Genomic DNA, 137,340 nt, shown 5'->3' with positions numbered 1-137,340 from the left:
TTCCCTGGCATAGCAGAGAGGGTCAGAGCCAGAGGCCTGACCCCAACTAGACCCCATCAGAGTCTATCTGCTAGCTCAAGTTTTAGAACTGGGACCCAAAGAGTTCTTGGACTTGACATTTCAAGGGTATATTTGGCTACTCTGTGTGAAGTAGAAGAAGCTGGGGTGGGAGGTCTGTGGGGAGACAGAAAAATAAAGTGGAAGCCCATGAGGGAAACCACACATTCAGCGAGAGAAAGAGGAGAGAGAGAGACAGAGACAGAGATTCTGCAAAAGGGAGACAACCTTGGTTTCACACAGCTTTTCAGTTCTCTTTCTTGTCCCTCATGAGGCCAAGAGACCTAGCTCTTGCTTGGACTCTAAACCTCCAATAACATTGTCATTTTGCTTAAGTCAGCTTAAACGGATTTTATTTCTTGCGACCGAAATCCCTGAACAAAAACTTGGGAGCCATTAACGATGAGGTCCTGATCGCAAGCTCTGGTGTAGAACATTATGAGAAATGTATCCTGAGCCTCAAAATATCTGCTGGAAGACATTGTGGGACATGTATTTCAAGCCTCTGATCCTCACTGGAGGGCATGCTGGGAGATGTAATCCTAGTTCCCTATCTCTGCCACAGGGTCTCATGGGAGATGCAGTCCCAGCCTCCACGCTTGCTGTAAGGCATCATGGGAAATGTATTCCTAGCTTCTAGTCTCTGCTGGAGAGCATCGTGGTGGACGTAATCCAAGTCTCCAACCTCTGTGGTAGGCAACCATGGGAAAGGGGAGAAACTACCCTCAATTTTAATTGTAGAGTAGTTCAGAAAATGTTATCTTGGCCTCATCTCTGCTGTAGGACATCAGGACAGATACAGCCCTAGCCAGTTTTTGTTTTAAGATACTAAAGATGTGATCTTTCCTTCCTTCGGTCCTTCTTTTCCTCCTTTCTTTCTTAATTACCTGCCATGTTCCAGGCATTATTCATCTTGGTACCGCACATCAGTAGTAGTGAAGAAATAAAGGTCTTGCCCTTTATGGAGATTATAGCGGGGAGAGTTAGCAAACTACCAAACAAATGACTATTCCCATTAACCATCACAGCATTAAAAAATGCCCCAAAACTCATTGGTGTGAAACCATAACCTTTTTATTTTATGATTCTGTGGGTCTGGAATTTGAGCAAGGCACGGCAGGATCAGAGTGTTATCTATTCCACAATGGACCCCGGCCCAAGGTGGGGCTGGAACAGCTGGAGGTGGGGGGGATGGTTCACAGGGGGCTATATTGAAACCTTGGCTCTGGCTGCTGACTGAGCTTGTGGAATGAATTCTGCCCCCCGCTAACCTATTCACTGAAGTTCTAACCCCCAGGACCTATGAATGTGAGCTTATTTGGAAATAGGGTCTTTGCGGATGAGATTAAGATGAGGTCACCCCGGATTAGGGTGGGTCCCTAAATCCAATGCGTTGGTGTCCTTATAAGGACAGGGAGAGATTTGGAACCACACAGTGGGATTCACTGAGAAGAAGGCCACATGAGGACAGAGGCAGAGATTGGAGTTGCGTGGCTGCAAGCCCAGAAACACCAAGAATTGTCAGCAACCCCCAGAAGCCAGGACGAGGCCAGGAAGGATCCTTCCCCCAGCAACTTCGGAAAGAGCATGGCGCTGCCAACATCTTGATTTCAGTTTCTAGCATCCAAAACTCTGAGCGAATACATTTCTGTTGCCGGAAGCCCCCCAGTATGAAAGTTGGTAGTGACTATGGCGGTCCCGGGAAACTGAAGACAGCCAGGCTTCCCGACGCTCCTGTGTGTTACATCTGGTGGGGGTGTGACGTCTAGGGCCGCCCCTTCACCCACTTGTCTGGTGTCTGGGCTGAGATGGATGGAACATCTGGGGCTCTCTCCCCATGTGGCATCCATGACTGAGTAGTGTGGGCGTCCCCAGAGCACGACAGTCTCTCCGCGCAGGATTGCGACATGGCAGCTGGCTTCCCCAGAGCCAGTTTCTTAAAGCCTCCTGGAACGTGCCATGGCATAACTTCCACCACATTCTATTGGTCAAAGCAGTCCCAGAGCCACTCATGTTCAAGAGGCAGAGACACTGAGCCCACCTCTTGAAGCGCCGTGGTGACTCTATGTTAATGTGATTTGAGGAGGTCCTAAAAAGAAACCTGTCCCTTGCCTGCCCCCATATACCATGGAAGATGTCTTATCCTTTTCTTCATTAGCCATAGGGTCCTGGGGAACGTAATTTGGTCTCTTTGGGCTTGCCTCAGCAAATCAGAGGAAACATGAATTCTTCAATATTGTGCCCCAAGAGTGTCAAGGAAATGAGAGTTGTCTTTTTTATTTAAAAAGATTTTTTTTAAGATTTTATTTCATTTATTTGACAGACAGAGATCACAAGTAGACAGAGAGAGAGAGAGGAGGAAGCAGGCTCCCCGCTGAGCAGAGAGCCCAATGCAGGGCTCAATCTCAGGACTCCAGGATCATGACCTGAGTCTAAGGCAGAGCCTTTAACCCACTGAGCCACCCAGGTGCCCCAGAGAGTTGTCTTTTTCTCAGTCAGTCTGAAGGCATCCGAGGACAAAGAGCCCTGCCTTTATCTCCTGCCAGGGCAGTCATCAGAGGAAAGGTAGTCCTGTCTGATTCCTCAGTGGAGGGCCCCTAGGGAGTTCTGGCCATCAGATTATCCCTCCCATTCATCTGAGGGTCTCAGAGCCCCTTAGGAAATGCAGATGCCTCTCCCTGGAACAACAGAGCAGGTCAAGACCCTTTGGAGCTTGGGAGGAGAGACAGGAAGGTTAGTGCTTGGATGAGTGAATTGGAGCCCAGAAACAGATGTGGAGGTAGCTTAGGATGGAAGCCCATGGACAACTGCTCCCAAGGCTAGGGTCCTACAATGTGACAACTAATTCCAGGAGCTGGATGAAAGATGCCTCCCCATTCATCCTCCCAAAGAGAGATGCTACAGAGTAGAGAAGATAAGGCCTTCCTCAGTTCACTGGTACAAAAATCTTTATTTAAGTATAAAATATTAAATAAAACAAATATTAATTAATAATAACAACAATGGTACAAAAACGCTAACATAACAAGACCTCTCCTGCTGGCCTGCAGTCTTTCTCCAGCTTTTCTCCTCTGGTTCTCCAACTCTGTGAGACAGCTGGGAAAATTGAGACCCAGAGAGAACAGTACACTGGCCTGAGGTAACACAGCAAGTCTGAAGGGCTGGGAGCTAAGGGGAGGGCAAAGGGCTCCCCTGGATCCAGCCAGGGTAGGGGAGTGTATGAGGAGGTCAGGTCCAGAGAAGAGTGCCTCCCCATAGTCTGGCGGTTATAAGCAGGGTGGTGGTGAGGCTGAGGTGGGCAGGACCAAGCCGGGGAGCACTGTTACAACCGGTTCCAGTACAGCATGAGACGTTGAGATGGGTCAGGCTGAAGGCTTCAGCCACATGGAGACTCTGGCACCATGAGGGGGTCGCGCAGCCTCGTACTGTGTAGATCGGGTTGCCCAGCCCTGAGGAGAGAGAAGACTGCTTGAGACTCCCAGCTCCTGGGGCTGGGTCTGCAGTGCTCACTGGGTGACCTGCCACCTGGTGGTGGATGCTACCTGAAGAAAGCAGCAGTTTCAAGTGCGGTCCCCCAGACCCTTCTTGGGGGAACCCAGAAGTAAAAATAATTCTAATAATGCTAAAGCATCATTCGACTTTTCCACTCGTGTGAGTGTACAGCGGGGGGGGGGGGGTTCCAGAAACCCTGGGACATGTGAGCTTGCAGCCAACTGAATGCAGAAGCCGATATGAGGATCCAGCTGTCTTCTATTAAGCCAGACGTGAAACAGATTTGCAGAATGGTAGAACAACGCCAGTCTTCTTGTTAAATGTTTTCATTTTGGAAAATATCATTTTTTTAAGTAAAAAATATGTTATGTTCATATGGAATGAGGTTTTATTTTATGTTTTTATTTTAAATCAATTTATTTTAGAATAAATTAATAGGGGCGCCTGGGTGGATCGGTCTGTTAAGTGTCCAACTCTTGGTTATGGTCTCAGGGTCATGAGATCAAGCCACGAGTCCGGCTTCACGCTGAAGCCTGCTTAAGATTCTCTCTTTCCCCCACTCGCCCCCCCCCCAAAAAAAAAGAAAAAGAAAAGATTCTCTCTCTCCCTCTCCCCATTCCCCACTCACGGGGTCTCCCACTTTCTAAAAACATAAATAACAAATAAATTAATAATTTGCATCTTAAAATATCTCATTTTAACTTCTTTTTTTTTTAAGATTTTATTTATTTATTTGACAGAGATAAATTACAAGTACACTGAGAGGCAGGCAGAGAGAGAGAGAAGGAAGCAGGCTCCCTGCTGAGCAGAGAGCCCGATGCGGGATTCGATCCCAGGACCCTGAGATCATGACCTGAGCCGAAGGCAGCGGCTCAACCCACTGAGTCACCCAGGCGCCCCCCCCCCTTTTTTTTTAAAGATTTTATTTATTTATTTGACAGAGAGAGATCACAAGTAGGCAGAGAGGCAGGAGAGAGAGAGAGAAGGAAGCAGACTCCCTGCCGAGCAGAGAGCCCGATGCGGGACTCGATCCCAGGACCCTGAGATCATGACCTGAGCCGAAGGCAGCGGCTTAACCCACTGAGCCACCCAGGCGCCCTCATTTTTAACTTCTAACGCAGTAAATATCTATAGCTATAACTGACATAAGTAATAATTTTTAAGAGCATGAAGGAATTCCTGGATGAAAAAGTTTGAGAACCATCGGAACAGACGAGATGAGCCCCGTATGGCCCAGGATGGAAGCTCGCCATGGCCACAGGAAGTCCCACCCCCCTTTTGGGAAGCCGCACCCCCTCGTGGAAGTCGCCCCGCCCCCCCAGGAAAGTCCACATTTCTGTGGCTGGAACGCCCATTTCTTAACGAAGTCCCAATTCCTGAGGACACTTGGCACCCTCTTGAAGTAAGTCTTACCTTCTCCACAGGTAGACCCACCTCCGTGAAGTCCACCCGTGGCCCACAACCCTCCCCGGCAATAAGCATTCTCTCCCGTCCTCCTAGAAGGGCTCACCATTAGTGCCCGTGGCTTCCAGACATTGATTCATGGGGCCTTGGCAGGCGGTCAGGGAAGACTCGTCCGCCGAACATCCATGGGTGCTGTTTCCCTCACAGCTGTAACACTGGAGGCCATTCAGAGGCAGGTTTTGAAGCTCCACGACTTGGGAAAAGACAAGTGACACAAAAATCAAGGAAATTAGTATGGGGGTGTGGGCAGGTGGGGTGAAGGCGTGTCCTTCCCTGTCCTACCTCCCCTAGAACTGTCACCTCGCAGCCTGAGATGTCATGGAGCCACCTTGTGGTCAGGCTTGGAACAGCACTCTTTTGGTGGTTGGGGGGGGGTGCTTTTTTTCTTTCTTTAAGCTTTAATTTATTTGAGATCTATCTCAAATAAGAGTGGGAGAGAGAGCACAGACCAGGGCGTAGAAGGAGAGGGAGAAGCAGACTCCCGCTGAGAAAGGAGCCAGATGCGGGACTCAATCCCAGGACCCTAAGGTCATGACCTGAGCCAAAGGCAGATGATTGACTGACTGAGCCACCCAGGCGCCCCTTCTGGGGGATTCTTTATTGTACCACCTCACCGCCCCTCCTGAGCCCCTATCTGATCCTATGTGGCAAGCAGCTGTGGAAGAGGAAACCGTCCCTGCTCTACAGCACTTACCACTTAGAGCTACACTGTCCAACTGTCCAACGTGGTAGCCACTAGGCACTGTGGCGGTTTACATTTATGCTGAAATGAATTTGTATTCACGAAAACTCAAAATTCAGTTCACATTTCAAGTGCACAATAGCCATATGAGTCAGTGGCTACCATATTGGACAGTATGGATAGAGAACATTTCTATCACCGTGGAAAGTTCCATTGGACAGTATTGGTTTATAGAGACAGAATAACACGAAGGAGCGAGATTATAGTGGCGGGGAGGGACAAGGGATGTTTCTCTGCGGACGGTACTTTAAAGCTGAAACCTAACGAATGAGAAGCAGCCAGCCAGGTAAACTCTTGGGGAAGATGTGTTCCTGGTGAAGGGTACTGGTTGTGCAAAGGCCATGAGGCAGGATGGAGTTTGGCAGTTGCAGAAACTCAGCGTAGACCACAAGACAGACGGATGCCAGATTACATAGGGCCTGGGATGGTCTTTGGATTTTATTCTGAGAGCAAGGAAGAGTTGCTGGAGTGCCTGAAAAAGGACAGTGACGTGCTCTGGTTTACATTTGTAAGAAGTCACTCTTGCTGTGTTGAGCACTGGCTGTAGGAGGCAGGTGTGGAAAGGGGGACCGGTGGCATGGACCATGAGCATGAAAGGATTCAAGGAAGTATAAAGCGTGGGTCTTTGGTAAAAGTTGGATGGGCACATCGAATTTCCACAGAAACCTTCTTTGAGGAGGGGTTTTCACAGGAGACAGACACCTAGAGAGGAGCGGCCACAGCCCAGGTACACCTCCCTGCCCTGACCCCAGGTCATACACTGCATGGGTCCCCTGCCCCTCACCTGAGCCCCCGTTGCATTTGGTGGTGTTGCAGCACTGCAGGAAGTGGAAGGTGTGGTGGTTGTGAAAGCCGGTGGGGCCCGGGCAGCCCGGAAGGTTGCCACAGCCACGGGTGTGGTGCTCATCCCTTGGACTGCCTGTGGGGGCCAGAGGAGAGAGGTCAGGTTGTTCAGGGGCTGAGACTGGCTTTGCCCACCACCACTGCAGTCATCTGTTCATTTCCTGCCTCACTGCTCATTATAGTACCTTCATTTCATTTGGGGCAGCCATATATCTAGGCCAAAAAAAAAAAAAAAAAAAAACCAAAACCAAACACATTTTCCAGCTTCCATAGGTATAATCATGTGGCTAAGTTCTGGCCAATGTGATATAAATAGAAAGGTTTTATGGGACTTCAAGAAAGGAGAACCCTCACAAAAGGAGGGGATTCTGTCTTTTGTTCCTTTTCCTCTTTCTCCTTCCTGGAACTTGGACATGAGATTTGGAGCTCTGGCAGCCATGTTGGACTATGAGGCAATCTTCAGAATGGAAGCAATATACAAGATATGAGAAAGCATCTGGGTTCCTGGTGACTGTAGAATTGTCCAAGTGGCCCAGGACTTCCTATCACTAGACTTTTTGTGTGTGAGGGCCCTAACTTTCCACCTTTAAGTCCTTGTTATTCTGGGGTCATTGTTAAGGGCAGCCTTGGGGAGAAGCAAAGTCATGGGGGAGGAGGTGCTGTGAGGTTGGAGCTCACCTTCCAGGCTCCGGTGGGTCACCACTTCCACACACTGTTCTGTAGGGCTGCGGCACTGTAGGCTCTGATCCCAGCCCCTCTCACAGCTCAGATCTGAGGAGGCGCAGGAAACACATTCGAGGTAACGGTTTCGGGTTCGGGGAAAGGTGGAAGTCCGACCTGTTTGGAGAGGGGCAGGAGGATGACTCCATGGGGAGAGTTCTAAAATTCTAGCTCCCTTGAAGACTCACCGTAGCATCAATTCCTCCTTATCTCACTTTCAGCCGATCATCAAAGCCCTGCCCATCCCACCTCCTGAATCTTTCTAGCATCCATCCCCTCCTTTCCAGCCCCATGACCAGGTCAGAACTCCTTCAATGCCAGGTTCCTCTCTGGCCTCCTGGTTTCCACCCTTGCCCCCCAGCCCTACCCAGTGCATCCCTAGATGGCCCTAGAAAGATGTTTCTTTTTCTTCTTTTTAAAAAAATTAACATGCAATGTATTATTTGTTTCAGGGGTACAGGTCTGTGAATCATCAGTCTTACACAATTCACAGCGCTCACCATAGCACATACCCTCCCAGTGTTCATCCCCCAGCCATCCCATCCCTCCCACTTCCTCCCCTCCAGCAACCCTCAGTTTGTTTCCTGAGATTAAGAGTCTCTTATGCTTATGGTTTGTCTCCCTCTCTGGTTTCGTCTTGTTTCATTTTTCCTTCCCTTCCCCTATGATTCTCTGTCTTGTTTTCCTCATATCAGTGAGATCATATGATAATTGTCTTTCTCTGATTGACTTATTTTGCTTAACATAATACCCTCTAGTTCCATCCATGTCGTTGCAAATGCAAGATTTTTGGTTTTTTGATGGCTGCATAATATTCCATTGATTCCATTGTGTGTGTGTACACATACCACATCTTCTTTATCTATTCATCTGTTGACGGATATCTAGGCTCTTAGAAGGATGTTTCTAATATTTAAATCTGGCCCTGCCTATGCTCTGTTCAAAATCTCTCCGTGGCTCCCCAGTGCCTTCAGAATAAAATCCAAGCTACTCCATGTGGCATTCAATGCCCACCAACCTGGGTCTGGGCCACCTCTCCTGCCTCACCTTCCTCCACTAGCCCCTCAGACTCTACTCCCTCTGACTTCCCACAGCCCCTGAATGTGCATGTTGACAGGCATCCAGCCTTTCTAGAATGCACTCCCTTGCTCCCTTGGCTCCCTACTTTCCTCATCTGCTCCTACTAATTCTTCGGGCATCATCTCAAATCTCACCTCCTCTAAGAAGTCCTCCCTGACCTCCCAGACTGGATCAGTGTGCCCCTTGGGGCTCCCCAACCCCAGCCACACCCACTCTGGGTCATCCCTGTCTGCCTGGACTCTGAGCCCCAGGAGGTAGAGCCAGAGCTGTCTCAATCATTACTGTGTCCAACACCACCAGCACAGGGCCAGAGCCAGAGAAGACATTCAGTAAATATTTGTTAAATAAATGAATGAAGATTGTTTAAAACTCTGCTATTGTTCTCTGTGGTAGCCAACCTCTGAGACGGCCCCCGGTGACTCCCGCTTCCTGGCACACACGCACAAAGAATAGGGCTGACCTGTGTAACTAATGGGATATTGTGGAAATGATGGTGTATGACTCCTGCACTAGGTCATAAAAGGCATCACAACTTCTTCCTGGCTCTCTCTTGGATCACTTGGTTTGGAGGGTGTCCAGCTGTCATGTGGCTAGAACATTCAAACACCCCATGGTGAGGTCTATGTGGCAAGGAACGAGGCCTTTGTCCAAGCCACAGGAGGGGTCCATCCATGTGAGTAAAGCTCCCCTGGGAGCCTTGGAATGACGACAGCTCCGCTGGCGTCTTGACTGTAACCTCATGAAAGATCCAGAACCACCACCTTAAGCCACTTCCAGACTTTTCAGAATCTGACTTTCAGAAACTTTGTGAAATAATACCTGCTCATTTTTGTTTTTAAGATTTGGGACAATCTGTGATGAGGTGATAGGTAATTAATGCACTACCCGATGTGTCAAGGATCCAAGCCTGTCTTGATTAATCTGTGATCACACTGTTTTTCGCACCTCCTAGTCCAGGCCAAGGGGGTGAATTATTTGCCCCTGGAAACACTAGAGTTCCCTGGGCAGACCTTGGCTCACTCAGACCATTCCGAAGCCTGGCATGCCCTCCCCTTCCTGACCCCAAATACCCAAGTTGAGTTGGGGCCAAGTACTACATGAGGGAGAGGGCTTGTCTCAGCCACTCCCTCAACTCAGGCCAGCTGCTGGAATTAGGCGAATCATTTACGTCCAAGGCCAAATCTTCCCCAACCCTAAAGAAAAATAATTAAAATGTCCCAACAACTCATGTCTTCTCACACGAACTTCCACGAAAAGGAAACATGGAGTGCCGTCACTGCCATTATACCATCCTTGGGTCCCCTCATGAATTCTACTTCTTATGCTGCTCTTCTAAATGTGGGTGATCTTCGGGGTTCTGTCGCAGGCTCTTTTCATTTCACATGGAGCACATTCTCTCCCATGGGATGTTATCCGTTGACTTGGCTTCATTTCCACGCGTCGGCTGGAAACTCACTGCAGGCAGGACTTCTCTCTGAGCTCCACACCTGTATACCCAGCTGCCTCTGGAGAGGCCCCCTGACCATCCTTCAAACACCTGCATCTCTACCTGCCCCGAAGGAAGTTCTCCATCTTCTCTAAACTAGTCCTTCTCTCCTCAAGTCTATACTTGTCATGTGGTCCCATTCAGTCCCCCACGGCAGAAACCTGGCAGGTTCCTTGATCCTCCACATCTAGGCACCATTCTGGAGACTTCTACTGCCTGTCTTCTCGTTGTCTAATCCTTTTGCCCCACTGCTTCTGGTCTCTATGAAGCACATCTATCAAGTTCTTAATTCCAGTCACTATTCTGTGTTTCCTGTTTGACTCTTAAAAAACAAAAACAAAAACGGACTCCACATTTCTGCCAAAGTTTATCCTTTCCTCTATTTTTTTGGACTATACAGATCATGGCTATTTTAAATTTCTCTGTCTAATAACTCCACTATCTGAATCATTCTAAGTTTCTACTGTTGGGTTTGTCTCTAGGGGTCCTGTTAATTGGTCCTTTCAATTTTCTTTGGGGTACCTTGTAAGTTTTGATTAGACGCCAGATACCACAATGAGAATTTGGAAAGGCTCTAAATAATGTTATTTTCTTCCCAAGAAGGTTAGGTTTTCTTCTTGCTGAAGATGAGATGTAGGCATCTTTGGGGGGGGTCTCTTTCAGTTTTGCCCTTACGCCTAGGGTATGGTCTCAGAGTTAAGTGTGGTGTGGTTACCAAGTCCTCTCTCTCCAACCTGGCAACTTTGTTTTCCCCAGCATCATATGCCTGCTGGAACTGTTCAGTTCTGTAGATTCCCAGATACTATTTTCTGCTGAGTTTCTTGGAGTCCCACCCCATGCACGTACAGCTTGCCAATAACTTAAAGGAAATCTGCAGATCTGGGGACTCCCTTTTCTGTGGTGCTATACGTTTCCGGACTCTACCTCTCATTTTCCAGATGCTCTGGCAGCCCTAGACTCTATCTAACCCCTGGCTTCTCCATCTAGCAAAGATATCTCTTATTTGGGTTTTATTTTCCCTTCACAGCGTGAATTAGAAAGTGCACTCCAGGATAAAGCAAACAAAGAAAAACTCAACCCTTTTATGACCTTCCCCTGTTGCCCATAGGGTCTATATTCCTCACCATAACCTGGAAAGCCCTGTGTAATGTGACCCTGCCGATTTCACCAGCTCCTCTGTTTTTTCTTTCCTCCAGCCATACCACTTTCAGCCACGTTTGGGCCTTGGTGTCCACTGCTTTTCCTAGAAAACTCTTTCCACTGTTTTTTTTTTTCCCCCCCACAGTCTGACTCCTGCTCTTTTCTCAAGATCCAGCTTATCTGTTGCTTCCTGGAGGAAAACTTCCTTGACCTGAGTCCAGTGTCTCTCCGAGGGTCCCACAGCCCCTACTCTTCATTCATGCCAGCCCTGATCACTCTGGCTGCTGTTTCCCTTATCTCAGTCCTGAAAATTCTGGACTGTACTTCCTGACCACAGCTCTGAGCCCTCTAAGACCAGAGGTCTCATGGTCCTGACCCTTCTGCTTCTGCTTCCCCATCCTGGCTCTGACTATAATTGGAGGAGTTACTGTTTGGTGATGGGTCCGTCACCCCCACTCACCCCACTGACTGTAAGCCCATGGTAAGGCCCCAAAGCTGTCTTGGTCACTTTTGTATCCCCAGGATCATGCAAATACAGAATGTGATTTAACCAACTATCCCAGTAACCACAGGTGGGGTAAAAATGGCCTGAGAAATGGGGGCTGATATCACTTTACCACTTATTAAATTACTGAATTGACAGTGGCTGCCCCAAGCTTGGTGGTGGACCCCTGACCACTCCCAACTCTCTTTAGAGCCCTATGTCTCCAAGATCCATCAGCTAAAGAGGGGGCTCCAGGAGGGTTCTGATTGGTCAATGCCTTGACTGATGTTAAATCTTCTGAATATTGGGGCACCTGGGTGGCTCAGTGGGTTGGGCCTCTGCCTTCGGTTCAGGTCATGATCTCAGGGTCCTGGGATAGAGCCCCACATCGGGCTCTCTGCTCAGCGGGGAGCCTGCTTCCCCCCTCTCTCTGACTGCCTCTCTGCCTACTTGTGATTCCTGTCTGTTGAATAAATAAAGAAAAAATCTTTAAAAAAATTTTTTCTGAATATTATCTATGATTAGAAGAATTACTTACACTCGACTATCAGTGCTTTCCTAAAACACATCTAACAGAAAGCTGAAGCCAGTGTCCCTTCTCTAGGCACTTCCTTAAAAATCAACATCTGAGTCAGTCTCCACCAACAGACAGACGCAAAGTCTGGGGTCAGCATGGATGAATGAGAAAGAGGGCTGACGTAGGTGGTCTGCTCACTGACCTCACTGGGATTGGCCTGGCCTTAACCAACTTCCTTCCTCACCAGGCTCTGAAAGAGGAAACAGCACGCACGACCATGCAACACGGAGCCGTGACTTCCCACCCTCTCCTGCGGGAATTGGAGAACCTGAGCCTTTTCAAGTCTTTTTCTTAAATCGGCATTTTCGAGAAGGGGCTGGTGGGATGTGGTGGGATGGGACCAGGAGAATGACGGGTGACGAGTCAGGGAGGATGAGGGCTGCCCAACTCACCAGGGCTGGGTTGGTTGCACAAGTCGGTAGCACAAAGGGCCTCTGTAAGAGTGATGATCTGCGTGCCTGTCCGATAGCTCATGGTCCTGTTGCTCTTCTCGGGGTGGGCACAGCCTCTCTCCACCACCTCCAGCTCTTCACCTCCTGGGAGGAATGCATCTTTGTCACCCCAAAGGCTCCCCTGGGCCCCAAAAGCCCGACGCTCCCGGTCCTAAGGTCACCCACTTCCAGGGCTGATCCCTGCCAGGCCTCCTCTCTTGGGGTCCAGCTGTCTCCCCTCCTCACTCTCCCACCACGGCGAGCCTGTTCTCTCTTAGTGACCGCATTATTGCCGAGGCTGTCTGGATCCATCTATCTCTCCCTCCCAGCTGAGTGATTTTAGCAGGGAGATCCCTCTAACAGGAATTTTCAAAGGCAAATATTACAGGCTTGCCAAAAAGCACAAGAGAATGATGCAATAAATACTGTGCATTCATCACCAAATTTTATGAACTATTAGAAAATTTTGCTCTATTTGTTTCAGATATATTTTTTTAAAGAATTTAAAATTTAAAAGACAGAGTTAAAGCCTCCTGCTCACTCCCCCAAATCCCATTCCTCTTATGCCCTGTCCAGAAGCAACCACTGGCATAGGTAATTCTCACACTGGGGACACATAACAATGTATACTATTATTTATTTCTACATTATTTATTGTATATTATTATAGACTATTTATAGTAAAAGGTATCATACCCTGAAACATGCTTTTCTCCCCCATTCAACCTGGATTTTTGAGATGTGTCCACTTGAATACCTACAGCTTAAGTTCCTTCATTTAAACTGCCGTGAGGCATTCCACTGTGTGATTATACCATAATGTTTCTCCTCCACTGATGACTACCCTGTATCACAAACATAATGGCCAAAAACATTCTTATACCTGTGTCTAAGGTTCTTCTGGGTTTTTTTTTTTCCTAGAAGTTGAACTGCTGCCTGGAGGGTATGCTGATCGTTATCTGTACTAGATTTTGCTAAATTGCTCTGTGCGGTGGATGCACGAATTTATCCCCATTAACAGGGGCTGTAGCTCCAAATCCTCATCCATCCCACCTTGTCGGATTTTCAAAAAAGTTTGTTTATCTGATGGGTATGAAATAGGGTCCATTTGTCTTTTTCTTTTGCATTTCCCTGATTGCTGGTGAAATAAGGTTTCTTGGTCGCTTGAGTTCCCTGTGGTGGTATAGGTGGGGAGCTCACCGTCCCATATGCGCAAAGTCGTGGTCCTGCAGAGGTCCTGGCCACGGGCACACTCTTCCACCTGGCACTTCCCGGTCCTCCCACACAGCAGGCACTGCAGGCTCCAGGAGGCTGGTGGGTGGGGGCGGGGAGAGGGAGGAAAGGAGAGATTGTTATAGCTTCCAGTGGGGGATCCCCCCCTTCATGCCACAGTATCGGGACCAAGTCTCCACGCCTTGTGCATTCAGGTTCGTGCTCCACATTCTGTCCGCCCTTCGGTTCCAGCACGGGCTTTGGGTCAGCAGAACTTCCGGTCTGTCTCTAACCTCACATTTTACCTATACCCCCTACGCTAAAATTCTATCTCCTCCCACAATCCTTCCCTAAAGTCCCACCCTGGCTTATTTTCCTTTGAATTGTGTATCAGTGCCGGGCCCATCCTGAGTCCAATCCCCACCCTCTCTGTCCATCTGGATATTCTAACCCAGCTCCCATTTACGTCCCTTCCCCCATTCCACCGGCCCTTGGTCTGTCCTGCTTCGCAAGCTCTCCTACGGGCGTTCCACCCTCACCTGATCTACAGGTGATCTTTACCCCACTTCCTGGTGATCCCCACTGACTATACCCCCTATTAATGCCCCCAGACTCTACCCCTTTCCATAGCCTCTCCCCAACATTCTCTCCCCTCCCAAGAGTCCAGGCCAAAGTTTTAACTTCACCCATGAGGCCTCGGGAAGTTCTGACCCCAACTGCAGGAGCCTCCCCCAAGGTTCTCTCCCCGCCCACCAGCTCTTCCCGAGGTTCTAGCCCCGCCCACTAGCCCCTCCTGCGGTCCTAAATTTGCCCGCTCCCCCCGCCCCAACACCTTTACCTGCCTCCCCGGCCTCCCCTGCTGGGGTCCATTCCCCACCCCAAATTCGCAGTCTCCTGGAGTCATTACTCATTCTCCGCCGTGAAAGATCCGGAGACCGTTCCGGGTTATTCATGGTTGAGCCGCCCCGCAAGCCCCTGTTCCCCGCCCCGCCCTGACTCAGTTCCTTCTCCGTTTCCTCTGGCTTTTCAACCCTCTCCCGCACGTTTCCTAGGAAAGGAGTTGAGCAGGTAGCTGGGGGGTAGTGAAAGAGAAGCGTCCTCCGGGGACAAGGCCTGGATCCCCAGCCCCTGTTTCTGCGATGGTCCGCCTCTCTATTTAGATCTTGTAAAACTAGGCTCGCTGCTCCCTGTCTTTCAAGGGGCTGGGTCGGTGCGGGGGGGTGGCGGGGAGCCCCGCGGGAGTGGAGAGAGCGATGGGGCGCGCCCGCGAGGCCAGAATCCCACTTAATCCAGGACTGGATTACCGCTCTGAACCTGTTTCCTTCTCCGTGAAACAGGGTTGAAATTCTTCTGCCTGTCCAGTTTGAAATTGCAGGGAAGGGGCTTGGAGGAGCGCCCGAAATGAAGAGCGCACTCCACGGTGGCTGCTGTTCAGTGCCTTCGCTCCACTCTTATTTCCTGAGCACCTACTGCTTGCCAGGTACTCTGCTGTGTGGGGCTGCAGACGGCTGAAGGATCGCTACGTGAGGGGGAGGGCTGGGGACTGAGCCCCCCTCCTTCCACTTCTCCAGCTCCGAGCCCCCCCCCTCCCCTCTTCTCTGTGTTCAGGACCCAGTTCCCCGCGCAGGTGTTTGGGTGTCCAGTCCCTACCCGGAACGCAGGTCTGAACCAAGAGCAGCAGCAGCGGCAGCAGCCTCGGGCGGCCCATGTCTGGCAGCAGATCCCGTCCGTGTGGCTCCCTGCACCTCTCAGTCTGGCCCGGGGAAGGAGACAGTTTTGTGCCCCCGGGGCTCCTCCCAGAGAGTTTGCGAAAGAGCGAGTCAGCCCCAGATGCGTGGGTGCTTCCACCTCCCCGCCCTTGACCCCTCCTCCTCAAAAACTTCCTTTGCCTGGGCGCGGCCAGGAGTGGGGGGGGGGGGTCGGCTCCGCTCTGACTCATGTGGCCGCTGTCAAAGCTGTCTCCAGGCTGCCTGGGTGCAAACTCAGTGGCCTTCCACAGCTCACTTCCCAGAGCCAGAGTCCCAGCCAGAGGCAGGGCCTGCTGATGGACACCCTGCAGCGCCAAGCGAAGTCCTTGCAGCAGCGGCTGGCCTCGGATACAGACAGCACCAAGCGGTGACTGCAACAGACACATCTTCCTAGAGCTGCCCAGGGTCGCAGGGGCGAAGATCGAAGATCCGTACAGATGCCACAGGGGCTGGTGAGCTAAAAGCAGTCCGGACCAGCCCCTGTGGCCTTTAGCAGCTGGTGCTGAGCATTCCCCCCGCCTTCCTGTACTAGTATAATTGAAATAAAATATATTTTGTTGTGTCAAAAAACACACACACACACACACACACATACACCAAATTCTAATTCTCCCTCCCCCTGCTGTGGGACCTTGGGGGAAGGACCTCTGCTCTCTAGTTAATATTTGTCCTGATAGACTCAAAGAGGGAGACAAACCATAAGAGACCCTGAACTCGAGCTAAAAAACTGAGCGTTGCTGGAGGAAAGACGGGGTAACTGGGTGACGGGCTTCATTAAGGAGGGCACCTGATGTGATGAGCACTGCATGTTGTATGCAACTGACCAAACACTGAACTCTACCTCTGAAGTAATAATACACTGTATGTTAATCAATTGCATTTAAATAAAATTAAAAAAAACAACAACTTGTCCTGATGGGACATTTGTGGCTGATCGTTAATTATTGTTAGGATTTTTTTTTTTTTTTCTCTTGGAAGTCTTTTTTTTTTTTTTTTAAGATTTTATTTATTTATTTGACAGAGAGAGATCACAAGTAGGCAGAAAGGCAGGCAGAGAGAGGGGGAAGCAGGCTCCCCAATGAGCAGAGAGCCCGATGTGGGCCTGGATCCCAGGACCCTGAGATCATGACCTGAGCCAAAGGCAGAGGCTTAACTCGCTGAGCAACCCAGGTGCCCTAATTGTTAGGATTTATGTTAGTTTTGTTAGGAGGGATAATGGTGTTGTGGTCACATGGGGAAATGTTTTTATCACTAGAGATGCACCCTGGAATATTTGGGGATGAAAGAATATAACGTCTCTAATTTACCTTCAAACACTTCAGCCAAAAAGTAGATATTGCTGTTATGAAAATGGTCCTGTGGTTATGTGGAAAGCTGTTCTTGGTTTTTACAGACACTCACTGAAGTAGCTAGAGGCGAATGTCAAGGATGTCTGCATTTACTTTAAAATGCTTTAGGAAAAAATGTAAGGCAGTATCTCAGGGTAACTTCCATGCCATTCTGTCTCCTTTTTCTGTGTATTTGTAAAGGTCCTCATTAAGTTTTTTTTTTTTTTAAGATTTTATTTATTTGACAGGCAGAGATCACAAGTAGGCAGAGAGGCAGGCGGTGGGGGGGGAGCAGTCTCCCCACTCCCCAATGTGGGGCTCGATCCCAGAACCCTGGGATCAAGACAAGAGCCGAAGGCAGAGGCTTTAACCCACTGAGCCACCCGGGTACTCCCATTAAGTTTTTTTAAAAGTAAAGTAAAATGTAGGGGCGACTGGGTGGCTCAGTCAGTTAGGTGTCTGTCTTGACTTCCACTCAGGTCATGACCTCAGGGTGGTGAGATGGAGCCCCCCATCGGGTTCCACGCTGAGCATAGAGCCTGCTTATGATTCTCTCTCTCCTTCTCCCTTTGCCCACCCATCTCCTCCTCATGTGTGCTCTCTTTCTCTCCCATTCTCTTGAAAAATAAAAAGTAAAAAAATGTAAAAGATAAAATTGTCTAGACTCTCCATCTCTGCATGCTTCTGACCCACCAGAGCAATTTAACGCTGGTGAAGTTGCCTGAAACAGTTGTTGGCCCACAAGGAGGGCTCAACAAATTCCTTCAGCATTTACCAAGAACCTACTCTGTACCAGGTACTGGTCCAGGAGGAGCTGGGGATATAGCAGGAAACAAAGCAAAGTGCCTGGCCTTGACAATGAAGAGTCAATATGTGTTACTTAGTCTGTGGCTGTCAGGCAGCGATAAGTAAAACAGAGAACAGCAAACCAGGAGGCAGGAAGTACAGGATACAAGTGAGGCATGGTTGGTTTCAGGTGGGATGATGCTGCCCGGCTTCCCTGAGCAGGTGGCATTTGAGCAGAGGCTGAGCGTGGTGAGGGCAGAAGTTGGGTAGATGATCCAGGAAGAGTTCCAGGGATAGACAACGGCCAGTGGGGGCAGAGTGGGGTGTCCTGACAAGCTCTAGAAACAGCAGAGTGACTAGTGTGGCTGGAACAGAATAGGGGAGGGAGAGGATAGTAGGCAATGAGAAAGTAGTAGCTATCTCTACCAGTATAACAATGAGTATAGTATTATTACTTTTACTAATTCACTGAAGCCTTAAGGTAATAATTTTATGGTAAAGTATTAAAAGTCCCCCCAAAATCCTCTCTTCTAAGAGGCGGTAGAGCCTAGTGATTAAGATATGGGGCTGGCACCAGACTAGAAGGGTTCAGATTCCAGCTACACCCTACTCTGTGGGTTTGGGCAGGATATTTAACCTCTCTGGGCCTCCAGCTCCTTCACAAGTGCCTCTCTCCCAGGGCTGGTGTGCTAGGGACATAAAAAAATGGGGACACCTGGGTGGCTCAGTTGGTTAAGCAGCTGCCTTCGGCTCAGGTCATGATCCCAGCATCCTGGGATAGAGTCCCACATCAGGCTCCTTGCTCTGCAGGGAGCCTGCTTCTCCCTCTGACTCTGCCTTCCACTCTGTCTGCTTGTGCTCGCTCTCGCTCTCTCTTTGACAAATAAATAAATAAAATCTTTAAAAAAAAAATGCCCCCAGGGCACGTGCCACCATGCCTGACGTGTGGCATGTGCTCAGCAGAAGGCTCTAACTGCCACCGATCATTGTTGGACGGGCTCTCCAGAGCTTTCTCTCCATGGTGGGTGGGGAGAGAGGTGGAGACATTCTAAGGGTTTGAGGTCAGGGAGGTCATGCCCCTGGCTCCAGGACTAAACTACTCCTTGGTCACCCTGGGCCAACAGATATCTTCCCTTGAGAGCCTAGGGTTCTCTCATGTGGAAAGTGGGGCCCCTCTTGCAGGTGGCATGAAGACTGACTGAGGTGGGGAAATACACAGTTGGGGTGTTGGTCCAGAAATACACAGTTGGGGTGTTGCGATCCAGCCTCCTGGCAGGATGACCTTACTGCTCTGAGGTCATCGTCTTTTATTATTATTATTTTAAAATTTATTTAAAGAATGAGGGGAATATTTTGGAGCCCACCCATCCCCACCTCAGACTGCTCTAGTCTCTTGAAATCTGTCTGCTGTTCCCCTCCTGTGTCTGTCTTCTTCTTTGTTTCTCTGTTTGTCTCTCTCAACCCGTGTCTCACTTTCTCTGACTCTGTCACTCTGTCTCTCCCTGTCTCTGTCTCTATCTTTTTTCCTGTCTCTTCCCGTCTCTTTCTCTGCTTCTCTTTTCTGTCTCTCCATCCCTGTTTTTAATGTCTCTCTAGGCTTGTCTTTCTGTCTCTGTGACTCGTTCCTTCTGTCTCTCCCTCAGGTGACACACACCTGTGAGGTCCAGTGACGTGGCACGGGAGGGGGCGGGCAGGAGGCTGGACCCATGCACAATCCCAGAAAAGCAGCAGGAATGTCCGCTCTTTCCTCCTGGTGACTCACCTGGGCCTCGCCCAGCTCCTACCTGCCTGCTGGGTCCTGAGGGAGGCCCACAGGTTTCGGGGCTTCCCTGGGCTGAGGAGGGGAGAATCTCATGCAGAGTCAGAGAGGGCGAGAGAGTCAGAGAGACAGAAAGGAAGAGGCAGTGAGAGAGGAAGAGGGATGGAGCCAACTGACAGACTGACGCCAGGGCAGTCAGAGAGGGAGAGAGATCTCTCCACCTGAGAAAGGGACAGAGACAGTGAGAAATGGAGGGGACAGAGACAGAAGCAGAAGGAGCTGGAGAGAATGACCCCCGATGGACCTCAGAGAGAGCACGTGGAGACGTGGAGAAATTGTGCACCTCCATCCAGGACGGCCTCCTGCCACCTCCCTGAGGAGGGGACCACCTCTGGCCTGGCTATTGGTGGGAGGACAGCTGTGGCCATTTCCTCCCTGGCTCCAGGGGACACTGATGTGACGTTCCCATCTTGGCCTTGGCCGCCTCCCGGATGCAGGGACATCTTCTCTCAGGGCCTCCCTCTGAAAAAAAAAAAAAAAAAAAAAAGAAAGAGGGGGACAAAAGAGGATCCCCTCCCAGGGAGCAAAAGAGCTGGAAACCCCTGAACTCCACACCCCCTGCTTCCCCATTTTCCAGGTAGAGAAACTGAGGCCCAAGGAAGAAACTTTATTTTTATTTTATTTTTATTAACACATTTTTTTTCAACAAGGAAACTTTATTTATTTATTTTATTTATTTTATTATTTTTTAAATATTTATTTATTTGAGAGGCAGAGAGAAACAATGAAAGAGAGAGAGCATGAGAGTAGAGGAAGTCAGTGGGAGAAGCAGACTTCTGCTGAGCAGCAAGCCCGATGTGGGACTCGATCCCGGGACTCCAGGATCATGACCTGAACCGAAGGCAGTCACTTAACCAACTGAGCCACCCAGGTGCCCCTATTTATTTTTTTTAAAGATTTTATTTATTTATTTGACATAGAGAGAGATCACAAGTAGGCAGAGAGGGAGGGGGAAGCAGGCTCCCTGCTGAGCAGAGAGCCCGATGCGGAGCTTGACCCCAGGACCCTGAGATCATGACATGAGCCAAAGGCAGAGGCTCTAACCCACTGAGCCACCCAGACACCTGCAAAGAGGAAATTTTAAATGAGGCTCCCCTTTATTGAGTGCTTGTGACATGCCCCATGATATTCTGAGTGCCTTCTCTAGATACACTGGTCACCCTCCCAGTACCCTATTTTATAGCTGAGAGAACTGAGGCTTTGGGAAGCATGGTCAGCTGAATACTGGCCCCCAAAGAGCTCCAGGTCCCAAGCCCTGGAAACTGTAGGTGGTACTGTACGTGGAAAAAGGGTCTTTGTGGATGTGCCTTTAAGTCAAGGATCTCAAGACTGGGACAGTATCCTGATGATCTGCATAGACCCTCCATGCAATCCTCAATGTCCTTACAGAGGGAGGCTGGGGACATTTGACTATAGACAGGGGTAGGAAAGTGGGGTCAGAGAGACAAGACGCTTTGCTGCTGGTTTTGAAGGTGGGGGAGGGGGCCAAGAACAGAGGGATTCTGGGAGTCCCGCTCTGGCTGCTGGAAAAGGCAAGGCAACCTTGCTCTCTAGAGGAAGCACTATCCTGCCCACACCTTGATTTTGGTTCCTGAGAATTCACTTGCGATTTCAGATGTCCAATGCTGTAGGAGAATACAATCCTACTAAGCTACTAAGTGAATGCTAATTTGTTACACTGACCACAGGAACCAATACAGGAGGCTAAGTCCCTTGCCTGTAATGGCCTGTAGGTGCAGAGTCAGGCTTCGAACCCAGTCTGGCATAACTGTCACCCTGAGTATTGCCACTCTAGGGAGACAAGAACCAGGGGCTGGAAGACCCCAGCCTCTTTCCATCCTGTCCTCCACGGGTCCCTCTGGCTTCAGTGGGTGGAGCTGACCTGCGGAGAGGAGGGATCCAGAGGAGAAAAAAAATCTGTGCAAAGAAGAAAAGTGTTCCCATCTCTGACCCCTTGCAGCTCAAGTTCCACCACTTAGTTGCAGTGTCAGAAATAATCACCGCGGGACACCTGGGTGGCTCAGTTGGTTAAGCAGCTGCCTTCGGCTCAGGTCATGATCCCAGCGTCCTGGGATCGAGTCCCACATCGGGCTCCTTGCTCCACGGGGAGCCTGCTTCTCCCTCTGACTCTGCCTTCCACTCTGCCTGTGCTCGCTCTCTGACAAATAAATAAATAAAATCTTTAAAAAAAAAAAAAAAAAAGAAATAATCACCGCAATTCAAGAGCTAGTGTTGCTAATATCTAAAGAGCTCTGGTTAAGGGTTGAAGGTGTCCTCCTCCACCTTCCCAAACTCCGCCCCCTAACCGAAAAAAAAAAAAAAAAAAAAAAAGAGCTATGTTGAAATCCTAATTTCTAGTACTCAGAATGTGACCTTACTTGGAAATAGGGCTGCTGCTGATGTCAGTGTTTGGGAGGATGTCACAGTGAGGTAGGATGGGCCCCTGATCCAATGTCTCTAGCGTCTTCATAGGAAGATGACCATGTTGGGGGCTCCTGGGTGGCTCAGTCGGTTAAGTATCTGAGGTCAGTTAAGCATCTGTCTTTGGCTCAGGTCATGATCTGGAGGTCCTGGAATTGAGCCCCGTGTGGGGCTCCCTGCTCAGGGCTGAGCCTGCTTCTCCCTCTCCCTCTGTCCCTCCCCTCAACCCCGCCCCCTGTGTGTGCTCTCTTTCCCTCTCTCTTGTTCTCAAATAAATAAATAAAATCTTTAAAAAAATAATTATAAAAAAGAAAAAAAAAATGTGAAAATAGAGACAGGGGAAGGCGGCCATGAGATAGTGAGAGCAGACACTGGAGTTAGGGAACTGTAAGCCAAAGGTGGCCAGTAAAACCACTGGAAGCTGGCAAGGGGCGGCCAGGACTCCCCCCACGGGTTTGAGAGACAGAAGTCCTACCTACACCTTGGTTTTGGGTTTTCAGCCTCCAGATGTGAGGCAGCGCATTCCTGTTCTAAGCCACCTGGGTCTGTGGCACTTTGTAGCCATGGGAAACTATGTCCAGTGAATCAACAGAAACATTAGTACAGGACAGAAGGGGAAACACGAATGGCTCCTCTAAAAGTCGAACAACAATGCTGTTTGTATTGTTTGCATCAGCTCCAAGCCTCAAGGTTCTGGGCTTTGGCAGACCCAGTTGGTCTCAGATGGCCTCCCTTGTAGGTCCTGGCCGGGCTGGCTGGGAGGCCCCAGGCCTCCCTCTGCGTGGTCCTCCAGGCTGCAGGAGGCAAGCTCATTCCCACTGTGACAGAGGGGTCGCAGGGGCAAGGCAGGGACCGCAGAAGCCGCAAGTCCTCTTGCACCAAGACTCTCAACTTAGGCAACATCGCTCCTTGGGTCTTCTCTGGTCAAAGCGAGCTCCAAGCCTGGCTCAGAGTCAAGGAGGTGGGAACAGACTCCTCTCTCCTCTTTTTGAAGATTTTATTTATCTACCTTAGAGAGAAAGAATAAGAGAGAGAGCACGAGAGAGGGAGGGTGAGAGGGAGAAACAGACTCCCCACTGAGCAGGGAGCCCCATACGAGACTCGATCCCAGGACTCCAGGACGATGACCTGAGCTGAAGGCCGATGCTCAACTGATCGAGCCACCCAGGCATCCCTCAGACTCTACCCAGGCATCCCTCAGACTCCATCTCTTGATGGCGGGAGCTAGGCAGAGTTCACAGCCACTGGCGTCTTGCCACGTGCCTTTCACCTAGAAGCTGACAAAACTAGGACAGCTGGATGACACCCAGAGCTGGTGAATGGGTGGGGAAACAGACACTCCCTTACGCGGCCGGTGGGAGTGTGAGCCGGGACCGTCCCAAAAAGGGTGATTCTGCAGTTGCTATCAAACATGACACACGTAGAAAAACCTCTGACATCGTAAAACCACTTACCCCTTGCGGGAACTTGGAACACGGCTCAAGTGACACCGGCGAGAAGTTCTTCATTGCGACACCGTCTGTAACACCCGGCGATGGGAAAATACAGAACCGCGGAAGGGTACGTTTATCTACCGGGGCAGGAGGGGAGAGGAAACTGTAACTCGGGTCACATTATTTCCGAGTGGAGGGTTTTAGGGGCCGAACAGCGCTTCACTGTGCGCGGGAGGGGATGTGTGGCTTCGAGGGCGTGTGTAGGCCCATGCGCCTGTACGTGCGTGACATAACCCCCACCCTGTGCACCTGTATGTGCGTGACGTAACCCCTCCCGTGCGCCTGTACGTGCGTGACATAACCCCCACCCTGTGCACCTGTATGTGCGTGACGTAACCCCTCCCGTGCGCCTGTACGTGCGTGACGTAACCCATCCCGTACGGGCATGGCGTAACCGCACCCATGTGCCTGTATGTGCGTGACGTAACCCCTCCCATGCACCTGTACGTGCGTGACGTAACCGCTCCTACGGTCCCTGACCTTCAGGTTTCCGGCGAAGGGCAAGACGCGTGCTTTGCTTACGTTTCTACCCCTTCCCAGGCTTCACCTCGCGTCTGTGCGGGCCTCCAGCCTGTTTGCCCAGCGGTGTTATCAGCTGACCTTGAGGACACAGGCTTCTGGTCACGGAGAACCAAGAGCCGCTCCCTGACTCCAGACTCCGGACTCCAGACCGGTGGACTTACCTGTTTTCTCTTCCTCCCACTTCTCCTGGACCAAAGGGCTTTGGGTCCACCCGGGAAGGTGGTGGGCCTCCTCCCTAAACTTCTCCCTACCAGAGCACCCCACAGCAAAGGCCACCCGCAGGATCCCCCCCTCCTTTAGGCGAAAGCTCCTTGGTTGTACCTGCTGATTGAGGGCTCCTCCCCTGGTGTCTGGGCAACCGGACAGGCCTGGATTGACCTTGGACAGGTCCTTTCTCTCGTTTAGGGTCACTCCTCCGAGCCAAGGGGAGAGGTCAGTGCCAGCTTTGCCCGGTGCCCTGCTGAGGGATGGTGAGAGCAGCTATCGTCCTCAGCATTCTGCATACATTGACCCATTTAATCCTTTGACATAGGTCCTCCTACTTTAGGTGTTGGACAAAGGAGGACACTGGGGCTCTGGTAGGTGACATGATTTGCCCAAGGCCACTGAGCTTGAAGTGGGCAGAACTGGAACTTGAACCCAGGCCATCTAGCACTAACGTGCTCATCTTCTTCTGGGTGGGCGTGTGGTTTCCTTAGAGCCTGAGTGTCACGATCATGAATCCTCCCAACACACGTAGCCGCTGCAGATCCAGCATTGGCGGTAGACCCCGAGGTATGCCAGTTTAGTGGTCCGTCGCACTGAGGACCAAAACAAGGGAAGGGGTATTCTTAGAGTTACACCTCCAAGGAGAGGCAAGTGGGGAGTCAAAGCAGTGAAGGGGTGACTCTGATGGAGATCAAGTCCTGGGGCCCCTCATGGGGTGCTTGAGATCAACCTCATTCCCACTGAACAGATGAGCAAATCAAGGCTGCCCAGTCTGAGGCAGGGACAGGAGAGGAATGCCGGCCTCCTCTGGCTGGGGTAGGCCATTTTCCAGGTAAAGGTAGGGGGCTGTCTTCCCTCTTCCTTCGAGGTGAAGCCAGGCAGTCAAGTTTGAGAGGCCTGGGTTCACATCCTGGTTATGCCACTGTCCTCACTTTGTGGCTTTGGAGTTGGGCCTTCCTGACTCTCTGATACTTGGTTTCCTTCCCTATACAACTAGGGAGTGGTGGGGGGAAGTTCAGGGCTCATTTCAACTGTACCAGCTGTTAAAATACTGAAATACCTCCAGATCTGGTTGGTAAAAATCTGTTATCCTGAGACCCTGAATGCCCCCCCCCTTGGCCTATCTGGGCCCTCCTGTGGACACCCCCTGTTCCAGCAACTCAAAACTAAACGCCAGGTCAGTAGAGACCACCAGGCCACCACTCCAGCAGTCGGCCAAAGCTGTTACTGCCACAGCCTGTTCTGATGGACAGCTAATATTTGGGAATACTGTCTTGCTTCTGGGAAGAAGGGTAACGGCTTGTAGGACTGTGGTAAGAATTCAATGGGTTAACATCTCTCTGGAATGACCAGGAATGACTCTCTGAATGACTTGTTAATAATAGGAATAACAATAACAGCACACCCATCTGTCTTTCTTTGACCTCAGGAGCAGCTCAGTCTTCTCCCGTGTGCCTCTCAGGACTCAGTTTCCCCATCCCCATGCTCCCTAAGCCCCTGCCCCAGGCCCAAGTGTCCCAGGGGCCAGGAGGGCAGGTGGGGCCACTATCTTCCTAGGCTGTTTGCTCTCTCTGTCTCCCAGGGCTGCTACCCTAGCCAGAGCCCTTGAATAAAAGGCCAGGTCACCTGTGTCCTGCTTCCTCCCTCCGGCCAGGATCATGCTTCCACTCCTCACTGCTCTGGCGCTCTGGGGGACGCTGGCCACCCCAGCAGGTAGGCACGATGTGTGTGGTCCCTGAGAGCAAGTGAGAGCCATGAGAGACAGTCCAGGTTCACATGCGTGAATCTAGCTTCAGAGTCTGAGGTTCAGCCCCCTCCCCCCTTGGCTTTTTGTCTAGCAGAGGCAGCTGAACTGGGCTTGAGACCATGGTTTGGGAGTCAGGCTACCAGGGTTCAAATCTTGGCTCCGCTGCTTCTTCACTGTGTGACCTTAAGCAAGTCAAGGAACATTTCTGTGCTTCTATTTTCCCATCTGTGAAATAAGGGTGATGATCCCCCTGCCTCAAAGCACTGTTGGGGAGGGGAAAAAAAAGCTATGAGGGCATCCATGGAATTAGTGTGTTTGAAGAGCTTTTTTAAGAGCTTAGAATAGTATCAGGCCATACATAGCCCTGTCCAAACGGACTCTTACTACGAGCGGAGAGCAGTTACCGTTCCTTACTTTGCCTAGCTGCCTCCCACTTTGGTTCTAGTTCTGCCTCCATTGGCCCAGGCTGGGGATCAAGTGGCCTGGCACTTAGCCAGGATCTCACTGCGTGACCTTGAGGGAGACTCTGAGCCCACCTGCTTTCAGTTTCCTGGTCGTATTTTCATCCGTAAGCGGCAGGTGTATGAGATGAGGTTCGCTGTTTTCAAATCACGCATCTTCGAGCCTTGAGGTTTCTCGGAAGAGCCCTTACATGCCTCTCTGCAGGTCAACAAGAAGGCTGCCCGGTCGGACGCAGTTCCTCCCAGCTTAGCCCAATAGGCACATTCCATTTTTATACGTTCAACTCCGGGCTTGTGAGGGAGATCCCCTGGTGAGAAGTGGTAGATAGGCTGGGATCACCCCCCCATCCCCTCCCCCACTCCAGCTTAGAGATGCTGATCCCTGGCTCTGAACTTTGCCCATCTGGAACAAAGGTCACACACTTCTGGGAAGTTGCCCTCCCACCCCAGCCCTTAGTCCTAGTCTTGAAAATTGTGTGTGTGTGTGGGTGTGTGTGTGTGTCTCTCTCTCTCTCTCTCTCTCTCTCCTTAAACCACAGGCTCTGATCATACCTCTCTCCCCACAGGGACGTCCAAGGCATGTCCAGCTTGCTCTCTGCTGGGAAACTGTACCGAGAGAACCTGTCCTGCTGCCAAGGAAGCCTGCTTGTTCAGCCAGATGCAGCTGGGTGGGGGTGTCATATGGGGACTGGGTGGAGGACCAACAAAGTGGGTGGGCAGGGGTTGGGGCAGGGGAGGCATGGAAGAACCACCCTGGGACTAGAGGTTGCAGGAATTGCCTCATAGCTCAGTTTGGGGCCACTGGGGTGGGGCTGGAGCTGCGGGGGCTTCCATGCCAGCTGAGGTCCCTGATCGACCTCTGGGGACTGCCACAGATGGGTCTGTGGTCCGGGGTCGGGAGAGGCAAGAATCTCTAATCTCTCCGCATCAATGTCGACCCCCAGAAAATGGAACTGTCATCAAGAATGGGTCATGTGTCATCCCTGGGGAATGCCGAGAAGGTGTCTACTCCCTGACCTATGGCCCCCACTGGAGTCTCTGGGTCAGCACAGCGTGTTGTGAGATCACCTGCAAAGGGGCCACACGACAAGGTTTGTTGGCAGGCCTTGGGAGGCACACCCCCAGGTAGAGTGTTGTGGGAACTTGGCCTCAGTTTCCAGCTCTGCCTGGCTGACCAGGGCAAGGAGAAACTCAGTATTCTCAGCTGGAAAATGGGTATAACTTGAGCTTTTCAGGGGGTGCCTCCCAGCATAAGGCTAGCTGGTAGCAGGCACTGGAGAAATTATAGTTGTACTCACTGAGTTACTGGGAGGCTAGAGAGGAACCCCAAAGTTTTGTTTCTCCTTGGGAGAGGAGCTCCCCCGAGGGCTAGCCAAATGGAGCAAGCAATGTAGGACTGGCAGCAGGCCCAGTCTAGGGTAGGCCAGCGAGGCCCCAGGGTGCAAAATTTAAGGAGGCATTCACTTTCAGGCGCTGACTCTGCACTTGCATGACCTTGAGAGGGAGCGGCTCCTTGCTGGCCTCACTCCAGACCCAGCCCTGAGTGGCGATAAAGATCACTTTTTGCTGCTTGGTTATTTGTCCAAAGAAAGAATTTGTATTTGGCAGGTGTAGCAACAGGGGGAGACCCGAGACAGCTCCACACTCAGGGCTCCTGGCCGTCCTTTCAGCCAACCGGGATTTCCCTCCTCCTAAAAGCTGTGCTGCTCATTAAATAAAACCACCAGTTCCAAGCTGAGAGGTTGGCATGCTGGGGGGTGTAGAAAATGCCGGTTATGATTGTAACTTCGTTAGACGAAATTTCTACGTATAAAGAAAGATCAAAGGGACTGTCTCGGAATACCCTGATGGAGAGTCTAGAGCAGCCGCTGCCCAGGAGAAATGCAACATGTGCCATAGGCGTGGGGAAAGGTTTTCTGGTAGCCACGTTAAAAAGTACGAAGAAACAGGTGAAATTAACTTTAATAATGTATTTTATTTATGGTAATATGGCTAAAACATTCTTTTGACCTGTATGTAATCAATATAAAATTAAGAACGAGATATTTTATTGTTTCAAACTAAGCCTCTGAAATCTCGGGTGTATTTTATGCTCGCAGCACATTCCGAAGGGAACCCACCACATGTCTTTCTTTCTTTTCTTTTCTCTTTTTAAAGATGTGTTTATTTGAGAGAACGAGAACACAGGGGCAGAGGGAGAGGGAGATAGAGAGTCTCCAGCAGACTCCCTCTTGAGTGCAGAGCCCCATGCAGGGCTCGATCCCATGACCCCGAGATCATGACCTGACCTGAAGTTGAGAGTCAGACGCTTCATTGACTGAGCCACCCAGGTGCCCCTCTTTAGTCAACTTTTCTGTTTGCCAATATTACCATATAAACCCACATGAAAATGATTGGTGGCTTAGTTTTGACTCCGGAGAAATATGCTTAAGCAGTTTTCTCTTAAACATTTCAGATATCTAAGAAAGTTCTGGAATTGATCAGGTGGTGGAGAGCCTACAGGCCACAGCCCTGCTCTTTGGCGGAACACCACAATGTCTTAAAACCTAAAATAACATGATCGCTTTTTCGTGGCTTTTGGAATTCAGTGTGTTCAAGGGAGGGCTTTTTTTTTTTTTTTTTTTTAAGATTTTATTTATTTATTTGACAGATAGCGAGAGCAGGAACACAAGCAGGGGCAGTGGGAGATGGAGAAGCAGGCTTCCCATTGAGCAGGGAGCCCAATGCGGGGCTTGATCCCAGGACCCTGGGATCATGACCTGAGCTGACGGCAGATGCCTAATGACTGAGCCACCCAGGCACCCCTAAGGGAGGGCTTTTGTCATTGTGGTCAGTGCTGTGTCTCCAGAACAGGACCTTGCACACAGTAGGTGCTCAATAAATGTTTGTGGAATGAATAAAAGATCCTACAGGATCCAGCCCGAAGGTTCATTTAGGACAAATGACCAGTGTGGGGCAGCCACACCTTCACCTCTGTTTGCTGAGACTATGTCTTCGGGGGTGGAAGGAAGTGACTGAGACCAGACTGGTCTGACTTTGGAGGAAAATGCTCTGGACTGTGGTGGGGGTGGTGGTGAGAACAGAGGGCTGTGGTGTTGGGGGGGGGTGTTTCTTAGCCTTCATCCCACCCTGACCACACTCCCCCCCACCAGATGTGGCACCTGAGGCCCCGCTCAACGGAGTGAAATGTCACTACTGTTTCGGGGATGAGTCAGCCTCATGCGAGTCTTGTTTGGTCATGAACTGCACCGGTGATCAGACCATGTGTGTCACCCTCAATGGGACATGGAATGTAGGTAAGGGTTCCTTCCCTTCAGGAGATACCTGGGGAGGCAGGCCTCCCTCCCACCTGCATGAATTAGAGGAATAAGTGTTGAGGTCCATTTGCACATGCATTCTGGTTACCTACTGCTGTTTCACAAATCACTCAGAAATGTAGCGACTTAAAATAATGGTCACTGTTTTATTTGCTCTTCCAGTTTCTATGGGGTGGGAATTGTGGAAGAGCTCAGCTGGATAGTTCTGAGGGTCTTATGGGATCCCGGGCAGAGGGTGGCCGGAGCTGGAACGCAGGGCCCAGAGCGACTAGGGGCTCGCTGAGCATCTCACACCTGTAGACTCTGGGCCTTTCCAGTGTGTTTTCTCCACACTGGGTAGACTGGGCTTCCCCACATCATGCCTCGGAAGTCCCATAATGTCATTTTACAGTGGTTGACACTGCCACAGAAGTCCATCTGGTTTCAAGGGGAGGAAGTGTAGACCCTCACCTCTTCGTGTACCAAAGAGTTTGCAGGTGTGTTTTTTTTTTTAAAGATTTTATTTATTTACTTGACAGAGAAATTACAAGTACACTGAGAGGCAGGCAGAGAGAGAGAGAGAGAAGGAAGCAGGCTCCCCGCTGAGCAGAGAGCCCGATGCGGGACTCGATCCCAGGACCCTGGGATCATGACCCGAGCCGAAGGCAGCGGCCCAACCCACTGAACCACCCAGGCGCCCTGTTTTAAAATCACCATTATGTGTTTGCAAATGGTTGGAACAGAGGCTGTTTGAGTGAAAGGCTTGAACTAGGACCACACTGACCAGAGGAGAGACTATTAAACCAACAAAGTGAAAGGGAGAAGTCTGGGGTTCTGCTTCTGTGAGAGTGGATCCCCTGCAGGGTCTTCCTGCTACAAACAGTGGCATACAGGGAAGGGGTGAGGTTGGGGGTGGGGAGACATAGGTGGTGGGAGTAGTCTGCTGTGGGGGAGAAGTATTTTATCACTGCCGTGATATGCTGAAAAATGCTGGATATGGTGATTAAAAGAAGATTGACATTTAGTCATTATTATTTTTTAAAATTTTTATTTATTTGACAGAGCAAGAGAGGGAACACAAGAAGGGGGATTGGGAGAAGAACAAGCAGGCTTCCTGCTAAGCAGGGAGCCTGATGTAGGACTTGATCCCAGGACCTTGGGATCATGACCTGAGCCAAAGGCAGATGCTTAATGACTGAGTCACCCAGGTGCCCCTATTATTATTATTAAAGTAAGCTCTATGCCCAGTGGGGGACTTAAACTCAGGACTCGAAGATCAAGAGTCCTATGCTGTACTGCCTGAACCAGCCAGGTGCCACTAGTCAGATTTATTGTTGTTTTTAACTGCTTCACAGAGAGTACACCTCCTTAGAGCCTGCTCCCATTCCTGTCCCCCTTGGTAAGCCACTGTTCACAGATGAAGTAGGTGTTATACAAAAATATTTTTCCATGCATTTGGGGGCATATAGGAAGTTAGGGGAATTTCCAAGTGTCCCCAAACAAGGTAAAAATATGAGCAGAAATCAGAACAAGAACAGTAAGCAAATACAAAAAGCACAGTAGCCCTGGGAATAAATGCTGGTCACATGCTACTATGGGTGACTAGGTCTGGGCTCCACGGCGTGGCTGGGGAGCTGACTCTTAGAGTCCCGCCTAAGCCAGGGACCTTGGAAGGTGACTGAAATGATCCCTGGTTGGTGGTACCATTTAGTTCACAGTATAAACAAAGACAAATCCTTTCAAGTGAAAAGCCCCTGGGAGCACCCACCCCCCAAGGTCAACATCAACCAAATATGAGCTCACAAGTCAGAGTTCTTGAAATGCACAAGGGAACAAGTCACCATGAGTGAGACCAAAAGCAACAAACAAGAGATGTGGACTCAGAAGGAGGTCAGCTCTTGTAATTATCAGATGCAGAACATAACTATATGCGACATATTTGAAGGAATAAAATTAGAATCGCAAAAATGAGCTGACATCAAGAGATTTTAAGAAATGACCAGGCATGGGATGCCTGGGGGGCTCAGTCCGTTAAGCACCTGCCTTCAGCTCGGGTCACTATCCCAGGGTCCTGGGATCAAGTCCCACACTGGGCTCCTTGCTCAGCGGGGAGCCTGCTTCTCCCTCTGCCTGTTGCTCCCCCTGCTTATGCTCTCTCTCTCTGACAAATAAATAAAATCCTGAAAAAAAATGACTAGGCAGATTTGGAAACAAATCATACAGAACTATCAAGACAGATGGGAATTTTCAAAGAAAGTCTGAAAATCAAGGTGGAAAGGCTCTGGTTCTGAGTCTCCCCTTGCAACTTCCCCCCGTTTCTGCAGGGGTCCCCAAATCTTGAAGGGCTGTGCTACCCCAAATGTGTGCCACCTACAAGTGAATACGACGCTGGGCCCGGAAGCATCTGGATTTCATCTCACCAGCAAGCCTGAATGCGACTGTGTGGCCACTCCCACCCCACCAAGTGCCTTGAACCCTAAATTCCTCCGTTTCTACCTTCTCTGCCCTTTCCAATCCTGTGTGTTTCCAGGGAATCCACCCGCCCCCCCCCCAACCAATATGCCCTCAGAAAGCACAGTTACTCATATACAGCGTGCCCGAATGCATGGTTGCACAAACACACACACACACTACTTAGCACATCTAGAAGCAGAAAATCATGCTGGAACATCCACACACCCACAGACATCTACATCTATGTCCCGGTGCCCAAAACATACCGACAGAGAAGCACACGTTTCTAAACATGAGCATCCTGTCATGTAAGTGAGATTAGAGGCACAACTCTGTTTAACAAGAAATCTTGTGGTCTTTTTTCTTTCCTTCACTTCCTTGTTTGTGAGAGAAGACAGATTTGCCAACCGTCTTTACTCGGCTTAGCAAAGAAAGAACACGGACAGTTAGTTTTGTCTTCCAGAAAAGAGAGATGCTAATTGAGATTGTGTTTACCAGGGCAACAGTTTTTTTAAGTGAGACAGCTCAGCAGAATCAACAGACGTTTCAGAGGTAAGAAAGGCAATTTTCGAAGCTGGAGAGAGCAGCATTCCCTCAGCTCTGGGGTTGTGGGAGCCTCTTTTGTTAAAAACCGCACCGCAAAGTCAGATCTGCGATGCAGAGGAGAATCCCTTCTCCCCTTGGCTTCCTCTGATTACCAGCTGTTGGAGTTTTGCTTTTAAAAAGTAAACAGTGGGTTAAATTAATGATTACAATGAAGAGGGAAAAAAAAACAACCAGTGGACCCAGGAGCTCAAAATTTACACTATGACAGGAGAAAGGACAAAACAGGGTAACTAACAACCAGAAGACAGGATATGGAATTTTTCCATATATGGTCCCTATGGGCTTGCAACACAGCCAGGCGGGGACTCTCTGTTGTCAGGTCCATGCACACAGACAGGTACAAGCACACAAACATATAAAAGTACAAAATATACACAGACATGCTGAAACACTGTAGCAACATCTGTGGAGACATTCGCATCTGTACTCTGACATCTGTATCCAAGCACCCTAAACCTTGCCGGGAACCCAGACACAGCCAGATGCAGAAACACGTTCAGACCCCCCAAAACCAGCTTTACGTATATCCCCGTAAAGAGGTGCTCTGTTCACACAGGGAGGCACCCAGACTTCTCACACGGGCCCACAGAGCCGCAAGTGAACATCCCCACCCTGCTGCAGACAGTTCCAGAACACACAAGAGACACACAATCACGTGTGCACTCAGGGAAGCGGGCATGTGTGCTTGTGTGTGCAAACTGCCTCATAACAGATGTGCACACATGCAGTACATTTATATCCATGTGCCCAGAATGTACACACACACATGCACACGCGCATACACACACGTCATTCTCCAGTGGGCTTATCTTCCTCTCTCCCTAGGTCCCCCTGCAGCTACGACTCTGACCAAGGATGAGGTCACCACCTGTTTCACCTGCTTGAGCCTCAATAGTTGTGAAACTCTCCTCTGCCCAGCGGACAGACAGTACTGCCTTCAGACTGCGGGCATCCTGAGTGAGTGTCCCTGGAGACGGGCTTGGCAGCAGGGCCCAAGGCACACCAAGACCTCTCATTGCTTCCCACTCCCCATCCCCCCAGACTCCCACCCTGCCCACTATTTGCTGCCCTGACTCCAGCCACAGAGGCCAGTGGCAGGGGAGCCTGTGAGTTTAAAATCTGACCAGCACTGCTGTTGTTGTTTATGACTGAAGAACAAATCAGCCCAAGACCTAGAGGCCTAACCAGTTACAAAAGAACTAATCCCATACCATATGACTCCTCTTATCTGAGAAGCCTAGGGTAGTCAAAGTAACAGAATGGTGGGAGTTTCCATTTTACAAAATGAAAAATTTCGGGAGATGTGTTGCATAACAATGTAAATACAGTTAACACTTAAAAAGGCCTAAGAGGATAAATTTTATTCTGTGGGGGGGTGGGGTTTTTTGGTAGGAGGGCCACAATGAAAAAAAAAATACCTTGTGGCTCAAAAAACCGATTTATTGTTCTCCCTGTTCTGTGGGTTGATGAGGTTCAGCATTCCACCGAGAACCTGAGTGGAGCTGGAACGCTCAGTCCAGCCTCTCACCTTGCGGGGTCTCTGTGCCTGTGGTTGGTCATCGGTCAGTAGCCTCGCTGAGCTGCCTTAGAGTGTGGTGGCTGGTTCCAAGAAGGAAGAGGTGGGAAGCATGGGCTTCTTAAGAGAGAAGCCTAGAACTGGCTCCATGTCATTCTGGCCGCAGTCTCTTGATGAGAGCAAGTCACAAGGCTGGCTCAGATTTGAGGGGTGAGGAAACAGATCCCACTTCTTGGTGGGGGAGTGAGCGGTAGGGTAAGATACAGAAAAGCATGGGGCATGGGAGATATGGTTGCAGCTATCTTGGTATTTAGGAAAACATTCTGGGCAAGGAGGCCCCTGTCGGTCTGCCCCATAAAGAAAAAAACTGGACTCTTCTGTAAACGGGAAGGGGGCGTTGAACTGGAAACTGGCTCTTCTCTGTCTTCTAGCAACATGAGTCAGCGTAGTAGGGAGAGTGTACCAGGCTCAGTGGTGGGCATTTCTGGGATCCTTCAGAAATTTCTGGCTGAGGCCTTGAGGTACTCTTAGATAGGTCAAGAGACATCACAGGTACAAAGCCACCCTGTTTGTTGGATCCCTGGCGGGAGAAGACAGAGGAAGGTGTTTTGTGTCTTGATGAACAGTGATAGGCTTCAAGCGTTTTAGGGGGAATCTTAAGCAAAGTGAGAGGGTTTTGGGGGGTTTCTAGTTAGGGGCTGGCTCACGATCACCTTTCCTCACCTGTGGATTGACTTCCACATCTCTCCAGCCTCAAGGAAAGGTGACTCTGTTGTCTGGAGAAGTGGCTCCTGCGTGGCCTCCAAGGACTGCAAATTTGGCAGCTCTGTCTCTGCCTTCACCTACAGTGTTGACTTTGGCTTCTGGATCAACTCCACCTGTTGCCAAGGCAACTGCCAAGAACTCACTCCTCTCAGTACGCCGTCACCAGAAAGCCGTCACGAGTGGCCAAGGGTGGTGGGGGGGTGATTTTGGAGATTTTGCCCCGAGTTGAGGAAGGCAGGCTGGCAGGAGCATCCCCATTCCCCAGCCAGGCTGCCTGAAGGCACCCTGACCCCAGCTATGTGGAAAATCCCAAGAAGGTCCTCCCCCTGTGGGAGAGTCTGTGAGTACAAGGAGGCCCTGGAGGTTCTGAGAGTCCTCCTGGCTGACTGTCGCCCTCCCTTCTACAGAAGTTTTGCCAACCTCACACACCCTGAGTGAGTTCCTGTGTCCCGCATGTCCTGGCGGCCAGCCGGGGCCCTGCAATTCCTCCTTCTATATGCAGTGTCCCAGTGGGGAGACGGAGTGTGTCCAGCTGGACCTGGTGCTTGTAGAAGGTAAAAGACGCGTGTGTGTGCATGTGTGTGTGCCTGTGTGTGTATGTGTGTACACGCACGTGTGTGCTTGAGAGTGAGCCTGAGCACGTCGGTTTTGGATTCGGGCATGCCGGAGTCGGGGGTCTCTAAGTCCATGAGACTTCTGGATGGGTACTGTCCAAAAGGAATAGAATACAAGCCACATGTAGAATGTAAAGTTTTCAGGGGCGCCTGGGTGGCTCCGTGGGTTAAAGCCTCTGCCTTCAGCTCAGGCCATGATCCCAGGGTCCTGGGATCGAGCTCCGCGTTGGGCTCTCTGCCCGGCGGGGAGCCTGCTTCCTCCTCTTTCTACCTCCTCTCTCTCTCTGCCTGCCTCTCTGCCTACTTGTGATTTCTGTCTGTCAAATAAATAAATAAAATCTTATAAAAAATAGAATGTAAAGTTTCCAAAGAGCCACATTAAAAAGTAAAAAGTAACAGATGAAATTAATTTTTTATTTAACCCAATATATGCAACAGTTGTAATTTCAACATGCAGTCAGTATAAGAAAATCTAAGGGAGAGCTCTTACATTCATTTTTTTTCCTGCTAAGCCTTTGGGATCCGGTGTGGATTTTATACACACAGCCCATTCCAGTTCAGACCAGCCACGTCTCTGGTGTGCAGTAGCAATATGTGGCTAGTGGCTACTGTAGTGAAAATTCTAGAACAGGGACACCTGGGTGGCTCAGTCACTTAAGTGTCCAACTCTTGCTTGTGGCACAGGTCATGATCTCAGGGTTGTGGGATTGAACCCTGTGCTGGGAAGGAAGGCTGCTTGAGGATTTTCTCCTTCTCCTCCCCCCACCTCACTTGCACTCTCTCTCTCAAATAAATAAAAAAATCTAAAAAAAAAAAAAAAAAAGAAAAGAAAAAAAGAAAATTCTAGAACATAGTAAGTGCCGTGTATAGCACTTCAGTGAATCCGAGACCATCATGACCGCAAGGAAACATACTCTAGTTCAGGGCAAACAGAGACAAATACAGAGGGTGCTGTAAGGCTTTTAAAAAATTTTTTTAATGGAGAGGGCCAAAGATAAATAAGAGTGAACACTTTAATAGCTGCTATGTGAATAAATCCCCTTCACCCAACCCCAGTAATTATGCACTCGTGGCCAGTGCAGTTTCATCTTCACCCCCACCCCACATTATTTTGAATGCAACCTCAGATACCATCTCTCTTGACTCCTACAGATTTCCATACATTTCGTTAAAATGTTTTGTTAAAAAACAAGCCCCAGTTGCAGTGAGGTGTTCTTTGTTGGTAAAATAAGACTGGATTGCTTTCATATCCCCCACCAAATCCCCAATAAACCAGTTACGTTGGTATAGTTATATACAAATGTATCACATCATGCCATCTTCCGTCATAAATATGGCTCTGAGGAGGCAAAGGAAGGAGAAAACTGTTCGCCGAGTCCGTTGGAGGGGTGTGTGCAATCGAGTGGCCTCCGGGGTCATGAATACATTCAGTCATTAAAACATCCAGTATTATGAGCACTGAATACAAGTAAAAGAAAGCCTGCAACACACGTGTAAGATACAAAGAGTAACAATGGAGACACGGAGGGACCAGGCCCCAGCCTGAGGATCCCAGCATCTTCTGGTGAGTTTTCCTGAAGGACAGGAGTCGGGGGGCCTCCCTGGCCTCCAGGGCTGGCCCGCTCGCACATTTCCTGTTGGATGGGACAGTCTTGTCTTTTACGAAAACTTGGTGTCGGTGATGCTGGCACATCCCTGGGCTCTGTCCGACCTGGGGAGACAGGAGGACCCATGGGGCTGAAGAGAGTTGCAGGGAAATGGTCTTGGTCAGGGGTCCCCTCGAACTGCAGGCATGGGGATGGGGGGACGCGGCGTGCAGTGGCAGGTACGCATGGGCACCGGGGACACCTGCCTGTGTGTGTCCTCACGCACATCCTCCCCCGCGCTTCCACAGGCGGCCAGAGCGTGAGCACGTACGGCTGCGGCTCCCAGGACCAGTGCGGTGCCCCCGCCACCGAAGGGCTGCTGGAGCTGCCCGGCCACTGGCTGGCCCTCCCTCCGCACTGCAGCACCAGCCAGCGGGCTGCATGGCCTCCACGTGCCACTCTGGCGTGCCACCCGGCCTCTGTCTTGCCCTGTCTGTGCTGCTGGTGAGCCTGGGTGCCGCGACCCTGTCCTGAGCAGGCCGGGCCTACACCACCCTTGCCCCGCATTCACTGAACCCTGCTTGTGTCCCACGTCGCTAGATGGCACCCTGGCTTCCCCCTACTTCCAGTATTTCTATGTCTGGAAGCTTCTGGTGAGAAAAGTCAAAACCAGAGGGGGTGGGTAAGCCTCCTCCCTCAGACTAAGGGGTTCCCTAAGGCTAGTCCTCTTTCTTAACACCTGGGGCCCAAAGGCTATACCTCCTCCCTCAGACTAGGCTGTGCTTTCTCAGACCTTAGACTAGAGACAGCTCCCTGGGCCCCAAAGACTAAGCCTCCTTCCTCAAACTAGGAGGTACCCAACACCAGCTTACTCCCTCAGACTAGAGCTGTGTTTTCCTGAGGATTGGGAAGCAGCTGCTTCTGTCTCCCTCTTTAGGCTCTAGCAAAGTCTTGGGCAGCCAAGATAGAGTTTGGGACCAAATACACCCCCTTCCCAGGGTTTTAGAGCACCCCTTCCACCCCCACTACAGGCCCTCTTCTGTCTGGGCTCAGTCTCCCCGCTGTCACCAAATCTGAATGAATCAAATCCTACAATGCCAAGTGGATTGGGTTTCCTTCTTCTCCGTCGCAGCCTCAAATGGGGCCCTGATTGTGGTTTGCTCTCTCCTCTGGGGATGCCGGGACCCGAGGGGACCTCCAGATGACGGTGTCTGGGAGCCAGAGTGGGCATGAGAGCAAATGCTCAGTCTGGAGTGAGTATCATTTTTGAGCCAGCATTGTACCCAAGGATTGAACCGAGAGGTAAAAATGGGGAACTCAGCACGAGACGGGAGGCCAGGAACCACCTGCTTTCAGCCGAAAGTAATACAAAGTCCAACAAAAAGAACCGAAAGCATTCCCTCCGTGCTAATTGGACAAACGTTTATGGATCACGTGCTATGTGACAAACACAGTTCTAGACACCGAGGATACCTAGTAAAGAAAGTTCTCTGCTCGCGAGAGGGTTATGTTCTGGTTGGGGGGGGGGGGCAGATAATAAACAGCACAGGGAAGAGGAATGGGGAGGCCCCCAGAAGGGGTGTGTGATGAGGCTTCTGGAAGGAGACCTCTGAGTGAAGACCCAAAGGGGGTGAGGCAGAGACCATGCAGGTGTGTGGGGTGTTGATGGGGGCATTCCAGGCAGAGGGAACCAGAAAGGCAGAGGCCCCAAGGCAGCAGTAAGGAATCGCTAATATATATCGAAACAGAAAGAATGGAGGTACAGGTCCCCAGGGGTCATTAATTCAGCTGTTCAAAGGGGTCACTGAGAACCTAGCTTGCTGCTCGGGCACCCTCAGCATGCTGGGGTTTGGGTGATGGTGGCTGGGGTTCCGGCGTCATAGCCTCATATGACCATACCCCAAGTGGAGGAGGTGGCCTCCAACCTCGTCTTCCCAGAAACCCTGTCCCCTGGCTGCCTTTCCTCATTCCCCAGGTTTTCAAGGGAACGGTAATCCTGATTGACTTCACCTAATCGAGATTCTGTCTCTGGGGTTGGGAGAGGCCCCTGCCTCTCATAAGGCACGCCATGTTAAGCTTTCAACGGATGGAAACAGTCACCTCCTGTGGTGTTGATGAAGTCCCAGAACCTAAGTCAGGTTCGGTGGGGTGAGGTTCGGAGCTGACGACTAAAGAAAGAATTCTTAAGACATCTTTGGTGAAAAATGGTGCACAGGGACAGGACCCATGGGCAGACGGAGATGCTGCTGCCCAGGGCCTGTGAGGAGTGGCTGGTTATATACACAGGAGTTGGGTAGGTGAGGACAAAGGGGTGTTCAGTAGGGCTATTGGGGTAAAGAAGACTGTCAGGATATTGAAGGCCTGATTACTATCAAGCCAAGGCCACTTTCCCTCTAATGAGGCACTAACATAAAGACAATTGGGAGTCTCCTGGTGGAATGTTACATTCCTGCTATCAAACGTCCTTGTTAGTGAGATTTAGGTCTTAAAAGAAATTTAACTTTATTTACTTTTCCTTCTACCTCCGTCTCCTTCGGTTTTTTATGGAGGGGAGGGTGACGTTAGGGCTTGAGGAACTGAGTTATGTGTCTTTGGAAATTGGGCTATTGATAAGGCAACTTCTTTGTTGTAAATCTCAAGGACATTTGTAAACCAAGAGAGACTCCTGCCTTGCAGGACTGTGATCTCTGCAAGATAACCATTTGCTCTTCTTTTAGGGCAGTCAGGGGTGCCTGTGAAATGTCACACATATTACCAAGGGGAGTGGGTGGAGAGGGGGTGCAAGGCACCAGCCCCTGCTCCATCCTCAGCCAGCCTCCTGCTCCCTCATCAGTGTTAATCAAGAGACAGCTGTACTACGTATTCTTTGTGTGAAAGAGACAATGGAGGCTCGCAGGAGAGAGTGCTATTATAAGTGGGAGCCATGGGATTTGAACCCACATCTGCCTGATTCTAGAGGAGAAACTTTTGCCCCCATTAAACATCCAGGACATGTCAAAACACACGCAAGAGTAGACAGTACAACGAACCGTCAGATATCTATCCCCTCCTCTACCGCCCGTGTCAAAAATTACCCACATTCTGCCGATTATATCCCCTTTCCCTTCCTCTTTCTACTTTCCTCCCTCCCTCCTCTCCTCCAGATCTTTCTCTCTTCCTCTTTCCTCCCGCCATCTGTCTTCTCTTCCTTCCTGCTCCCCCTCCCTCCTCCCTCCCTGCTCCTACCCCTCCTTCCTTTCTTCTGCTTTGTGCCAAGAAGTTTTAAAACAAATCCCAGATGTTGTATTTTCCACAGAAATACCTCATTGTGCATCAGAGCCTGCACGCATAACCTCTGTATTACGTGTCCTTCCTGGGAGGGAGAACAGACTGAAATAAAGCCGCTGACAGTTTCCCAGACCTGCCCATGTCCCTGTCCATTAGCAAAAGGCCCTGGAGTGTCCCGGCCTTCAGGGGAGATCTCCCCTTACCCCCGGGGGCTGCGATATTCTTCTCATGTCAGAAATGCCTATCTCGATATGCAGATGGAAGTCGCACCAAAGAGAGAGAGAGTGGTTAAGAGTGTGGACTCTGGGAGTCCCTGGGTAGCTTGGGCGGTTAAGTGTCTGCCTTTGGCTTAGGTCTTGATCTTAGGGTCTTGGGATCAAGCCCCCCAACTTGCTCTCTGCTCAGTGGGGAGCCTGCTTCTTCCGCTCTCTCTGCCCCTAACCTGTGCTCCTGTTGTGCTCACTCGTTCTCTCTCTCAAATAAATAAAAAATTTTAAAAAGATTTTATTTATGTATTTGACAGACAGAGATCACAAGTAGGCAGAGAGGCAGGCAGAGAGTGAAAGAGGGAAGCAGGCCCCCTGTGGGGGCAGAGAGCCTGATTCAGGGCTTGATCCAGGGCCCTGAGATCGTGACCTGAGCCGAAGGCAGAGGCTTTAACTCACTGAGCACACCCAGGTGCCCCTAAATAAATAACATTTTTAAGAAAAAAAAAAAACAAAAAAGAGTGTGGACTCTGGAGGCACCTGGGTGGCTCAGTTGGTTAAGCGTCTAACTCTTGATTTTGGCTCAGGTCATTATCTCAGGATCATGAGATAGAGCCCTGTGTTGAGCTCCACACTGATCGTGGAACCTGCTTGTGATTCTCTCTCTCTTCCTCTTGCTCTGCCCCTCCCTGCTTTCTCTCTCTAAAAACAAACCAAAAAAAGAGGGTGGACTCTGGTACCAGCCTGTCTGGGCTCAAATGCCAGCTTTGCCAGTTACTAGTTTTGTGACCTTGGGTGAGGACGATATGTGCACAGAAATCAGAATTCAATACAAGTATACAATAGCCTTTAATGAGTAACCTTGGGGAGGCTGAGCGCCCTTTGGGTCACATGGCCCAGATATGTGTTTGACTCCCAAAGCCCCTTTCTTTCTGCACCTAGTATGGCCTCCTGTCTGCCTGGCTGGATGCCTGCCTTAAGGTGGGGTGCAGAGGAGCCTGGGGTGGCGAGGAAGGAACGAGACACGTTTCTGCGAGATTGGAGGCCCAGGGGGAGGCAGCCAGGATGTGATCCACCTGGGCTGAGATGGGAGCCTGCAGAGATGCTCAGGAAATGATTGCAGGCAGAAATAGCCATCTGGTGACCGTGAGCCTGGGGTCCGTGGGGGTGGGGGGTCGTGGAGGGGTAGGGTGGAGGGAGTCTAGCCTGGGCAGAGAGTTTAATTTTATTGTACGTTCCTACTTTTCTATAAGGGCACCGAGGAGAGCACATTATTCAAGTTTTTCACATTTATTACAAAAAGCATACACAAACAAACACAGCGTAAGCTGTACTTCTCAGCACTCAGCTGACAGGAAGCCTTGAAACAGCTTCAGTCCCCGTCGGCCCCTTCCCTGACCACTGCCTTTTCCTCCTTCCTCTCCCAAGACAAGTGCTACCCCGAACACCATACCTGTCATTTTGCGACAAATGCATATGCTTTGAATTTTTTCCCTTTTCCTTTTCCCTCCTCCCCCTCTTTCCTCCCCATAGACTGTCCCCAGGGAGAGTGCCCCTCCCTGGGATTTCACGTTAACAGCTTCCCGGAGCTCCTCGTGTTATTCTCCGAAGTCAAACAATCCTGTACAGACGTTTGATGCGTAAACACGTACAGATGCGTTCATATGCCTGCCTTGATATCAGCATGTGCGAAGATACATATACACGGGCACATGTATTTTGGTATATAGGGGTGTTTTTATGGGATATTGGGTCTTTCATAGGGTATTGACTGCAGCTCTCTGCATCTTGCTTTTTCTCCCTCAACAGCGCCTCATGGAAATTCTCCAAGTCTTTTGATTCACCCCCTTTCAGTGACTGGATGGCGTGGTCTTCCCGGCCTGTGGAGTGGATGTACCAACATTTATTCATTGGGGTCCCACTGAAGGAATTCATGGTTCCCATCCTGCTCCTCCCCACCATTGGAGCCAGCAGTAAACATGCTGACAGCAGTGTTTATGTTTCTGTATGTCTTTTGAAAATGTCAGATGCATTTGAAAAGTTTGGATGACATAGGCCTTTAATGCATTGAAAGGTACTTCTAAAATGTAAATGAAATGGAATGGGGCACCTGGGGGGCTTAGTTGGTTAAAGCGTCTGCCTTGGGTTCAGGTCATGATCTCAGGGTCCTGGGATGGAGCCCTACATCGAGCTCCCTGCTCAGTGGGGACCCTGTTTCCCCCTCTCCCTCTGTCCCTCACCCTGCTTGTGCTCTATTGCTGTCTCTCTCAAATAAACAAACAAACAAAACAAAACAAAAAAGAAGTGGAATCAAAAGTTTAAAATGAAAAGACACGGTGAATTGGGGTGGGGGGGTGAGGGATGGTTCAAGGAGCAACTTCCCCTGCCTTCCCTGGTGTCTCGGTGTCACGTTTACCCAGGTGAGGCCCCCTGGACATCCCTTCCCCCCCTCAGACTCCAGGAAGTGGTCAATTAAATTACTTCAGCCTTTGAACATCTATGGAACAGATTTTCAGGAGGATGGATGTAGGTTGGAAGGAACGTGTGCTTTTATTTCACTAATAGGTGATGCAAGCTTGGTCTTGATTGTGCTGCTTCTTTAGCCTGCCTGACCTTCTATGGGGGCACCTGATTATCTCTCTGCAAACAGACCTTGACTTCCAGTCCTCCCTCATTGCCTACCACCTTCAAGAAACCAGACCTGCCTTATCTCCCTGACCCTTCTCAGCAACATCTTGGGGTTTTGTGGGTTTTTTTAAAAAGATTTTTATTATTATTATTTATTTATTTGACAGACAGAGATCACAAGTAGGCAGAGGCAGGCAGAGAGAGAGGGGGAAGCAGGCTCCCTGCTGAGCAGAGAACCCGATGTGGGGCTTGATCCCAGGACCCTGAAATCATGACCTGAGCTGAAGGCAGAGGCTTAACCCACTGAGCCACCCAGGCGCCCCCATCTTGGGGTTTTGACCAGTGCCATGCTGAGCCATATTGAAACCTGATGAAAAAGGCCCTGTATACATACTTTGGCTTCTTTTTTAGTGGTTTTAATTTTTTTCCAGAACACTAAAGTAGTTGGGAAAAAATACTGAAAAAAATAAGAGGGGCATATTAAAATTCACATTATTTTTAAAGTATTTTATTTATACCAAGAAAGAATTTAACATAATTTTATTTCAGTCAGTTAAAATTTGTTTAACATCATCATTTGGCCAAAAGAAACTGTCAAGCATGAAAATTCTCTTGATCGAAAATGTGATAAGGGGCACCCAGGTGGCTCAGTCAGTTAAGTCAGTGAAGTTAAAATCCGGTCGTGATCTCAGGGTCATGAGATGGAGCCCCGTGTCAGGCTCTGTGCTCAGTGCAGTCTCCTTGGGGTTCTTTCCCTCTCCCTCTGCCTCTGCTCTCTCCCACCACTTCTGTGCTTGCATGCACACATGCACATGCTCTCTCTCTCTCTCTCTCAAAAAACATTCTAAAACAAAATGTGATAAGCCAAGATGCAGATTAAAAAAAAAATCATTGATGAGTTGGCTTCCTGCAAAACCAGGGGTGGACAGTTTTCCTTCTGCTTCAGGCACCAACATGGCTCAGCATGTTGCTGGCCTTTATTTAAAATTTTGGGATCCTCTTCATTAAAATATGGATTGGGGTGCCTGGGTGGCTCAGTGGGTTAAAGCCTCTGCCTTCAGCTCAGGTCATGATCTCAGGGTCCTGGGATCAAGCCCCACATCGGGTTCTCTGCTCAGCAGGGAGCCTGCTTCCCCCTCTCTCTCTCTGCCTGCCTCTGCCTACTTGTGATCTCTGTCTGTCAAATAAATAAATAATAATAATAAAAATCTTTTTAAAAAACCCCACAAAACCCCAAGATGTTGCTGAGAAGGGTCAGGGAGATAAGGCAGGTCTGGTTTCTTGAAGGTGGTAGGCAATGAGGGAGGACTGGAAGTCAAGGTCTGTTTGCAGAGAGATAATCAGGTGCCCCCATAGAAGGTCAGGCAGGCTAAAGAAGCAGCACAATCAAGACCAAGCTTGCATCACCTATTAGTGAAATAAAAGCACACGTTCCTTCCAACCTACATCCATCCTCCTGAAAATCTGTTCCATAGATGTTCAAAGGCTGAAGTAATTTAATTGACCACTTCCTGGAGTCTGAGGGGGGAAGGGATGTCCAGGGGGCCTCACCTGGGTAAACGTGACACCGAGACACCAGGGAAGGCAGGGGAAGTTGCTCCTTGAACCATCCCTCACCCCCCCACCCCAATTCACCGTGTCTTTTCATTTTAAACTTTTGATTTCACTTCTTTTTTGTTTTGTTTTGTTTGTTTATTTGAGAGTCCTGGGATTGAGCCCCACATCGGGGCTCTCTTCTCAGCAGGGAGCCTTCTTCCTCCTCTCTCTGCCTGCCTCTCTGCCTACTTGTGATCTCTCTCTGTCAAATAAATAAATAAAATCTTTAAAAAAAATAAAATAAAATATCATGGATTTTTGCATTAATTTTTGTTTTTAAAAAAATATTACATTATAATATCATTTATCTCGATAACAGTTTTTTGCCCCCCCCCCATATTTTGCACCCAAGGCCAGTGTCTCACTTGTTTGGCCATAGTCCTGGCCCTAGTTCTAACCAAATTGTGTCGCTGAGGGCAGAATGATCCGTGCCTCATCCCTGTGCTCCTCTCACGACACTCTTCAAAAGACCTGCAATGCTTTCAATGAAAGCAACAGGTAGCAGTTATATACATCCTCAGTGTGGTCTATCATGAGATCTGGGCCCTGATTGCCTCTCAGACCTCATCTTCTAGCACTCTCTCCTTGGGTCACTCTGCCCCAACCACACCAGCCACTGGGATTCTCCCCCAGACACACAAGACTCAGTTATGCCTCAGGACCTTTGCCTATCCAAGCCCTCTGTCTGGGCATGTCTTCCCCCTGATGTCCACATGGCTTGTTTCCTTACTTCATTCAGACCTTGGCTCAAACAGAATGTCACTTTCTCGGGCCTTCCTGCACCACTCTTTCAAAAATAGAACACTTCCTCCCCCAAGTCACTTGGCTATTTGGTGGCCTAAAACAATGCTTGATTTCCCACAAGTCTGTCCCATAAGTGGGAAAGTCTAAGCTCAGCTGGTTCTTCTGTTTCCATGTGATAGCAGCTGGGGTGGTTCTTGCGGCTGCATTCATTTGGAAGTCAGTGGGGACCCGAATGTGGTGGGTGGCTTCTGTCTTTCCATGGGATCTCTCCAGCTGGGTAGGAGGACCTCTACTTGGTAGGTCACTTTCTGAGAAAGAGAAAGCAGAAGGCGCCACCTCTTAAGTCTAAGCTTGCAAGTCTCAGCAAGTCCCTTCAGCTATATGTCATCGATCAGAGCAAGTTACAAGACCAGCCCAGGTTCAAGGGGAGAGGCCAGAGACTCCCACTCTTAGTGGAATAGTGGCATGCACCACCCAACATTACAGGCAACTGACTTGATCCTTGCTTTCTTGTTCTTTTTTTTTTCTCACTATTGATACTACCTTATTTTGGTTTATTATCTTTATCTTTCAAAAAAATATAAGCTCCACGAGAGTAGGGGCGGTCTGTATGTCAGTGCCTACAACTGTGTCTAGCAAGTACATACTGGAAGGAAGGAAGGAAGGAAGTCAGTCAGTCAGTCAGTCAGTCCTTGGGGACCAACTTCCGGTTTCCTCAGGACTATGGTGACTGGAGGAGACAAGGAGAAGACCACATGTGTCGACGTTCCTAGGGAATTGCTTTAGGCTTTTGAAGAGACACGGGGAGGACAGGGAGGGAAGAAGGATTGGGAGCAGTCAGGAGAAATGGGAGGAAGAAGAGGAGGCAAAGGGCTGGGAGTTCTGTGAGGGAGGCAGGGCCTGGCACAAAGCAGGTGTTCAGCAAGTGTGTGTTCTGTGAATGAACTTCCTCCAAGAAGCCCTCCCTGACTCCACCTTCTCCAGCGCTGGCTCAGGCATCCCCTTGGTTCTCACACTCATCCCGGGACTCCAACCCTACTTTACCCCTGTGGGTTGTCACTGTCAGGGGAGGGTTCTATTTCCCTCACCGGACTCCTGTGAGTCCTATGCTGGGTTCCGAACATCAACCAACAGGTCCTCCTATTGCTGTCATTGCTGTTCCCAGCCTGGCAGACACAGAGTGGACACTCAGGAATCACCTTCATTGATTCTAAGATGCACTCCCCCTGCCCTGCCCCCACATTTTGATGATTCTGAAATCAGGAAGAGTCACCGGGCATGGCACCTAACAGTCACCGTGGGCCAGGCAGCCATTGTGACGTAGCCGTCACTGCCTGAGGTGATAATGAGCTGCTTTTAATAGCATCGTCCCTGCTCCTGATGGCACGGGAGGGTGTGGTGTGTGGGAAAGCAGGGGTGTCCGCTGCTCAGAGGCAGGAGTGATCCAACAGCGTCAGACTCTGTGGTTAGCAACAGCTTAGCCAATTTATTTCCCTTGTATCTTCCTAGTAAGATACACCCACAAAGTGATGCACAATAAAAAAAAAAAAATCGGTACTTTCTACGTTAGTCTACAAAGAGTAAGTGTAAAATAAAAATTTTAAGTGACAAGGAAACGTCGTGTCAGACTTGTATTGGCAGCAATTTGTCCCCTTGTTAGGGGAATGGAAAATGGTGCGACTGACACCCAGTGACACCTTCGATCTGATTATACAGGGAACCCGTGGAAAGAAGGAATGAATAAATGCGTTCATCTCATTTGTCTCCGTCTTCCTCTCGATCCCAGTCTCAGCTCCTGGGTTTTATGTCTGTCTGGGGATGACAGGTGGGAGAACAGAATTCTAGTCCCAGTTAAATGAGCTACCTCGTCTGACGGGCTTCCCACGGCGCCTGGCACTTTGGAAACATCCAGTCTGTGGGCGCTCTGCCTCGTGTGTGGCTGTGTCAGCCGCCCACACCCGCCCCCTGTGGGGCCTATAAGGGCAGGGATGAGTTTGAGTCTCACCTCCGGACCAGTACAGGGACTTGGCTATTCTGTTTCAGCAGATGTTCGTGGAATGACCGAATAACCGTGTGAATTACAGGGTAAATGGGAACTCTCTGTCGTATCAGGGTCTTTGCACCAGCTGGTCCCTTGGCCTGGGAAGCAACTCCCTATCAGGCCGTCGGGCTCACAGATCTCAGCTCAGCTGCCCTCTCTTCCAGGAAGCCCTCCCTGACCCCCAGGCGGGGTCAGGTATCCCCTTGGCGTTCCCACAGCCCTCTGGAGACCTCCGTTGCAGTGCTGGGTCATCACTGTCTGCGGATGGATGAGACTCCCACATGGGAGAGAGCCCAGGGCGATCTTGGTCACTGCTGCCCAGGCTAGTGTGATGAATGAGCAGGAATGAGAAGGCTTGGCAGACAGGCTGCAGCCTCTCCTGGCGGGCACCCTCAGGAATGGGTAGCGGCGGCCCTGGCAGCATGCGAGCCTGCATCAGAGGCATTTCGGCAGGTGTCCGGCTTTGTCTTGGCCCTCGGTCACCCGGGGCCGAGGGCAATCTTCCTTCCCTCTGACCTGGAGCCCCTAAGGGCAGAGTCTGGGGCTGAGCACTTCCGGGGCGCTGGCTCGTGGCTGGCTGGTGGCTGGCTGGGGCCTGGGGATCCGGAGCGGGGGCTGAACGAATGAGGCCCGTGAAGCGGGAGGTGGGCTCCCAGGGCCACGGCCCGTGTGTATTGTCCACGTGTATTGGAGTCTCTCGTGGCCGCAGGGCTGTGTGTGCCTGAACGTGTATGGCTGCATGTCGCCTGACTGCCGCTGTCCTGTAACAACTATATTGGGGGGTCTGGGTCTCTGCTCTCCCTCTTGGGCTGGTGCGCGTGTCTGTGAATTTAGGGAAGAATCCAGGTCTGCGTGCTTGGTGTCTGGGAACGTCCGCAAATATTTTTTAATCTCTTGACCTCCAGCTCCTTCCCTGCGCTTCCGTTCCATCCCGTGGCTCTATACCTTCTCGTCCCCTCTGTAACCGGTGCCTCTGACCGGTCCTCCCCCGGCTCTCTCTGAGGTGGAGACTGGTCCATTCTGTCTTCCTGCTGGCCTCTCCCTCTACTTTTTCTAGGGGAGTCTCTTTCCCCAACCCCAACCCTGCCTTGTCCCGGGGCCGTTGCCTCAGCCTCGCTTCTCATTCATGTTGCTCCCTACTTCCACCTCACCATTTGTCACAGTGCTGCCACCTTCAGTGATCGAGAGGAAGCAGAGGAGGCAGAGGGACCAAGGGGACCAGGATGTCACACTCGATTGGGCAGAGAGCTGGGATTTGGACGGGCTGGGCTGGGCAGGAGAGGACGTTAAGGTGCGGTGCGGGGCAAGGAGAGGCCTGGACACTGGATAGTGCACAGAGCTGTGGCACTGCGTTAGTCCTGGCCAGGACCCAGCAGAGCCGTGCTGGCAGTGACCGTGTGGGTGTTGCAGACCTGGCCTGTCCCCGCAGCCAGCACTGGCGAAACTAAGCCAGCAGCCTCAGAGTACGCACACTGTGGGACAGTAGGTGAGTAGATGGTGTGGAGAAGAGAGCGTGAATGGCTTTTTGGGCAATAGTCCCCTGAAAGGAGAAGAAATAGAGGGTGGGTGGTGAGCAGGGTCAGGCCCTTGGATATCAGGTGGCAGAGCTGGGACTGGGTCCTATGGGTGACGGAGAGCACAGATGGGTGGTCCTCCCCTTGTTGAGGGGGGACTGAGGGCCCAATGTGATCAAGAGGGGAGCCGCAGGAGCAGCTGGGGGAGGGGGTCCCTGCCCCAGAGTGGGACCCCGCCCCCTGACATCACTGTCACATTATTGCGCTAGGGTTGGCTGACCAATAAGCTGCTGCTTGCTCTTATAATGGGTCCTAGCAACGGGTCTGACCTTGGGCTAACAGGAGAGGAGACCCCACCAGCGGGGAAAGTGTGAGGGGAGAGGGAGAGCCTGCAGGGCGGGTGAGTCTGGCTGGGCCCTGTGGATGAAGGGAGGCGGGGGCTGCCAGGACCAACCCCAGCTCCCTGGCTGCCTGGCCCTGGCTGCTGGGACTTGCCCCCGCACCTGCTTTCCTCTCCTTGGGCCATATCCTTCCATGGCTCAGGGGGACAGGGTGCAGGGAGAGTGGGCATAGCACGGGAGAAATGTCCCTATCCGGGATGGGGGTGCAGAGCTGGCGGGAATAATGTAATAAGGAAAAATTTCTGTGGGGGGTAGACAGGGACAGCCAGGAGGCAAAGAGGGAGGCAAAGACATGTAGCCGAACGGAGAGCTTCAGAGGGATGAGGGAGCCCAGGGAAATAAGCTTGAATCCTGGCTGGGCCTCCGTGCAGGGACCTCACTTGTGTGGTCTGAGCGCCTCGGTCCCTCTGTCTGATGGGGACAGTGATCTCTAGTGTGAGCTTACCTTGGCCACCGGGGCAGGGCTGGGTGTTTAAGGAGAGGGACTCCCAGTGTCTGGGCATCTCCTCATGCCAGGCTCCGTCCACCAGCTGAACCCCAGGACGTTGCCTAGGGCCAGACGGGTGAGCTCACGACCCTCACAGACCGCCTTAGCCCCGTGAGATAGCAAGGGTGTCTTCTGCGTGTCTTCCGCGGGGCACTCGAAGTCTCACAGCTTGAAGTCACCCAGCTAGGAATGCTAACCAGGCTGAGAACGCTTACTGCCTGCTGTGAGCCACGCACTGTTTCAAAACACTTTCTATGTATCAACTCAATTCTGGAAGACCTGAGTAGGGGTTTGCTATTAACCACAGTGACTGGCTTCATCTTACAGATGAGGGGAAGGAGACGGAGTGTTTCAAGTCACTCAGCCCGTACGTAAGGGAGCCAGGATTTGAGCCTGGGTCTGGCTCCAGGGTCGGGGTCCCCCTCAGCACCCCTTCCCGCTGCCCCCCACGGCAGTAGGGGCAGGAGCCGAGTGTGCTCAGCCTGGGCCCAGGGGCTGGGCTTCCACCCTTTCCTTCGGAGGCCTGGCTACCACATTCGTGCAGCCTGGTGCCCAATGAAAACACAGGCCCCTGGCTCAAGTATCCGTAAGAATTTCAGTCAGCATCAGCAGAGCGTTAAGCTGAGAGCCGAGCCTTCCAAGCCTGGGGCTCTGTGTGACCGCCTGGGTCACAAGCAGCCATCAGGCCCTTTCCCTGAAGACTCCCGCGCACCGCAGGAGGCACTCGCTATGCCTTTTACGCAGAGGAACAGGCTCAGAGAGGTGCCTCGCTCTGCCCCAGGTCACACAGCAAGTCAGAAGCAGGGATGGGATGTGAGCCTAGGCCTGTGAGACCCCACCTCGTGCCAGATCTGTACCCGGGTTTTTTGAGAAGGGGTGGGCCAGAGGGACTGCCCTTATGTCCTTGGTGTCTCTCTCTCCCTACCCGGCACCAAGGCCCAGGAGAAGTGAACGGCTCCCTTCTACCCCCGCAGACGCTGAGGACCACGCGTCCCGTGACTCTCCCCCAGCTCCCGTGCCCTCCGAACCGCTGGTCACCATGGCTACTTCGAAGTTGCCAGCAGTGCCCGGGGAGGAGGAGACCACCATCCTCATGGCCAAGGAAGAGCTGGAGGCCCTGCGCACGGCCTTCGAGTCGGGCGACCTCCCGCAGGCGGCCTCTCGCCTCCGGGAGCTGCTGGCCTCCTCGGAGAGCATCCGCCTGGAGGTGGGAGTCACAGGCGAGTCCGGCGCTGGCAAGTCCTCCCTCATCAACGCCCTCCGCGGCCTGGGCGCCGAGGACCCCGGTGCGGCCCTCACAGGCGTCGTGGAGACCACAATGCAGCCCTCGCCCTACCCACACCCCCAGTTTCCCGACGTGACCCTGTGGGACCTGCCGGGGGCCGGCTCTCCGGGCTGCCCGGCTGACAAGTACCTGAAGCAGGTGGACTTCGGCCGCTACGACTTCTTCCTGCTGGTGTCCCCCCGCCGCTGCGGGGCTGTGGAGACCCGCCTGGCCTCGGAGATCCTGCGCCAGGGCAAGAAGTTCTACTTCGTGCGCACCAAGGTGGACGAGGACCTGGCGGCCACACGCACCCAGCGGCCGTCGGGCTTCAGCGAGGCAGCCACCCTGCAGGAGATCCGGGACCACTGCGCAGAGCGGCTGCGGGCGGCCGGCGTGAGCGACCCCCGCATCTTCCTCGTGTCCAACCTGTCGCCGGCCCGCTATGACTTCCCGCTGCTCATGTCCACCTGGGAGCACGACCTGCCAGCCCACCGGCGCCACGCCGGCCTGCTCTCTCTGCCCGACATCTCGCTGGAGGCCCTGCAGAAGAAGAAGGACATGCTCCAGGAGCAAGTGCTCAAGACGGCCCTGGTGTCGGGCGTCATCCAGGCCCTGCCCGTGCCCGGGCTGGCGGCCGCCTACGACGACGCCCTGCTCATCCGCTCGCTGCGCGGCTACCACCGCAGCTTCGGCCTGGACGAAGACTCGCTGGCCAAGCTGGCCGAGCAGGTGGGCAAGCAGGCGGGGGACCTGCGCTCCGTCATCCGCTCCCCGCTGGCCAATGAGGTGTCGCCAGAAACAGTCCTGCGGCTCTACTCGCAGTCGTCCGACGGTGCCATGCGGGTGGCCCGCGCCTTCGAGAGGGGCATCCCCGTGTTCGGCACCCTGGTGGCCGGCGGCATCAGCTTCGGCACCGTCTACACCATGCTCCAGGGCTGCCTCAACGAGATGGCTGAGGACGCCCAGCGGGTCCGCATCAAGGCCCTGGAGGAGGACGAGCCGCCGTCTGAGGTCAGCCTGGAGGCTGCCGGCGACAATGGCGTGGAGAAGCGGGGTTCCGGGGAGGGGGGCTGTGAGGAAGCCCCGCTCTCGACCCGCCGGAAGCTTGGCCTCCTCCTCAAGTATATTCTGGACAGCTGGAAGAAGCGGGACTTGTCGGAAGAGAAGTGAACGTGCAGACCCACCCCCTGCCTCACCCACAGACCAAGCCTTAACAAAACCAGCTTAACAAAGCCTGTGTGCTGGAAATGTGTACGCCGAGGGCCCGAGCTTGTCACTGGGGGAGGCGGCGCAGAGGGGCCCCGGGAGGCCTGTGGGACACACTGAACCGGGATGGGACTTGCTCTGGGCGGGGAGAGCTTCAGGGTGTGGATGGCAGGCCAAGGGCGCCTTGGTGGGGTCTCTCTCCCTGATCCCCTGGTAGCCAAGGGAGATTTGTGGGGCAATGGGACAGCCAGGCCTGGATCCAAGACAGGCATCAACTTAGTGGAGACTGGGGCTGGCAGTGGTACTTATTTTTGCTGCCATCTTCGGTCCCTTTCCGGGAAGCCCCGCATCCCACAGGCCGCCTCTGGACGGGGAGGGGCAGCCAATCGGTGCCCAGGATGGGCACAATGGTGCCTGGCAACCGGTCAAACAGGGTGGGGGACATGCAGGACTTCCTGGGTCAGTCCTGCTGCCAGTGAGTGATGGTGGGTGTGGGGGGCTGGGGAGGTGGGAGGCCCGACGGCTTTGTGCTGGCCTCCGTGGGGAGCCTGGGGCAGCGGGAAGCTGGTGGTCCTTTCTCTGCCCATCGGAGGAGAGAAGGGGCTGAGGGTGAATCCTGCCACCTAGAATGGGTCGCGTTGGAGAGCGTGCAGGTGTGTGTGCGGGAACCTGTGTGGTGATAAGCTTTCTGGTGTGTGTGTGTGAATGTGAGGGGCCTGGGTGAGCGTCCAGGATTCCAATGCTGTGGGTCTGAGGTGGTGGGCAGCCCGGTGACTGGAGTTGGACCTGTCGTGTCTGCCTGGTGTGTGGGTGCACGAAGGCTGGGGTTGTGCTGAAGGCCAAGGGGCCCAAGCCAGGGTGACAGCGGGGGGTGGATGGGGAGACTCCTGAGAGAGGCACATGGCTGCAGGCGTCCCTGTGTGTGGGCAACATGAGGCAAGGGGATCCGTGTCTGCAAAACCAAACCCGGGGCGTGCGCTCACTCTGCCCTTGGCTCTTCGGTGGGAATGCAAAAGTGAACCTGACCCCTTCTACACGCTCAAGCCCGACCTCTCCTGCCAAGTCAAGGGTCACATATTTAGAAAATTTAAAACTACCCGATTAGGGGCTCTGGACAGGACGGGCTGCCCCTAGGGCTTCTGTGGTCTTGGACAAGCGGTCGGGGAAGGGCTGGATTTAGGTGCAGAGAAAGATGAGTTTCCAGGAATTCACAAGGCAGCTGTGTGCAAGACCGGTGGCGGGGCAGGGACTGGAGGGCAGGGGAGGTGGCCTCACCCCTAGGTACTCACGAATACTGCCTATGGATATTCCTAGATCTGGGGAGGGTTCTTGCCTTCCTTGGGGGCCTCAAATGACCTTGAACCTAGGAAACAGGTCCAGACAAGGAGGGGCCACTTCCCCCTGGGGGATTAAAGAGGGTGCCAGTCCCCTCTGCTGCAGAGCTCTGGGTTTTGCAACAGGATTCTTCCTTTCCTGGAAGGCCTTCCTATTGGCTCTGTCAGGACTCTGTTTGGGTTCACCTGGACCTTTCTGCACTCAAGAGGATGTGGGGATGATGGAAATTATAATAGTAGAAATCCCAGACTCCCAGATATGAGGTCGGGATGGTCCACTCCAAATCTGTTCTCAAAAACACAGCCCACATCCCTATACCGGTGCACCCTCAGACATCATCCTAAACACAGGACCCCTGGGCCCGAGTGGCTGGAATGGAAAGGTCAGGCGTGAGTAGTGTTGCTCCCCACACAGATCCTAAGGTTAAGACCCATGGGTCACCCTGTCCTGTCCTTTCTGCCACCATCTCTGCCTCTGCCTCATCCCGCAAAGGCCACTGGGGGCGCTTTCAATGTCCACCACGCACCTCTCCCTTACCTGTTGAAAACCCATGGCTACCCACAGAGAAAGACCAAGTGCAGCCTGATTCTCCAAGCTCTTCCCAAGCTGGCCTCCGAACCTCGTCGACAGTAGACCCTGAGTCTTCCTAAAACAGAGCTGGAGGGCCCTGGGGAGTCATCGACCCATTTCACAGGTGAGGAACGGAACAGATGGGGGAAATAAAGGCTGCAGAAAGGGACAGAAGCCACCCAGTGTAACCCAAGTCCCTAGCATGGCTGGGACTAGTCGCTGTCCTGCGTTCAGTGTCAGCACTGGTTACCCAGGCCGTCACACCAAAGAGGACTCGGAGGCTCAGAGGCTGGGCGGGGTGCGTGGAGGCGCGCACTGCGGTTCCCGAGCAGATGGGGGTACTGGCAAGCCAGCGACAGTGGGGTCGGCGTCTTCACACATGCTCCAGGCCTGTCCTGTCGAGTCTCTCTTCTTGGTGTTGGAGCTGCAGTGCCCAAAGAGGTCCTGCCTGGCCCACAGTGGGTGACCGGCTGCGCAAGGATGGGGTGGGGAGGCTGTATGGCAAAAGGATCGGAGGGGGCCGGTCCACATCCTGGCTCCAGGGCAGGCTGGAAGACATTTGGTGAGTGGCTTTTACCTCCCTGAGCCTTGGTTTCCTACCCTGCACAGTAGGGACTTCATCAAATGATGCTTGTGGTTAGAACAGTGGCTGGTCCTGGGTACACAGTGAGCAAACATTAGCTGCTGTCAGCAATGATGACAGGTCTGGCCCTTCATCACTGCCCTATATTGCTGATCACGGTGTTTGGCCTCTTGCTTGATCTCAGGGTTGTGAGTTCAAGCCCCATGTTGGGCAGAGAGATTACTTAAAACTAAAATCTTAAAAAAAAAAAAAAGAATTTGAATTCTACCATCGTAAGACCCACTTCCCATTCCCAACACTTCATGCACGAGCTGGGGGCCTTGGGCATCTGATTCCTCCTCTCACTGCCAAATGCCGATAGTCAGGGAATCTCCTTTACCGGCTGTTGGGGTTTTTGGAGATACTCCAAGGAGGAGAACCTGGCGGTGATGAATCAGAGTGAACTGAACTCAAGCATTTAGCACCAGGGCCTGGCATATGGTTGCTCTCTCAGTACGACTGCCGGCGATGCCTCAAGGACTGGGGCGTGCTGAGGGGTGAGAGAAACGAGGGCAAACGCTCCCTCACCTGTCCTGTTGAAGGTCGTCGATCCTGAAGACGGACGCCTGGATGTCGGCGGGCCCATGGCGAGCAGAGTCTTCCCGTCGAGCCTCAGCCAGTCCAAGATACTGTGGGGGGACAGCAGCACTCTGAAGGGAGTCTTCGAGGCAGGGGACATGTCAGCAGTAGCCACCAAGCTCCAGGCCACCCTGTACTCGCTGGAGAATGCCAGGCTGGATGTAGGCATCACGGGGGACATGGGCTCAGGCAAGTCGACCTTTGTCAATGCCATCAGGGGGCTGGGAGACGAGGACCCCAAATCGGCCTACACGGGCGTGGTGGAAATGACGGTGGGGCCCACACCGTACGCACACCCGAAGTACCCCAACGTTGTCATCTGGGACCTGCCGGGCATCGGCGCACCCACCTTCCAGGCTGAAAAATACCTCCAGCGGGTGCTGCCAGCCCGTTACGACTTCTTCATCATCATCAGCTCGGAGAGCTTTGCTGCCCACCACGCCCAGCTGGCCCGTGAGCTCCGGCAGTGCGGCAAACGCTTCTACCTCATCCGCTCCAAGGTGGACGTGGACATCGCCGCCTCCCGCAGCCGGCGCCCCAGCACCTTCTCGGAGGAGAGGGTGCTCAGCCAGATCCGGGATGACTGCTGCCGACGGCTGGAGGGTGAGGGGCATGCGCTAGGGGCCAGGGCGGGTGGGTTCTGGAGGGGTCCCCTGCCCCTTCCCCTGCCTCTGCCAGCCAAGGCCCGCTGAGAGGAGAGAGGTCGTCCAATGTCACACTGTGTGACTGAGCTGGGCCCCGCGGTGGGGTGAGGCTCACAGCTGCCATTCATTTCCTGAGAGTTGGCGCTCCTCAGGCACAGGTGACAGAGACCAATCACCTGCATTAAGGAAACAGGAGGCGGGCTGGCTCGAGTATTTGCCAAGTTAGAGCCATGCAAATGCTATGTGCCTGCGGGGCATGGGCTGAGCACAGCTAGTGTTTAAAGGATTACCACAGGCACTGCTTCCATGCACTCACTTCACCAACCGGTTTCCCCCTTGTGTGGTTTGGTAACTTGCCCGAGGCCATTCGGGGGTGTGGGTGGGGTGTGGGGCGGCAGGGAGCAAGGCTGGGATCCGGGGCGGAGCCCACACACTCCAGCAGGGCACTACGCGCTCCTGGGAAGTGCTCGGCCTCCTGGGCAGCTGTAGGGACCTCGGGGCCTGCTCTGGTGCCAAAACGGCATGGTGCTCTTGTATTCTGCAGTGGGGGGCCTGCAGGACCCCAAGGTCTTCCTGCTCTCCATGTTTGAGTTGGGTAAGTACGACTTCCACCTGCTGGAGGAGATGATGGTGAAGGAGCTCGAGAGCCACAAGCAGCATGCGTTTCTGCAGGCCCTGCCCAACGTCTCGAAGCCCATCCTGGAGAAGGCAGCCTCGCTGCGGCAGCACATCTGGCTGGTGGCCGCGGTGGCCTCTGGCATCAACCCGAGCCCCGTGCCAGTGTGGCATGTGACCTACACATGCTCATCAACTCCCTGCAAGGCTACCGCTGCAGCTTTGGGCTGGACAAGGACTCCCTCGTCACGTTGGCGGGGCAGACGGGTCAAGCCCTGCACAAGATCCTGGAGGCAGCACAGGGCCCAGAGACCCAGGTCACCGAGGCAGTAGTGGTGGAACGACTGGGCCAGGCCTCCCGGGATGCCTCTGCTTTCACCCAGGAGCTCCTCAACGTGCCCATCCTTGGCACCCTGGCCAACTGTGGCATCTCCTTCGCCACCATCTACCAGATGCTCCGCACGTCTCTGGATGAGGCGGTCAAGGATGCCCAGAGACTGCTGCTTCAGGCCTTCCTCGACGACTCCGAACACGAGTTCCCAGACAGATCCAATCCGTGATCCCAGCCCTGAGCCTAGGCCAGCTGGAGGTGGCAGCGAGGGACTGGGAGGATACTGGTTCTGTCCCCAGGCAGGGTGGTGCTGGGGGAGGGAAAGAAACTCAAGCTCTAGCTCTCCTGGACTGAGCCTGTGTGCCGTGTTTGTGGTTTTGAGCTCTGGGTTTCACGCCCTCTTTGGCCACTGCCCCCACCTTCCCTGCTCTGAACCCCCGCGTCAACCAGCAGTCCCCTGGGATGGAGAAGGAACAGGCAGGACACGGGACAGGTAACCTTTGACAAGGTGGGGAGGAACACCATTGTCTAGCTAGAGAGGGCACTTTGGAAGGTGTTGGCATAGGTCAGGGCAGTGGGGCAAAGGGTTCAGAAGCATTTCCCTAAGAGGACAGTGAATGTCACAGCTCGGAAACGGCCAGTGAGAATGATTGAGGTTCTTGCCTAAGGTCTCGGTCAGCAAGTGGCAGGGCTGGAGCCTGCCGTGGGTCTCCTGCCCAAACCTCAGCCCCTCCCTCTTGGGCTACTCCTGGCCCCAGTGTTTTCTTCCCCATGCCCAGGATTCCAACGACCAGGACACCAGGACTGTGTGGGTATGCCCAAGGGCAGGAGAAGGCAGGGAGACCAACGGGGTACGGGGAAGCTGGCGGACAGACTCAGCTGGTGACTGAAACCAGCGGCATCCGTGAAGAGTGTGGAGCAGCAGGACTGGAGGGTCACGACTAACTGGGGATGGGTGGGATGGCCAAACCGATTTGGAGACAAACTCTGAGAAACAGCAAGCTAAGACGTAACAGATTGAAACTGAGCAGATGAGGGCAGGGCCTATACTGAAGGACATGGTGTATCTGACCGAGGGTCCATTCTGGATTTAAAGGTAGAGACTACTTTTAAACAAGAGTAGGTAAGGTCTATGGGGAAAGGAAGCCTCCATATTTAACCAACAGGAGGCATCGTGTGTAAGGGTAAGGTCCTGTTTGCATAAGGGTAGAAGCTGTTTCAACTCAGGGTAAATACTATGTTGAACTAGAACATGTCCTACTTTTTAACCACGTACTGAATTAGGTCCTGCATTTAACCAAAGGCAGGCACTGTCTTCAACTGAACACAGAGGACATGAGGGTGCAACTGCATTTAGCCAAAGGAGGGCATGGGATTTTCCTATCAGTAACACGGAGCTGGGAGGCTTGATGTCACCCCAGGAAACAGAACAGCCATTCCTAGGGGCTTCCTCCTCAGCAAAGACTGGTTTCCATCTGCTCCTGACAACTCTATGACCTACAGCGGATGTGTCCCCGTGGGAAGGTCACTCAGGCTCTAATGGTGGCTATAGGTAATGTGCCCCCAAAGGCTGGGACCCCACTTTGTTGCTCCCATGACAGCTCACCGAGGAGGTAAAGAGAGAAGCACCAGAACAGGCTTGTGTGATTGTTTTTATTCAAACCACCAGGTCTGCCCCAACGAAGAGCTCCCCAAGACCCTGCTGCACCTCACAGGAAAGGGCTCAGGGTCAGGGAAGAGGGACCTGCTGCTCCTGTCCCTGCAGAGGGAGGTCAAGATGGAACCTGGGATGCTTGGGGACCATTCAGACTACTCCCACTGCCTGTCCCTGCAGGGAACCGAGGATGCGCTGCCCTGTCCCAGATTGGGGGGGGGATCTCAAAGTTGCCCCCTGAACAATACTCCATTTAGGGTGGGGGGCCTAGCCCTGGACACCTCAAGTCTCTGGGCGAGAATGTCGCGGTCCTTCATCCATCAAGCCTGCTGCCACTCTCCACCCACGGGGGGCGGGGGGCAGGACACGTGTGGTCCCTCACCAACCATGGGGATCCAGAAGGGGGTTCTCCGCATGACGCTCCTTCCCTCGGCCTCAGGCCAGCAGGCGGCTGTACTCTGCCAGGGCAGAGGACTTTTTCACGCCGTCCCAGATCCGGGCAGCGTAGTGGAACCTGTGGGAGGAGGTCAGCAGTCAGCTGCCCCGGCTGCGGCCTGTCAGCCTCGCACTGACCTTGCCGGGTGGGAAAGCAGGCACTGCATACGACCTGCACACCCTGGGACCAGAACCTCCGCGGCCCGGACACAGGGAAGACAGCAATGCTGATGGGACTGGCCAGGTTCTCAGACCTCACCCCGGGTGAGCCACACTGAGGGTGCCTGGTCTGGAACCCAGGCCTCAAGCCCCAACTCCGAGTCCAACTCCGAGTTGCCCCACCCCACACAGTGTTGGCCTCTGTGAACTCCCTCCAGAGTCTTACAACAGTTAGTTGTTAACAGCTACGTGACCCTTGCCTCCCTGGGCTCTACCACTGACAGTGAGAGGAACAGAGCTCCCTGTCCCCACCCCTGAATGGCTGTGCTGCTGTGTGTGCTCCCCAGAACCCCTTCTGGCCCCAGCTGACCACAGACCCAGGGGAGCCACGCTAGAGGCTGCACCAAGGCCAAGCTAGATCCCTCTCAAATGTGTGGCTCCTGGAAACGAGATGATGCCGACCTGAGATGCAGACCTGCTGTGGGCTCCGGACACAGTCACATAGAGTTGGGGCTGGGGAGGCTCGGGGCTCTGTGAGAGCAGGTAGGAAAGCCAGCTGGCAGAGAAGGAGCGAAGGTGGAGGCAGACAGTGGGAATGTGCCGTCCAGCGAGAGCTGGAAAATGCAGCTGCTCTGGGGACTTTCCATTGTCTTCTGGGAGGCCACACTTTCTGCCCTCAGGGCCTCAGAACAAACACTCCTCGAGCCTGACTAGGATCCCTGCTCCCACTCCTCACTGTCAAATGATACCTGGCCACAACTGCTGTGACAGTGCTATGTGACATCTCCTGTCTCCAAGCCTAGATTTCCCCACTAGTAAAACTGGTGACAAGACTTCAACCTGCTGGCTACTTGGGAGGACTCAAGATCCCATGGAACAGCATCCTGCCGGGCATGGAAGCCATCAGCGATGTTTCCGAGAAGGAAACCAAGCTGTGGAGGGATCACAGAGACCTTCCTCTTGCCTGCACCAGGGTGGAGCCCTCACACTGACCCCTCTGCCAAGAACTCTTACCAGTTCTTCTCAGTGAGGATTGTGTGTGACAGCTGTGGCCGGGCCATGGACATCACTTGGCTCCGGAGCTTGCTCACCAAGGACTGGAAACTGGGGTGGCCCCGGTACCCAGGGAGCAGGGAGAAAAGCGGGCTGGAACCGGGTCCTAGAGGATGAGGTAGGGAGGATAAGGGCGCCAGCCTGCCAAGAGAGGGCCTTTCCTTTCTCCTGGTCACCCAGCTTCCTGGACTGGGACACCAGGAGTACGGCCCCGTTCAGACCAGTCCTTCCTGTACTTCCACAACTTGGACACATGCTCCTAAGAAAGGCTCCAAGCACCTTAGGGACAAGCCAGAGTCTCCCCTCAGACCAGTGTGGGTCCCTACCACCCCAGACCAGGGCATCCTGTGTCTTCCTCCAGACCAAGGAAGAACTGGCAGCCCTTGGACCAGATTCCCTCAAGGAGGAACCGTACCTGCCCTTGGTGGGTTTTCACTCTCTGCTTCGCTGTCCATGAAGGGCACCAGGAACAAGTTGACCTCAGAGTCCAGGAAGTCAGGTGGGAGCCCAGGGAAGACATTGCACTGTAGCATGGACAGGGTACCTGTGGGAGAGAAGCCATCAGCCTGCAGGTATGATGCCCAGGGGCAGGGGAGGTACACGGATGATCTTCAAGCTAGGGGCAGGAGGCCAGTCTGGACGCCGGGCCATGGGACCAGACCAGGAGTCAAGAGGCCGCTGGCCAGCGTTGGCGTGGTTCAGGGACCCTCACCCTTGTAACGTAAGTGCGAGTGAGCCATGAGCTGGTCAATCATCAGGTGCATCTGTCGCAGCTTTCGAGGACAGAAGTCTTCTCGACGAGCTTTGTTCTGCAGGAAGACTGAGGGGCGGGAGGAGAGACGCAGTCCTGTGAGGCTGCTGGGGCTTGGCTGTGTGGACATCCCCCCTCATGCCAAAGATCTGCGGTTACCCTGGGTTCGGAGTACTCGTAAATATTTACGTGACATGTTACTTTGCTTCCAGGCTCTGCACCAGGCCCTGGGGACCCAGATACGAGTCAGATGTGGTTTCTGCCCCCAAGGAGCCCCCAGTCTGATGGAAAAGACAGAAGAGGAAGATAGGCACGGGATCAGGAGTGAGACGGGAAGGCACCAGGGGCTTGGTGAGACAAGAGGAAGTAGGAAGTCCCGGCCTAGGGCAGCATAAATGAACTAGATCTTTGTGGAAGAGCAGTGCGTGGGCAGAGCACAGCAGAGCGAGGACGGAGCAGGCAGTGTAGGCAGAGGGAGGGTGAGCAGGGTGCCCGGGGCCACTCAGGTTAATGGCAACTCATTCCGAGTCTATGCTGGAGATGTCACGGTCAGAGAAATGGGCGGATGTGGGTCCTTTCTGCAAAAAGCGATCATTCTGATCAAGGAGCTGGAGCCGGAGCCAGACCCAGACTCAGGCTTTGTGCTCTTGGTGGCCAGGTGGGACCCTCGAGGAAGGAGCAGCTACTCTGCTCTTTCTTCCTACCAGCTCCCCACTTACCCAGTGCTCCTGGTTTTTGCCCCTCATTCCTCCTCTGCCCACCCCTCCAGCCCCAGAAAACCTCTCACCCAGGTGGGGGTAGTACTCAGTGCCTTCATCGGAGCCTGAGGAGCTGCTGGACTCATGGCTGGGGGACGGGGTGGACGGCTTCACCATCTCGGCTGTCTGGAGGAACCTGGGGTTTGGGGTGAGAGGTTGGTGCTCTGGCACCGGCACCCCCATCCCACAGCCTAGGGACAGGGCTCTCTCTGTGGATCTGGTAAAACTACAGCCACACTCAGATAAATGAATACACACCCTCTTTTGCAAGCAATTTTAGGGAATTCATAAACAACTCTCTCACACACCAATTCGTGGACCCATGCTAGATGTACATATTTTTTAATGAGCTTATGCTGTTAAAAAATACTTACACAAAAACAAAACAAAACAAAAAAATACTTCCATTTTTTAAAGCATTTATACGATCACAGCAAAACTGAATTAAATACAGGGATTTTCACAGACACCCAGCCCCCACACATGCACAACATCCCTCTACTATCAACATTCCCACGGACCTATGACCCATTATCATCACCCAGTGTCCGTGGTTTACACTAGGGTTTCCTCTTGTTGTTGTATACAACCTCTTGGTCATGTGTCCACCACCCAGTATTACAGCACTCTGTGCTCTGCCCTACCCACCCCTCCCTCCCCTCCCAACCCTTGATCTTTTTTCACTTGTCTCCACAGTTTGGCCTTTTCCAGAATGTCATATAATTGGAATCATACAGTAGCCCTTTCAAACTGGCTTCTTTTACTTAGTGATATGCACTTAAGGATATATACTTTCTCCATGTCTTTTCATGTAATTAATATTCCATTGTCTGGATGTACCAGTTTATTAATTTACCTACTGAAAGACACACTGATGGCTTCCTAGTTTCGGCAATTATGAATAAAGCAGATTTGAGAGAGAGAACAGGTGCATGAGCGTGCAAGAGTGGGGAGAGGGGAAGAGAGAGAATCGTAAGCAGACTCCACGCTCAGCATGGGGCCCAATGTAGGGCTCAATCCCAAGACCCTGAAACCATGACCTGAGCCAGAATCAAGAGTCGGACACTTAACCGACTGAGCCAAACAGGAGCCCTGTGAATACAGCTGCTTTATAAACATCCATGTGCAGGTTTCTATGTGGGCCTAAATTTCAATTTATGCTATTTTAAAATAACTTTTCCAAATACATAAACAAAATACAACTGCTATCAGAGGTAAGAGATAATGAGACCCAATAAAAAGCTACGGATATTCTCCTCACACAGACACATACCCAAGTATGTCATTCAGTTTCAAGGGGTTCACCTGCCAAGAAGCGCACCGCGAGGCTCTGCCCCGTGCCGTCCTGCATCTACGCCCCCGTCAGAACGTGAACCACACAGGGCAGTGTTTCATTCACACCTGTGTCCTCAGTGCCCAGAACAATGAATGGCATCCATAAATGTTCAATATCTTTGTCATGTGAATGAATTCAAATACACAGTGGTGTGGGGGGGTACAGTTTCAGAAATAAGACACTTTTATCTGGTCACAACGGCTGGATGTCCCAGAAAGTCATTTTTACTGCTGGCCAGACCCACACTTCACCCCCACGCCCAGGGTCATTTGTAAACGCTCAGCTTGTAGTCATCAGCTGCTCACTGTGTCCAGATACGACGCGATCACTGAACACTTTCGAGTCTTCCACTCACTTAGTCTGAATAGAACAATCTGCTTATGAGTAGCCAAGGAAAAAGAAGCCACTCCCCTAGTAAAAGCTGGGGTTCAAACCCAGGGCTGCCTCACTTTGGAGACACCTGCTTCCCTTGGCTCCGCTCTCCCCTCCTCAGGAGCTCCCGCTCCTTCCTTCTGTCTGGGCCCTGTGCCCAAGGCGGCTGGCCTCCACACCACTATGCTCTGGGGCCTGAAGCCAAGAGGAACCCTCGTGCCTCAGGTTCTAAGCCAGTTCTGTCTTGGGGGGTGGATTTCTAGAACCTCCAGCTGCTTCAGGTAGGCCTCCTGCCAGATCCCAACTCCTTCCCCCTCTTCTTGCCTGCCAGGGCAGCGACAGAATGGTACGCACGCCTGCAGGGGATGGGCAAGATGGCCAAGCTGGATCCCGACGATGTTCTCCACTCAACGAACGTGCATTAATTATCTAGCTTGGGCCAGGCACTGTGGGAGGCACTGGGGCTCCTGGGGCATACATTCTAATGGGGGAGGCGGACCATAAAGAGACCCACAATGTCCTGTCAGGGAGCGATGAAGGCAAATGAAGGAAAACACAGTGGGCTAAGAAGTGGAGACTTCAAACGACATGAGAGAGACTGAGGCTCTCAGAAGAGTATTTCTGGCTGAGAGATGGAGGAATAGCCATGGAGTCACTAGGGCTTTAACGGAAGGAGCGAGGGAAAGCAGTGAGAGTAAAGGTCAGTGAGGTGACCGGGACTGTACCACGGAAGACCCTGTAGGTCATACTTGGGAAAGACTTTGGATTTTATTCTGAGTGATGGAAAAAGTCAGTGGAGAGTTGTCAGCATGTGTATATATGCTGGATGGTGGTGACCCACTCCGGCTCACATTCTAAAGGGGTCCCCATCTCTTGCCTGGCTCCCCCTCCCCACCCACCCGCTCCTCACCTGTACAGGCTGAGGTCTGTGAACCAGTCCTGGACGACGATCACCACATGGCAGACCGTGAAGAGGAAAGCAGCAATCTGGAGTGACTGAGAGTGGGCAGGAAGGGACGACAGAGTTGAAGGTCCCCTCTGCCCAGGCCGGGTTCCCTGTTCCCAGGACTACACTAAGGGGGCAGCAGGGCAAGAGCCTGAGCCTGAGCCTCGAAGCACCTCCTGCATGCCCAGGCTGTACTGGCTCTTCCTTTACGACCATCCGTAGAGTGACCACTCCCACCTCACAAAGGCAGGTAACAAGGCCTGAAGTGGGAGGGGGCAGGAAATGACTTTTCTGAAGAGCAGGGCCAGGAGGTGAGCCAGACAGGACTCTCAACGCTATTCTTTCCTACAGCTCTTGGGGCCCCCAGGGCTCTTTATGAAGCATAAACTGGGTAAACCCACATCCAGCTCCCCATCACAGGTTGAGGGGAAGGATGCGACCTCTCCTCTAGGACGGACTTGGCCCCCTCACCTGCATCTCAACGTAGGTGTGGGGCAGGTTGTACTCCGGCGGCAGCTTGCGGTCATTGTTGATAAGGTGGTCCAAGATGGAGGGACTCAGGATGGGCTGCAGCAAGGGAGAGAAGGTGTCAGGAAAGGGCTGGTGGCTGGGGCTCTGAGGGTCGCAGCCACCCAAGTTCTACACGTTGAAGGCAAATACCTCGCCTCTCTCAGGACAAAATGAGCTCAGGAACACGGGCAGTTTCTAATGAGTCAGTGCGAGTGAGCAAGAGGAGGTGAGAGCAGAATGTTTCAAAGCAAACACACTTCCCCCAGCCCTTTCACAAGTCGTCACTGCTCTCAAGTGCCTCACGCTCGAGAACTCTCCTAGTGCTGCTAACCATAATGTTGACTTGAATGACAAATGTCCTTTCGAGTGTCTTTTTCTTCCTTTAGTTGTCTCAGAGGCTTTTAAAACTTCACTAAGATAATTACTTTGGTCCAGAAACAACGATTAGTGTGAAAGTTGGCGAGGATTTAAAAATTACATCCGTGGGTGTAAAACAGTCAGTAGTGAATGAGTTCATCACCTTGTCTCTAAGGAACACTCCATCTCAAAGGGTTTTGAGAAGTCTTCTTGACTTCTTACAGCCATGAGTGGAATTCTTTAGGTAAGAGGCTCTCCCACTGCTCGCTTTCTCGGACTCCCAATGCTGCGTGCTCTATTCTGCCTTAACTCCCGTCTGTTCCACATGGGTCCCGGACCCAGCTTACAGCGGCTCAGTTGGTCTCTAGCACAGAGACAAGCCCCTGCACAGGGCCTGGCTCAGATCTCATGCCGCATTTGTAGGTTTTCCACTCTCTGCGTCATCAATGCCTATGAGGACTTGAACTCTGTTCCATCAACACTCAGTGAGCACCAAGCATGGGCCAGGCCCTGACCAGCAAGCTGCTCCCTGAAGAGCACCAGGCAGGTGGGGAGGGGGAGCCCTCCACATGCAGGGGGCTGCGACAGAGCAGTGCTGTGATGGAAAGTGCATGCGGCACTGGCGGGTGCTCGGAGGAGGGGAAGTCCTCTGGGAGGAGAAGGCACTAGCCAGGCAAAAAGGCAGGGGAGAGAGAACTTCTCACGATCATGATACCACCAGCTAAGAGGAGGAAGTATGTACTTTATGTCCGGCATTGTTGTTAGGACTTTACTCGTCTTCGCTCACTGAAGCCTTACAAAACCCTACCCGGTAGGCAATAGTATTCTTCCCACTTAAGAAAACTGGGGAACAGGCAGTTTCAGATAAAGGGAACAGGCTGGGGACACCCCAGAAGGAGAGAGAGATCATGACCTTGTGGTGTGTGTGGTGGAGCTAGACACGCAGCAGAGAGGGCAGGCTAGAGTCCGAGGGAGGAAGCTCCACAAGCCTTGAACACCATGCTAGGGACGGGGACTCTGCCTGAGGTCAAGGGAGAAGATGAGGAAAACCACCAGTCACACACATGACAGGTCAGCTCGAATGACAGTGACGGGCCTGAACACTATGGGACAGGTCCAATGCCAAGCACTCCGCTGGACTGTCCTACTAAATACCTGCAATGACCTAGGAGGCTGAGAACAAACTATCATCCCCTTTTATAGACAAAGCAACTGAGGTCTAAGTGGGTAGACACGTGGTTCAAGTCACCCAGCCCGTAAGAGTTAAAGGCCAAATCTGGACATACACAGACCGACTTCAGGGCCCACACATTTAACCACTCTGCTAGAAGATTCTTTAGGCTACTGTGTACAGGATGGATGGGAGGGTGGGGAGGGAAACATGAAAAGAGACTAAAGCCCAAGAAAAGACATGAATCATTCTGGGATAAAGCTGAATGCGGAGGTTGGAGGTTGGCACCTGTGTGTCCAGGAAAACGATCCGCTCTTGGGTAATAAAGAAGTCGATGCCACTGGTCTGGTTGCCCCCACGTTCCTTCATTTCGGCACTCTGGGCCCGGAAAACATACGCCCTGTGGAGAGGGGCAGGCGGGGTGTGTTAGAGGTCTGGTTCTTAGCCTTCGACGCCTCTGGAGCACGACCCTGCGAAAGGAACGTGTGAGTCATGGTGCCCTGCCTTTCCACAAAGCCTTCCATCTGTGGCCCCTGCCGTCTGGGGGCTTACATTTTATTCCGCATGACTTTACCCTCACTGTTAAGATCTGTCCACCACTGAATGAAGTCAGTAGCCTGAGGTATTTAAGAGCAGGGACTTTGCTCGACTGCTGGGATTTCCAGTGCCAGCTCTGCCTCTTCCTGGCTAGGTGGCTTTGGGCAAGTCCTTCATCTCTTTCTCCTCTGTTTCCTCATCTATGAACGGGGATAACAACAGTCTCAAAACTCTTGGCGTTATGATGAGGCTAATGTACGGGAAGCCCCTAGGAACGTGCCTGATGCACAGTGATGCGTATCTGGGAGCCATTAACTACCAACTGCACCTGCCACAGGCCAGACGCTGCAGACACAGCACTGAGCCCTCCCCACCCCCAGGACGAGAGGCCGTTTGGCTACAGAACTCGGTTCCCAGTTCCTCCCTTGTGAGGAAGTCCCCCTCAGTTCCACCTGCGCTGGACGGGGAGAAGAGACCAAGCAAAGCAGGCAGAGCTGAGCCTTGCACCTAAACCAACTAAACTAACTTGGTCATATTCTGTGGCTCGGACAAAGAGATTTCCTCTTTCAATCTGTAAAATCAGGGTAATGGTACCTAGCTCGCCAAAGGTACTCCCCGCCTCCCTGAGACGCTTAGTATGCTGTCTGACACAGAGCAAGGGCCTCCCGCCTCACGAACACCGCCCTGAAGGCCTCGCATGCGCGCAGCAGCGCGGACATCTCTGCTCCCGCGGAGCTCCCGGTCTACCTCTCAAACCAAGAGAAATCAGTAACTTCGAGCGGCAGGAAGAAGAGGTGTGAGGCCTTCTGAGTGGGGGTAACTCGGCTGGTAGAGCTGGGAAGGGATGCCATAAAGACGTGAATGACCACACTGAGAGTCAGAGAGAAGAGAGTTAATTATGCAACTTGAATTAAGTAAAAGGGAAGGTACAGGGGGGATGGAGGATGGAAGCGAAGACGGTCCCAGGCAGAGGACAGGTGGTGTGTATGAGGCATCAAAGCCGAGTCGGTGAGAGCAGAGAACAAGGGGGCTGGGAGCCAGAAGGGGGTATGCAGGCCTGTGAGACACAGTAAGGAGCTGCGGCTTTGGCTAATGAGCCTGGAGAAGCCCTGAAGACGTTTAAGTGGAGAAGTGAAAGGACTGGATGTAGGTTTTAAAAAGCTCCCCCTTGTGCCGTACGCGGAGGACCGTAGTGTGGAAAGAGTAGATGACAACTTACAGGCCCGACACCCTAGGCCTCTCTTACCACTCCCCCCCTTTTTTAAAAGATTTTTTTGACAGGGAGAGAGAGAGCGCGCGCGCATGTGCACACAAGCAGGAGGAGGGGGAGAGGGAGATGCAGACTCCCCGTGGGCCTGGGAACCAGACACGGGTCTCCACCCCAGGACCCTAAGATCACGATCCGAGTCAAAGGCAGCACCAGAGCCCCTCCCTTAACCTCTCTGACCAGGCTGCCTGTGACTTCCCATCCTGCTCACTCTGCTCCAGCCCCACGGCCTCCATGCCATGCTGCACGCACACCAGGCAAGCTCTAGCCCCCGAGGCCAGCTTGTACCACTCCCTGGTTAGAACGCTCTCCCTCCTCCAAGTCTGCTTTTTCTCCATGTCCTGCTTGGGAGGCATCCCCTGATCACTCGAGTTAAGACTGTCATCTATCCCCCATACTACTTCCTTAGAACCCCTTCCCCTGTGGTTATCATCTTCTAACATCTCCAAGAACTTATCTGTTTGCTACGGACAGAGGTTTTTGCCAATTTTGTTTGCTGCTGTATGCCCAGCATCCAGAACAGCACCTGGCACATCATTAGCACACGATAAACACTAGCTCAACTGAACGAAAGCAGAGAGACCAGTTAGGGGGCTCTTGGCATCCTCGAGGGGAGGGTCAGGAGACAGGAATGAAGAAGGGAAGAAGCAGATGAGTTCTTAACATAATCCAGAGACCCGATGGCAAGAGCTGAAATCAAAATCCACCATGCCACAGGCGGACGTGGCTCAAAAAAGACCAGCTAGGCCTGTAAAATTCTCTCTAGCTCAGGAATCTGAACTCAGAGCTGGGGGGAAATTTCACTTGGCTGGGGGAAGCGGAGATGGAAAGAATGCTATCTGAGAGCTGGGGCTGCTCCCCAGCGGAGCCAAGGTGAGCCGAAGTTACAACTGAGTAAGTTACAAGTTATAAGAGAGGAGATGGCGTGGACTGGGAGGAAGGGCAACCCCACAGCTCTGGTTCTAGTGGATGTATATGCTCACAACAGTGGTTCTTAACTTGTTCTGGGTCTCCCTCAGACCCCTCTAAGATCCAGTGGAAACTGCAGACCCTTTCCTTAAGAAGAAAAGCCTGACTGCCCATACACGTAAAATTCTGCATTTTACTGTTAGGAGGTTCGTGGAACCCCTGATGCCAATCCATGGAATGCAAAGTAGTATCGCCTGTTTCATTAAAAAACCAAACCCCTGTATTTTTTAGACAATCCCAAGTGGCTACTACCCTTTTACCTTCCCCAGTTTGAGTCTTCTTTCATCAGACTATGTATGGTCCCCTCCTTCCTAGTCCCTGCCTTTCCCCCTTTCCTCCCCTGCCCTCAGTTTTGGTCCCTAGTTCTTAAGCTCCCTCTTCCCCTACATCCTCTCCTGTGATTTCATACTTTACTTTACAATCATGCCATCCTTCTTCAAGAATGCAGAACTGAAGTTGGTTTAGAACCCACGCCCGACATCTGGGTCTCTTTCCCCTTTCTATTTACCATGCCTTATCAACCAATATCCCACAAGCATTTGCTCTGTGTCAGGTTCTTACTAATGTTTGCCTTCCTGATCTCATCCTTCAAAAGCCCACTTTACAGGTGACAAAGTGAGATCTTGGGAGGTGAAGTAACCTGGACAAGGGCAAACAGTTGGTGAGTGGCAGGGCTGAGAGACTGAGGTCAGCCTAAATCTAAAGCTGGGTTCTGTACCATTCCTGGAGCAAGGCAGGGAGGGAGGGAGGGAGAAACAAGATTGGTTTCCCTGGAGCTACACAAAGATTTAGTCCAGCCCCTAATCACCCCCATCTGACAAAGGCATGGAGGCCATGGGAGGTAAAACATTATCTCTAAGTCCTTTTGGCAACACCACTTGCTATACCTAGGCCCACCCTTCCCCATCCCAGGTGGGTGCCCACCTCCCTCCTGGCCTTCCACATCCCTTACCTCTGGTCCTCCTCAGGAGTATTGGCTGACAATAGTGACATGACCATGGACTTGCCTGTCCCCTGGAGGCCCAGGACACCAACCACCAACACGTCAGTCTGATCCAACAGGTACTGTGGGAAGATGAAGGACTGTGACCCTCATAAATGTGTCAGTTGCTGGAGTGGGAGTGAAACTGGGGTGGGGTGGGGTGGGGTGGGCAGAGACTTCCAGACAAGGCTGGCCTGATGAAGAAAAACTTCCATGGCTTGAATCCTGAGCTGGGCAAAGAGCCTGTACATGTATGTGGCAGCACAAAGGATAACTTTTGTCAGAGATCCCAAGTAGTAAAGAGCCTGGCATGGTCAAGAAGCTGACAGGAGGGGTGCCTGGGTGGCTCAGTGGGTTAAGCCTCTGCCTTTGGCTCAGGTCATGATCCCAGGGTCCTGGGATCAAGCCCCACATTGGGCTCTGTGCTCAGCGGGGAGCCTGCTTCCCCTCTCTGCGTGCCTCTCTGCCTACTTGTAATCTCTGTCAAATAAATAAAATTTAAAAAAAAAAAAGAGAGAAGCTGACAGGAGATCAGTGTGGCTGGAACATACTGGCTAAAAGGGGAACCTGACTTTGCTGAAGAGAAGGAGAAGGGTACAGGAATGAAGGACGGGTGGAGGAAGACAGGTCTTGTTACTGAGGGCTACTGGAGCAGACTCCTACAGGGCTTTCGGCTTAGGGAAGGCCAGGAAAACATATGGAAGCATGAAAAAGGGGAGAGAGTACAGGAAGGGTTGCTCAGTCTGTCCTGGCTCCCGTCTGTGGGATTTAAGGGTCTCGGAAAATCCTGAGGCCTTCACCCCTGGCCCACCAGTTCTGATGCCTTCCACCACCAGGGGGCGTGAGAGGCACTCCTCAAGAAAAACAGGGACGTCCTCAACTGTCTCCCGGGAATCACCTGGAGTTTTTTAAAGGAAAAAAAAAAAAAAAAAAAGGCAGCTAATTTCGGGCCTCACCCTAGACACATTAGAGCAGAAAACCCAGGCCTAGCCCAGTTCAGTCAGGCAGACGCTGTCCACACATGGCCATTTAAACTTAAGATTAAACAAAGCTATACTGGCCACATGTGGGGTATGTGGACTTGTAAGTGCCCACGAGCCACACCTAAGAAGAGTGGCTACCACACGAGATGGTGCAGATACACTCTCAACACTGCATAGTGTCCTACCTGAAGAGCAGGCCTGGACACTGGCTTTTGTTCTGTTTTGTTTTAAAGCTCCCCAGTTGGTATCCGTAAGACAGTGGACACAGAAAGGCAGCAAGCCAGGTAAGAGATGGGCCTGGCATGTTGTTTTAGTAACTCCAAGCTGCCAGAGAAGGAAAAGGGACACATCTGGGGGAATCTGGGCAGGGATGGGATGGGAAAAGCATCAGAAGAGAAGTGAAGCCTGGGAGACCGGAGGCAGGGCAGTCCAGGAATGTGAGGTCTGAGCTAGAGCGGGGGCCGCCGTGATGGACAGGGAACCTCTGGGGAGTGAGATTCAAACGAGTTAGCACTGGTACAACATGGGTTTCACTCAGAAATGGAACTGGAGCAGGGTCCAGGAGGCTGCCCTGCTGTGGGATGGCATCTGGGTGATAGTGGGAGTCCCTCCTTGCCAACCAGTAACCAGTGGCAAACCATTTCAGTATTTTAACAACCAGCACAGCCGATCTAGTGGAAGCTGCTGCCATCCAGCCCTGGCTGAGGACTCTGATTCCTTCTGTCTCATTGTTGCAACTGCCGGAAAGCTGGCCAGGCTCGTACTGCCTGCCAAGAGGGTGGCGGTGGGGAGTGGGGTGGATGTGGTGAGATGTGGCACCTAGGGACGCTCAAAGCGCGGAGACACGACGGCCCCCTCAGTACCTCAATGGCGCTGTCACACCAATTCATCTGGTCGTCCACCAGCTTGATGCTGTGCTTCATGCGTTCTGGGGGCAGTAGTTTGGCCTGGCCCACGACCGCTGGAGACCGGGAAAGCAGGAGACAGGATGTGGTGAGGCTCCGTGAGGACATTCCGGCCCCCAACCAGATCCTGCCCGGCCCCAACTCACGGTCCATGGCAGCTGGTGCGGCAGTGCCCATGCCTCGGTTCTGGATCTGGTACACAGGCTGTGTGGGCCTCTGCCCCTCCTTTTCTCCCTTGGGTGGTGCAGGGGCTGCAGGGGGCGCGGGGGCAGTGCCCTCGGGGGTGGAGGCATTTGTTGCAGCCGCAGGCCCTTTCCCCTCTTCCCGCGGCTTCATGAGGACGATGGGCTTCTCCAGAGGGGCTGGGGCAGGTGGGACAGCAGGGGCTGCTGGAGGTGGTGGCTGCTTTGACTATGGGAGAGAGAAGTTTCCAGTCAGAGGGAGGGATCCTTGCCCTAACTGCTCCCAGCCTCCCCTTCAGAAGATTCTTCCCCGCTCACCCGCTCTGCTGGAGGTTTTGAGAGGATGATGGGGGTTTTCTGCATGACTGATGAGCTGGTCTCTTCGCTGCCATCCTGTGGTGAGGGAGGGCAGTTACTCAGGAACGGCTCCCCTGGCTCCCCTGGGCACTCCCAAAGGCCGTCACGTGCCAGGTACAATTCTAAATGCCTTCATATATCAACTTCTCAATTCCACCAACAACCCCGACCCCGGGAGATAGATACGATTATCCCCATTTTACAAATGAAGAAACTGAGGTCCAGAGAGGTTACTGCCTTGCCCAAGGTCACACAGCCAATAAGCAATGGAGTCAGGATTTAAACCCTGGCAGCCTAGCTCCAGAGCTGCACTCCGTGGCCTCTGCCAGACAACAAGCCCAGGCAGAAGGAGCCAGGGCCCAGGAGCTCGATGTGGGTTCAAACTTGGCCCTGCCTTTTGCTGGCTGTATGAACTTGGATAAGGAACAACCCTCACTCCAGACTGCTTCCTCATTTCGCGAACAGGGATAGGAATTTCTTCATGGGACTCCCACAAGATTGAAAGTAGATGAACTTGTAAACAGTCCGCGTGGCAGGAGCTCAGTGCCTGCTGGCTGCGATCCTGCCCGCTCCTCCGCTGACTCCCACACCTTGCACTTCTCGTGCTTCTTTCGACCCACCCCCGACCGGCCTAAATGGAAAGGGGAGAGATCCGAGTTTGAGTCTTGTTCTTTTCTGGCTCCCTGACGAACCTCAGGAGAGCCATGAACCTTCACCGGGTCTGTTTCTTCACCATATACTGGGGATACTGGCCTATGGTGAGGAACAAACAAAAGGGCACAAAAGTGTTCTAGAAAGAACAGTTATGACAGAACTACAGGAGAGGCCGTGGGCCTTCAGAAGGCCAGGGAGGAGGGGAGGATATGTGGGGCCGAGGCTGTGAGGGCAGCGAGATGGTGGACAGATGTACTCAGGAGGCACAATGTCCAGCCAGGGTGTCGGACTGGCTTGGGGAGGGGGTGTCCAGCCAGGATGAGGCCCGATGGGCTGTCACGGATACTGGGAGAAGGAGAAATGGGAGGGAGCTGCTGAGATCAGCAGGGGACACAGAGGATGTGAGGAGTCCACTGCCCAGTCAATGCCAAAGTCAGAGACAGACCAGAGACTCTGGAGTTGCTTATCCCCCTAGGAAGATGGTAACGTTCCCCAGGATTTGTGTGGAAGGAAGAGAGACGCTCTGTTCTCTCCTGTGCTGCAATTCAAGGGAAGGAACAAGCAAGAGCTGAGCTTACTGTGAAGAAATTATTCTTCATGTTTGCCGTTTTATGGTTCAGAAACTGGTCCCAATTGCCCCTTTCTTCCCTCCCCTCCCCACCCAACCCAAACCTCTCAAAGGTGGAGAAAGAACCTCAGTGGGGAGCAGCTTCTGGCAGTGACTCACCTAAGCACACGAGGGGAACAAGGCAGGACTTGCACCTGTGCCAAGGCTCCGTATTCCCAGCCCAGGACACTCGAGCAGAGAGACAGGCTAGGCTTGGGCTCAGCTAGATCTGGCCTTGAGTTCTGGCCCCAAAGCTTACTGGCTGTGACTTTGGGTTAGGTCTCTTCTCCTCTGAGACTCATTTTCTTCATTAGTGAAAATCAAACCTAGGTTCTACTTCACGCGGGTAGCTCTAAGGGTTCAGGGAGACCCCAAAGGATGTTAAAGCACTTTGCACAGCACCAGCATACCACATGCTGCCCAACACAGTGACAGCTGCTATTGTTAGGGGGCGCCTGGGTGGCTCTGTTGGTCAAGCATCCACCTCTAGATTTTGCCTCAGGTCATGATCTCGGGGTCATGGGATAAAGCCCTGCATCAGGCTCTATGCTCAGCGCAGAGTCTGTTTGTCTCTCTTCTCCCTCCAACAACCTGCACGTGTGCTCTCTCAAAAAAATAAATAATATCTTAAAAAAACAAACCAAAAACCCAAAACAGCTGCTGCTGCTATACGACTCTTTAAAACACGAGCTTATGGCACCTCTCAGCTCAAACTCTCCAATGTCCGTTTCATTTGGCAAAATCCAAAGTCCTTTCCCAGGTCTCTCAGGTCTCTCAGGTGATCTCCTATCACCTTCCATTCTTCACCCACTACAGCCACACTGGCTTCCTGGCTGCTCCCGGAATACACCACACTTAAGGCTCAGGGCCTTCACATTTGCTCTTCAGATTTCGTTATGATGTATTTCCTCACCTCTTCAGGGAGGCCCTCGTTGTCTACTTCATCTACGACAGCCACCTCTGTCTCTCTCTGCCATTACTCCAAGTTTTGTTCACAGAGCCTCAGCATCTAGATTAGTGCCTGGCACATGGCAGGTGCTTAAAAAACATTTGTGCAACGAGTGGATACATGATGTTGCCCTTGGGCCCACTCACTCACCCGTCTCTCTCTCTCCCATGGGGCAATGTAGTCCCTCTCCCGACCACCAGGCCCAGAGAGGTTTTGGGGGCCACCAGGGCCAGGCTCCTTCCACCGTCGCCGCCTCTCTATCCCATAGAGCCCAGGCTGACTGTGGCCAGACTCAGACATGGTTGCCTAAAGAAAGAAAGAGGTTGATTTCAGGGTAAAGAGACGCTCTGCCATCTGTCTGGCTCACTCTGGACTGTAAGAAGGCACTTTGTTTTCAGAGAGCTCTGTGGCTGTGGCAGTGACTGCCAGCTGCCTCTCAGGATCTACTCTTTTCTCACTTCTTCCAAAAAATATAAAACTCTCAGTTCTGAGCAGGGCACTTGGCTGTCCAGAACACACTTCTCAGCATAATTTCCAGGTAGGTGGTCATGTGACCAAGTTCTTTCTGGCACTGGTATGACACCAGAAGTGTGTTTTGGCAGCTTTCAGAAACTTTCCTTCACAGACAACGGCACATGCCTTTTGCCCTCCTTCTGGCTGAAAATGTGATGTGCAGGCTGGAGCTCAAGCAGCTACCTTGGGCTGGAAGGAAGGAGAGAAGGCGTGGTAGAAAAAGATTCAGAGATCCCCTATTAACCTTATATTGTCTACTTCTGGATGCAGTGAGAAACAAATATACTTCTCTTACCTGTAGCCAAAACTATTCCCAACTATTAATCTCTTTGCCCCAACATAAGCACAACTCACAGGGGAAGGGTCACGTAAAAATGGGACATGTTCTTTCCCAAACAGCAAAACATTTCCTTACACATCAGTAACATGATCCTCACTCTGACAACTACTGTTTTATGAAATACTGGCATACACGGGGCACTCAAGGGCCTAATTTCATCTGGTGTCTCATCTGGCATCAGTCTGTTTACCTTCCATTTCTGATGGTCAGCTATCCCTCACACTCCAAGGTCTCACCAGTGGTTAATCCAAGGTGTTATAAAATGTACTGCTACCCATATGATCCACCCTACCATTTAACGATCTTTATAGGTCCCTCTAGGGAGTTTCCCCAGCTGTTTACCAGACTTAACAGTCTGTTTGCAAGACTATAAGACCATCTACTATTGAGCTCACCGATCAAGCTGGCAAACTGTAGCCTATGGACCAAATCAGGGCTGCCTTCTGCTTTTGTAAATATGTTTTACTGGAACACAGCCACGCCCATCAATTTATAAACTGTTTATAGTTGCCTTCTTGATAGAATGGTAGAGCTGAGTAACTGAGACAGAGACACTATGGCCTGCAGCATCTCTGGCCCTTTACGGTTTGCTGACCCTTGCTTAGTGCTAACGTGCCTGTGAAATCATTCTGCGAATCCCCTCTCCCACCCAAGCAAACAGTGACTAACTGGGCCCAGTGCCGGATTCTCTCTCCAGAACTGCAGTGTTTACAGGATGTGGGAGCAATTTTGCTAGCCAGGTGGGGCTTATCTAGCTCCTTTCTCCAAGTGCCTTCTCTGCCTGCCACAAACAGCTCTAGACGGCCTTGGGAGACAGGAGGGCAAGGCCTGTTTACACACGCTTATGGAAAACGATCCATTCAGCACTTCAATGACTGTTTACAGTCTCGGAGGGAGATTCCCTCAGAAATCGGAACTCCTGCCTTCCTTGCAATTAAGTGTTGGTTTACACATTATTCCGGAGACAGCGCCACTCCCCCACCCAGTGCTTAAGTGTCTCTCTTTCCTCAATGGGGATTCTATCCCAGTGCTCCAGCGTCCGTTTAACCAACCAGAGGACCCTCTTCCCAGACGAAGTGTCCTCTCCCACGTTATTCTGGGAACTTCCATGGTACCTGCGTCTGCTTGACAGCTCTTTGGGGGAGCTCCCCAGAATTTGAGTCCACCTACGTGCAATGTGGGGACCCCCAATATTTCCAGGCTCCTTTGAGGATTCTCCCAAAATGCCTGAAGCCAGTCTGTGTTCACAGGACTCTGACGGACACCTCGCAGATGCCAGGAATCTAACTAGGCATTCTCCGGGCAGCTTCGTCAGCACTAGTGCATTTCTCCACATGACCCTTTCGGGGACTCTCCCAGAACCCAAGTGTCTATTGGCAAACTCCTAATTCCTAACCCCATATTTATGCCCGCCCACCCCCCGAACCTAAGGGCCGATTCACACTATTTTTCTGAGGGCTCTCTAACACTCAAACACGTATATTTACAAGTTTGTATACGGGGTACCCTCCCCCCAAGAACTTATGAGTCTACCGATTACTCAGAGGGCATCCCCCTTAATTAGGCACCTGCTTGCAAGCCTCTTATGGGGAACCCTACAACTTAAGTTTCTTTTTACACAGTATTTGGAGGACCTCCTGGGCATATAGGGTCTGTTTGCAGACCCTCTGGCGAGCGTTTTCCCAAAACTTAAGTTTCTCTTTACACGTTCTCGTTGGGACCTTTGCAATACTTAGACCCTCCCAGAACCCAAGCTCTTATTTACAGATTACTTATCGGTCTCCACCCCAAGCCCGCAAGCCTGGTATTTTAACGGCCGCTCCCCCCTCCCTACTCAAGTTACGCGAACCAGCCAGCCGTCCCAGCGACTGTTTAACGGTCGGAAAGGGGGCGGGGCCCCGAAATGCGCCCCGCGTCCCGCCCCCTGCCGGCGCAGGAGCCTCGCGCGGGCTGGAAGGACCCTTACCTAAGGCGGCTGCTGATTGGCTCTTGGGGCGCAGCGCTACGCGCGCTTTCCGTGACGGGGCTGGTGGGGGGAGGTTCCACCACAAGCCACGGACTTGTAAATGGCGTCTGGGGGACAAGGAGCGTGGGGTAGACCGAGAGAGCAGGCACCGGTCACTCCGGAACCGGTCTAGGAACCCCGGAAGCGGCCCCCTGGGAACGCGGGGCCGAAAGAGAAAGAGGAGGAAGTAGCGCGGGACGGAGCTTAAAGCAGGACCCGCGGGGTGTCGGCTTGGCGCATGCGCTGAGGGCTAGGCGCGGGAGAACTGAGCGTCAGCCCTGGGCTGAGCATGCGTCGATGGACGTGGCTGGCCTCAGCGCGCATGCGGATGAAGGAAGGGAAGGAGGGAGAACGCCGCGGTTCCGCCTTAGTGCGCGTGCGCATTTGTGGGGCGGCCCCTCTGTGGGTGTCAAACACCGAGGGAGAGAGGGCGGTTACTGGGATAAGCAGGTTCGAGTCCCGCCTCTTCAGTGGCCTAGGGGTTCAGTGGGGGTGGGGCGGAGGGGAGGAATTTCAAGGTCCTGGGCCGGTAAATGAGAACACAGGAATGAATCGAAACTGGCGTGAGCGCTGGAGGCTTCCTGCTTTGTGATGGGAGGCAGATTAAATCACACATGGAAAGGACCCAGGTCCGGCTGGACCTTGAAGCACGGCCAAGAGCACCCCAAGCACAGGGAAAGGTTTAGAAGGTTTCGCATTCAGAGATCCCCCGGGGTGGAAGGTGAGGCAGCACCGATGAGGCAGCTCAGATTCTGAAGGGATTTCGGGGCAGGGTCTGTTGGGAGATGGGGACTGTGGGGAACGTTGGCGGCCGCAGCAGAGCAGGAGCCCAGGACTAAAGATCGAAAATTCAAGACTAGCCCGTGGCAGAAGCCCCTGTGCGCGGCCCGCGGAGAGCGCATGCGCAGCGTCTCAGCGCGGACGGGAGGTTACCGGGGAGGAAAGTTCGCTCCAGAGGAGAGTGATTCATACCTATGTCGGCGACTGGGGAGAATTTACCACTTTTCATTTGAAATCTCAAAGCGTTTTCCTTATTTCTGTTTGAACAGGGAATACAGGTACATGCTGACGGGTTTCAAGCAGCCAATGGGGTACATAATAAAAATAAGTCTCCTACTCTGGATCCCATATAACGGTACTAAAGCACCGGCTCCCGGTTTCCTTCTGGAACTACTGTTAAAGCATTGGCGTTAAGAGCTTGAGTTCCCATAAATGGGTGTTCACATATATGGCAGCCGACCTTAACCCTGTCTGCCCGTTTCTAAAATGAAGCTGGCATCAGAGTTCCATGGATGAAAGTTCCCAGAACAGTGCCTCGTGCATAGTAGCTCTGTGCGTCATGTTTTGTGGTTTACGATGGGAATGATAGTGAGGGATTCTGAACTGCCCTCTCCCCTCCAGGCCTCATCCCTGCGGCTATTTTCTCAGCACCTGTGCCAGGTGGAACTGTCTCCAGGCTGCCACAGGCTGGTTGAAAACACCAGTCACTTAAGGCGAGAGCCCTGTATAATGATTCTCCAAAGACTGTTTCCCAGAGACACACATGACAATCAGGCCGTCTGCATTCTGTCAGTCAGTGTCCCTCTTTAGCATCTTCACCTCAGTTAGGTGAGTACCAGTTTTTCTTTCTTTCTTTCTTTCTTTCTTTCTTTTTTTAAGATTTTATTTATTTATTTGATAGAGATCACAAGTAGGCAGAGAGAGAGGAAGGGAAGCAGGCTCCCTGCTGAGCAGAGAGCCCAATGCCAGACTTCATCTCAGGACTCTGGGATCATGACCTGAGCCGAAGGCAGAGGCTTTAACCCACTGAGCCACCCAGGCACCCCTGGTGATTACCAGTCTTTCTTAACTAAATTTCTCAATACCAGAACACCCTCCATGCCGGTTTCACAGCTGAGCAGCCCTCAGGTGGAAATGACTTAAAAAGGAAAAAGAATGGCACTGACATTGGGCCTACTGTGTACCAGGCTGTGTTTTATATACATCACTACAACCTTTGCCCTCCCCATTTAACAGATGCAGAAAATGAGTCCGAAAGAGAAGATCCTTACAGAAGTCCACTAGCCAGGAAGCAGCAGGGCCTGGATTCAAATGCAAGCCTGTCTCACCACAGAGAAAGCCCACATTTTTCCCCCTGACAACCGGCAGCCTGCCTAGTGGTGAGTCAGTGGTGCAAACAAGCACCCAGAGACCTGCCTTTTTTTTATATTAGTGACATGGTTGTGTGGATGTACCATGCTTTAACCATTTCCCTATTGATAAACATTTAGGCCGTTTCTGAACTTTGGCTCTCACATTTGCTGCAGTTAATATTGTTGTACCTCTGATGGTATGCATATGGTAGTATTAACAGTGATACCTTGTTTGAAAGTGGAATTGCTGGGTCTGGGCTACAAGCTTGGGAATGTTGAGAGCCATTGCCAAAGGATCTATGTGTTTCTTCATTCACTTCTCTGTTCATTTTATTCATCCATCTACTGAATGAATTATGGAAGTCTAGTCAGCTGCCAAGCATGGCTGTAGGCCAGAGATCCTACAGTGAATAGGAGAGAGCACCTGCCCTCTAACAGATATTCTAGTAAAGCAGATGATGTCAGGTAGAAGAGAAAAGTCAGGAAGGAAAAGTCAGGGTAAGGAAATTTCGAGTGACAGGGGTCAGAGAGTGACAGGTGGTCAGAGAGGGCTCTCTGAAGAGATGAATTTGAGCAGAGGCCTGAAAAAAGGTAAGGAAATGAGCCATGTGCAGATGCTGAAAAACAGTCAGTGGAAAGACCACTGGAGGAAGCAGGAGTGGAGCCAGCTGTTGAGAGATTGTCAAGGTGACCAGGTGACTAGAGCGGAGCCGGGGGAAGAGAGGAAGGGTTGTTTAGGAATGGAGCTATGGAGAGGGGCCAGGTTACACCGGGTCTTGTAGGCCATGGTAAGGGCTTTGGAAGTTACTTTCCAAGTGACAGGAAGGCATTAGAGGGCCGCGAGCAAGGACCAGCATGTTGGAATGTTTGTTGTATGAAAATTTCTCTAGTGAACACACCGAATTAATGACAGTGGTTGCTTGTGGGGAGGAGGGTCATAGACCCGTGGATCAGAGTTGTGAGGGCGACTGCTTAAGACTTCTGCATTTATGATCCATGTGACTGTTTATGCACAAAATGGTTAAAGCAGTGCTGGTTGCTGTGGGGAGGATGGCCTGCAGCTGGGCAGGCGTGGACAAAGGCCATGAGGAAACCCATGTCCCTGCCTGGACGGGAGATGATGGTGACTCAGGATCAGGATTGTGTGAGAGGAAGCATGAATCAGGGATGACTTAAAAGTTATCCTAAAGGTTTCAGGTTTGACCAACTGGATGAAGAGTGATGCTCTTTTATGAGGATGGGTTAAGAGTCATCTTGATGGGAAACTGGCAAGCTTTGAAGTTACCCTGAGATACTCCCTAGGTATCAAGTAAGGAGTGACAGTTTGGGGGAGAAGCTAGGATTTGTAGAGACACAGTGTTTACTGACTTGATGAAATTGTATTCTGTTAAAATTTTTTTTTGCTTTATGAAAATTTAAAAGCAAACACAAAAGTATTGTGGTGTAAAGAATTCTCACATACCCGTCACTCAATATCGATAGTCATTTATGTTCCATTTCTGTTGTTCTATTTTCCCCCCTCCCACACATAAGCACAGTTTTTACTTGGAGTTTCCTTACTTTTTTAAAGCAAGTCTCAGATGTCCTGTAATTTTATTTTTATTTATTTATTTACTTTGAAGATTTTATTTATTTGGGGCGCCTGGGTGGCCCAGTGGGTTAAAGCCTCTGCCTTCGGCTCAGGTCATGATCTCAGGGATCGAGCCCCGCATCAGACTTTCTGCTCCACAGGGAGCCTGCTTCCTCCTCTCTCTCTGCCTGCCTCTCTGCCTACTTGTGATCTCTGTCTGTCAAATTAAAAAAAAAAAAAGATTTTAATTATTTATTTGACACAGAGAGATCACAAGTAGGCAGAGAGGCAGACAGAGAGTCGGGGGGAAGCGGGCTCTCTGCTCAGCAGGGAGCCCGATGCTGGACTTGATTCCAGGACCCTGAGATCATGACCTGAGCTGAAGGCAGAGGCTTAACCCCATGATCCACCCTGGCGTCCTGTCCTGTCATTTTATTAGTAGGTCTACAAGTATGCTCCATTTGGAGCTTTTAGTGTGTAGATGGTACTTAAAGCCCTGGGGTTGGCCGAAACCATCCAGGTCGAGTGAGTAGACAGAGCAGAGATTAGGTCCTGGGCCTCTCGCATCTAGGAATCAGGGGGAGGACCAGCACCCCAGAAAGGGGCTGACAGGGAGTAGGAACGTCAGTAGAAGGGATGACCTGGAGCCAAGGGAACAAAGGGTTCCAAAGAGACGGTGATCAGCTGGGGACCAGAGGTCTGGAGAAGTTGTTAGGGGTAGGTGTGGGGTCCATCATGAAGAAGACATGGCTTTTGGGGCACCTGGGTGGCTCAGTCAGTTAAGCTCTGCCCTCATGATCCCAGGGCCCTGGCTCCCAGCTCCCTGCGGAGTTCTCCCTCTCCCGATTCTCCCTCTCCCTCTCCCCGCCACCATTTGTGCTCTCTCTTTCTCACTCTGTCTCTCTCAAATAGTAAATAAATAAATATATAATAAAAAAAGAAAAAGCATGCTTTCTGTTTTGTTCCCAAGTCTAACTGTTAATGGAAACTTCTCAATATTGTAATACACATTCTGTGAGGAAAAGTTTATGAGTACTTTTCTTTTTTTTTTTTAATTTAAAGATTTTATTTATTTATTTAACAGAGAGATCACAAGTAGGCAGAGAGGAGGAAGCAGGCTCCCTGCTGAGCAGAGAGCCCAATGCCATGCGGCTCTATCCCAGGACCTGTGCCGAAGGCAGATGCTTAACTGACTGAGCCACCCAGGTGCCAATGAATACTTTTCCTCAGCTTTTTTTTGATGAGATGGAGCTTAAGTATGGTCAAGTGCATAAAAGGCACAGACCTTAAGGGTACAGGTCAGTGAATTTTTACAAATCTGTATACTGATCTAACTACTAACTAGGTCAGGGTAGAGGTCATTTGCAGCACCCCAGAAATTTGTTTGGTGTGTTTTCCTGTCCGTTCCTCTGCCCCACATTGATCTGATTCTGGTCCTAGACAAGTTCTGGCTGCCCTTGAACTTCATATAAATGAAATCTTACAGCAGGTCTCCTGTGTGTCTGGTTTCCTTTGCTTTTTTTGTTGGTGAAAATCTCCCATGTTGTATGAAACGGCAATTGGTTCTGTAAGAACTTACTTTAAAGGATTTCTACCTCCTGATTGTTTTACAATATCTAAAATCTGAACTTGAATCCCAGATGTTTTGTAGTTCAGTGAGTACATAGTGAACTTTAGACATAATACCGGATCTAAGGTGCTAAAAGTTCTAGTGGGATGTTGTGTTTTTTTGTTTTTTAAGATTTTATTTATTTATTTGACAGACAGAGATTACAGGTAGGGAGGCAGGCAGAGAGAGGGGAGGAACCAGACTCTCTGTGGAGCAGAGAGCAGGGCTCAATCCCAGGACCCCGGGATCACAACCTGAGCCTCCCGGATCACAACCTGAGCCGAAGGCAGAGGCTTTAACCCACTGAGCCACACAGGCACCCCTAGGGGGGTGTTTTTAAGGTGGTAGACGTTTCACCATGTTTGTATGCTTTGGAACGGTCCTTAAGGAGGTAGGGGGTTTGCTGACAGAGGACAGGCAGAGAGAGGAATTAGACTTGAAGTGAAGAGGGGCCTGTTCATCCTGGTAAAAGAAAAAAGAAAGGAAAGCCGTGCCATCTGACATCCTTCCAGATTGTAAAAACCACTCTCTTGCATTCTTTGTTGGCAGCTATTCCAGTCAGCATAAAAGCTCAAGATGGGTCTACAGTCTGGTGTTGATGTAAATTGTAGGGATTCCTTTGTGAACCATAATGAAGAAGTGGGTAAACGCTGGTGACGTTTGTTGTAAGTGGATGGGGCAAGAGGGAGAGGACAGTGGTGGGCAGCTACAGCAAGGAATGTTGGGGAAGAGGAGTCCCTGGCAGGAGCAGGGGATTTTTTTTTTTAAGATTTTATTTTATTTTAAGATTCTAGTTATTTATTGGTCAGAGAGCAGAAGCACGGAGAGCTACAGGCAGAACAGGCAGAGCAGGCAGAGGTAGAAGCAGGCTCCCTGTTGAGCAATGAGCCCGATGTGGGACTTGATCCCAGGACCCTGGGATCATGACCTGAGCCGAAGGCACTTAACTGACTGAGCCACGCAGGCGTCCGGATACTGTGATTTGTATCATGTATTTGGTATGCATCCCATTTCTGGCTCCTAGTACCTAAAACCATTGGAATTTTCTGTGGTGAGAGCGGTAGCTGTGTCTTTTGTGATGTTAATGAGGCAGCTTTGGGAAAGTACCCAGGTAACCGAGGGCTGGGGGCTGACTGCCAGGGACCCAACCTTGTGAATAGAGATTAGAATATCCGGTCTGACCCTTGGCCTTCGGGGGCAGGGAGAGGGGTGTTGAATCAGTTGCCAGTGGCCAGTGATTTTATTAGTGATGACTATGTAATGAAGCCTCCATCAGAGGACAAAAACCCCCTCCAAAACCGAAAAGGACAGGGTTGCAAGAGCTTGCAGGTTGGTGCACAAGTGGAGATGTGGGGAGAGTGGGGCCCCTGGAGAGGGCATGGTAGCTCCCACCCTTCCCCATACCTTGCCTGGGTGTCTCTTCCCTCTGGCTCTTCCCAAGTTTTATCCTGGCTTATATCCGGTAAGTAAAATGTTTCCCTGAGTTCTGCTCTAGCAAATTAATTCAGCCCAAGGGGGCATTTGTTGGAACCTGCGATCTGTAGCTGGTTGGTCAGAAGCACAGGTGTCAACCTGGACTTGCCACTGGTGTCTGAAGATTCAAGGGGGCGCAGTCCTCTAGGACTGAGCTCTTCACCTGTGGACTTGAACTCTGTCTCCATGTAGACAGTGTAGATGAGCTGAAGTGCAGGACACCCAGCAGATGGCTGAGAATTGCTTGGGGTGTGTGCGGGGGGAGCCCACACACTGGAATTGGGTGCAGAATCATTAGCAGCCAGGATGGGGTTGGGGGAGACTGGAAGAAGGGTGGGGCTGGACCCTAAACAGCCCCCCAGGTGAGACCTGTGGGTATAACACGATGTGATACTATTCAGCAGTGAAAAAGTAACTGGACTGGATGGAGCTCGTGGCCACTGTGCGGAGCCCAGGAAGCCAGTACACACCAGCATGTAGAGCAGGGTTCAGAGTTGGGCACAAGAGGTCAGGATGGTGGTTACTGGGGAGGGAGGAGGGTAGGGAGGGACGGGACAGCTTTTAGGGGGCCAGAAACTTCTAGCTTGATCTGTGTCGTGGCTGCTCAGGTGAATAAATTTGTAAAAATTCATTGAGGCTGCATTTAAAATGTGTGTGCTTTAAGTAAAATGGGTCTCAATAAAAAAAAAAATAATAAGCTGAGCCAAGGAGCCAGACTTTGACAGAGAGCGGGTGGGAGCCCCGGAAGAGTTTTGGGCCAGGGCCAGACCGGGTCATATCTGAATGTTGGGAGATTCCTTGGAGTCTGGTGAGGGGGTGCATGAGAGGGGCCAGGGGCTGCCTCAGCCTCAGCTCCTGACTGGCTTTTTAGCCCTGATAAGCCCCCCACCCCACCCCTTTCTGGGCCTCTTTTCCCCATCCAGTCCTCTCATGGGCATGGAGGCAAAACAAGCAGGGGAGGGAAGAAGCCCAGAGCACAGTGAGACTGAGCCCCTTGACAGAGCTCTCTGATTCATGCCTACAGTCCCAGCCCCTGGTGCAGGGCCTTCAGGAAGTGCCGATTTTATGAGGTGCAGTGCAGAAACTGCTGGGAGGGGGGCCTCAGGACCGATGTCTCGCTTTGGGGAGCCGGAGCAGGTAGGCGGGGGCAGATGCAAGGTGCTTCAGAGCAAATCTCCCATGTGTTCTCTAAGTTTCTTTCTCGCGCTCTCTCTCTCTCTCTTTTTTTTTTTTTAAGATTTTATTTATTTATTTGACAGAGACATAGCGAGAGAGGGAAACAAGTGGGCCGGGGGCAGGTTGTGGGAGAGGGAGAAGCAGGCTTCCTGCCCACCAGGGAGCCCGATATGGGGCTCGATCCCAGGACTCTGGGATCTTGATCTGAGCCGAAGGCAGATGCTTAATAACTGAGCCACCCAGGTGCCCCGTTCTCTTAGTTTCTTAGTGAAGAGCCCGTTCTAACCAGTTCCTACCTCGTCTCAGCAGAAACTACTGTGGTAGAAGGTGAGGAGTTTGGGCCACCCCAGGTCTTCAGTGTTTTCATTCAGTGATCTTCACTGAGGCCCGGCATGTGCCAGCCCTTGACATTGAAGACACAGTAGAGAACAAAAATGAAAATGTGGTGCCGTGATCTCTGAGCTAATGAATGGGCCTGCTGGCTACGTGCTGGGGCTCTGTGGTGCCGTGATCTCTGAGCTAATGAATGGGCCTGCTGGCTACGTGCTGGGGCTCTGGAGCCAAGCTGCCTGGGTCAGATCCCAGCCCTCCCCGCCCCAGTCTGTACAGTGACTGTGGGTGGGTTTCTTAAATCTCTCTCTGCCTCAGTTACCTCATACATAAAACGAGGCCACAATACCTACTTCGCCTTCTTTTAGAGATTTTATGAGGTCATTTATATATAAAGGGCTGAGTGTGATGGTGGGCTCGAAAAATATTGTGATAAAGGGGCACCTGGGTGGTTCAGTTCAGTGTCTGCCTTCAGCTCAGGCCCTGTTCCCAGGGTCCTGGGATAGAGCCCCACGGTGGGCTCCCTGTTCAGCAGGGGGCCTGCTTCTCCCTCTCCCTTTGCTGTCTCCCCCCCAACCCCGCTTATGCTCTCTCTCTCTGTCAAATACATAAAATCTTTAAAAAGAAATACGGTGATGGAGACAAGATTCACGGGACTGTGAGAACTTCAGAAAGGGCTCACTAGAGAAGGGGATATCCAAGCTGAGGCCTAAAGGAGTGTGCGGGCAGCAGTGGGGTGTGACCAGGGGGAATAAGTTTGGTAGGAGATTGGCAACACTGCGAGGAGGCCTTCCTGCAGGGGGAGGGTGTTGGAAATGTCATCAGAGATCCCATCTAGTTCCTGTCTCCTCTGCTCCCAGGTGGGCTGGCGTCCAGAGGAAAAGGGCAGTCTATGGCAGTGGGTGGTGCAAGCCCCAGTTTAGCTCTCAGGGCGGTGCATGAGACTTGCTGTGGATTTGGAGGGAAATCTAAAGATAGCTCAGCAGAAAAGGATGACTCGAAGCCCGGGCTTCCCCGCAAATCGAAGGAAGCAAGGGTGAATCAGCTTCTCAAAGTATAATGAAGTGGCTGTGGGAAGTGAAACCTCAGTTGGAAGGCCTCAGTCCAAGGCCACTCTGTCTCTGACTCACCTCAGACAGGGCAGAAGGAGGGCTTAGCGCCAGGGCAGGCGGGCTGTGAATCAGGGGCCTGCAGCCAGATTCCCCGGCTCTAGACCGGGCTCCTCTTGAAAGCTCAGTTTCTGCATCTTTACAATGGGGTGGGGCAGGGCAGGAAGTCATCGTGGTGAATTACAGAAGGGAGGCACACAGTAGGACCTTCAGAAGTGCCAGCCCCTTCCCTTTTCCTGTTTGAGTCGTAGCAGATAATGAAATGAGTATGTGGGGTGGTTTGGGGTTTTTGTTAGTCTCCTGATGGGTGAGAAGTCATCTAGGTTCTGGTGAGATGAGTTGGGGGGAGAAGGCAGCAGAAGAAACAGCAGCTGCGTGTTGTGTCTGAAAATCAATAGCAATAATAAAAATGATCAACTGTCTCTTGAGTGTTTGGTTCTTGCTAAATACCCGATCCTCTATACCACTCTGTTGCCGTCTTCACAGCAGTTCCATGGGAAGGTGGACCCATCTCAGAGGTGAGGTAAATTGTTCAGAGAGGTGAAGCCACTTGCCCACAGTCACACAGCCAGTGGATGGCAGAGTTAGGCTTTGGACCCTGAACCAAAGCCTGGGTTTGAAGCCCTTGCTCTTAGCCTCATATCTGTAGGGTGGGGGCTGTTGAGGGCTTCATGGCCTAGTTGTGGCCTATGGAGCTGGGAGGGGACTTGGAGTAGGTGTCTGCTTTATAGATTGGGAAATGGACAGGGCAAAGGCCTTACGCTAGATGACCTGCCTGTCGGGAATGTACATATGTTTAGAAAGAAATAGCAGCTCCTTCTGGCTTTGTTGAACATTTATTACAAAGTTAAGAGCAGAGACTGGTGAGCTGTACCCCCCACCCCCCTTCTCTGCACCAGATACTCTCTGCAGCTCTGGCAAACTGTGTCCTCCCGGACCTCCCGCCAGGGGGCGCTGCCTCCCGCCACCTCGACCTCAGGCCTGGTTCCATTAGCTTGGCAATTCCGTGGTCACTAAGGCATCCCAGGATCTTGGACTCTGGGACCCAGGAGTCTCAGCCCCCAGGCACCTCCACTTCTAACTGAAAGCTGGAGGCCATCCATAGCAGCATAGTAAGGATGTTTTTGTCCAGGGTATGTGGGATAGTAGTGAGACCATTTTCCCTTTTGGGGCAGGGGTTTGGGTGTATGTGGCCACAGCCTTTCTCCTTGAGCCAGTGTCTCCTCAGTCAGTCAGGGAGTGAGACCACCCTAAGGTGGGGCCCCTTTGGTCCTTGCACTTGAGGTGCTTTATTCATAGGGCTGGGTCAGGAGTAGCAGGGACAGTGTCCTCCACCTCAATCCTGGGGAAAGTAGCTTGGTTCTTCCTCCATGGGTCCTGGGGAGACAAGCAGAGAGATGGATAGATAGGCCGGAAACCAGAGGGAGGGAGAGCAAGAGCAGGGACACTGAGGTGGAGACAGACAGACACCAGTGGACTAAGGGGGAAGAAAGAGGGTGGGTGTATCTGCCACCAAGAGACCAGGCATCTGGACAGAAACTAGGAACATGCCCAGGAACAGGCATGGAAGGGAGAGGGTATTGAGGGTCAGCCAAGGGGAGAAAGAATGTCTCCTTCCTCCCAGGACTGCCATTAAGGACTCCCAGCCCCAAACTTGAGTCCTCTCCTCCAGATAGGCAGAGCAGAAGAGAAAGAGTAGCATCATCTCCAAGGCCATCCCCTAGTCCTTTGGCCACAAGAGGTGCTATCTACAGGCACCATTTCTCCAGGATGTTTTTCTGCCCGAGTCCCAGCTGCCTCACCAGCTACGTGGCCTCCTGGCTTGGTTCTGGAAGCTGCCTCGACCCCAGGGCAGTGCTAAGCAGCTCAGTCAGCGTGTCCAGCTTCCCTGCCAGGGCGTCCATCCGCTTCTCCAGGGCCTGATGTGAGCTGCTCAGACCCAGCTGCAAGTCACACAGGATCATGTGCATCTGGGCAGAGAAGAGGGGGTGGGAGGTAGCAGCAGGCTGAGCTCGACTTCCTCCTCATCCCAGCTGCCTGGCTCAGTGCTTTTCACACATGGTTTAAATCCTCTTAAAAGCCTGGGGAGTGAGGATTCCATTCCCATTTTTACAACTACGGAAATGGGCCTGGAACAGTTAAATGACATGCCCAAGGCGGCTCCTCCGGTGAGGCCTAGCGTTTGTGGAACTGATGAACGACTTCAGGATCCACATAGCCCTTTCATCAGCTTCTCGGACTAGGAGCCACAGCTTTATGAGAATTCTCGAACTCTCAGTTTTTGGCTGGATAATCTTCAGAAATTATGACCTGCCAGTTCTGGCAGATCTAGGCCCCCACCTCCTCCCTGAGACCTGCCATGCAGTTTAGGGGCCCTGCATCTGTGACTGCTTGCCATGGCCTTGGTGCCAAGGGTCACTGTTTGAATTGTCTTGGGCTAATAAGAAAAAGCAAAGGCGGCTTAATAAGCAAAAGGTGCTGTGAGCCAAGCCAAGGGGTGTGACGTTACCGCCCCCAGCGCCAGCGAGTCCGGTGGTCCCAGCCGGAGAATGACAAACTGAGTCAGCCCCGGGGCCCTGGGCCCCTCTTCGCAATAGCAGCAGAGATTGCCTTTTACTGAAACAATGTACCCTGTCTGTGTCAGAGTTGTTAATTTGTGTTTTATTGGTCTTGCCATTTGTGTTTGAACTTGGTTTGTATATTTGCTTTGGTTTTATTGCTGTCTAAGAGTCATAGTTGGAAGGAATTTTGTATCCGTCCACATTAACTCGACAATAAAAATAATATAAAACCAAACACTAAAGTTCTTTGTGTGATTTCTTTTTCTAAGGTTAAAAGGGATCGGTCCCCTCCATGAGTTTAAGAAACTGTCCTATCATTCATTCAACCACAAACCTTTGTTGAACACGTGTGTGTTTGCCAGACCCCTGCCAGTGTTCATTATGCTGGGGCCGGATGTCCCTGCCAGCTGCCCTGACCTCCCTTTTCTTCCAGACCCTTCCTCCCACAGGGTCCTGGTACCTTGGAGATGTCCACCATGGAGTTCACTTGTTCCCGGAGCTTTCTGTGTTTCAGTCGTACCTGGCGGAACCTGTGGGAAGAAGCCAGAGGTCAGAAGTGATCCCAGCTCGGGGATGGGCTAAGCGGAGGAGAGACTCACATAGATGTGGTCCGGTGAGGAAGGGTTGCCAGAGCTGAAACCCCCCTAAGCCCATCTCTTAGGTAGAGCCCCAGGTATCCTGACTGCACCCCCATACAGATTGGCACGGACCCACAGACACAGACGCACAGGACAAGCCATCAGAGTCACTGTGAGGTCTAGGTGGACATCTGTTCAGCGGGCCTGCACGCTGGTGTCCCAGCCTGGCCGCACACACACATTCGTTGCCACACACCATATGGAAGGGAGGAGATGGGCACAGAAGGAGGCCCTCACCTGTTGATGGCGGCCAGCAGCCTGCGCTGGTGCCTGCGGGCAGCCCCGCGCTCCTTCCTGCGTGTGTGTTTGTAAAACATCCAGGCCTCTTGCAGCACTCGGGCAGCTGATTCCTTCATCTGGGGGTGGGCACAGTGTCAGTGGAGGCAGACCCCTAGGGCTCTGGGAGGAGGAGGGGGTGGCGTCTGGACTCCTGGGTCTGAGGGAGGCGGGTGCCTTGGGTGCCATGTGCCCATCCTCACCTCTTTGGCATACTGGATGTCCATCATAAAGTTGTGCACGTGCTTCTCTGCCTTATTAAACTCCAGCTTCCGGGCCACCACGGCCACCAGCAGGGCTGTGCAGCAGACCCCCTGTGGGCACAGCAGACACTATGACGGAGGGCGGTGGGGCTCCGGGGCCACCAGATTCCCTCCTAGAACCCTCCCAACAGCCACAGAAGGCAGGCCAGACCACCCCCAGTGGACAGATGAGCAGGCTCCTGGGTGGAGCCAGGATCAGAGGTCATGTGTCTGAGTCCCACTTGTGGATGTAGTGTTTATACCACCAGAAAGGTATGATTGGAGAAGAGGAGAAGGGCTGATCTTGGGTGAGAGGTAGAGCTTGGGCTCCTGCGAGAGCCCTTCCTCCCCACTGCTCACAGCCTGTTGGCCGTCAGGTCACCAAAGGTGTCCCTCCCCCTCCTTCTGCCCCTGTGGCTCCTGGCCAGTTCTGGCCCCATCCTTTCCCTCCTGGACCATCTCCTGACCCGGACCCGAAGGAGATCTAACATTATGACCCTGCCCCCTAACCCTACTGCCCCAAACTTTTTACCCTCACTTTCAGAGCCTTCAGACAACTCAGCCTGACCTCAGTCTGCCATAGCTTCCCGAGCATCTTGGTCTGAACACTCCCCACTTCTCCCAAGACCTCTGAACCATCAGCTGCTTGGTGGTACCTGCTGTTCTTCCCTGAGTTACAGTGAATTTTCTTCTGAAGTCTTCCCCTTCCCCAAAATGTGTCTCAGCTCAAGAACACTCTGAACAATTTACTGGTTATAAACACCATTTCTAGGAACACTTGTGTCCCAAGGCCAGCTCTGAGCATGTTACTTAATGTCTCAGGGGCTCACTTTCTTCCCTATAAAATGGGCATGCCCTCACAGAATTACTCTGTGGGTTCCTTAAGTGAACACCTGGAAAGGGTTCAGCGCAGAGGCTGGCACAGAGGCTGTACTTGATAAAGTTACTTATGATTATCCCATTGTGTCAGGGAACCTCCCTGCCAGGAACTGAGCTGTGAGCTCAAGTGCAAATCTCCTGATCTCTCTAGGTCTGTTTCTCCTTGGTTAAAATCCGGGAGGAGGTCCCGGCATCCCTGAGGATCCCTGACCCTTTGGGAGTGTTTCCCTGGCTGAATCTCTGCTCCTCTTTCTTGGTCCCAAAGACTCACTCCTGTGGGGAGGGGATCACACTTGCCCATCACCCCATCCATGACCAGTGGAAATGTAGCATATCTTTTTTGGAACAGCGTCAGGACTGGGGGCTGCAGCCCTGAGTAGGGGGAGCCAAACTGCAAGGGGAGGTGAAGCCAAGGTTTTGGGTGCTGGGTCCTGGACGAGGATAGGGGCTAGGAAGGGGGAGCTGGGTGCCTGGGTCTATGAAGGGAAGGTGGTAGATGTCCGGTTTCAGGAGGAGACCAACTCCGGGGAGCCTCGGCCACATCCTTGACATGAGCTAGGGTGGGCAGCTGGATGCTTGCGGCTAGGTACAAATATCAGCCTTCCCACCCCCACCCCTTGACCCATTTACCAAGAATTTCCTATGTGCTGGGTGCTGAGGCCCTGTGTGTGGTTTAACTCATCTCAGGAACCCCAGGAGGAATACATTAGTACCAGCATCCCCATTTTATTATAGGCTTAATCCCAGCTTGGAAGTGGCAGAAGCAGGATCTGAAGACAGGCAGCCTGACCCCACAGGCAGCCTTTGGATGAAGCCCTAATGGAGGCTGGAGACTAGGTTCTCGTGTCCTGGAGAAGCTGGGAAACCAAGGGCCTGTGTCCTAGACTGAGAGGGTAAGGGCGTGAGGAGGAGGGTGTCTTCATGAGGCTCAGGGTGGATTCCTGGATTCTGGAAGGAAATGGGGTTGGGAAGTCAGGGGCCTGTGTTTTCCAGGATGGTGAGGTCTAGGGTCCTAAGTTCCAAGGAGAACAAGGATTTAGGGGATGGGTTCCTGGATTTTGAAAGGAAATGGGGCTGTGGGTGTCCAGATACCCAAGTTCCTTGGGGGTGGTGTCCTTGAGTCCCTTTGTTGGCTCCATGATTTCTTTGGGCCCAAGAGATAAGCAGTTGGGGGAAGGGGTAGGGTCCTGTAGGGGGCTGTACTCACCATGACTCCAGTGCAGAGACAAACAATCTTGCCCCACATGGTGCCTGGCACCACATCTCCATAGCCAATGGTCAGGAATGTGATGGGGATCAGCCATAGTGTGTCTGAAAGGTGTCCGGTGGCATTAACGGCCTGCCTGTGGGGAAGGATGGGTTAGTTCTAAAACCCTACCCCAGGGCCTCCCTTGATGTCTGATATTCTCCTTCCTCACACACCCACAGTCCCCAGAAGCATTCAGAGAAAAAGTCTGTAAATTCTGGGCTTTGGAGAGCCTGCCTGGCTTACTCTCTGCTGTGCGAGCTGGGCAAAATGTGCTCAGCCTCTCCAGGCTGTGGTATTTGAACCTGGATCCAGCCAGTTCCAAGGCTTGTTTGGTTTTCGTTAGGTTTCCAGGACTGCTGCTTTCTGAGCAGGTTGAGAGGTTGAGAGGGGACAAAAACCCAGCCCAGAGTCCTCTTGTCACACCCTGGCAGGGATCTGTGTACACACAGAGGAAGGGGTGATTTTTTTCTCTTCTCTCTCTCTCTCAGATTTTATTTTTTTTTCAGATTTTATTATTTTTTTAAATTAACCTCTACACCCAACATGGGGTTCAAACTCACAACCCCAAGATCGGGATTCATATACTCCGCCGACTGAGCCAGCCAGGCACCCCAGAGGTGCCTTTTTCTAATGTTCATAAAGATGCTTTATGGCCTACAAGTGGTCCTGTCAAGACTAAAAAGGCAGGATCCTGCCCTCCCTTCCCCCCACTTCATAGAAGGGGACATTTAATTTGAGCCATGGAAGGGACTGAAAATCCTGATTTGTCTAAACTTGAGTCCACAGACCCCTTGTATAAGAGTCAGCAAGGAACGCTTCATTCGTGAGGCCCCAGACTTGTCAGACCCACTACACTTGTGTTTGGATGTGGGGACTGAATTTGCACTGTTAAGCCCTACTCCCGAGGCCCCAGACTTGTCAGACCCACTACACTTGTGTTTGGATGTGGGGACTGAATTTGCACTGTTAAGCCCTACTCCCCTCATCTGGAAGTACGTTCAAGTTTGAGGACTTCTGCCTTGGGGTTGAGAAATGTGACCCCCCCTTGCCCACCCTCCCATTTTTCAGACGAGAAACATGGTGGAAAACAGAGCCTACAAGATGTATCAGTTAAAAATCCTGAAAGAGGGGTGCCTGGGTGGCCCAGCGGGTTAAAGCATCTGCCTTCGGCTCAGGTCATGATCCCAGGGTCCTGGGATCTAGCCCCCGCATCAGGCTCTCTGCTCTGCTCTGCTCTGCGGGGAGCCTGCTTGCCCCTCTTTCTCTGTGCCTGCTTATGATCTCTGTCTATCAAATAAATAAATAAAATCTTAAAAAAAAAAAAAAAAAAAGAATCCTTTGCTAGATGTACTAAACCAGATGTCCCAAACTTGAGCTGGGGTCAGAATGCCTTGTTAAAACAGACTGCTTGGCCCCCACCTGCCAGAGTTTGGGATTTGTTAGGTGTAAGTAGGGCCTGAGAATTTGGATTTGCAGCAGGTTCCCAGGTGATGCTGCCGGTTCTGGAACCACACTTAAGACCAACTGGCTAAGATTAATGTCACTTTCTTTATCTGTAAGAGAGAGGACCTGAGGCCCAGCTTGCAGTCTGTCCAGTAGGCAGCCTAGAATCCTGCATCCATTCCCTGTAGGAAATTCCCTTCCAGAGCAGCCACAAATCACCACCGCCCCAGGATGGCGGGGCGGGGGGGGGGGGGACCCCCAGTTCATCTGTGCTAATTCAGAAAAGGTGTCCATATCCTCCAAGGAGGCAGTTGCAACCTTTGGCCAGGCCCCAGTACCTGGGTTTAGAGACTGAACAGGTGCCCTGAGACCTAAGACAGGACAGGTGTGGAAGGAAGCGGGGGAAGGAAGGGCTTGCTAGGGTCTGTGTGTGTCTGGGGAGACTGGAGGCTGCAAGCGGAGGAAGGGCGGGAGCTGGCCCGTTGGTTCCTCCCTGCCCAGTGGATGAGTGTGGACCCCGGGGGGGGGCAGCTGCGGCTGTGAGCGGCTTCTCCAAATGCTCGAGGTCCCCCCACCCCTCACTGCAGCACCCTCACCTCTCAGCCACCGACAGCACCCAGGCGGTGGTGAGCCAGAGGCCAAGCGTGAGGCAGAGCAGCAGGCGACCAGGATGCGTGTTCATGTACAGCTTGGCCACGAACCAGTGGCGGAAGCGGACCTGGTTGAGGGCACCGATGCTGCGGTAGGACGCGTTGAGCAAGACGCCGCTGCGCAGGAGGACGGCGCGGGGCACCAGGTAGAGGCGCAGCAGCATGGCCAGCGACAGCAGCGCCTCGCCCTCATCCAGGAAGCCCGGCCAGGACTGCGTTGCCGCGGCCGTGGGCCCGGACCCCAAACCCTGGGCGCACGGCGGACCCTGCACCGGCGCGGGATGCAGCGCGCACACAGCCAGCTCCAGCACGATCTGCGCTGCCTGCCGCCCGGTCAGCGCCACGCGCCAGTCCCGGAGCCCGTTGTCGGTCATGAACAACTGCGGGGAGGGGACAGACGGGGGGAGGGGGTCACAAGAAGGTCAGGTGGCCGCCGCCTGCCAGAACCAGGAGATAAGGGGGCCCGTCCACCAGGGTCAGGGTGGGTGGGGTTGGGGAGAGTGGGGAAGGAGTGGGGCCGGACCTTGGAGAGGACCTCTCTCCACTTTCTTCCTAACGCCCTCCCCCTCGGTTTCGGCCCGCTTTCAGAATTTCCTGTGTACCCCCACATTGTTCTATATATTGAAGGTACCCGTGCACAGAGCAGAAAGCCCTGCCTCCTGGGAGCCTACAGTCCTGACGCAGGAAGCCATCTCCTCCTGTTTCTGGGGGCCAGGGGAGTAACTAACTGAAAACCGCGCCCCACTGGCAGTGCAGATAGCCAACATTTACAGGGCACTTTGAATGGGCCAGACACTGCTCTATCTGCTTTACATGTTATGACTCAGGGAATGCTCCCAACACAGTGAAATTGAAAGCATTTTACCCCATTTTACAGGTGCAGAAACTCAGGCCCTGGTCTTTCAGCTGTGGCGGCACAGCTGAGCTACAAATCCAGGCCACTTAACTGTTTGACTAGTAATGATAATGTGTACTTTCTACTGAGCAGGTGCCACAGCGGGGAATGACTACACATGATGGATAACCCCCATTTTGTATACAGAGGTTCTGGGGGAAGGGGTAGAGGCAACAGGATCTAGGGGTGTGGGGGATGGGATGAGGGGAGGGCGCTGGTAGAGAGTTGAGGGTCAGGATGAGACAGGACATGGGAGGGGGGTGATGGGTGGAATGCCCCACCCCCACCCCCGGAGTCTAGGGGGTAATTGGCACAGAGGTGGGGAGCTCAGGAGTAGGGAAGGACCCTCAGGCACATAGCCTGGATTTCAGGTTACTTGGAACTGGAGTAGGTGGCGCCCCAGGCAGGGGTGACAGAGATCTGGGGGGCTGGGCCTGGAGTGAGGCTGCCTGGGGATGGGAGCCCTCAGCATCCATGAGCATGCGAGGGGAGACAGGGCTGCAGGGGAGCATGGGACTGGGTTGCTCCAGGAGGCTCGGTCTGTCTATCTGTGGTTCTTCTCATCTCGGTGGGTGAGGGTGTGGACAAATCTCAGGGTGGAGAAACCTCATTACTCAGACCAGGAGGAGGAGGGTGGAAAGTGTGAGCTGACAGGGAGCCGTGGGGGCTGGGGTGGGGGCAAGGAAGGGGCCCAGGGGTGGGGCCTGCCCTACCTGGACCTCTTTGGCGTGAAATGCCACAATAAGACAAAGGAGCAAGAAGGTGGAAATGCTGATGGTGCATTTAACCAGGAACAGGTAGAGCGCCCACTGTTGGAAGGGACAGAAAAAGGGGTAAGATCCTAGGTTCCCAACTGGTCAGTCCCCTCCACCATCCTCCCATAATGCCATCTCTTCTCAATTCCCTATTTCCTGGCCTCCACCACCCATTCCTCCTTGCCTGTCCTCCCCCCACCCCCATCCCCACAAAACCTGGTTCCACCCAGTGTCTCAGTTTTGGGGAATTCTCAAAACCATCTGGTCCCCAAGGAAAGTGGTCCCTTCCTTCCCAGCCTGACAACCCCGGCTCAGAGGCCGGTGTGTACCCTCCTCTTCAGCCTTTCTCATAGGATCCACACCTGAGGGGAGACCTTACAACTCACAGCCCTTTTTAATTCCCTCATCCCTCCCCCACCAAAAATAGTTCCTCAGTTAGGGGGTGGGGGAGTGGGGAGGTCTAGAAACAGACATCTGGCCTCGAGAAAGTTCCCCCGACCTTCCCTGACCACACAGCTGGTCCAACCCTAGAAAGCAACCTGCCCTAGATGATCCTACCACCTTCCCAATTACCCAAGAAGCCTAGAAATGATCACCCAATACTCAAGAAATGAATGACACTCTCCCACCCCCCCCACCCCATCCAGGACACTGGGTCCCTGAGACCCCAGTCCCAGCTCTGTGGAATGCCCCTGGGTCCTGGCCCCTGCGTCTCCTTCCCCCTGCCCTCTCTCCTGGCTCTAAGCCCAGGGCAGATCTAGCCGGAAGCACATGGCCTCCAGAAACCACGGAGAGACTTTTTTTTTTCCTCTCTCTTTGTGTGGCAATACCTTGGAGAGATCTAGAATTCTGGAAGAAGAGGTTTAGGGGGGACTGGGACTGCTGGATCCCCTAGGAGGAGTGGGGAGGGGTCCCTGCCTGACAAATGTTGTTGGGGAGGAGGATCCACCTGGGCTCCCCTGCTGAGCTCAGCACCTGTTTCTCCAAAGATGTCTGCCAGCTCCCCCAGCGGGCCAGGGCCCCACCTCTATGCAGGGGAAGAGGGCCAATTTCCTGCCCCAGGGGACCTGCCCCCCCAACCCTCCCCAAACAATGGTGCTGTTGTTCTTAGCCCTCCCCTACCCCCTTATCCTCCTAAGGCTCCCTGGTTCCCTGTCCCTTTCTTTAGTTTGTCACAAACTCCACTCCGCTAGACACACACCCTGCCCACATGGCACCCCACTTCTACTTTGCTGGTTCCTCTTCCCCCAAACTCCTGACTCAGTCTCTGAAATTTCCCTGTCTCCGGGGATGCTTCTGTTTCGATCTCTGTTTATGTCTGAGGGTCTCCGTTTCTGTCAGACTTTCCATCTTTCTGTGTGTATCTCAACTTGGGGAGCTCTGTCTTTCACTGTCTCTTACTGCACCATTGTCTCTGTCTCACACCGTCTTTGTCTCTCAGTGTCTCTGTCTCTCAGTCTCAGTCTCTCTTGGCCCCTCCTCCTGCTGATTTCAACAGCTTGTTCCCCTGCACTTCCACAGCTGGGCACCTGCCTCTCCTTCAACCCCTCCCCCTGGGGAGCAGGTGTCTGGGTCCCTGCAAAATGGGTTCCTAAGACTGAGATGGCGGTGGGGAGGAGGCATGGATGTTGTCAAGGCACAAGTAGAAAGGGGGCTGAGGAGGACCCTTAGGGCCACATATCTCAACCCTTACCCCCAGTTTACAGATGGGGAAACTGAGGCCCAGAAAGCTGCAGCCGCTTTCCTAGAGTCCAGCTGCTGGAGACAGCAGACTGGCAAATGGCAGAGGGAAGGAAGAAATGAGAGGTGAGAAGGGGGAGAGAGGGAGTAAGGAAGGAAAGACCCCCTGTCCCTTCCCCTCTGCAGGGAGCTCAGGCCCCACCTCCCCTGCTGGGTGGGGTTCTGAAGCGTGGGAGCGGCGGGTAGGCCCTGGCCATGCTTCCTGTTGGCATGGGCTCCGGTAGCCCCACCCCCCGTGCCCGCTGCCCTGGCCTCGGCTCCCCGGCCAGAGGAAGCTGGCCTGCCCTGACCCTCCATGTGGCTCCTGGTCACTTTGGAACTGCGCTCCTCTGCCACCACCCCCAAATCCAAGCCTGAACCTCCCTCCTCCAGGAGCGGCCCCCAACCCAGTCCTCATGTCAGCGTCCCCAGCCAGCCCAACTCCACATCCCTTACCCTAGACAGTTCTCCAACCCCTCCTTTCCGGTTAAGCAACTCTGTTCTGTCCTTAAACCACTGATTCTGACCCCTGTCCTCTATCTGCCCCATCTCTGCCCAGACTGAGGCTGGAATGTGCTGAGAGCCTGCTCAGACCTGTCCTGGCCCCACCTGTCCTTTTCCTCCCCACCGACTCTATCCTCGGTCAGGCTCCCCTTCCCCCAAAGACACTCTAAGCCTCCTTCAGACCCAGGAGCCTGGGCTCCCTGCCCCCTCCCCTGGGACCTAGTTGCCCAAGACACTGTACACCTACTTCTCCATTATGCCCCAGAATAGCGTGCAGACCCTGGGGAGGCTAGGACTGATGCACATGGGAGGGGCAGGGGGCTGTTTTCCATTTCCCATCCCCACCCCAGCCAGTTTTTTTGGTCTCTGCCCTCCGCTGCTGAGGCACTGGGTAAACCTGCGTTTCGATAAGGACCAAGAAGCCGCCGCCTAGTTGGAAGAAGTTAGCCTTTCTCCCCACCCTTCCTTCACTGAACCTGAGGCTCCCCCTCCCCTGATCTCTTCTTGGGAGACTACAGGATCTGGTCAGCCACCCCCTGACCTCATGGGGTCCCGGGCTTCCAGCTGTCCCATACAAACCTTCAAAGACTGAGACACTGAGACCCATGTTCCCTTCTTTTTGCAGAGAGAGCCCTGAACATTTACCTCCCTTGGGCCCCAGGAGTCCAGACCCTCAGCCCCCTCCTCCTTCAGACCCAGGAATCCAGACCCCTAGCTCCTCCTCCCTCAGAGTTAGGGGTTCAGGTCCCCGGGTCCTCCCCTCTCAGACTTAGGACTCCAGCCCCTCCTCCCTCACACTTGGGTCCCGAGGACCACCAGTCCCTCCTCCCTCACACCCAGGAGTCTCAGCCCCCAGCCTCCCGTGGCCCAGGATAAGAGCTCCACTCACCGGGCACCCTCCGAACCACAGCATCTCCGCGTGCAGCACCATGAGTCCAATGCCAATTCCCGCCAGCGCTAGCGCCCAGCCGGCCAGCCACTTCTCCTGCTCCAGCAGCCGCTTTCGCCGCTGTAGGGCCCCCAGGCCTGGCACCAGCTCCCCGCCCATGGCCCCTGCGGTCTTGGGGCTCAGCCAGCTTCCTGCCCAGGGTCCCCCACCTCGCAGCACACAAAGGGCAGCCACTGTGGCTTGCAGGTCCTCGGCCTGCTCTGCTCCTCGCTCTGGGGCTCTTGCTTTGAGGCACAGAGGAGTCTGTGCCCTCTGGGGGTGGTGACGGCTGGGCAGGGCAGGGAGGGGCTGGCGTGGCCCTTGGGCAGAGGGAAGGCTCCCCAACCACCCTTCGCAGCCTGAGGAGGGACTGGGGTGTGTCTTGGGGCAGAGCAAGGAAGAGGCGTGCATCCACGTGGATGAAGACACATACTGGCACACAATAGATTGTGTCACACACAACGGTCTGCCCTCTGTAACACACACCTATATTCAGCCACACCCAGACACCACAAGACACCCGGTGACAAACCCTCACACACACCATGGCCGGAGACGGGACCGAACACACATGGGGCACACACCACAACCTACAGTGAGTGACTCACAACTCCCCGATGAGCTCTGCAGCCCACAGCCACACCCGACACCACACAGATGGTGTGACACACGCCAGCACTCAGCACTGCAGGCAGTGCCCTGTGGCTCCCGTGACCACCCAGACCGTTCACACACAGGCACAGAAAACTGCAATCGAAACTGGGACAACATCCTCTTGCCCAGACAGTCACCCCCGGGCTCTCTTGCTCCATTAGCACGACACACACTAACGGTTCCACGGACACACATCAGGTTACTGAGACACACCCACGTGCCGTACTCAACATCCCTGTGTGAACCGTGCGCTAACAGCGCCCCAGACGTGATCCACCTGTGCACTGGCGCCCAACACGTGCGGACACAAAACATTTGGGGACACACCTCAGCAGTCCTCAGGCCCCCAGCACACAGTGAAACGCACGCGGATGGCACGTGACACGTCAAGTATATACACTTGCACAATGATCCACAGCGCACACAGACTCACCAGGACACACAACACGCCCTGCGCCCGGAGCCATTCAAGCGTGTGGTCAGAACAGTGGGAACGGACATGTGTAGAGACCCACAGTGCACAGCGACACACACAGAAACCCAGGATAGGTTTTGGTGCCTCACAGGGACATGACCTAGAATAGTAGCCCTGGGGGTGAGGGTGGGGGGCGGGGCCCCTACCGTGGAAATGCAGCATCGCCTCTGACTGACAAGCCACAAATGGCACACCATATACTCCAACACACGTGGCCACACAAACATCGAGTGACACAAAACATGCTGCCACAGTATTTCCCAACACTACCTTTTGTGAACACCCTGGATCACGTAAAACATCAGGTGTGACCCACCGACACAGCTGACACCTAAGCCTGTAACAACACCACACACCACACCAGGGGCTCTCCTCCGCTGCGGCGCACTACACAGCCACACAAACACAGCACACTCTGAGTGTGGGCACCCACACTGTGTTCTCAGCAGGGAAAGGAGAGCCTGCCCCACATGGACACAGCCCCAGGCATGTCCTATGGGGTCACATCTCTGACTGATAGCTCACCTTCACACAAAAAAGGCAAGTAACAGAGACACAACACACGGTGACGGACAGAACAGCAAATGCAGTACAGGGTGACTCCTGGAGGGACATGTGGTGTGCTGGAATGTCACCGCGTGCAGCTGTGCCAGAAAAGCACATGGGTCGGTGTACCGTACGTGGGGACACAGACCCAAACTCTGGGGAGATGCTGGCCGGGTTACACTAAACACCTCGCACACACTGACCTCTGAGACATAGCCGGTGGCCAGGCAGGCACCAGAGGGAGCTCACATATACGACCCCTCTCCCTCCCGTGTCGGATGTCAGGCAGGAACACGGACCTGCCAGCCACAGGGAAACGAGACACTCACGCACAGACATGTCTGGCAATGCACCAACACAGCCCACGCAGACACACCCAGAGACACCAAACCGCACACACACAGACACGCCCGGTGACAGAAACACAACCCGTGCTGGTGCCCCGCCCGGTCCGTGGCACCCATGTGATTCCCAATCTGCGTAGAGACACGCGGGAGAGTGATGGAGACACACCCGGGCACACCCAGACACACCCAGACACCATGCGCGTGCCCGCCAGGAGAAAACGCTGCTGCCGGGCACCCTGGAGGCTGCGGCCGGGATGCCCCCTAGCTACCCGCCACCCCTGTGGCCTGGCACCGGTCTCTCGCACCTCTCAGGTTCTTGGGCCTTACCTAGGAATCCTCCCTCAGTCTCTCCTGCTCTAGAAGCCGCTGGGTCTGTGCTGTCTTTATTTCTGTCTCTGCCTTTCCCTGTCTCTTGTTCTCTCCCCCATTTCTTGACCTCTGTCTCTTCTGGCTCTGTCTCTCCGTATCTCTGACTCTCTCAGTATCTCCTCTCTCTCTGTGACTCTCAGCCTCTTTGGGTCTCTGTGTCTCTCTTAGCATCTCTATCTCTGTCTCCATCTTTGTGTCCCTATTTTCTATTTCATCCTCTCTCCTTGTCACTGTCTCTCTGTCTCCATCTCTGACTGTGCTCTCTGTGTCCCTGCCTTTTGCTGACTCTAGGTCTCTCTATCTCTGCCTGTGACTCAGTTTCTCTGTCTCTGTATCCCTGCCCCCAGACTCCCTTTGGACCTCTCTCTCTCTCTGGTTCTGCCTCTCTCTCTGGACCTCTCCATGCTTGTCTCCGCCTCAGCTGCTCTCTTCCATCCACCAGCACAGCCGGGGGCAGCCGTGCCCTTTCTGGTTCCACCAGCCCCACTCAGGGGCAGGAGGCCAGAGACACAGGCTGCCGCCGCCGGAGTCAGAGGCCTCGAAACGGAGACTTCCAGTAACAGCCCCTGTGCCGCCATGCCTCAGTGCGGACCCTAGTGAAAACTGATGGGGGGGGGGACAATCAGAGAGACCCTGAGGGGTGCAGCCAGGCGGGGAGAAGGAAGAGGAGGAGAGAATTTGAAAAAATCAAAGAGGTGGAGAAAAGAGGTGAAGGGAAAGCAGGCGCCGGGATGAGGACAGGGAAGTCAGAGCAGACAGAAGTTTCGTCTCCAAAGAGACCACAACTAAGAGAGAAAAACGGAGCGAAGGCTGGCCATGGGAGAGGCCAGGGTGGGCAGCAATGGGGTCACAGTGGGAAAGGCACTTGCCTCCAAACGGAAGTTCTGGGATGTGGGGGTCAGTCGGTAGGACACACCGCTCCAGAACCAGCTCCCTCCAGCCCAGGGAGGGGCTGAGCCAGGGGGTGGGGGTGACTCAGGGCCCCAGAGCTTCCTGTGACTCAGCCCTTGGTCCCAACCCTGAAAGGGGGAGTGGAGAGGGAGAGGGGTCTCTGTAAAAGAGAGGGAGGAGAAACACCAGAGGACCTCTCTGCCTAGGTTGCTCCTCTCAGAGGAGGGGGTGGGCTGCTGCATGAGACTTTGAGGGGAGGAGGGGACTGGGGGTGTGGACTCCTGGGTCTGAGGGAGGAGGGGCTGGAGGCCTGGACTACTGGGTCTGAGGGAGGAAGGCTGTGGGCCTTGACTCCTGGGTCCGAGGGAGGAGGGGCTGGAGAACTGGATCTAGGGGTCTGAGGTAGGAGGGGGAGGGGGTATGGACTCCTGGGTCTGAGGGAGGAGGGACTGGGGGCCTGGACTCCTGGGTCTGAGGGAAGAGGGGCTGGGCCTGGACTCCTGGGTCTGAGGGATAGGGGGTTGGGGCCTGTACTCCTGGGTCTGAGAGAGGAGGGAGTAGGGGGCAGGACTCTGGGTCGGAGGGAGGAGGGGATGGGGGGATTTGAAGGGGGAGGGGCTGGATCACATAGTCCTGGTCGAGGAAGGCTAGAAGTACTGATTCCAAAGTCCCTGGGACTTTTCCTTGGCCTCGTCCCAGCTGCCCCACCTTCATCCCAGCCCCATCTCCGGGCCTGGAAAGGACCCAGGTGCCTTGGGGCCCAGCCGGAAGGGGCTAAGGACAAAGGGTTGTTTAACTGGGCAGGGTGGTGGAGGGGAGAGAAGAGGGTGTCTCAGGCGGAAAGGTCACTCGTCGCCCCGGGCTTGTGCAGGGAAAGGCGGGGCTGCGCCAGGAGGAAGACATCCTTCATGAAAGTCAGGGACTTGTGGAGGCAAATCCACCACGGCTGGTCTTTCTGATTTAGGCATTTGGAGGTTTCAGGGCATGGGATACTGCCACCTAACGGTGGCTTTGGGAATTGCAGGCACCTGCTTGTCCAGGCTAGTTTCCTGTCTGCATATATTGAGTGCCGACTGAGTGCCATGTCCTGCTGTAAGTATTGAGGGTGTAATAAAAACAAAACAGACAAAATGCCTGCCCTCATGGAACTTCCATGCTAAATAAAGTTTTGTGGTTCCATCAATCTCTTTCACTCTGAGTCTTTGCTTCTCTCTCTGTATCTCACTGGTCTATATCCTGGTCTTTGTCTTTCAAGTGCATGCGTTTTTCTTTTCTCCTTTTTGCTTCTCTCTGTTTCTGTTTACTTTACCCTTTACATATCTCTATTCACCACCAATTAAAAATGAGGTATATTAAGTTCAATTAGTTAACATGTATTACATCATTAAAAATTATATATATTATTTTAAGACATATATAAAGTTAAACTATAAATAGTATGTAACTAAATAATTACATCTCACAATTTGGGACTCCAAAGACCTTGGTCCAAATATTGCCATGGCCACTGACTATTTTTGTGTGGAATATAGCACACATACACCCTGGGTTAGGGATGGACCTGTGTTCACGTCTAGCTCTGCAATCTTAGCTGTGTGTCCTGCAAAATGGGGATGATACCCATGTCACAGGGATGCTTTAGAATTAGATGAATATCCACAGTTCTCAAGACAGGACCTGGTATATGTTTTGTTGTTGTTTTTAGAGGGAGGGGGGGCAGAGGGAGAGAGAGAATCTTAAGCAAATGCCATGCCTAGGGTGGAGGGGGCTTCATCTCAGGACCCCGATGAGATCATGACCTGAGCTGAAATCAAGACTTGGACGCTTAACTGACTAAGCCACCCAGCCGCCCCCCCCCCGGAGCTGGTATATGATAAGCACTTGGGGTACATTGTCTCTAAAACTGGCTACCAGTGTCTCCTGTCTGTGCTGATATGTGGCTTTGGTCTGTCTGGTTTGTGACATCTTTGTTGCAGAAATGATGCTGGGCCAGCTCGAAGTCCAGTTGTTCAGAGAACTAGAAGCTTCCACTTTTGTTCTCTCAGAACTCTAAGATGACCACGCTGTGAGCAAGCCCATGGAGAGGCCTTGCAAAGGAGAGTCAAGTCCCAGCTGAAGGCCGTGGCATGAGTAACCCTTGGAGAGGTGAGAAGAAATGTCCGGTCAACCCTCAGAATCTCGGGAAATAATATACTTTTTGTTTTAAGACACTAGATTTGGGACATCTGGGTGACTCAGACAGTTAGGGGTCTTCCTTTGGCTCAGGTCGTGATCTCAGGGTCTTGGGTCCTGCATCAGACTCCCTACTCAGCAGGGAGTCAGCTTCTCCCTCTGCCCCTTCCTGCCTCATGCTCTCCCTTTCTCGCAAATGAATAAATTAAATCTTTTTTTAAAAGGACACTAGAGGTGCCTGGGTGGCTCAGTGGGTTAGGGCCTCTGCCTTCGGCTCAGGTCATGATCCCAGGGTCCTGGGATCGAGCCCTGCATCGGGCTCTCTGCTTGGCAGGGAGCCTGCTTCCCTTCCTCTCTCTCTGCCTGCCTCTCTGCCTGTTTGTGATCTCTGTCAAATAAATAAATAAAATCTTTAAAAAAAGACACTAGGTTTTGTAGTGATTTGTTACACAATGATAATAAATATCATAGCTTTTTGTTCACTTTTGTGTTTGAAGTTTTCATAATAAAAATATATGTATACATATGAATATTATATAGTTGATCCTTGAGGAATGGGAGGTTAGAGGTACAGATCCCCCCACACAGTTGAAAAATCCACATACCACTTTTGACTCCCTTCAAACTTAACTACTAGTAGCCTGGAACTAGTAGTTCCAGTCAACTAATAGTTGACTGGAAGCCTTATTGATAACATAAACCATTGATTAATGCATGTTTTGTAGGTTATATGTATTATATACTGTATTCTTACAATAAAGTCAGTAGAGGAAAGAAAATCATAAGGAAGAGAAAATGCATCTATAGTACTGTATTTATCAAAAAAGGAATCTGTGATTAGTGAATCTGCACAAGCCAAACCCATATTGTTCAAGGATCAACTGTGTAAATATAATGGAAATTATACTTTATAAATTGCAGATAGTATCATTTTGCCTTTTCTTTTTAACTTCTGGATCTTTCTTGACTCTTTCTGTTTTTTTAAGATTTTATTTATCGGGTTGAGAGAGAGAGAACAAGCGGGGTGAGGGGCAGAGGGAGAAACAGGCTTTCCATTGATCAGGGAGCCTGATGTGGGACTCCATCTAGCAACCCCAGGATAACAACCTGAGCTGAAGGCAGGCGCCTAACTGACTGAGCCACTGAGGTGCCCCTTTCTTGACTCTTTCAATCTCTATCTTTCATACTATCCTCTCTTTCTCCTCTATGTCTATTCCTATCTTGCCAAAACTTTTCCTGCGAATCTCCCCTCCATTTACTTTGCTCTACTACATTGGGCTTCCTGCTGATCCTCAAACCTGCCAAGCCCCTTCCTGCCTCAGGATCTTGGTGCTTGCTTGTCCCTCTGCCTGAGTACTTGGCCCTCAAATTTCCTCATAAATCATTCTCTCACCTCAATCAGTTCTTTGCTCAAATATAGTTTCTTTCATGGCCACCTCTTTAAAAATGGTCCCCTCCGTCTCCATAAAGAATCCTGTATTCTGTTTAATTGCTTTGTCCTCATGGAACTTAGGATTCTCTAAATAATCCTATTTTCTTTTTTTTTAAGATTTTATTTATTTATTTGACAGACAGAGATCACAAATAGGCAGAGAGGCAGGCAGAGAGAGGTGGGGGAGGCATGTTCCCTGCCAAGGAGCAGAGAGCCCGATGCGGGGCTCAATCCCAGGATCCTGGGATCATGACCTAAGCCGAAGGCAGAGGCTTTAGCCCACTGAGCCACCCAGGCACCCCAATAATCCTATTTTCTTATTTGTCTAATTGGGACAGGGATCTTGTTGTTCCCAGTGTTCAGAACAGCGCTGGCAGCAAGAGATGCCCAGTGGATATTTGTGAAGGAATGCTCTTATTCAATGGTACCAATTGGCCATCCTTTGACTCTACCTTCTTACCCTGTTCCACACTGTCCTGGAGATGGGAAGGATGTCATTTCTCCATTTCTCTGTCCTTTGTCCCTCCACCCAGATAGTTGAAGTTGCTGTCTGTGGTTCTGAGATCCAATGCAACAGATCTGTCCTTGGTGCTGATTAGGGCTCCCACTTCTATTAAGCTGGAGAGGTCAAACAAATCTTGGGCAAGGAGTGATGTGTGTGTGATCCATCCAGGCATCACGGAGAGAAGGCAGACATCTGAGTTCCAAATGGAGGGAATACCTGGGTCACTGTGTGTTCAGTAGATATCTGTCCTAACTATTTATGTGCTCATCTATTTATGTATACATACATTCATGTATATCCTTTTTATTTTGGAAAACGTCAAAGATACAGAAAAGACGAGTATAATAAACTGCCATGTACCCACTTAACAACGACCAGCTCATGGCTGGTAACATTTCACCTCCACCCACTTCCTCACTTCCTCTATTATTTTAATGCAAATCCCAGACATGATATCATTTAATTATATGTCGTAGTTTGAATTTTGTTTCTTTTCTTTTTTTACACATTGTAAAGCTTGCAAATCTTAAGTGTACAGATTGAAGCTGTTCTACCTGCGTATGGACACGTGTGACCAGCACCAGATCAAGCCATGGGGCATCCCTATTGTCACAGCAAGGTCTCTTGTACTCCCAACTGACACACCAGGAATGGTCACTATTCTGACCTCTATCACCAAAGATTAAAAAGCCACAATATGGAAGTCCAAAGACCTGGACTCTGGCCTTAACTTTGCTGTTAGCGGGTTTTTTTTTTTTTTTTTTTGGTATGAAATGGACCATATGTGCAGAAGTACCTAACATTCAGAGGTATATTTTGGACAAATAATTGTATTGTGAATGCCCAAGAAATCAACCTGGACACCCAGAGAGAATACTGCTACTCCTCAGAATCTTCCTGGATGCCCCTTTATGACAATGTTCCCTTCCCAATTTCCAGAGGAAACCACTATCCCCACTTACAAGGAACTTGACTCCTCCTACCCCACAGCCCTCACACACGGTGCTTTCTTTGTTCTCCTTCTCTCCCCAACCCTTCAACCCTATGTGGCCCCTGGCCCTTTGACCATGAGTGAGAGACCACCTCTTCTCTCTTCTCTCTTCTCCCTGTCTCCTGTCTCACTCTTCCTGGTCTGTCCCCTGCATGGTCACAGGAATAGCTTCCCATCACTGGGCTTCCATCCTGTCTTTCCCCTGCTCTAAGCCCTTCCACGGATCCCCACTGGTTATAGGGAAAAGTTCAGGGGACTTTATCTTCACCTGACATTCCAGGTCCTTCAGGGACCCTGCCACCCTTTTCACCTCATCCTCGTTCCTCACACTGTATACACAAACCAAGTCTTTGTGAGTGCTGTCCCTTCCTCCTTGAATGCTTTTCCCCCTGCTGCTTTGTCAGTTACTGTTAGTTACTGAGATATCTGCTCAGAGATTAATTCCTGTTCATAGCCTTCCCTGGTCTTCCCCTTTGGAGTTCCCTTAGACCCTCACACCTCCTGCTTTACCACTCATGAGCCTCTGGGTTTTTCATTATCTTCTTCCACACCAGGGAGGCAGGGTTGAACCTGACTCATTACTGGGTCCCTGGTATGATCCAGCTCAGAATAGATTATGAATGTTTGCTGACTGTCCCTCCCTGCAGGTCTCTTTGTATCTTACTTGCTCCTGCCTTTGTCCCACTATCTTCTCACAATGTAACACACATTTCCTGAGGCCTTGGCATGGGCTTGTCCCTCTGCCTGGATGTTGTCCCCCCCCCCCCACTTTGTCCACATGATGACCTTCTACTCATCCTTCAGGACCCAGCACAGGTTCGATCCTCTGTGAAGACACCCTGATGTTTCATTGCCTCAACCCTCAATCAGAAGTTCCTTCTTTACCTGTTAGCCCTTCCAGCCCAAGATACCTGATCTATCTGGGGACTTATGGCCATCTGGCTGGTAGCCTGCATCCCCCACCAGACCAAGAAGTCCTCAAGGGTAGGAGTCACCAGGATTGCCCAGCACAGAAGAATGAATCACAAATGTTTGTGGATTCTTCCTGAGATTACTTCTACTTCTGTGTTCTCTGTCTTTGAATTTGCTAGTCCCTCTCCCTGGAATGCTCTTCCCTTCTCTGTCCCTATGGCTTGCTTCAAGACCTGCCATCAGGTTCTTCTCTCTCTGGCACCAGCTTCATTACATCCCTCTCCAACTCTGTCTCCTTTTGTACATGCGGATCCCTCCGCCACAGGCTTGTGGCTGTCTGGGAGTGGACCTACCTCCCTTGCCTCAGATTCGGAGCTCCTCCAGGCCTGGGAGTCATCTCTATGGCCCCTGTAGAGAGGGCCATGATGAATGATGTGTTTCAGTCTAGGTTTCATGAATTGATGCTGTTCCTTTACTACCTTTCAGCTTCAGTTCCAAGACCCGTGTCTGAAGTGGTCATCTGTGTGTAAGTGGACACTTGGAGGATTAAGGGCTCTCTTTTCTTCTCCCACCTTATATAAACTCCCTCCCGAGGACTGCAGAATGTCTTCCCCTCCCCTGAGTGTTGCACACAGTGTTGCTTTTGACCAGGGACCTCTTTGTACAGTGAATGAAGTGTGGCAATGGGCTCATGCCCATGGATATCACTGGTCTCACCTCATATCCCATCACCTAAAAGAAGCTGGACTGAGAAAACAGTGGGGTGACTGAGTTATTGTTGCCCACTGGGAGTCAACACCCTGAAAGGATGAGGCTCCGTCTTATAGGATACAGTATAAACTTTGAGGTGATGAGCATTTTACAGGGCTGTCTCCCCACAGCCGGAACACATGGGTCTGGGTATCAAAGGGTGGCGGGGGAGGGTTTCCTCTCACTGTTACACCTACTGCCCACTTGCAGAATTTTTATTTCCTGTTCCCATGACCTTGAGCTCTGCTTGTTTGGAGGTCTTTGTTCCCAAGGAAAGAATGTTTCCACTAGAGGACACAGCAGTGGTTCCTCTAAATTGAAGGAGAGACTGCCACCTGCGCATTTTGGACTCCTCATGCCACAGAACCAGTAGGCATGTCTGGAACCCAAAGCATTCTCAGGGACACTTCTTCAAGATTCCATGTCCAATAGTGGGGGGGGGGCGGGGAGGAAAGAAAAGAAAAACAGGATCACTAAGGATTTAGACCTTTCAGGAATGAGTGTTTGGGTCACCTGCCTAGTTTAAGGACACTCTCCAGCTGAGGGCAAAGGAAACTTGGAATGAGTAACAAAAAAAGGAAATCCTACATATCAACTATGGCCTTGTGACCAGTTACAAAAATGTGAACTATGGATACGCATGTTTTCTTCTTCATTTGTTTTTCCCCTCCATCCCTCCCTCTCTTCCTTTCTTATCTTTCCATCTATCTATCTATCATCTATCTACTAACTTCTTTGAATCTTGTCTCTTCTTTCCCTTTATTATTTCATATGAAGATTCACAGTGGGGTGGTCTTGACGTTCATAAAAGAAAATTTTGTCAATAGCGTCCATGCTATGTCTCCACTGCCTTTTCCTTCTCATCAATACCAGCTATTTCTGGGGGCGCCTGGGTGGCTCAGTGGGTTGGGCCTCTGCCTTCGGCTCGGGTCATGATCTTAGGGTCCTGGGATCGAGCCCCGCATCGGGCTCTCTGCTCAGTGGGGAGCCAGCTTCCCCCACCCACCCACCCCCACCGCCTGCTGCTCTGCCTACTTGTGATCTCTGTCAAATAAATAAATAAAATCTTAAAAAAAAAAGACCAGCTATTTCTGCACTGCAATTAGGAAATAACAATAATTAGTTGTTGGGTGAGTAGTTAAAAAGGGTTAGATGACCACAGATCAAGAACACAGATGTACATGAAGGGATAGGCCGAATGAAGGATGTGCAAATTTAAGTCCATTCAGTCAGAACGCAGATACTAACAATTCTAAACATCATTTGGGTAAGTCACAATCAATCAACACATTTCCCAGACTTATTTACTCAGGCGCTTCTTTTCATTTAACACATTACCATGTCACGAGATGGTTAACTGAAGTCTTCTTTATCCCTTTGTTCATCAGTTGTAACCAAATAAGTAACTTCCAGAAGGGGGTACATTTTATTCTTCACCACCCCTCATTTGCCATTTCTGCACCAAGAAAGCATTTAAAATTTTTTTCAACCTTTTATGGAAAATGATATACATAGAGAAAGGACACAAATCATCAGCAAAGAGCAGGGTGAATTCTTGGATCAAAAGACATAGGACCAGGGGCCCCTGGGTGGCTCAGTCATTAAGTGTCTGCCTTTGGCTCGAGTCATGATCTCAGGGTCCTGGGATCGAGCCCCGCGTTGGGCTCCCTGCTCAGCAGGAAGCCTGCTTTTCCCTCTCCCACTCTTCCTGCTTGTGTTCCCTCTCTCACTATGTCCTTCTCTGTCAAATAAATAAATAAAATCTTAAAAAAAAAAAAAAGAAACTCGGGAGCAGATCCCAGAAATCCCCTTGTCCCCTCTTTCAGTCACCGAGTATCTTGACTTCTTTTTTTAAAAGTTTTTATTGATTGGTTGATTTTAGAGAGAGAGCAAGCAAGCACACACACAAATAGGGAGAGGGGCAGAGGGACAGGGAGAGACTCTCATGCAGACTCTCCACTGAGCACAGAGCCTGATGCGGGGCTCGATCCCAGGACCCTGGGATCATGACCTGGGCTGAAGACAGTCTCCCTAACTGACTGAGCCACCCAGCTGCCCAGACACAGGGATCTTTTTAAAACATACACAAGACAACACACCGTATGATACTCCATTTATATGATGTCAAATATTAGGCAGAATTGATGTGTGATAGAAGTCAGAATAATGGCTCCCTCCTGGTAGAAGTGCCTGTGAAGGGCTACAGGGAAGACTTTGTGGACAGGAACAGGAAATGTTCTGTATCTTGATCTAGTGGAAGTTACACTGGTGTTTACATGGGAAAAATGGCACATTGCGCATTTTACTATGTTTTACATTTCAGTGAAAAAGTTATATATTATATGTAATTATATACATATAATTATATCTGTATAATAACATTATGTGCACACTACGTAAGACATAATAATATAGTTTACATATACTATTAGATGACCTGTATTTATGTGAAATGTGGCATCTCCCTGCTATAAATTCTCCAATAGATTCTGTATCAGAATGGAATCAACCAGAAAAGCAGAGCTAGCCGGAGATATAATGATAAGGGATTTATGGCAAGGCTTATGTGATTGTGTGGGCTGGCCAGGCCAGTCCAGAATCCACAGGGCAGGCTGGCAGGAGAGGTGGGCTGGAGCTCTCGGGCACCGGCGGGAGATGCTGTCCACGGGTGGATTTCTCTTTCAGGCAAATCTTAGCTCTGCTTTTAAGGCATTTCTTGGCTGGCTGACCCAGGTCCACCCAGGTGATCTTGGATAATCTCCCTTGTTCATAGTCACCTGAGCAGGGACTATAATATCCACATCTACAAAATACCTTCGTACTTACACTGAGATTAGCATTTGAGTGACTAAGAGATGGAGCCTAGCCAAGCGGACACATCAGACTGACTTCAAATCACATTTGTAATAAAACCCAAAGTCTGCCTTCCACACTAGAAAGGTCAGTTTCTTGGGGCACCCAGGTGGGTCAGTAGGTTAAGTATCTGCCTTTGGTTCAGGTCATGGTCCCGGGGTCCTGGGATCAAGTCCCATGTCAGGATCCCTGCTCAGCAGGGAGCCTGCTTCTCCCTCTCCCTCTGTAGTTCCCCCAGCTTATGCTCTCTCTCTCCCTGCCTCAGTCAAATAAATAAATAAATAAAATCTCAAAAAAAAAAAAAGGGTCAGTTTCTTGAAGGTGGGGACTTTTGCCTGTTTCCTTCACTGTTGTATGCCTGGAAACTAGGACGGTGCCTGGCAAGCGGTAGGTGCTCAGTAAATGCGATGAATGAATGGATATTAACATTCAGCTTCTCCTTCTATGTTAGGATGTGTAGACATCTAGAGCACGTCTCCCCTTGACCTCACAGGAAGGTAGGAGCATCTCTGAGACGACTTCCTTTTCATTAAGGAAGTTAGACGATGTGGGGATTGCTTTTGCCACTTACTCTGAAAATCACTGCCTCTGACTGGGTCTTGGGCAATTTGGCTGCCAAACGGGGATGAAAGTACCTTTCTTGAGTGCCTCTCTGGGTCATTGGGAGGGTCAAGTGGGGGACAGGATGTGGAAGGACCTTGTAAAGCACGGGGACAAGAGGACACACTGTGGGGTCCCATGTTTATGTATACACATCTGCCTGCCCTGTGTTCCTTCCTCCCTCCGGATCTGTGTCCAGGCTGTCTCCTCCTCCTGGAATGCCCTTCCTCCGCCTTCTCTTTGCCAAGACCTCTTTATCCTTTAAGAGCTGGTTTAGGAATCACTTCTTCCGGGACATCTCCTCCAGTCTCCACAGATTGGAGAATTTATCCTGGTTCAGCTTCGGCTCAAGTGCCTTTCTGTCAAATTCATCAACAGCTGTGTGTTTGGGCGGTAGCATTGTTTAGCGGCTAATGGGGCTGGGAGTCACACTCCCGGCTGCCCATTCACTAGATAAACGGGCACAAGCACCTGCCTTCACCTCTCATTTGCTCATGGACTTTGTGAAAATGCTGGGTGGCTCTTGTGTCCGAGGTAGTCCACAGTCATGTCATTAAATTCTGAACACAACCCCTGCAAGGTAGGGCTTGTCATTAGTGTAGGTTTTATTATCGCCTCTGCCTTATAGGTGAGGAAACAGGTGCAGAGAAGTTGAGTAACTCACCCCAGGCTAGACGGTAGAGCTGAGATTTGAACCCATGCAGACTGGCTCCAGAGTCTGAGCTCCTAGCTCCGAGGATATGCTGCCTATCGAAACTCTCTCGTGATGATACGCATAAAGACATCACTGTAGCTCCACGCTGGCTCCAGGGGGAGGAAACTGGGTCGTTGGGTGCCAGGGTGTCACTAGTGTTCGGTAAGAGCCATTGTCAGGGTGGCCCTTCGTGTGGGCCAGGATGTGGCTGTTCCTCCCCACCCTGGGATGATGGGGACCTTTCCCAATTTCTCCCAGGCCTGCTGATCAGGTTTGGGCAGGGCAGGGGTAGGGAAGAGGGGGCGTGGTGGTGGCCGAGAGAGACAGGAGTGCAACTCTTGTGTGACACCATTTCCCAGTGAGCCACATTACAGAGGCTGAAGTTTCTAGAAGCAGGTGCGTGCCTACCCCCAGCAAACTGTTCAGGAAGAGGCTGGAGGAGCTGTCTAAGGGAGGGGAGTGAGGGGTCCTCCCAGAGTGCCCAGCAGCAGGGAGACCACGAGGAGAGGCGCCATGACGAGGGCTGCCTGGGAAGGGGCAGTGGCCGCGGCAGTGGTGAAGGACTGGGTCACAGAGTCCCTGTTGCAGAGGTGTCCCTCACAGCAAGAGCCCTGCAGGTCGATGTTGGTCCAGGGGCTGGAGGTGCCCTTGATGGTGCAGGAGGGCCGGTGGCAGGTTCTGATGTACACAGGGACTGAGAAATTGCCTAGATGGGGGGCAGTGAGGAGGAGGTCAGAACTGAGGGAGGCAGCAGTACCTGAACCTCCACCTCAGAGGCGGGGGCCATGACTGGGTCCTCAGACTTGCCTCTCCTCAGACTAGACCCTGCCTCCTCCCTCAGAACAGGGCAGAGCTTCCTCCTTCAGAGGAGGCCATCCCTTTGTCCTTCCAGACCAGGGCTCTGCCTCCTGTCTCAGACGTGAGCCATGCCTCCTTCCTCTCACCAGGGCCATGCTTCTCCCTCAAAGGAGAGCCATGTCTCCTCCCTCCAGCCACGCTTCCTCCTTCAGACCACAGCAATGTCTCCCTGTCAGGCCTGTCCCGCGCCTCTACCCTCAGGCCTGCCCTTCACACCCTTTGCCCAGGCTCTGCCCTGCTCCCAGCCTCTCACCAACAGTCATTTTGCCATTGCCCTGGAAGCAGACGCTTTGGTCCTGGTGACAGTGGACCCGTCGAGACTTCTCCGGGGTGCAGTCCTCCGGGTGGATCCCCAAGCAGGCATAGCACTGCAAGCCGCTGAGAGTTGGCGGGTTGGGCGCTGGCAAAAGAGCGTAGACGCACACTCAGGTAATGGTTGCGAGGTAGGTCGGTCCTGTGGGCTGCGCACTGCGTCGCGTGCCGGCCTGGCCTGATTTAGGTGAAGGCTGAAAGCCCAGCGCGAGGGAGGAGGTGCCCGGTGGAGGCCACGCCCCTGCCCTGCCCTGGCCGGCGTGGAGGGGGCGCCCTCTCAACCCACCCCGGGCCTTACCCTCTGGCTCACCCGGGCTCAGATTGGGGATGGAGTCGTGGGTCATGAGGTCGGTGTTGCACAAGTCAGTGACGCAGCCGCGCACCACCGAGTAGTCTGGCGGCAGCGCGTGGTCGTCGGACAGCATTCGGCCCGTAGGCGGGCCTGTCCAGCAGCCCTTCTGCACCATGGTCACCGAGGCGCGGTACCCTGGGGGCAGGAGGGGACCGGGGCCTGGTGCGCTGCCCCGTCCCAGCCTTCTTCCCCCTCTCCTAACTTGCAGGCTCCGCCCCTCTAGGTTTCAATCTCTCCCTCCTCCTCAGCTCTTCTCTGGCGCTCACCTCCCCTCTCCCTGCTGCCCTTCCCTTTCCTCTCTCGTCCTGTAAACTCCATTTCCCCTCCTCTCCCTACGCCTTTTCCCCTCACCAACCCCTTCCCAGCCCCCCACCCCCACGTTCTCCCCTCCAGTCTCTTCCTCAAGGCTTCCACTGTCTCCTTCTGCCCCATCTGACACCCCTCATCCTTCTGGGTCTTTCTCTCTCCCCTCTTTCCTCCTCCCTCCCTCTACCTCCGCTCTCTGTCCTTAGCTCTGCCCTCTCTAATCTCAAATCTCCCCAAACCCTTGGCTCTTCCCCTCCTTCCTCCCCCTCCTTAATCTCTCATCCCTGTCTCTGCCTCCACCCCTTGGCCTTTTTGTGCCACTTCTTGTCCCTCACCAGTGTCCAGAGACAAGACAGCCTCAGAGCATCCATGGGGACAGGAGACATTGTGGAATTTCATGCCGTTGAGGTCAAAGGGCCCAAAGTAGATGTGTTGAAAGTTGTAGCATTGTCGGGCCTGGGATGCTGCGGAGAGAAGCAGGGTGGGTGGGGTGAATGGAGCTCTGTTGGGTGTGGGGGGGAGGTGGGAGAGGAGCCTGTTCCAGGAACTTCCCCAGAGCTCCCCCTAACAAATGGCCATCCCACCAGCTGTGTTCTGAGAGGAGCCAGGACTTGCTGCCTGGAGAACTAGGCACGCTAAGATTCAGGCCTTCACGTCAGTCAGGCTAGGTGGGCAGCCCATATGACTGTACCTCACAACCACTGCTGTGGTTGGTCATGGCAGTGTCTACCTCCGGGCAGAGTAATGGCCTCTGTGCACCTGCCAGGCCTGTTTCCCTCCCCCAGCTGTTCAGGATCTCCACCCTCTTCCAGGAAGCACACTAAGATTAAATAAAGGAGGAAGTGATTCACTCCTGCTCTGCCTGTCCCTCTCCCAACTAAACGCAGGATGTCCAGCAGCACTAAAAGGCCGTGGGTAGAAATCAGACTCCAGCACAGGCAATGGGATGTGCAGTCTCCACCGTGCATACGGAGCCAGCCCCAGCAACACTCACGTGAAATACTTAAAACACTGACATAAGCCCCGAATAACAAGATAGACACAGGTTCATGCCAGTCTCACACCCATGCACAGACTATCCCGAGCATGCATGTGGAGTTCTGTATTCACACATAAAATAAGTACCACCCAGACCCGCCCATGGAACCCCCCCCCCCACACACACACACAAGACACATGCAAGATCACACCAAACGGAAGAGAAGGATGTGGATACAGAAACGAAAACAGCAGGCAGAGATCCAGGGACACAAGAAGTCATACCCAGAGAGAGAGAGAAATATGGCCTCAAGAATCAAAAACATAGGGCGCCTGGGTGGCTCCGTTGGTTGAAGCCTCTGCCTTCAGTTCGGGTCATGATCCCAGAGTCCTGGAATCGAGTCCCGCCTCGGGCTCTCTGCTCTCCTTGGGGAGGCTGCTTCTCCCTCTGACCTTCTCCTCTCTCACGCTCTCTCTCACTATCTGTCTCAAGTGAATAAATAAAATCTTATAAGAAAAAAGAATCATAGACACACAAACAAAATCAGAGACCACAATCCTGCGAAGTTAGAGATACTAAAACGAGACACACAAAAACATACAATTTTAAACCACAGACAGATCCAAGATGCAGAAAGACAGACACGCTGCAGTAGCCAGACGCATGCGCACAGACACAAACGCCGGCCTGCCCGTCACAGGGTTCGACAAACACAGAGACACAGACATGCAAAATTAAATGCACGTCTCTTTTAAAAAGAAAATAAAACTCAAACAAAAACAGACCCAGAAGCATTTGTTCAAACACCTGTTCACACATGAAATCTGGTGCAGAGAAACACACGGACACACACAGAAATCCGACTTTCTTCCGTGGATGGGCACACACACAGTGGGTCGGCCGCAGGCTTAGTTTCCTCTCTGGAGACACTTCGGTCCTGACATGAGTATGTCTCTGTCTTTTCCCAAACTGAAGGAAGGCGTTGCCTGAGGGTGAGGGCCAAAGTTCCCTGCCAGTTCTGGAAAGAGCCCCCACGGTGCCTCAGAAGTACCCTCAAACAGAGGCATGTGTGGGGCGCCTGGGTGGCTCAGTGGGTTAAGCCGCTGCCTTCGGTTCAGGTCATGATCTCAGGGTCCTGGGATCGAGTCCCGCATCGGGCTCTCTGCTCAGCAGAGAGCCTGCTTCTCTCTCTCTCTCTCTCTCTCTCTCTCTCTCTCTGCCTGCCTCTCTGCCTACTTGTGATCTCTCTCTGTCAAATAAATAAATAAAATCTTTAAAAAAAAACAAAACAGAGGCATGTGGAGGATGCGAGGCTGCTGCCGTGGGGGCAAGAGATGACTGATGGAGAACAGAAGAGAAGATACATGAGAAGGACGTAGTATCCACGCGGCTCCTCCACCAAGATCCGAGGTCCAGGCCCCCAGACCATCCTCCCTCAGACCCAGGAGTCCAGACCCCCAGTCTCTCCTCTCTCAGACCGAGGAGTGCAGGCCCCAGTCCTTCCTCCCTCATACCTAGGGGTCTGACTCCTTCCCCACTTCTTAACACTGTCTCCAAAAGTCTGGGTACCTGTCAGGCAGAACACAGCCCCAAAGAGGCAGAGCAGGATGGTTCTGGGGACTCCCATTGCCGGCTTGTGGAACTGAGCTGAGACACTGAGGACAGCTCCTCCTGCTCTGATTTCACTCTGGCTGGTTCTCCTTGCTGAGCCCCAGGCATGCCGGCTCTCCAGCCTGCTCAGGATTCCTCCACCCCCGCCCTTCCCGGTCTCCTCCTAGGTAATCATGATGGGGCCATCCATGATGAAGTCCTCGGTGCTGGGAGTGGGATTGGGGTCTGGATTTCTGGGGCTGAGGGATGAGGGAGCTAGAGTGCTATAACCCTTAATTTGGGGGGATTTGTTATTTGCAGGCTTTCTTGATTTCTCTTCTCTATGTCTACTGGAACACACATTCTGCATAAACACACACACACACACACCCTCCAGTGCTGGGGCCATGTTTCCAGACCCAGAGACACAAACATCACCTCCTCCTACAAGCCTCTTCTGATCCCGATCACCCCCTCTCATCCACCCACTCTTAGCCTCAGGCACCTCCCTGTCTCCCAGCCATGGTCACCCCGGGTTGGACTGTCTGTCTCCTCCATCGGGCTGAGAACTCCTCAGAGGACTCAGGGATGTTTGCAATGTATGAACGAATGAACCAATTAATGTACAGAGAACCAAAGACAGACAGATGGAGAGGCAGTTAGACAGATCCAGAAAGACAGTCACACTCAGTGTGGACAGATGTAAATGTAGATGCCCAGACAAACCCAGACATGAGGGGGGGCACCCTGATGAACAGAACATGCCCTTAATGAATGTTTATTAGATTAGTAAATGAATGAATAAGAAAACACTGGAGGAGATAGAGACCTAGGCAGACAAGCAGAGAGACCAGGTATCCCCTGAGGACACAGATCCTTGTGGACAGCAGACATGGGACAGTGGGGACATGCAGACGATGGCCCTGCAGGCAGCTGAAGCTGGGGCAGAGACCCCATCAGTATCTCCTGACCTGCCTCACTTAGGTCCCTTGGTGGAGCTGCTTGCTGGGACCTGCTGGGATCATACCCCTCCCTGTGCTGCACAGGGTGGGCACCAGGTCTGTGCAGAGACCTCAAGTCAGAGACCCTCGGGTGGATGGGACAGTGTTGACATAACAGCAGGGATCAGGATGGCCTCTGAGCATGACTTAATTTTACACAGCTTTCTTCCTCACTACAGGCCCCCAACCTCCCTTTGAAGGGGTGGCGGGTGGTGGGAGGTTGGGGGAACAAGGTGGTGGGTATTAGAGAGGGCACAGATTGCATGGAGCACTGGGTGTGGTGCAAAAACAATGAATGCTGTTATGCTGAAAAGAAAAAAAAAAGTTGGCATTGCATATTCTTTCTCTGTCTCTTTGAAATGTAGATAAATCTTCTCCCAGCGTCTTGGCAGTTTTGCAACCCTGGAATGTCTTTCTCAGGGACCTGGGAGCCATCCCTTTAAAAAGTCCTCGCTGGGCACCTGCGTGGCTCAGTGGGTTAAAGCCTCTGCCTTTGGCTCAGGTCATGATCCCAGGGTCCTTGGATCGAGCCCTGCATCAGGCTCTCTGCTCAGCGGGGAGCCTGCTTCCTTCTCTCTCTGCCTGCCTCTCTGCCTACTTGTGATCCCTGTCTGTCAAATAAATAAATAAAATCTTTAAAGAAAAAAAAAAAGTCCTCGCTGAGGAAGATAGCAGCGCCCATCCCTCCCCCACTCCCCATCTGCCCCCCCATGTCCCAGGCTCTGTGGCAGGGTAGGAGCTGAACTTGAATAAGGGACAGTTAACAAATGGCCTTATCACAGAGAACAACACTTGCAAACTCAGAAATAAGTCAGTGCTGGATGCATCCCATAGACCAGCTCTTCCATCAACCACTAACACCCTGCTACTTACCTGTCCAGGCCTTAAAACCCTTCCCCTATCTTATTTTGGTGAAGTGAGCTCAGTCTCTCTCCTCTATTCTCATAGGGTTTGTTTGTTTGTTTGTTTGTTTGTTTTGTTCCTTTAAGTAGCTCCACATGGAGCATGAAGTCCAACAGGGGACTTGAACCCGTGACCCTGAGACCAAGACCTGAGCCAAGATAAAAAATCAAACGCTTTTTCAACTGAGCTACCCAGCAACCCTGCCATATGGAATAAAGTCTCCTGTGGCCTTTTAACTTTGGTGAAATTTTTCAGTGACAGCAGACACCCAGGCAGTGTGGACACACAACACATTCCGAACTCTCCTAGGCGTAGTTACCCTCTTGCCAAATCGCTGTCCCTCCCAGCAGGCATCGCTTCCTCGGACCTGTTTTGTATCCAAATTCTTCTTCCTGCTGCTCCTGTTCCTGGCCCGAGCTTTCGGTTGGGTACAGGCCACACAGGAGCAGGGTGGAGCTGAGGGCCCCTGGAGAGCAGAGACAGGCCAAGGAAGGAGCTGGGTTTTCTGAAGCCCTTGTGGGAGGTAGAGGTTTGGGAGGTGTTCACATTGGTACACAGTTTCAGAGACTGAGGCTTGAAGAATCGTCAGACCGGCCAGTTTAGCATGTGAGTGTTTGTGTATGTGTGAGATTGTATGTAAGTGACTGTGTGAGTCTGTGGCTGTGTACATGTGATTCTGATTCTGGTCACCTTTACGTTTCTTTGGAGGCTGTGACATATTAGGTGGGAAGCTCTCCATTGCAGGAGGTAATCAAGGGGAGAATGGCAATCTAGGTCTAGGGATTTTGGCAGGGCTCTTACATCCACAGGGGGCTATACAACATGAACTCTGAGCTCCCTGGGAACCCAGGGATTTTTTTTTTCCAGTAATTAAACTTTAGTGACCAAGTAATTAATTATTTAAGAGATTGGGAGGAATTTGAGGTTGTTTGGTGGTAGATATTTTTATTTTTTTATTATTTTTTAAAAAATATTTTATTTATTTATTTGACAGACAGAGATCACAAGTAGGCAGAGAGGCAGGCAGAGAGAGAGGAGGAAGCAGGCTCCCCGCTGAGCAGAGAGCCCAAGGCGGGGCTTGATCCCAGGACCCTGGGATCATGACCTGAGCCGAAGGCAGAGGCTTTAACCCATTGAGCCACCCAGGCGCCCCAAGTGGTAGATATTTTTAAAACTTTTTACTGTTAGGAATTTTCATCTACACAAAACCTACAGGGAACAGCATGCTTGCCACCAAGATTCAGCAATTTTTAACCTATCACTGATCTTGTGTTATCCTTTCTTCCTTTGGTGCTTTTAAGGGCATTGCACTGGATTCCTGCATTATTTTGCCCAAAATAATAATTGCACTTAAAACACCATTTAAGAGTAGATGATTTTCAAAGTGCACCTTTGGCTTATGTTCTGAGTTGCAAATCTTTATGAATGCCATGAGCAGTTTCTAAAAGGGTGCCGCTTGCTACCTCAAATTGAATTCCTAATATCTGCAAGTTCTGTTGAATGCCATAGACTGTTTTCAGGGATCTTCTGTTGTTTTCCATAAGCTTCCATGCACTTCCCCCTTTTCAAGCACATATGCAAATACCTGGCCTCTGAAATGACTCCCCCCCCCCCCAGATTTGGCTTGTGTAAGCAGTTTAGTAAATGTGCCATCACCTTTCTCCCCGAGGTGGACAAAATTTCCCAACATGTTTACGTACAGGGAACAGGAGCAGTCGTGAAACCTGCTCATCTAGCAATAACTATTAACTGATTCATTAACTACAAGCAGGCTTTGTAGCCAAAATAATTGAGAAATATTTAATATTCCTCATTCAAAATGATTCCATCAATCAAACATGCTATGATTGTAATGATTATTTAAATGCCATTCCCTAGAAAATGTGTAACACCACATGTGATCAATTTTTTTTTTTTAATAAGATTTATGTATCTGAAAGAGAGAGAACATGCATGCACAAGTGGGGGTTGGGGGTGCGCAGTGGGAAAGAATCTCAAGCAGACTCCCACTCAGCATGGAGCCTAACAGGGGACCGGAAGGGGGGCCCAATCTCATGACCTTGAGATCATGACCTGAGCCAAAAATCCAGAGTCAGAAGCCAACCAGCTGAGCCACCCAGGCGCCTCTTAAGGCCAATCTTTATTTCTGCATAAGTGTGTTTCCATAAGTTGTCAGAATTGTGGACTTTCCCTCTGGAGTCTTAGTCATGGCCTTTTCAGAAACAGAATCATGGACATCGTGTGCCAATATTTCCTTTTGTTATTTCACACAGATGCTGCCCGCAACATCAATATATATATATATATATATCTTTATATCTGATCTTATTTATTTTTACAGTTCAGCAGTGTGAAATATAGTATTCACACAGTTGTGCAACCCATCTCCTGGACTTTTTCATCATGCAAAACTGAAACTCTAGGCAGGCCTGGTTTTGGGGGCCACCTCGGTCCCTGTTGTTACCTAAATTGGGGGAAGGGGTTCCCTGAGGATTACCAAAGTAAGTGTACGATACAGTATTGTCGACCGTAAGCACCCACCACCCCCTCTACATGTTCTCTTTTTCTAGTTTAGTTTAGTTGTTGTTGTTGTTGTTGTTGTTTTTTAAGTAGGCTCCATGCCTAGCGTGGAGCCCAGTGGAGGGCTTCAGCTCACAAAAGGAGATCAAGACCTCAGCCAAAATCAAGAGTTGGTGCTCAGCTGACAGCCACCCAGGCACCCTTATGCATTCTCTTTCAAGTGTGTTTTTTCCATCTCCAGAGAAACAGATTAATTACAGCATCCTTTGAGATGAAATAAAGTTACCTGAATCTGGTCATTTATTCCCCAGGTGGAAGAATCCATGTGAAGTGATATTTCCGTCTGCCACTATGTTTTTCAAAAGATAAAATTTCTTGGGGGTGCCTGGGTGGCTCAGTCAGTTAGGCTTACATCAGATCTTGATCTCAGGTTCCTGAGTTCAAGCCCTTTGTTGGGGTCCATGTGGAGTGTGGATCTTACTTAAAAAAAAAAAAGTTAAAATTTCTTATTGAAAGTGGATAATTTTGGGGCAACCCTCTTGGGTCCCCTCCCTTTTTGGGAGCTTTGTACTATCAATAAACTTTGCTTTGCTGCCCACCAAAAAAAGAAAGAAAGAAAGAAAGAAGAAAATCATTTTTAAGATTTTAAGTGTTTAATATTCAAACACTGACATTTTGGGGCCCCTGGGTGGCTCAGTGGGTTAAGCCTCTGCCTTCAGCTCAGGTCATGATCTCAGGGTCCTGGGATCGAGCCTCGTACAAGCTCTCTGCTCAGCAAGGAGCCTGTTTCCCCTTCTCTCTCTGCCTGCCTCTCTGCCTGTTTGTGATCTCTCTCTCTGTCAAATAAATAAATAAAATCTTAAAAAAAAGAACTTAAATTTAGGAGTCTAATATCTGAATTAGATCAATGGATTGGCAAAAAGCATATTAATGAAAGGATTCTTCATCTTCTTTCTTCCACTTATTTCTTGAAATTTTTCCTTCATGAATTACTAAGAGTTAATTTTTAGTAATTCATGCCAAGTGAAAGGATGTGTGGACTTAAATTTGGAACTCAATAATTCTAGTTTGAACAGTAAATTTATGTCAATCATTAATGGTTCTGTATTTAGCTACATTCTGCTGAAATAACCCCTGTGGAATTTTTTTTCTCCTGCTACCTAGTTTTTTGCAAAAATTTATTCAATTATCCAATTAGTTTTATTAGCTATTAAAGCAGTGAGCTTTCTATTTTCCAATCCTGATTATTTTTCCTTCTTGATAGATGTCAAATAGGGTTAATATTTTACCCTAGAATCTTAACATCTTAAAATAATATGTAGATGACAAGTCATTAAATTTTAATAATTTCTATACTGATGAAATTGTTAGCAATAATAAACAACTGGTATAATAATATAATTAACAAACTATTGAGTAACCATCTTCAATTTCCACCCACATACATTCTTTGTGGATTACAAAGAGTAATTGAGTATTAATTATTATATAGCGATTCATGCCAAGTGAAAGGATGTGTGGACTTAAATTTGGAACTCAATAATTCTAGTCTGTACAGTAAATAATTAGAAAATATGAACGGCAATATGAAATATTAAACGTAGCCAAAGTGCAGACACCAAGAGGGATTTTTTTTTCTCATTAAACTTTTGTTTTAATGCATCTCAAAATTCTATGACAGATTTTTGGTCATAGTGTTTTCCATTAAAAAGTACTGATCCTGGGGCACCTGGGTGGCTCAATTGGTTAAGCATCTGCCTTCAGTTCAGATTATGATCCTGGAGTCCCAAGATCAAGGCCCACAATGGGCTCCCTGCTTAGCACAGTCTGCTTCTCCTTCTCCCTCTGCTGCTCTCCCTCTCTCTCTCCGCCTGTCAAATAAAATCTTAAAAAAAAAAACAAAACTGATATTAGGGATGCTCGGGTGGCTCAGTTGGTTGAGCTTCTGACTCTTGGTTTCAGCTCACGTGGTGATCTCAGGGTCATGAGATTGAGCTCTGGGTCAGGCTCTGCCCTCAGCAAGGGGATTTTCCCTCTTCCTCCACCCCTCCCACTTGTGCTCTCTCTCTCCCTCAAATAAATAAAATCTTTTTTAAAAATAAAAATTCCTTCATAAAAAAGGTACTCCCTTTTCTTTAAAAAAAGTTTTTATTTATTTATTTTTCTGAGAGAGAGAGAGAGACCGAGCATGAGCAGGGGGGAGATGGAGAATCAGTCTCCCCACAGAGCAAGGAGTCCAATGTAGCACTTGATCCCAGGACCCTGAAATCATGACCTGAGCTGAAGGCAGATACCTAACCAACTGAGCCACTCAGGTGTCCCAAAAAAGTACTGATTTAAAAAACTAATAACCTAAGGGGAGCCTGGATGATTCAATCCATTAAGCTTCTGACTCCTTATTTCCATTGGGGTGGTGACCTCAGGGTGGTGGGATTGAGCCCCTCAATGGGCTCTAGGCTCAGTGGGGAATCTCGTTCTCTCCAACTTTTCCCTCTGTCCTCCCTCCCCCAAAATAAATATATAAATCTTAAAAAAACACACAAAAACTAATGACTTTAAACTGTCATACAAAATAGCCCAGTGGCCTACAAAACATTCTCCTTTCCTTTTGAAGACTTTATGATCTAATGTTATCATAAACGAGTCTTTTACAATTGAACTTGAAAGGTCAAGTGACACAAATTGTTCAGAGGCTGATCTTCCACCACTGGTTAAGATGGGGATGGCAAGGGGCGCCTGGGTGGCTCAGTGGGTTAAGCCTCTGCCTTCGGCTCAGGTCATGATCTCAGGGTCCTGGGATGGAGGCCTCCATCAGTCTCTCTGCTCAGCAGGGAGCCTGCTTCCCTCTCTCTCTCTCTGCCTGCCTCTCTGCCTACTTGTGATTTCTGTCTGTCAAATAAATAAATAAAATCTTAAAAAAAAAAAAGATGGGGATGGCAAGTATTGGGAATAATTAGCCCTCTGAGCCTTCTGGGCAGATGTGACGACCTTGCCCGCCCCAGCTCCTTCTTGTCCACTGCTTTGATGACACCCGCAGCAACCGTTGTCCCTTGTCATGAACAGTTAAACAGCCCAGAGCACGATAGTTAGGGAAGCTCTCAACCTGCATAGGTTTGCCAGGAGTGATATCAACAATGGCAGCATCACCAAACTTCAAGAACTTGGGACCATTTTCCAGCTTTTTTCCAGAATGACGATCTATCTTCACCTTCAGCTCAGCAAACTTGCAGTGTGAATTGTGTGACAATCCAGCACAGGTGGATATCCAGCACTGATGGGCCTGAATGGTGCAGGATAATCACTTAAGCCATGAAATCAGCGGCTTCCTCCAATGGGTGGGTCATTTTTGCTGTCACCAGCCACATTGCCACGATGAATATCTTTTTTTTTTTTAGATTTATTTATTTATTTATTTGACAGACAGCTGTCACAAGTAGGCAGAGAGGCAGACAGAGAGAGGAGGAAGCGGGCTCCCCACTGAGCAGAGAGCCCGATTCGGGGCTTTATCTCAGGACACTGAGATCATGTCCTGAGCCAAAAGCAGAGACTTTAACCCACTGAGCCACCCAGGTGTCCCAGCCACGACGAATATCTTTGAGAGAGGTTTTTGACATTGAAGCCCACATTGTTCCCAGAAAGAACCTCACTCAAAGCTTCATGGTGTATTTTAACACATTTGACTGCATTTGTAACATTGACTGGCGCAAAGGTGACCACTATGTTGGGCTTAAGAACATTAGTCTCCACTCGGTCCACAGGTACAGTATCAATACCGCCAATTGTAGACGTCCCAGAGGGGCAGACACCAGTGCTTGTCAGTTGGACAAGTCGATGGCAGAATGCAATCCAGAGCTCTAAGCAGCATGGTTCCACCGGTATTGCCGTCTTTGCGGGTGACTTTCCATTCCTTGAACCACTTAGCACTTGGATCCCGCATGTTGCCACCATTCCAATCAGAAATTGGCACAAAGGCTACCGTGTTGGGCTGTAGCCAATTTTCTTAATATAGGCGCAGACTTCCTTAACGATTTCTTCATATGTCTTCTGGCTGTAGGGTGGCTCAGTGGAATTTATTTTGTGAACAGCAATAATTAGTTGATTCACACCCAGTGCGTAAGCCAAAAGGGCATACTCACGGGTCTGCCTATTTTTGGAGACACCGGCTTCAAATGCACCATCACCAGAAGCAACAATCAGGACAGCACAGTCAGCCCGAGAGAGATCTGTAATTATGTCTTTGATAAAGTCTCTGTGTCCTGGGGCATGAATGATGATTATGTATTACTGGTCTCGAATTTCCACAGGGAGAAATCAATGGTTCGCATTTGGGTTCAGTTTTCAGTTTATTCAAGACCCAGGCATACTTGAAGGAGCCCTTTCCCACCCCAGTAACCTCCTTTTCAAAATTTTCAATAGCTCTTTTGTCGATCCCACATTTGTAGATCAGATGGCCAGTAGTGATAGACTTGCCTGAATCTAGGTGTCCAAAGACAACAATGTTGACAAGAATTTTCTCCTTTCCCCTTTGGATTTAAATGTAGTGGTGGTTTTCATGACACCTGTGTTCTGGCAGCAAAGCCATCGTCAAAGAAAAGAGATTTTCTTTTTTTTTTTAAAGATGCTTTGCACATCATGTGAAAAGCAAATCCTTTTTCTGAAGCACATATTTTAGGTAATATGAGATCAATAAGGTCTTCCCATTTTCTTTTTTTCTCTTTTGTGTTTTTAAACATTTGTTTTTATGCATTTTTATTCTTTTTTTTTTTTGAGGTATAATTGACATACATTATATTAGTTGCAGATATGAAACATAATGATTCAATATTTATGTATGTTGCAAAATGATCACCATGATAAGTCCAGTTTACATGCGTCACCATACAAGGTCCTTAGATTTTCAAACTGATTTCTCTGTTAAGTGGAAGAATGGAAGCTGCCAACCATGCAGGCCGAGACACTTTGCTGCCATCTGCTGGAACATGATCGCAATAAATTATAAATAATTTACCTCGCAGTCAGCAAAAGAATAACACAATACACAAATATTTACAAATTGTTTCAAGATAATAAAGATGTCTGTGATATGACTGGCACATCTTTGGGTATAGTGCTCTTGTGCAGTGTCCAACATAAACAACTGTACATGGTGACTGTGGGAAGCTACACACAGACAGGGCAGGTGTGGGAAGAGGATTGGTTTATCGGTTCATTGCTTCAAAGTGGAAGACAATCAGAAAGCTTCTAGGAAGAGATCCACAGACAGGAGTAACAGGACTTGGGGATTAGAAAAGAACAAATTTTAGGACCATCTAAAGGGGTGTTTGAGGTCAGGGGTAGGCAATCAAAGTGAAAGGAGTTGTTGGAAGGTGATTAGGTATGGGACAAGAGACCAGGCTCTACCCTGCCTTTACTGTGTGTCCTTAAGACACACCTTCCTCTTCCCTGAGTTCTTTTGCTCCCTTCAGCTGTAGGAGAGGGGCAGGAGATGTTGCACTGTGGGAGCCCTGCCCTTTTTGACCTTCCAGGTTTCTGAGAACTAAAGAGAATAGGATCTCCAGGAAGGGGTCAGAATGAGGGGTGGGATCATAGGTTCTCATTGTAAGAGAAGGTATGGCTGAACTTCAGGGAGGACTTGGCCATGTTCTGGCCATACCAGTGTATACACCCACTCACAGTCTGCAGTGGTGTGGGGAGGGACCAGAAGAGCTCAGATGAATGCCAGCAAGAGCACTCAGAAGAGTCTTCCTGGACTCCTGGATCCCTCATTTCTACACACAATTCTGAATATGCAAATATCCCTCTATATTCTAAACTTCTCTGTCTTTTCCAAGGATCTCATTTTCTGCCCTTAACCTCTCTCCCATCATAGATTCTCTCACTCTTCCTACATCCCCCATCTCTTTCCCTTTGCTTTCCTCCAGCTTCCAACTGTCTCCAAGCTGACTCTCCAGTTCCCCTCTTCCTTTGCCTCTCATTTCCTAGCTCTTCTTTCCTGAGTCCATTCCACTGCCCCCTGCCTGAGGTTGCCAGATAAAATATAGGATGCAAATTTAAGTTTGAATTTCTGGTAACAACAGATAATTTTTAGTAGAAAGATGTCCCAAATATTTTATGGCATATACTTACACTAATTATCTGAATGTCAAATTTTATGAGGTGTCCTGTATTTTTTAAAAAGATTTTATTTATTTATTTGACAGATCACAAGTAGGCAGAGAGGCAGGCAGAGGGGGAAGCGGGCTCCCTGCTGAGCAGAGAGCCTGATGCAGGGCTCGATCCCAGGACCCTGAGATCATGACCTGAGCCGAAGGCAGAGGCTTTGTCCCACTGAGCCAACCAGGCGCCCCTGTCCTGTAATTTTTTTTTTTAATGTCTTGTATTTTTTAAGAGTTTATTTTTTTAAGTAATCTCTACACCCATTATGGGGCTCCAACTTAGAACCCCAAGATTAAGAGTCACATGCTGTACTGATTGAGCCAGCCAGGTGTCCAGGTGTCCTGTATTTTTATGTGTTCTATCTGGCAAGTCTACTCTTGCCTTTCCCCGACTTCCTGGCCATGTGAACTCCACCCCAGCTGGTCTCCTTGGAGACCCTGCAGCTCTTAGGCAGGCAGTCCAGGGCTCCCCCAAAGGCCAACTCTGTCCAGCTTAGCTCCTCACTGGCCACTCTGGGCCTCCTCAAAACTCAGCAATGAAAAAGAGTTTTCACCAGTGCAAGGGACCTACAGGACACTGCACAACTCTATAGCCAATATTGGTTCTGTTTGGTTGCTACTAGGGCATACTCATTGCTATATGGTTTATTCCTTCAATACATTTGTTTATCCTTAGGTCTTTACCACACTGACTTAATATCTTTAGAATAAGTCTTGAAATAAAGTGGTTAAGTGTTCCTCCTTTTTCTTCAAGATCATCAGGGCTACTCTAAGCCTTTCCATATACATTTTAGAATTATCTTGTCAACTGATATTTTAAAAAGCTGGCTGGGATTATTATTGGAATTGTGTTGAATCTATAGATTCATTTGGGGGAGAATTGATGGGCTAACAATACAGAGTCTTCCAGTCCATAAATATAATATATCTTTCCATTTATTTATGCCTTCAATTTTTCAGTTTTATAGCATTTACTGTAGACCTTGCATGTCTTTCATTATATTTATTTTTAGATAATTTAGTTTTAATGTTTTTAACTGAATTATAATTGACATACAGTATTATATAAGTTTAAGGTGTATAAGATAGTGATTCAATATTTTTATATATTATGAAATGATCACCATAGTAGGTCTAGTCACCCTCTGTCACCGAAGTTATTACAATATTATTGACTGTATTCTCTGGGCTGTATATTACATTTCTCTAACTTGTTTATTTTAACTGAGAGTTTAACTGGAAGTTTGTACTTCTTAATCTCCTTCATCTATTTCTCTCCTCTCCCCTACCCTTTGGCAACCACCAATTTGTTCTCTGTACCTGTGAGTTTGTTTCTGTTTTGTTTGTTTTGTTTTTAGATTCCACATATAAGGAAAATCATGTGGTATTTGTCTTTTTCTGTCTGATTTATTCTAGCATACTACCCTGTAGTTCCATCATGTTGTCACAAATGGCAAGATTTCTTTTCTTTTCTCTTCTCTTCTTTTCTTTTCACAGTTGAGTAATATTCTGCTCCATATATTATATCTTCTTTATCCATTTATCCATTGGTGGACACTTAGATGTCTCCATATCTTGGCTATTGTGAATAATGCTCAAATAACGTAGGGGCACATATATCCAACTTAGTGTTTTTGTTTTCTTTGGATAAATACCCAGAAGTGGAATTGTTGGATTATGTGATAATTCTTTTTTCAGTGATTGTATAGTAATTCCGGTTTTTAAAATTTTTTTAAAGATTTATTTATTTGACAGACAGAAATCACAGGTAGGCAGAGAGGCAGGCAGAGAGAGGAAGAGAAGCAGGCTCCCTGCTGAGCAGAGAGCCTGATGCGGGGCTCGATCCCAGGACCCTGAGATCATGACCTGAGCCGAAGGCCCAGGCTTTAACTCACTGAGCCACCCGGGCGCCCCCATATTGCTTTTCATAGTGGCTGCACAAATTTACATGAATTTACTGTTACTACCAATAGTGCACGCAAGTTCCCTTTTCTCCACATCCTTACCAATACTAGCTATTTTTTGTCTTTTTGATCCTAGCCATTCTGACATGTGTAAGATGGTATTTACTGTGGCTTTGATTTGCATTCGCCTGATGATAAATGATGCTGAACATCTTTTGATGTATCTATCGGCCATCTGATGTCTTCTCTGGAACAATGTCGTTCAGGTCCTCCACCCATTTTTAATCAGGTTATTTGTTTTTTGCACTGACTTGTATGAGTTCTTTATATATTTTGAATATCAACTCCTTCTTGGATATATAATTTGTAAGTATCTTTTCCCATTTAGTATGTTACTTTTTCAAAAATTTTGTTGATGGTTTTGTTCACTGTACAAAAGCTTTTCAGTTAGATGTAGTCCCACTTGTTTGTTTTTGCTTTTGTTGCCCTTACATGAGGAAACAACCAAAAAAATATTGCTTGGACTGATGTCAAAGAGCTTACTGTGTATGTTTTCTTCGAGGAGTTTTATGATTTTAGCTCTTACATTTAAGTTACATTTTTGAGTTTATTTTAGTATATGGTATAAGAAAGTGGTATAGTTTCATTCTTTTGGTTGTAGCAGTCCAGTTTTCCCAATGCCATTTGTCGAGGAAACCATTCCCCCACACCCCCTGCATTGTATGTTCTTGCCTCATTTGTCATAGATTAATTGACCATTTAAGTATGGATTTATTTCTGGACTCTCTATTCTGATCCATCAATCTAAGTGCCTTTCTTTGTGTATGTGTCCGCACCACACTGTTTTGATTACTATAACTTTGTAGTACAGTTTGAAATCAGGGAGTGGGTTATTTCCATCTTGGTTCTTTCTCAAGATTTCTTTGGCTATTCTGGGTCTTTTGTGGTTCCATACAAATTTTGGGATTATTTGTTCTACTTCTGTGAAAAATGCCATTGGTATTTTGATAGGAATTGTATTGAATCTATAGATTGTTTTGAATAGTATGGACATTTAAATAATATAAATTCTTCTAATCTATGAACATGGTATATCTTTTCATTTTATTTGTATTGTTTTTAGTTTCTTTCATCAATGTTTTATAGTTTTCAGAGTACAGATCTCCCATCTCCTTGGCTAAATTTAGTCCTAGGCATTTTTTTTTGAAACAATTGTAAATGGGATTATTTTCTTAATTTTTTTGATAGTTCATTGTTAGTATATGGAAATGAAGCATATTTCTATATATACTAATTTTGTATCTCACAAGTTTACTGAATTTATTAGTCCTAATAAGGTTTTCTTTTATAGAGTCTGTTAGGTTTTCTATATATTGTATCATGTCATCTGCAAATAGTGACAGTTTTACTTCTTCCTTCCAATTTGGATGACTTTTATGTCATTTTCTTGCTTAATTGATGTGGCTAGGACTTCCAGTACTATGCTGAATAAAAGTGGTGAGAGTGGGCATCCTTGTCTTGTTTCTGATTTTAAAGGAAAAGCTTTCAGCTCTTCACCATTGAGTATAATGTTAGTTGTGGGTTTGTCATATGTGAACTTTATTCTGTAGAGGTACATTCATTATATATCCACTTTTTGAGAATTTTTGTTGAATTTTGTCACATGTTTTTTCCTGTATCTATTGAGATGTTCATATGATTTTTTATCTTTCATTTTGTTAACATGGTGTATCAGATCAATTGATGTGTGGATGTTAAGCCATTCTTGCATTCCTAGAATAAATCCCACGTGGCCATGGTGCTTGATCCTTTTAATACATTGTTGAATTCAGGTTGCTAATATTTTGTTGAAAATTATTACATTTATGTTCATCAAGGATATTGGTGGGGTTTTTTGGTGTGTCTTTGTTTTTAGTATCAGGGTAATGCTGGCTTTGTAAAATAAGTTCAGAAGTGTTTCATCTTCAGTTTTTTGGAATTACTTGAGAAGGGTGGGTATTAAGTTTTCTTTAGATATTTAGTAGAATTCATCTGTGAAGCCCCTTGGACATGGACTTTTGTTTGTTGGGAATTTAAAAAAAAAAATAATGATTCATTTTCACTACTGGTAATTGGTCTATTCAGATTTTCTTTCTTTCCTTTTTCCCCTCCCTGTTTTTGAAAGATTTTTTTTTTAAAAATTTTATTTATTTATCAGAGATGGGGGGGGAGCGAGCGAGCACAGGCAGGCAGAGGCAGAGGGAGAAGCAGGCTCCCAGCCGAGCAAGGAGCCTGATGTGGGACTCGATCCCAGCACGCTGGGATCATGACCTGAGCCGAAGGCAGCTGCTTAACCAACTGAGCCACCCAGGCGTTCCGAAAGATTTTATTTATTTATTTATTTGACAGACAGAAATCACAAGTAGGCAGAGAGGCAGGAAGAGAGAGAGGGGGAAGTGGGCTTCCCTCTGAGCAGAGAGCCTGATGTGGGGCTCAATTCCAGGACCCTGAGATCATGACATGAGCTGAAGGCAGAGGCTTAACCCACTGAGCCATCCAGGCACCCCTTTTCCTTAAAAAATATTTTATATATTTATTTGAGAGAGGCAGAGATAGTGACAGAAATAGTGAGAAGGAGCATAAACAGGGAAGAGAAGGAGAAGCAGGCTCCCTACTGAGGAGGGAGCCTTATATAGGACTCAATCTCAGGACCCTGGGATCATGGTATGAGCTGAAGGCAGGTCCTTAACCAACTGGGCCAACCAGGTGCCCCTTGTCTATTCATATTTTCTACTTCTTCATGATTCAGTGTTGTTTTTTTTTTAAAGAATTCATTTGAGAGAGAGAGAGAGAGCATGACAGGGGGGAGGGTCAGAGAGAGAAGCAGACTCCCACTGAGCAGAGAGCCTGATGCGGGACTCAATCCTGGGACCCTGGGATCATGACCTGAGCTGAAGGCTGTTGCTCAACCACCTGAGCCACCCAGGCACCACATGATTCTTGAAAGATTGTATGTTTCTAGGAATTTATCCATTTTTCTAGGTTGTCTAATCTATAATTGTTCATAGCATTTTCTTATGACCCTTTATATTTCTGCGGTATTGGTTGTAATTCCTCCTCTTTCATTTCTGATTTTACTTGGGCTTTTTTTTCCCTTGATGAATCTGCTAATGGTTTGTTGATTTTGTTTATCTTTCCAAAACTAGCTCTTAGTTTCATCGATCTTTTCTTTTCTTTTTTTAAGTTCCTATTCCACTTATTTCTATTCTGATCTGTTATTTCCTTCCTTCTACTAACTCTGGGCTTTGTTTTTTCTTTTTTACCTAGTTCCTTTAGGTGTAGGTTTAGATTGCTTTTTTGAGATTTTTCTTGTTTCTTGAGATTGACCTATATTTAATTATGAACTTCCCTCTTAAAACTACTTTTGCTTCATCACACACAAAAAATGGAAAATTCTTTCCATTTTCATTTGTCTCAAAAAAGTTTTTAATTTCCTCTTTGAGGGTAGCTCAGTCAGTTAAGTGTCTGACTTTGGCTTAGGTCATGATCTCAGGATCCTGGGATCAAGTCTGACATCTGGCTATCTTTTCAGTGGGGAGTCTGCTTCTCCTTCTCATTCTTCCTCTGTGTTCTCCCTCTCTCAAATGAATAAAAGCAAGAGAGAGGGGGAGAGGGCATGAGCAGGAGGAGGGGGAGAAGCAGACTCTCCACTTGAGCAGGGAGCCCAATGTAGGACTCAATCTCAGGACCCTGGGGTCATAACCTGAGCCAAAGGCCGACACTTAACCAATGGAGCCATCCCAGGTGCCCCGTAATAAAAATTAAAAAAAAATAAATTTGCTCTTTGATTTCTTGGTTGATACATTGGTTGTCTAATAGCAAGTTGTTTAGTCTCCATGTGTTTATATTTTTTCCAGTTTTCTTCTTTTAGTTGACTTCTGGTTTCATACCACTGTGATCAGGGACGCCTGGCTGGCTCAGTCAGTAGAGCATGTGACTCTTGATGTCAGGGTTATGAGTTTGAGCCCCATAATGGGCATAGAGCCTACTTCAAAAAATAAGATAAGTTCATACCATTGTGGTCAGAAAAGATGTTTGATATGATTTCCATCTTCTTAAATTTATTGAGACTTGTTTTGTGTTCTAATATGTGATCTATCTTGAAAAATATTTCATTGGACTTGAGAAGAATGTGTATTCTTCTGTTTTGGGATGAAATGTTATATATAGACATATATGTGTATATATATATATATATATATATATATATATATATATAAAGTCTATCTAGTTTTTTTTAAAGATTTTAAAAAATTTTTATTTATTTGACAGACAGAGATCACAAGTACGCAGAAAGGCAGGAAGAGAGAGAGAGAGAGGAAGGGAAGCAGGCTCCCTGCTGAGCAGAGAGCCTGATTCGAGGCTGGATCCCAGGACCCTGGGATCATGACCTGAGCTGAAGGCAGAGGCTTTAACCCACTGAGCCACCCAGGCACCCAAGAAACAGACTCTTAAGTACAGAATACAAACTAATGGTTAACAGAGGGGAAGTGGGAGGACGGGTTACATAGGTGATGGGGATTAAGAAGTGCACTTGTGATGAGCACTGGGTGTTATATGGAAGTGTTGAAGCTCTATATCATGCACTGGAAACTAACATAACACTCTATGTTCACTGAACGGAATTAAATATAAAGCTTAAAAAAGCTACTGTGATTCTTTCATCAAAGAAGGAGATGGCTGTTGGCTGGGACACCACCAGTGACTGCCACACTGCAAAAATCTCCTTCACATGCAAGGAACAGAGAAAGACGTGTCAGACCTGGAGGAGCTGAGCAATTATGTCAACCACCTTAACTGTCTGAAGGAACTCTTAGGAGAAAGGGTGCAGCCAAATGATATTTAAATCAGAACTAAGATTTCAGGTGAACAATGGTCAGGGATACTTCTGTACCTCTGACTTTTCAGTTCCTTTCAAAGTCTCCAAGATCTTGCCTTCTTTAGGCCTTTGCAATGCCAGGAATTCTTTTTCCCCTGTCTGTGTCCGAGGCCCTCATACTCATCTTTTGAACTGTAACTTAATTATTAATTTCTCTTACTGGCCTTCCTTTTACCCATATTTAAGTCATGATCACCTACCAGTGGTTCTCAAAAAACCCTCTTCTGTTTGTTCTTGTCACTTCTTATTACATGGGCAATTCTATGGTTTTTATATTCCAACTATTCTATGTGTCTGGTCAAATAAAATGTCCACTAGGGAAAGAATTTTGACCCTTTGATTATTCATCGATAGCAGGCATCAAAAAACTATGGGCCCAGGCCAAATCTGGCCCACCACTTGTTTTGTACAGCTAATGAGGTTAGAATAGTGGTTATTACATTTTTAAATGATTGAAAAAAGAAAGATGAACAATATTTATGGACAGTTGAAAGTTACAAGATTCAATTTTTTTGTCCATAAATAAAGTTTTATTGGAATACTGCTACAGTACCTTGTATACATTTTGTCTGTGGCTGCTGTCCCACTGTAGTGGCAGAGTTGAATAGTTGTGACAGAGACCCTTTACAGGAGAAGTGTGCCAGCTCCTGCTCCATACTAATTATTGAGATAAATACCTGGTGGATAATGGAATCTATTGGTCCAAATTCAGTGTATCACTTAGACATCAGTCATTTACCTCAAGAGCTGGACTTTAATAAGCAATCACCTTCTTCAGTAGTGGGAAAATAAGACATCCCCATAGGGCTAACAGGCAAAGGGAATCCCTGGCTGGTGAAAAGTCAAGTTTGCCTCAATTGGTCAGGCAATGAACCTACACTTGCACAGCTGGAGGGATGTGGTGAATCGGTTTTGAAGTCCGAGGAGGAGACACTGGTAAGTGAAAATGTGAGCATGGGGACATGGGGTTTTGTCACTAATCCTTTACCTCTCAGGTTCTGCATTCAAGCCATGCAAATCCCCTCTGCACCATCCTCAAGACAATATCACAGGAAAGTTTCCCTACAAGGTACAATTGGTGTCCGGATTCTTCTCACCCAACTATTGCTCATGTTATTTATTTGTCTTTTTACTGGGGCTGGCAGTTCCTCAGGGATATTATCGATTCCCCTTGCAGACACTGTCCTTGCTACCAGTAACATTATAATTGCTACACTGGTGGGATCAATTGCTACACCATGAGATCATGGTGTCTGTAACCTTAAATTTGGGGTCAGGTGCTTTCTTACACTCTCAGGCACATACACTCGTGGT

General features: G+C 50.7%; 7 protein-coding genes and 2 long non-coding RNA genes across 22 annotated transcripts; 5 read left to right on the top strand and 4 right to left on the bottom strand.

The window, feature by feature from the left end:
* Window positions 1-2,987: 2,987 nt before the first annotated feature.
* Window positions 2,988-15,631, bottom strand: PLAUR (plasminogen activator, urokinase receptor). 3 transcript variants are annotated; one of them, XM_082710814.1, is made up of 7 exons: window positions 15,379-15,631; window positions 13,717-13,827; window positions 12,478-12,621; window positions 7,277-7,369; window positions 6,540-6,674; window positions 5,060-5,206; window positions 2,988-3,506 (listed from the first exon to the last, which is right to left on the bottom strand). In XM_082710814.1, exons 1-7 carry the CDS (start codon window positions 15,434-15,436, stop codon window positions 3,286-3,288), a joined length of 909 nt encoding a protein of 302 aa, XP_082566940.1. In that variant the 5' UTR covers window positions 15,437-15,631; the 3' UTR covers window positions 2,988-3,285. The 3 variants fall into 3 exon arrangements, with proteins under 3 accessions (XP_082566940.1, XP_082566939.1, XP_082566941.1); XM_082710813.1 differs by having other exon boundaries at window positions 7,277-7,435; window positions 15,379-15,627; XM_082710815.1 differs by lacking the exon at window positions 15,379-15,631 and adding an exon at window positions 14,347-14,401 and having other exon boundaries at window positions 7,277-7,435.
* A 7,537-nt stretch (window positions 15,632-23,168) lies between these two features.
* Window positions 23,169-33,953, top strand: LOC309853097 (uncharacterized protein). 3 transcript variants are annotated; one of them, XM_082710816.1, is made up of 11 exons: window positions 23,169-23,390; window positions 23,864-23,996; window positions 24,251-24,277; window positions 24,378-24,423; window positions 24,544-24,619; window positions 25,635-25,765; window positions 26,827-26,928; window positions 27,205-27,351; window positions 29,413-29,556; window positions 31,881-32,020; window positions 33,442-33,953. In XM_082710816.1, the coding sequence occupies exons 6-10, from the start codon at window positions 25,711-25,713 to the stop codon at window positions 31,895-31,897; spliced, it is 465 nt and encodes a 154-aa protein (XP_082566942.1). In that variant the 5' UTR covers window positions 23,169-23,390; window positions 23,864-23,996; window positions 24,251-24,277; window positions 24,378-24,423; window positions 24,544-24,619; window positions 25,635-25,710; the 3' UTR covers window positions 31,898-32,020; window positions 33,442-33,953. The 3 variants fall into 3 exon arrangements, 1 of the variants encoding a protein (XP_082566942.1); XR_014305511.1 differs by lacking the exons at window positions 29,413-29,556; window positions 31,881-32,020; window positions 33,442-33,953 and adding an exon at window positions 27,731-28,295 and having other exon boundaries at window positions 23,864-24,277; XR_014305512.1 differs by lacking the exons at window positions 29,413-29,556; window positions 31,881-32,020; window positions 33,442-33,953 and adding an exon at window positions 27,731-28,295 and having other exon boundaries at window positions 23,864-24,423.
* Window positions 33,954-34,879: 926 nt separating this feature from the next.
* LOC309853098 lies at window positions 34,880-42,846 on the top strand. The gene is made up of 3 exons (XR_014305513.1): window positions 34,880-35,451; window positions 37,406-38,350; window positions 42,380-42,846. It is a non-coding gene; the product is annotated as an uncharacterized lncRNA (long non-coding RNA).
* A 4,171-nt stretch (window positions 42,847-47,017) lies between these two features.
* LOC309853094 (interferon-inducible GTPase 5) lies at window positions 47,018-52,501 on the top strand. Of its 4 annotated transcripts, none has more exons than XM_082710807.1 (2): window positions 47,018-49,065; window positions 50,956-52,501. In XM_082710807.1, exon 2 carries the CDS (start codon window positions 51,021-51,023, stop codon window positions 52,413-52,415), a length of 1,395 nt encoding a protein of 464 aa, XP_082566933.1. In that variant the 5' UTR covers window positions 47,018-49,065; window positions 50,956-51,020; the 3' UTR covers window positions 52,416-52,501. The 4 variants fall into 4 exon arrangements, with proteins under 4 accessions (XP_082566933.1, XP_082566934.1, XP_082566932.1 ...); XM_082710808.1 differs by having other exon boundaries at window positions 50,918-52,501; XM_082710806.1 differs by lacking the exon at window positions 47,018-49,065 and adding an exon at window positions 49,469-49,493 and having other exon boundaries at window positions 50,918-52,501.
* A 369-nt stretch (window positions 52,502-52,870) lies between these two features.
* LOC309853095 (interferon-inducible GTPase 5-like) lies at window positions 52,871-58,773 on the top strand. Of its 4 annotated transcripts, none has more exons than XM_082710809.1 (5): window positions 52,871-52,926; window positions 54,351-54,480; window positions 55,521-56,160; window positions 56,746-56,796; window positions 56,874-58,773. In XM_082710809.1, exons 3-5 carry the CDS (start codon window positions 55,563-55,565, stop codon window positions 57,374-57,376), a joined length of 1,152 nt encoding a protein of 383 aa, XP_082566935.1. In that variant the 5' UTR covers window positions 52,871-52,926; window positions 54,351-54,480; window positions 55,521-55,562; the 3' UTR covers window positions 57,377-58,773. The 4 variants fall into 4 exon arrangements, with proteins under 4 accessions (XP_082566935.1, XP_082566938.1, XP_082566937.1 ...); XM_082710811.1 differs by having other exon boundaries at window positions 52,883-52,936; XM_082710810.1 differs by lacking the exon at window positions 52,871-52,926 and adding an exon at window positions 52,949-53,104.
* A 13-nt stretch (window positions 58,774-58,786) lies between these two features.
* On the bottom strand, window positions 58,787-78,199 carry SMG9 (SMG9 nonsense mediated mRNA decay factor). 3 transcript variants are annotated; one of them, XM_082710797.1, is made up of 14 exons: window positions 77,861-78,199; window positions 75,192-75,347; window positions 72,793-72,867; window positions 72,439-72,703; window positions 72,251-72,348; window positions 70,375-70,487; window positions 66,938-67,049; window positions 65,083-65,178; window positions 64,576-64,661; window positions 61,987-62,093; window positions 61,161-61,268; window positions 60,864-60,992; window positions 60,410-60,554; window positions 58,787-59,315 (listed from the first exon to the last, which is right to left on the bottom strand). In XM_082710797.1, exons 2-14 carry the CDS (start codon window positions 75,339-75,341, stop codon window positions 59,237-59,239), a joined length of 1,563 nt encoding a protein of 520 aa, XP_082566923.1. In that variant the 5' UTR covers window positions 75,342-75,347; window positions 77,861-78,199; the 3' UTR covers window positions 58,787-59,236. The 3 variants fall into 3 exon arrangements, with proteins under 3 accessions (XP_082566923.1, XP_082566921.1, XP_082566922.1); XM_082710795.1 differs by lacking the exon at window positions 58,787-59,315 and adding an exon at window positions 59,322-59,951 and having other exon boundaries at window positions 77,861-78,149; XM_082710796.1 differs by lacking the exons at window positions 58,787-59,315; window positions 77,861-78,199 and adding exons at window positions 59,322-59,951; window positions 77,010-77,646.
* Window positions 78,200-78,365: 166 nt separating this feature from the next.
* On the top strand, window positions 78,366-89,094 carry LOC309853092. Its single transcript, XR_014305509.1, has 3 exons — window positions 78,366-78,620; window positions 79,916-80,058; window positions 88,971-89,094. It is a non-coding gene; the product is annotated as an uncharacterized lncRNA (long non-coding RNA).
* On the bottom strand, window positions 88,119-103,389 carry KCNN4 (potassium calcium-activated channel subfamily N member 4). 2 transcript variants are annotated; one of them, XM_082710800.1, is made up of 9 exons: window positions 99,999-103,389; window positions 96,845-96,940; window positions 95,183-95,616; window positions 93,102-93,237; window positions 90,977-91,087; window positions 90,735-90,853; window positions 90,320-90,389; window positions 89,101-89,268; window positions 88,119-88,675 (listed from the first exon to the last, which is right to left on the bottom strand). In XM_082710800.1, the coding sequence occupies exons 1-8, from the start codon at window positions 100,446-100,448 to the stop codon at window positions 89,104-89,106; spliced, it is 1,581 nt and encodes a 526-aa protein (XP_082566926.1). In that variant the 5' UTR covers window positions 100,449-103,389; the 3' UTR covers window positions 88,119-88,675; window positions 89,101-89,103. The 2 variants fall into 2 exon arrangements, with proteins under 2 accessions (XP_082566926.1, XP_082566925.1); XM_082710799.1 differs by lacking the exon at window positions 96,845-96,940 and having other exon boundaries at window positions 99,999-101,294.
* Window positions 103,390-114,566: 11,177 nt separating this feature from the next.
* LYPD5 (LY6/PLAUR domain containing 5) lies at window positions 114,567-118,730 on the bottom strand. Its single transcript, XM_082710802.1, has 5 exons — window positions 118,605-118,730; window positions 116,392-116,520; window positions 115,709-115,885; window positions 115,340-115,486; window positions 114,567-114,934 (listed from the first exon to the last, which is right to left on the bottom strand). The coding sequence occupies exons 1-5, from the start codon at window positions 118,660-118,662 to the stop codon at window positions 114,675-114,677; spliced, it is 771 nt and encodes a 256-aa protein (XP_082566928.1). The 5' UTR covers window positions 118,663-118,730; the 3' UTR covers window positions 114,567-114,674.
* Window positions 118,731-137,340: the final 18,610 nt, after the last annotated feature.

This window comes from Mustela nivalis, assembly GCF_964662115.1.
Source record: "Mustela nivalis genome assembly, chromosome: 18".
Classification (NCBI taxonomy): Eukaryota; Metazoa; Chordata; class Mammalia; order Carnivora; family Mustelidae; genus Mustela; species Mustela nivalis.
This window is presented reverse-complemented; position numbering and strand designations above follow the sequence as displayed.

What these genes read in the sequence shown, in the direction of transcription:
- PLAUR (XM_082710813.1), bottom strand. Translation starts at nt 15,436, where the DNA reads ATGGGCCGCCCGAGGCTGCTGCCGCTGCTGCTGCTCTTGGTTCAGACC. An exon ending in CAAATGCAACGGGGGCTCAG is followed by an intron (nt 5,207 to 6,539) that starts GTGAGGGGCAGG and finishes TCTTTTCCCAAG; the next exon opens with TCGTGGAGCTTCAAAACCTG. An exon ending in GGAAGCCACGGGCACTAATG is followed by an intron (nt 3,507 to 5,059) that starts GTGAGCCCTTCT and finishes CTCTCTCCTCAG; the next exon opens with GGCTGGGCAACCCGATCTAC.
- LOC309853097 (XM_082710816.1), top strand. Translation starts at nt 25,711, where the DNA reads ATGCTTCCACTCCTCACTGCTCTGGCGCTCTGGGGGACGCTGGCCACC. An exon ending in GACGCTGGCCACCCCAGCAG is followed by an intron (nt 25,766 to 26,826) that starts GTAGGCACGATG and finishes CTCTCCCCACAG; the next exon opens with GGACGTCCAAGGCATGTCCA. An exon ending in CAAAGGGGCCACACGACAAG is followed by an intron (nt 27,352 to 29,412) that starts GTTTGTTGGCAG and finishes CCCCCCCACCAG; the next exon opens with ATGTGGCACCTGAGGCCCCG.
- LOC309853094 (XM_082710807.1), top strand. Translation starts at nt 51,021, where the DNA reads ATGGCTACTTCGAAGTTGCCAGCAGTGCCCGGGGAGGAGGAGACCACC.
- LOC309853095 (XM_082710809.1), top strand. Translation starts at nt 55,563, where the DNA reads ATGGCGAGCAGAGTCTTCCCGTCGAGCCTCAGCCAGTCCAAGATACTG. An exon ending in CTGCTGCCGACGGCTGGAGG is followed by an intron (nt 56,161 to 56,745) that starts GTGAGGGGCATG and finishes TGTATTCTGCAG; the next exon opens with TGGGGGGCCTGCAGGACCCC. An exon ending in GCTCTCCATGTTTGAGTTGG is followed by an intron (nt 56,797 to 56,873) that starts GTAAGTACGACT and finishes GCGTTTCTGCAG; the next exon opens with GCCCTGCCCAACGTCTCGAA.
- SMG9 (XM_082710795.1), bottom strand. Translation starts at nt 75,341, where the DNA reads ATGTCTGAGTCTGGCCACAGTCAGCCTGGGCTCTATGGGATAGAGAGG. An exon ending in GGTGTGACAGCGCCATTGAG is followed by an intron (nt 70,488 to 72,250) that starts GTACTGAGGGGG and finishes ATCTTCCCACAG; the next exon opens with TACCTGTTGGATCAGACTGA. An exon ending in ACACCTACGTTGAGATGCAG is followed by an intron (nt 64,662 to 65,082) that starts GTGAGGGGGCCA and finishes GCCCACTCTCAG; the next exon opens with TCACTCCAGATTGCTGCTTT.
- KCNN4 (XM_082710800.1), bottom strand. Translation starts at nt 100,448, where the DNA reads ATGCACGCCTCTTCCTTGCTCTGCCCCAAGACACACCCCAGTCCCTCC. An exon ending in GTGCTGTCGGTGGCTGAGAG is followed by an intron (nt 93,238 to 95,182) that starts GTGAGGGTGCTG and finishes CCTTCCCCACAG; the next exon opens with GCAGGCCGTTAATGCCACCG. An exon ending in GTCTCTGCACTGGAGTCATG is followed by an intron (nt 91,088 to 93,101) that starts GTGAGTACAGCC and finishes CTGTGCCCACAG; the next exon opens with GGGGTCTGCTGCACAGCCCT.
- LYPD5 (XM_082710802.1), bottom strand. Translation starts at nt 118,662, where the DNA reads ATGGGAGTCCCCAGAACCATCCTGCTCTGCCTCTTTGGGGCTGTGTTC. An exon ending in GGCTGTGTTCTGCCTGACAG is followed by an intron (nt 116,521 to 118,604) that starts GTACCCAGACTT and finishes TTCTCTCCGCAG; the next exon opens with CATCCCAGGCCCGACAATGC. An exon ending in TGTCTTGTCTCTGGACACTG is followed by an intron (nt 115,886 to 116,391) that starts GTGAGGGACAAG and finishes TCCTGCCCCCAG; the next exon opens with GGTACCGCGCCTCGGTGACC.